This window comes from Bubalus kerabau, chromosome 20 (genome assembly GCF_029407905.1).
Source record: "Bubalus kerabau isolate K-KA32 ecotype Philippines breed swamp buffalo chromosome 20, PCC_UOA_SB_1v2, whole genome shotgun sequence".
NCBI lineage: Eukaryota > Metazoa > Chordata > Mammalia > Artiodactyla > Bovidae > Bubalus > Bubalus kerabau.
This window is the reverse complement of record NC_073643.1, coordinates 32,373,871-32,518,049: the sequence shown is the minus strand read 5'-3', so window position 1 is coordinate 32,518,049 and position 144,179 is coordinate 32,373,871. Positions and strand designations below refer to the sequence as shown.

At 40.5% G+C, this 144,179-nt stretch overlaps 1 long non-coding RNA gene across 1 annotated transcript; it reads left to right on the top strand.

The window, feature by feature from the left end:
- Positions 1–72,912: 72,912 nt before the first annotated feature.
- LOC129634882 (uncharacterized) lies at positions 72,913–117,552 on the top strand. Its single transcript, XR_008705968.1, has 3 exons — positions 72,913–73,095; positions 114,689–114,830; positions 115,741–117,552. It is a non-coding gene; the product is annotated as an uncharacterized LOC129634882 (long non-coding RNA).
- Positions 117,553–144,179: the final 26,627 nt, after the last annotated feature.

Below are 144,179 nucleotides of genomic sequence, written 5' to 3'. Positions count from 1 at the left end.
TCTAAGAGGAGGTCATTTATCTTATCCAATAAGCTTATATTCCTATTTCTAATCTATATGTGAACTGCAAATAAATTAGTCTCTGAGAAAGTACAGAGAAAGAGAATGCTGTGTCTGTATGTTGTAGAATGAATATGTGTGTCTCATTATACGGTGTGTACACACACATAAATGTGTGTGTTTGTGTACACTGTATAATTAACAGTTACTTTAAAAATCATCTCATTTATTTCTAACTAGGAAAGTCTCTAGTCATGATTGCTCTTCTGGCAGAAACCAAAATCTATTCAAATAGATGTCATTAGATGATTTTGGGTTCCCATCTACAGAGGTGAAATGCTAGTTTGCTCCTTCTTTGTCATATTTTCACCTTCCAAGTGCTATTTGAAGGTAGAGTTCAACAACCTAGTAGAAGTAGGAATCATTTAACATAACGAAAAACTAGCTTTCACATTTTTTTGCCCAGGCATTTCATCAGTCAGGATTTTTCCTACCAAAGATGTTTATTTTCAACCATTTCTTGCTTTATTTGGCTAAAAGGTACGTTCTTTGCTACATTTAATAGCCATGTGTATGCTACCCAAAGTAGAGATCACAGAGTTTTCATCTGCAGATTTTTACCAGACTACAGTGAACCAAAGAACATGTTAGAAATTTGACCCTATAGTGTATATATACTTCTTGCAAATATTTTAGCAGACTGGCTGGTCTTCAAAACTTTTATATGATAAAACACTTACATAGTCAGTGTTTATTCAGATTATAGATTGTGGTGTGAATGTAATAGATTGTGTTTTAAATAGCGAAAACTGAAAATGTGCCTTTTTCCACTTCAAACTTTTGGCTTGTTCAAGTAATAATGAAGAAGCTTTAAAAATTTGGTGATATGTTTCCCATCCCTGATGTTGGCATATGCACATAATTATCTTTTTTTTTCTTTTTGATGCAATTTCATTATTTGTCATGCTGGCCGTGGTGCACCAATAAAGCCAAAATATCATATTAGAATTCATGACAGTTTTCACATTGTATTATCAATATGTGGAAATAATTGTCTGCTCTGAGATTAAATTACATTATTGTGTATCTTTTTCATGCCTAATAAATAATGATGGATGGCTTTTATTTTCATCACCACCTGCAACCATTTAGTCACCCCTTGATTGTTGAAGATAAAATAATAAAAGGCAAGTGTTATGTTGCAAGCAGAAGAATGTAGTCAAAACAGTTGTATGTTCCTTGCTTTCATTTGCATTATTTTAGTCCCTAAAGAGCAATGCATGGTGGTCTATAAAAGAGATCAACCCGGGGGAAACCTAGAAATCAGTTTCCATAAATGAGGAGAGAAGGATGTGGGAAATTTTTTTTTTTCTGGTAGAACAATAATTATTTCTTAGTGCACGATTCTTAATCTGAAAATGAGTTTTTTGTTCTGCTGTGCAAATCAGTTACGTGCAATTAGAATGCAAAGCAGAGGCACATCTTACTGTTTAGCCTTTTTAAAATAGAAATGAAAACAGCCCGGAAATTGTAGCAAAGTTGAACATGCATGCTAGGTGATTTTGAAATCCAAAGACATAAAACTATGCATAATAAAAAGGCTACTCTAAACTCATTACACTTTTTGAAATTGGCAATTGGGAGGCTCAATGTTAAAATTCGTACTTGCATGTTTGGGAACTTATTAACTGTATTTTTAATGGTCAGTTGCCTTGCCGGTATGTTTTAGATGTGTTTTGTTTGTTCTCCTGTGTATAATTCCATTGCCTCATAATTCAGTTTTATCTATGTCTGACCCATTCGGGTTTTTCTTTTTATTGTTCAATGTTCTGCTTAAACAAAATTGATTCATCTTTTTTGGTGAAACTTTGAAATTGAAATTATAATCAGCAATGCTTTGAGTTTTCAGGGGGAAAGAAACACCTCTGAGTTTTATGATCCTCATATATTTCATCTCTGAAGAATGTCAGACTTTTTTTTTTTATAAAATAAATAGACGATGTTTATAATGGAAACTAGTCATTTGATCATTTCAGTTACAACAGTGAGGTAAGAAAGCAAACTGTAGACAAAATCTTTCTTGATATTTGGTTATGAGTCACAGGCTGACTCTACAGAACCTTTTCACATGATCGGCTGTTATCTTTAAATCAAAAGATGACAATCTTCTCAGGCACGGCAGAGACTCGCACCAAAATCCAGAGGTAATCCTATCAAATGTCAAGTTACTGCAGAAAAGTGGCTTGAAAAATAGGCCAACGGTCCATTATTTGACGAACCCCAAGTGAACATTGAGGTTTATGGAGTCTGTCTTTCACTGGGCATTCTATTAATGCTCTTCCCAATTGTTTTAGAGTATTGATTTTAAAAGAGCACAGGAGCCCTTCCCTTGTTTATGGCTGTTTTGTTACCTGACTACCCATCTCCCTCTATAATTAAATGGCATGAATAAAACAATAAACATAATTTTATTAGTACCATTACTCATTGCAGAAAGTACATATTTACATCCCCTACAAGAAGAAAAAGAAGCTGAGAGCTTGCTTCCTTCACATTTGAGAGAGCCGTGCTAAAGTCACAGGTTTTCTAGATTCTCTGCGCCTGCAAGGAATTTTGTGTTTGCAGCCTGGGAGGCAAATTCATTTGCAGTGGGTACATATGTATGTATCCTCTTTTGAGGGTCAAGATTTTACTTGGCCTGGGAAAACACCTTAAAAGACCAAGCCTGCAAAGCAAACTTGCATAAAAGCTACCCAAAAGTTATAACTGGGACGTCTCTCTGCAGATACAATGCTAGACACCGTAAAGAAAGTAAGATTCAGCACATGCTGTGTAACTCTTCTGTTTAGAAGCCCCTGCTGCTCTTCGGCCCTCTCTGTGTTCTCTGCAAGTCCTGAGAACCCAAGGCTTTACCCAAATATACCTAGTCCCAAAATTACAGTCTCACTCCCTGGCAAACAGAAAGTTCTAGAATGACAGCCTCATGGAATAGTTTTATTTTTCTCATGTGTTATCTCTTGTCTGTTCTGATTTTCTTCAGCCAAAGTCTTCCTGACTTGACCTAGCAAAAAAAGAAAACAGAAAATATGTTGGAGAAACTGTACCATACATACCCAAAATGGAAATGTTGAACTAGCTCCATTAAAATAAATCATTCTTCATGCTGTAATCCTTCTTCTTCTTTTTTTTTTTTACTTTCACACTTTCTGTTCTCCTAGTGGTTTGCTAATTCTAATAATGTTTCTCAAGTCCGTGCTTCGTATATGAAGACCTTCAGAAGTTTTTAATTCACATCAAAATTATTAACTTTCTTGGCTTACATATTTGCAAGAGAGAGAAGTATGAGCAAAATACTTACATCCATGCATGCACTAAAATACCGGAACCTGAAAACCCACCCCCTGTTAACAGTTAATAGTTCAGTGCTCTGGATTTAGAGCAGTTACTCTGCGCTTCTCAGAAAAACATTTTGAAGGAAAAAAAACACACTTTCGGCTAATAAAATTTATGTTAGAATGACAACAAAATGTCAACATCTTTGAAGTGTTTTGAGCACTTTTGATGTTTAAAAAATATATACACAATTTGAGAATTTGTAGGCAGTGTACCTATTTACAATTGTAATTTTTAACATCCGAGGTCAGGGGGATCAGTTTGTCTGAAATATAGACAAATGCTCACAGCATTAACACCAGCAAAGTCATTTTGGACTAAGATTCTTAAAATAAACGTGCTCACTGAGCAGTAAATATTTGTCCAATTGGATATTCTAAATGTTGAAATCCGTTAGTCATTTTTTTAATTTATTTTTTTATTGAAGGATAATTGCTCTACAGAATTTTGTTGTTTTCTGTCAAACCTCAACATGAATCATTTTGGTTGAACTCATGCAGCACAATGAGATTGCTTTCACTTTTCCAGCAGGCATCTAAAGTCACGTTAGGGCTTAACAACTAGTCCTGGATTCCAGAAAATACTGTGAGGGAAGGAAAAACAGACTCTTTGGCTGGAGTTGTGGAAGGAGGGTGGAACCTTATGAATTAGATGACTACATAAAACGTAGGCAATTTTATTTTGGCAACAAATTCAGGCTTTTGCATTGGGCTTGGATTTTTTTTTTTTTTTTTCACACTCTTAATTCAAATACATGTCTACAGTTCACCTAGAAAAAGAAAGATTCTTACCCATCTGCAGAGCACAGTTTAACTAATAAGTACTTGTTCCATTTTTATCTTTCAGATTAAAGTACCATGAGCTTAGAAACTCTGCAAGCTATAAGATCTGCCCCAAGGTAAGTGACTAGGATCACGGAGTAATAACTCAAAAATGAGCTCAGATCATGTCCAAATTCATGAGAAGAGAAGCACATGTTTGATGAATAGTTGAGATGATGTCATAGATCAGCTTTGGTAGAGTGTCTAGTGTTCTCAATCATCCTCAAAATATTATTTAAAACACCTAGAAAATAGCACCTTGAGGGTGGTGATTTCTCAGGTGAAATAGTGCCCCAAACTTATCAAAATGTTTCATTAGCTAGACATTTATTTGGAAACTGTGAACCAGTAGAAATGGCTGGTGAAATTTATGGCGTCTTCCATTGAGCCAGTTGACTTTCTTTAGCAATAATAGGGACCCTAATAATGGGCTCTAATCTGCCAGTCCAGACCAAGGACAATTTGATGTAGCTCCATGGTAGCATATTTTAAGCTTTTTTTGAAGTTCAGGAAGACATCTTTCAGAATCCGCCAGTACTTCAGAAGCATGGCTCGCCAAACCAATCAATCTAGTACAAAGTTTGTTTTTAGATTCCGAGTTCCTTGTTACTGCTTTGTAAGCAGATGTCTTCAAAGATATAATATGGTGAAGAGATTATGTGATTTTTGGGTGTAGCAGTTCTGCCAGTTATAATTAAAAGGGCCAACATCCAAGTTTTGTTTTCTTTATAAACACTGTGGAGTGTGTCAGTGGCCGATCTAAAATTACCCACAGAAGAGTGTGCGTTCTCTTCTTTAGCACAAGATAATGAAGATGGTGTGTGAAATGCGCCATGGTTATAATAAGCTGGTGGACTTGTGGTCCTACGCGCAAACTTGTCCAAATGTAATTATAAGAGTTTTAAGAGAATTGTTGCTTCCTAAACTGACTAGTCAAGTGACTCAAAAGTTAATATCACCAAATTAACAAACTGACTTTGAAGGTCTACAATTGTACCTAGAAAATAGCTACTTGGAAGTAATCATCCTTTTTTACAGGGAAGCAATATCTTTTAGAGGCATCTCAACGCAAGGGGTGCCTATTTAGCATTCTCTGTAGATACTGCTTCTAGAAAGGTGTAGTGGATCTAAACATGAAAAGCCAGAAAGAGCTGGGCTCCCACGTCTTTTTCTCATGCATGGAGGAGAGAGGGCCAGTATGAACCTGTTCTGTTGTTTATGTGTTTGGAAAGGTGTGATTGCCAGGCTCCCCCGCCTGAATCACAAGGGCAAGAAATCAGATTGAGGCCCAGAATTTTGACAGGGAATGTCTCAAGATGATTATTTAATTGTAAGCCTGTATACCACTGGTTTTTATATACAGAGAGGAAAAAAAAAAATCAGGGTAAAGCTTGGAGCCATCAACATATAATTCTTTCAGGATTTGGGAGATAGTCTAAGAAAGATGGCATCCATGCTTGAGATCTGTGTAAATCAGGGAGGCTGAAGACATCTTTCTCCTTTCTGTTTGGAGTACACATCTTCAAAAATTCTTTGGAGAAACTGAAATGTAGGAATGTTGTTCCAGTAATGAGAATCGGGGGATCCCAATGCCTCTTATAGGGAGTCCCTCTCAGTGGCTGGTGTGGTTGAGTGACTTGTAGGTTTCCCAAAGGCAATGGGTGCTAGAATCACTGAAGAGAAAATTGTCCCTCAAACTAGCCTCATATTTTGCTGCAGTTAATTTGTTTTGGGTGTTCTCAGTGTCCTAAGGCATGTGTCTCCTGTCTCAGACTTACCAGATTGAACGACTAGATGATCTGTAATTGCTTTAAAGGGGTTGGGGGAGGGGGGCAGGCAAAAATTTTTAAGTAACCAAAATTTACCAAAACAACCATCCAATCTCAAAAACATGTCCAGTGCTGAGCTGTTTTTATATTTCTTTTTATTTCTGAGGTATCTGTATATTGACAGGTAATGTTCGTGTTGTTACATACTCTCTTCATGTAAATATAGGTACACGTTAATGTTCAATCCATTCTTCGACACGGTAGCTGGGGCAGTCTTTTTCAAAGAGAAAAAAGCATTTAGTGTCTGAGCAAAGAGGAAAATATCAATACTTACTCTTGCATGGTTTGGCCCTGCATTCTCATCCAGGCTCATCTTACACTAATGCCCTTTTATTCTCCAACCCCCATGTAATCTGGCTTTCATGTTATTTCATGCTATCTAAATTCTACATAGTAATTGCATATCTGTCCCCCTAACATGGAATCCTTCTTCATGGGCACATCCTTAATTAAGGCAAATGCCTCTATCTTTATGTCTGATAAGATCATGATACTCATGTAATAGAAATGATCAGGGTTGTTACTGTGCATTTATATGTATGATCCATTGCCTGGAATCTACCTCCTGATCTATAACCTTCGTGAAGAAAAGCACCATGTCTATTTAGCTTATTATTATGTGCCCTGAACTTATCCCAAAGCTTGAAATACAGGTACCCTCAAATATTTCTGAAGCAGAGGGATGAATGTGCAGAACTTTTATTGAGTATTTGGACTATGGTTTCCCATGTTATGAAGGCCTATATTATAGGCCATCTGTCTATATTATAAAATACCTAGTCGAGCTACTAAAGGATATAGTTGGGGACTTCTCTGTAAGATTCTTTTTTTCTAGTCAGGTTAAGTAACCCTAGCTGCTGTAACAAACGGGCCCAGCATTTCAGCAGTTTGCCGTATGGGGGCTGATAATGTACTCTTGGCATAGTCAAATGTGAGTTGGAAATGACAGATTGTTCTGCTCCCCAGAGGCACACATGAACCCAGGCTACCTCCTCTTATTCATCTTTTCACGAAATCTCAAGAGTCCTCCTGGATTTTTGGTATCTGTCATCCAACAAGCAAAGAAACAGAAAGATGAGGCTTTGAAGTGGATGTATCTGTTCTCTCCACATTCTATTAGCCAGAATAGGATCACGTGATCCCACTGGACTGCAGGGAGGCTGGGAAATATGGCCTTCTTTGTGCCACACATGGTTTTGTTCCTGCTACAACTAGGTATAATTGAAATTTGCCAGCAGTTCCTGGATACTCCAAAAATTATATTATCAGTGAGAAAAGGAGAACAGAGCTCGAAATCAAACTCTCAAGGAAGGCAAGTGCCAACATTAAATGGACTGATTTAGTGGTATTGTGTCTGTCTAGGAATGTGCTACATGGTTTGGTAAATACAGTTTTCCTACTGCAGAGACTCTCCAAACAAGTACATTTTGAAAATGAACTTTGAAGAATCAGCTGGAGGGTATACAGATTTTTATATTCACTTTAGGATTTTTCATTTTCATATTGTACTAGTTAATGTGCCAAAATGAAAATAGCTTTTCACAAAATGGAAGTTACATTATAAAGCTGGAGTTGGTATTATTTATTGCTGAATTTCGGTGGAATCTCAAACAGAGTGATGTAACTATGGAAGCAGGATCCTCTCTTCCACTGTTTCCCTCGGATTCTGTCAAATAGATCAGGAAAATGAAATGTATGCAGGGTTGACTTTTAATCAACAGAGACACAAAGACCCTGATAGATAAATCAGTTGAAAGAGAACGTGTACAATAAGTGACTGGCAGTATTGTAAAGACAACGTTTTAGGCTTGACATTGAAGATATTCTTGAAGAATAATTTATCTGGGAGAAAATCGACTTGCTCTATAGAACTGCCAAATGTAGTGATACTCTACCGAATGCATCCGCTTCAACCTTACTATTTGGGAAAGTTTTTCTCTTTTAATTGAACTTTTTCCTTTGAGAAATATATAGCATGGACCTGTGTTGCTCTTTGATGTACAAAGCAGACATGAAATTGGATTTCAGATTAAGTGACAGTGGCAAACTAAGATTAAACACCAAAATCATCTATGAAATCGATTTAATTATTTGTTTAATCATGACACACTTTGCCATAGAGAAAATGCTCACCAACTTTGTACTTTTGTCTTTATTAATCAACAATGCAGTGAATATATCTTATTATCTTTGCTTTTTTCCATTTAATGGGGAGGAGGAGAGAAGTAGGTAGTATCCTTCTTGGTCAGTATTTTCATCTCAATTTCTCTCACATTTTCTTTGCTTCATTTTGGAGACAATGAAGGGTGTGGTCCAAACTTAGTCCCATAGTTCATTGAATCTAAGATACTGTCAATTGTAAGATGCACCATTTTTTAATTTTCCACTAGGAAAGAAAAAGCAGAAGCACAGCGCTGCTCAAACTATAATGTGATGCTTTCTTACCACCTAGAATTTTTATTCTGTACTTACCAAAAGAACAGTTTTAGACTTAGACACATTTTTTATCATATTTCACACTTGTGCAAACAGAAAAAGTAAAACATAAGTAAAATAAATTGAAATCTTTCTAAAATTTCTGCACATTTATAGTCCAACTCTTCTGAATTTGTGTTTTGCGCAGTTGTTGATATTTGTATTTTTCGAATACTCCTATCTCCTGTGCCACCATGAACATTAGCATCACTTAAAGAGTGTTCCATTATTATTCCCCAAAACTTTCTTCCACTCTTCTGACACTCGCTCGTGCAAAGAATTTTTAAGAGCAAGCACAGGTTGGTGATAACTCTGTCATGATCAACTGCTTGGTCAACAATATGTTAAAATGCTTCCCATTAAGATGTGGAAAAGTACATCAAGAATTTGTTGATTTCTGTCTGTGGTCTTGCCATCGCACCCTGAATGTGCTTGATCTCATCTGATCTCAGAAGCTAAGCAGGATCAGGCCTGGTTCGTACTTAAATAGGAGACTGCTGGGAACACTGGGTGCTGTAAGCTATTTAAAAAAATTAGAGAATTTGTTAAGTACTATTTACTTTTTAATGCACATGTGAAAACACAACCTAATAGCTTATCTCAACTGACCTAATATTGTCTGATATTTTCAGAATATAAAATATAACTAACATTGCATACACCTTTCTGTCTTTAGCTTTTATGTTAATATAGATGTTTAATTGTAAAGGACATTCCTATTGAATTTATACCCATCCTTCATGGCATAAACTCTTCAAATTAAGTTTTTTATAAAGCTCTTATTCACTGTTAATTCTAATTCATAATTATTATAATGAAGTTATATAATTCATAATTATTAAAATTCACAATTATAATTAAAACTTATTTTCATAGAAACAGTAAACTTTCTGCAAATTTTATATAGGTAATTTGTATTAAAATCTTTGTTTCTATTCTTACTCAAATGTTTTTTTGGATTCTCTTTTTCCCTCCTCAGATTTATATATTTTTTTAAAAATTTTATGAAGTATAGTTGATTTACAATGTCGTGTCAGTTTCAGGGGTACAGAAAAGTGCATCCATTATACACATACATATATCCACTCATTTTTAGCTTCTTTTTCCATATAGGCCCTTACAGAGTATTGAGTAGAGTTGCAGAGTTCCCTGTGCTATATAGTAGGTCCTTCTTAGTTATCTGTTTTATATATAGTAGTATGTATATGCCAGTCCCAAGCTCCCAATTTATCACTCACTCCCTTACCCCTTGGTAACCATGTGTGTGCTATGAGTGCTAAATTGCTTCAGTCATGTCTCATTCTTTGAGACCCCATGGACTGTAGCCAGCCAGGCTTCTCTGTCCATAGGATTCTCCAAGCCAGAATACTGGAGTGGGTTGCCGTGCCCTCCTCCAGGGGATCTTCCCAATCCAGCGATCAAACCTGTGTCTCTTATGTCTCCTGCATTGGCAGGCAGGTTCTTTACCACTAGCACCACCTGGGAAGCCCAGGTGTAACTTTATTTCTGCTTTGTAGATCATTTCATTTGTACCGTTTTTTTACATTTCTCATATAGGCAGTATTACATAATATTTGTCTTTGTCTGACTTATTTCACTCAGTGTGTCCATTTCTAGGTCCATACATGTTGCTGCAAATGGCATTATTTTGTTGTTTTTTATGGCTGAATAGTATTCCATTGTATATATGTACCACATCTTCTTTACCCATTCATTGGTCAATGGGCATTTCGGTTGCTTCCTTGTCTTGTCTATTGTAAATAGTGTTGCAATGAACATTGGGGTGCATGCATCTTTTTGAACTAGGGTTTTCTCCAGATATATGTCCAGGAGTTGGGATTGTTGGATCATATGGTAACTCTATTTTTACTTTTTATTTGCAATAACCTCAGATATGCAGATGACACCACCCTTATGGCAGAAAGTGAAGAGGAACTAAAAACCCTCTTGATAAAAGTGAAAGAGGAGAGTGAAAAAGTTGGCTTAAAGCTCAACATTCAGAAAACTAAGATCATGGCATCTGTTCCCATCACTTCATGGCAAATAGATGGGGAAACAGTGTCAGACTTTATTTTTGGGGGCTCCCGAATCACTGAAGATGGTGACTGAAGCCATGAAATTAAAAGACACTTACTTCTTGGAAGGAAAGTTTTGACCAACCTAGATAGCATATTCAAAAGCAGAGATATTACTTTGCCAACAAAGGTCCGTCTAGTCAAGGCTATGGTTTTTCCAGTGGTCATGTATGGATGTGAGAGTTGAACTGTGAAGAAGGTTGAGCGCCGAAGAATTGATGCTTTTGAACTGTGGTGTTGGAGAAGACTCTTGCGAGTCCCTTGGACTGCAAGGAGATCCAACCAGTCCATCCTGAAGGAGACCAGTCCTGGGTGTTCCTTGGAAGGACTGATGCTGAGGCTGAAACTCCAATACTTTGGCCACTTCGTGCGAAGAGTTGACTCATTGGAAAAGACCCTGATGCTGGGAGAGATTGGGGGCAGGAGGAGAGGGGGACGACAGAGGATGAGATGGCTGGATGGCATCACTGACTCGATGGACGTGAGTCTGAGTGAACTCCGGGAGTTGGTGATGGACATGGAGGCCTGGCGTGCTGCGATTCATGGGGTCACAAAGAGTCGGACATGACTGAGCGACTGAACTGAACTGACTGAAGGAACCTCTATTTTTTTATTTTTAGGTTCAGAATCTCACTCCCTCTAACCTCTCAAAGGCAATGGAAATTCTTTGTAAGCATTCTTCACATATTGCATTATAGTATTCCTGAAGTTCTGTGAATAAATCATGTGTTTTTAAATGAAATCATATTTTTTACCATCTTAGATGTATACTTCAGAATTGATTTTCTTAATTTTTCTAGTCTTAACATTCTCTGCTCTCTCCAAAAGAGTTTTTGACTTTGTCTCCCTCTCTCTTGCCCATATCTCTCTTTAAGACAAAGTTATATAAACTTCAGTTTAACTGTACTTGGGAGTGCTCAGTGTTTCAAATAAGCTCCCTACAGACACTTTTGTGACATCTTAAACCCATGTGTGTTGTGAATAATAAACCCAGTGATTATCTGGTTTAGATTTGTTTTGGTTTATGGGCTAGCTTAGACCGGGGACATTTCGTTTTCCATTTATGAGTTAACACTCCTAAATGTGTTCTGCTGAACACCACTGTCACTCCGTCCAAAGTATTTGCCATAAAAGCAAAGAACTCCCTATCAGCTCCACTATTTTCTGCTTTTTTCATATGTGTTTGGGTTTTAAAACATATTTTCCACGGTAGTCCCTATGTGAGTCTTAGAAATGCAACTACACAGATGTACTGACCACAGTTGCCAAGGGAGCAGTTTCCTTGACGATGGTCAACCGTCATCCAAGCAGTCCATGTTCTCTGTCCTTCCCATGTGACTTGCTCTCACATGCTGCAGAGCTTGGGTAGGGGAAGGAGCTCTGTGTAAATCACCCTTCCGCAGCCACCCCCACCCACCCCACATACCACCGGTTTTCATGAAGCAGGCAAATGAGAACAGGTGGTAAATTGTTTGTGATGCTGTTTGAGAAGCTTTACAAGTGCCCCAGGCCACAATTCACTGTGAAGGGTTTCTGTCTCTCCAACTTCATTTCAACCAAAATCTTATGCCAGTCATTTGAAGAAGATCCATATGTACACTGGCTAACGCCCAAAGGTCAAAGCTGCAAGAGATCCAATAACAAGGGAGAACTCTTTCGCAGAGTAAACATTTTCTAGTAGTTAAAAGGAGAGGTATGAAGAACCAGACATTTTCTAACTATGACTTGCAATCACACTGAGTTGCCTCTCTGCCTGTATTGCTACAAATTGTAAATGAGAATATTAATCCTCCGTGGCAGAGTACTGGACCCTGTCATAAAAGTCTATAGTTAAGACTGATGTTTTCACATTAAGAAAGGTTAGAAGAAATATTTCATAATTTTGTTCAATCTTTAAAAAATGTAAAGCGGCATGCAAAAATTACAATAGACAATTGTTTTCCCAAACCAAGTATGTAATATAGATGGTATGTGAGCATTTGCTGAGAGTGAGGTCTCCATGTCAAATGTCTTATGTGTGCTATGTCATCTCCTCACAATAACTCCAACTGGTAGACACTATTGATATTCTCATTTTACAGATAAAAAAAAAAAAATAGGCTTTGGAAGTAAAATAGTTTACCAAAGGTCTACTGCTAGTGAGTGAGAATTGGGACTCTAGGCAGACTGACTATAGATCTCACATTGGACCCCACTGTACAATGCACCCCTCTATGTGCAGACTACTTTCTTTGTGTATCAGATTAACACACCATAGGTAGCTTTTCTCTTTTTTATACTCCCTCCTGCATGGTTTAGAATGGTTGGAATGCATATATTAAATCCAAGAATTTGATATATCAGCTTAGAGTTTGAAGAGCATGTTTTTTAAATGTTTCATAAACTTCCAGAAGTTTTCAACTAATCATATATTTTGGAAACAAAGAAATACTAATGGAGAGATTTATGTCTCCAATGGTATTATGAAATATACTTGTAATATAAAGAAGAGACCAGTCATGTTAAACTTAACCAGATTGATTATTCATCCATGGAATTCATTTTCTTGCACCAGAATTTCAGCATGATATTTTCAAGATTTTTCAGTTTTATAAAAATTTAGTGAGGGCAGGAAAGAATAACAAAAATTAATAATGTTAGGAATGGGTTCTGAGTATGCAAAGGTAGATGAAACAGTAGCTGTTATACAGCATTTTACATGTTCCTTGTAGTCTTGACTAGGTCAACTAATATTTCCTGTATGAAGAATTTGAGGGCCACCCATACCCCTTCAACCTGGGTAGTTTTGCTCTACTTTATATTAACATTTTATTCAAAGACAGATTTCTTGGGATAAAGCAACTTGAAAATAATACTTTTAGAGAAAGGAAAAAAGATGTAATTTTTGTAACTCAAAAGTATATACTGTAGTAGATGCTATTCTGTTTCTATAAGGAACATGAAAAGAGGATATATAGTTAAATAACAATTGAGGTAAGGACTTAGAAGGAAACACTTTTGATTCTGAAAGCATTGACATCCTACAGAAATACTACTTAAGTGAGTCAGACACACACAGACCTCCCCTGGGAACTTCGCAGATGATATAGTACAGAACCTTTCAGGAAAGTCTCATCTTCCCCATCCTCAGCTGTATCCTAACACAAGTGATCCTTCTTTGGTGACCTCTGGCTTCTCCAAGGAACTGTTCCTGCAGGCCCCTCTTGGTTAGAAAGCTAAGAATTGTGTTCGAGTTGGAGAGAACTGAACCATCTTTTGACAATGGTCCCAATTAATCTGAATTTGTGGATTGGTAGTATATATGATTTAAAATATTTATGTCTGGCTGATCCTTTTTTCCTTAATATGTATCTCATTTTTATAAATTCACTGTGAAACTTTGTCTGCTTTTCAGAGAGAATTTTAAAGCCTTTCTTAATTTGGTAATTGGGTACTATATATTAAGTATTTACCGTGTATTTTTCTTTCTAAAAATGGATTCCTCCTAACTGTGGCCCATTACAACTCCATCTTTACCAGACACATTGAGGTTTGAGGGTTGGTTGTTTTCTAAGTGACATGACATGATTGATATAATCTGGCATAATTCATTACGATGTCAGGCATCAGCAGAACATTTGGTAAAAATATTCATCAAAATCTATTACTGTAGAAATTTCCACTTGCAGATTCTTTTTCTGGTTAATTTCCTGTGTGGTGAAACAACACCTTACTGACGTCAGACTGCATGTTTTTAGAAAGTGTGGTTATTAATATAGGTGTTCCTGAAATCCCAGCATTGGCTTAAGGTTTATCACTAATCAGCTAAGGAATGTCAAGTGAAATCTCAAAAATGTTTCCTCTACTCACCCACTATATTTGAGTAAAAGAAACACAGTGTTAAAACTGTGCTTTTGCCTTGATCTTACCTTTTGACCATCAGGATGGTTGAAGCTTAATCAGATGATGCTAAAGGGAAGCAAAAAGGCAGCTCATGGATTTACCACACTGTAGATTGCTTATAGAGGAGATGTTTTTTACATAAAGGCCAAGCTCATAAAGCAAAATCCTAACATCTGTCTTTTTCCTCTCTAGCAGACAGACATTCATAGATTAGGTTCATTGTCCGTGATATGACTGACAGTGACCCTGATAGAGGTCAGCCAAAGCTCACTTTACAAATACTTTAACACTAGATCATCCTGACAGTCTCAAACTACTCACTTGGCTTGGGACCCATGATTCCTCGCTCACCTGGCTTATAGTTGATACCTTTTCTACTAGCAAGGTAGAGAAAGGGCTATAAGTCAAGAAATATACTAAGCAAAATATGGATCACAAGTACATTATTAGATTAAAACAGTTCTCTAGTTTCAGTATGATTGTTTAATTTTGCATTTATACCTTTTTTTCAAGTTTTCTCTCCAAACCTAATATTATATCTCCTTAAGTATATTCAGTAATTTCTGTATGAAGTTTCATGTTATCCAGTATTCACATGTCTTTTCAAATGGTTTTAAAAATATTTATTCTTCAGCTATCCTCTTTGCTTATAATCCTATCAATCAGAAATTGTTTATTTATCCTTGGCATACTATACTTTATATAGTATTAAAATGTTACAGTTTTTAAAAGATTGAACAAAACTGACTATTGAAAGATGCATGTTGAAACTTAAGGATTTTTTTTTAATATAGAAAGGTCCTTTGTTTTAGATTTACAGTTGGTTTTCAAAATCTATTTTAGCATAAAAACTCTCTCCTGCCTTGACCTTATTTGTGCTACCAAAATATACATAATATGTTTGCCATGACAGTATCTTTGTAGCTATCCTACCCCATTATCCGTGTTCTAAATGTAGCATACGACAAACTAGTCATTCAAAAAAAAGACAATCTATTGAGCACATGCTAGATATGATTCACTCTTCTAGGGCCTATGGACATACAGTGAATGAAGCAGTTCACTTCGTAGTGAAGTGAACAGTCCATCTTCATAGAGCTTACATCCTGTGGGTAAGATAAGCAGTTGCCAAGTGCATAAATAAACATAATGTATCAGATATGATGCGTGCTAGGGATAAAAATAAAGTGAAGAGAGGATACAGGGAGAAGTGGGAACACGCCACTTAATTTGTTCATTATTTAAGATATATTTTTGAAACCCTGAGCACCCACTCTGTGCAAGGCACTGAACTAGGCAGCAGGCAAGACAAACACAGCCCTGACTCATCATAGGAGACAGAAGCTTAAAAATAACTCATTTGTTAAGTATTCCTGACTCTGACGGGGTACTCCAGTCATGAAGTGGTATAGTCATTGCTTTCCAGTCTGTCTTATCCTGGTGTCCTGTCCTATCCTTTAATGATCAGTGACACCCTTGTACATGTTCTCTAGAAAGCCTGTAGGAGTTCTCCTCACTGAGAGTTCCCCAGTGTGGCCTAAGCTCTTTTGATGCCTCAGTCTCAACCCATCCCAATTTCCACCCTAAGTCCCTACCCCCAGCCTCTTGGCAAGTAATCCTGGGGGTTGGGAAGGATGCCATGATAAGACAGGATAAGCCTGGTTTGTCCACCTGGCCCCACAAAACACATGTTCTTATTGCATTGCATGTAGCCGTATACATCGGTTCCCTGCTGTCCTCTCTTCACTTTGTTGTCGTTTTCCTGTTCATTTTCTCACACTTAAAAAGGCAGAAAGACAGATCTACAAAGGTCATGTACAAGCTAATGTCTAACCAGAGAGTGGATTCCCAGTCTTCCTTCCTGAAGACACGCACCATTTCTGCAAGTAAGTCTCTTGAATCTTCACACTTGGTTAGGAGAATGGAACATTCCACTTTCAGTCTCTGTAAGGAGGGAAGGAGAACAACCACAGCTTTGTTCTCAATACTTTTCATCTTTCAGACTTTGCATTTTATACAATCAGGTAAGAAAATTTAAATTATGAGATATGAAAAGTAAGAAAATGTGATATATAATCAAAGGAAAACATAGTCAATAGAAGTAGGTCAATGGATGACCCAGTTATTGAAACTAGCAAAGACTTTAAATAAGTCTTGTAAATACATGCAATGATTTATATGAAAGGTGGATATAACGAGGATGTTTCTAGCAAGAAAGTGGAAACTTTCTAGAGAACCAAATGAAAATTCCAGCACCAAAAACCTAGAATGTCTCTTTTTATTAAAGTTCATAGAAGAGGCTTGGTAGCAAATTAAAACCATAGAAGAAAGAAAGAAAGATTGGTCAGTAGAAAGTATTCAAACTAAAACTGTGGGTAGGAAGGGACTGAAAAAATTAAATACATGTAGATAGCATCAGTGAAATATGAGAATATACCAAAGTCCTGAAAGGAAAACAGGGCAGAAAAAATTTGAAGAAATGATGTTGAAATTTTTTCCAAATGAAGTGAAAATTTTTATTGCATAGCTCCAAGAAGCTCAATAAAACCCAGCCAGTATAAATGCAAAATCACATTAGGATAAAGCAATCAAATATTAAATCAGACTAAGCTAAATAGTCTTCTTTCCTGAATAATTTCTTAGAATTTGTAGTGTATATATTACAAAATTCTTACAAGGGAATATAATATACATTTTGCAATTTTAAATAGGAAATCCTTTAAAAGTGACTTTTTCAGGGTGTACCATTGTCAGGTACATATTTTCAGAAATGTTGAGCTAGTGGTAGGGAGACATAAACAAATGGACTAAAAATTAAAAGTGATATTATAATGATATAGAGAACATGCCATGTTTTATATGCACAGCAAATAGGACGAGCAGTTAAGGACAAATGTGTGGGTGAACAAGAGGAAAAGAGTAATACAAGTGAATTGAAAGTAAAGTACCAGAAGGGCTACTAAGGAAGAATATCATAGATTCAATATGGCAAGAGGGCAGGATTAATGGAACACGTGGTTTTTAAAAAAAAAAAAAAAGTATAGTGGGCTAATTTGGGGATGGATTTGAGTGTCAAACTAAGAATTCTGAATTTTTTTATTGGAGGGAGTAGGTTGAAGTAAGCAAGAAAGAGGTGGGACTTGGTAAGCGTTTTTTTTAGATGAATTTTCTCTATTTGGCTGTACGTGCACTCTTGTGTGGGACCTTTGGTTGCAGCATACAAACTCTTAGTTGCGACTTTCAGGATCCAGTGCCCTGACCTAGGAACTCTTCATGTGCTTCCTACATTTGGAACACAGAATCTAAGCCCTGGACCACCAGGGAAGTCCCTGGTTAGCTTTTAAAGAAAATTTAGTCTGCCAGTTATACAGAGAATGAACTAGTGAAAAGCAGTTGGTAATGGGGAACCAAGTAGAAAACTGCTAAATAGTTTAAGGAGAGTAACAAGAAAAAATAAATGTAGAGCTGTCTGCAGAAATTCTCTCACAGGAGAGAACGATCTTAGTGGTCATTCACTTTACATGTCAACTTGACTGAGCCACAGAGTGTGCAGATATTTGGTCAAGCATTATTCTCAGTATACCTGTAAGGGTATTTTGGATGAAACTAACATTTAAATCAGTAAGAGACTGAATAAAATGGATTGCCCACCTTAATATGAGTGGCCCTTGTTAAATCAGTTGAAAGCCTGAATAGGAAAAAAAAAAACACTGACCTCACAAAAGTAAGAAAGAATTCCTTCTTGAGCTGACCTGCCTTGAGCTGGAACATCCATCTTTCCCTGATTGTAGACTCATCCTAAAGCAACTGCTCTTCTTGGAGCTTGAGCCTGCTGCTGGCTTTTGGACCCAAACTTCCATTGGCTCTCCCGGTCCTCAGGCCTTTGGATGCAGTTTAGAATCTGGGGTCTCCAGCTTGCCAACCACAGATCTCTGGGTGTCTCAGCCTCCATAATTACGTGAGCCAGTTCCTTGTAATGATTTCTTTCTATAAATATACACATCCTACTGGTTCTGTTTCTCTGGAAATCCCTGACAAATACACATCAGTATTTAGCTTGTGATTACTCTGGTTCAGAGAAGCTATCCCTGAGCACATGGCTAGAAAAAGTAGGAGTGAGACAAAGCTATAACTCATCTTGTCTAACTTAGCAATTAGGAGGAATTTGGGGGTGAGAATAAGGATGGGTATAAGAAGAAAGATGAGACCTGTGCAGAGGAGGAGGAAAGAACATAATATGATGGCTCTTTCTGAATGAGTTGACAAGTCAGAATGTGTAATAAACAATGAGTCCTAACGGCAGCTCAAATTTGCCATGGGTACAAGGTACTCAAGATTCTGGAAAAGGAGCTTCCTACCCAAGAGCTGCCTACAGACAAGGTCAAATCCCCAGGTGAGACGCAGATTTCATTTAGAAGAGAAGGGTGGAAGGAATCTTTAGAGAGTTGATAACCTTTGGCTTGTCTGCACAGATCTGTTCCAACTCAGCCCTGGCAATTATCTCTCCTCCCCAAAGATTTATACACAAGGGACAATAGCTAAATGAGAAAGACTTTGCCATTGTTATGTTAGCTGGCCTTCTTCTTGAGGGCCTGCTATGTTTGAATGTTGCAGACTTGATATGTTGAGACATCCTAATGCCCACTGAGAGAGTATTGGGGATGGGGGGCCTTCTGGAGATGCCTAGGTCACAAGAGTGGAGTGCTCATGAATGGGATTAGTGTTCATATAAAAGGGGTCTCACAGAGCTCTTTCCAGGCTTCCACCCTGTGAGCAAACAAGAAGAAGGTGTCAGCTAGGAGGCAGGAGGAGGCCCTTCACCAGAGCATGACCTTGCCAGCACCTTGATATTAAACTTCACAGACTCTAGAACTAAAATAGATAAATTTCTGTTCTGTATAGGCTTCCAGCCTGTGATATTTTGTTGCAGAGCTTGAATGGATGAAGAGAGTGCCTACATGCAGACTTTGGATAAAGGGGCACAAAAGCACATAACTTGGTTCCAAGGAAAGAGGAAGGCCACCCCTCTCTGCACAGCTATTACTAGATGTTAGAAATCTTTCTCTTGTAGATAGAAACCCCAAGCTAAGTCCAGCACATAAAAGTTCGGTGATAAACCTGACCTTGTTCCAGAACCAGTAGTATGAATAACACAAGAGAACATGGCACAATCAATATCCTAGATTCTGTCCTGAGTGACAAGGTCTGCTTCCTTGGCCAGGTGGGGGCATATGACCTGGGAGAGAGGAGAGGATGCTAAAAGGGAGTTGGGGAAAAGGTCCGAAGACCACCTCTTCCCATGTGCTTGAAATTAGCTTGTTTTTGACTGATGGGGTATTTTTTTTTTCTACTTTTAATTTGTCTAGGTGGTATATAACTGATTAACAAGTTTTTGATAGTTTCAGGCACACAGTGAAGGGACTCAGCCATACATATGTATGTATCCACTCTCCCTCAAATGCTCTTCACATCCAGGCTACCATATAACATTGAGCAGGGTTCTATGTGCTACACAGTAGGTCCTTGTTGGTTATCCATTTTAAATATAACAGTGTGCACATGTCCATCAAACTCTGAGAGATAGTTTTCTGACCCTTGTATTCTCCAAAGAAATATCTCAAGGGCCACTGGCGGAAGGCTATAAAGCAACAGTGATATGGGTTCCCTTTTCTTTACTGGTCTTCTAAAAAGATTTCCTTTGAAGAAAGAATTCTGTGGCCCCGTCTATTTAAAATCTTTATGAGGAGGGATTATACAGTTGGGTCACTCTGAGTACTTAAGGAATTGCCTGGAGAAAATAGGAAATAAAAGGAGCGTGCTTGATTTTGGGGTAGCTAGGGAGGTATCCAGGGTGTAAGAGAGGCAGAGCTTTGTCAAATGATAGGATGAAATAATTAAAACAACAATAGTTGAGTTTTACTGAGTACTTACTATGTTCCAAGCACTGCTCAAAACACTTTGCATTCATCAATTTCTTTAATCTTTGTTAAAGGATTAATATGATAGTGTGGTAGGTTCAATTATATCCCCCCAAAAGATATGTTTAGGTCCTAACCCCCAGTCCTTGTGAATGTGACCCTATTTGAAAATGGCATCTCTGCAAATGTAACCAAGATGAAGTCATAGTGGATGAGAGTGATCGCCGTATACAAAGAAACACAGCAACTCAGATACAGAAATACACACAGCTATGTGGAGATAGAGACAGAGAGTGAAGTGATGCTGCTACAAGCCAAGGAATGCCAAGGTTCACCAGTAACCATTAGAAGCTAAGAAGAGGCAAGGAAGGGTTCTTCTGTAGGGCCGTCAGAGGGCTCATGGCCCTGCAGACACTTTGATTTTGAACTTCAAGTCTCCAGAACTATGAGAGAACAGAATTTCTGCTGTTTTAAGCTACCCAGCTTTTGGTACTTTGTTACAGCAGCCTTAGGAAATTAATACAGTAGAGGTATGGGTCTAAACCACACAGAACTGCCACTGCCTGTTTTCTAAATATAGATGAATGTAGTGTCAAGACACTCCATATAATTGAGCCTATTATTTTCAGATGACGAGCAAAATTGCAGACATGTAAATTCACATGTTCCAAGTCTCATGGCTAGAAATTGGTAGTCAGAATTTGAGTTCACTATCTGGCTCCAGAGCCCAGGCTTTCAATCTTCTGACACAATCATTAGGCAGAATTTCAAAGTGTATGTGATGGTAAGTTTAACAGGATTGGTTTTCTTCTGTTTTTGTTTAGTTTGTCTTTGCTTTTCTTGTACTATCATCAGTGAGTAGCAGGGACCTACTTTCACTTACATCAGATGAAACAGATATTGATGAACACCTCAGAGAAGATGGGGAAATGATGAGTAGATTTATCTGGCAGATCTGTGGCATTATAACCATTTCGGGTCTTGCTGTAGTTTTAGTCTCTGAGTATAGAACCTAGGGGCAAGCTCCTTTCTAAGTGCACTGAGAAGTTGAGACTGTACATTCCTTCAAGTGCAACAGGTACAATTGCACTGTTTCTACTTCTCACTGTAGACCTTTTGGTGTCACCTTACGTAAGAAATGGGCTTCCCGGGTGGCAGGCTGTGCTAGTGGTAAAGTACCCTCTTGACAATGCAGGAGGCATAAGCAACATGGTTCAGTCCCTAGGTTGGAATGATCCCTTGGTTCAGTCCCTGTTGGGAAGATCCCCTGGAGGAGGGCATAGCAATCTGCTCCAGTATCCTTGCCTGGAGAAGCCCATGGACAGAGGAGCTTCATGGGCTACAGTCCATAGGGTCACGAGTCGGACATGACTGAAGTGACTTAGCATGCATGCACACATATATGTAATATATGCTCTATACATCATGCATACATAGACACAGTAAACTCTGAAACAAGCCAGTCATTAAGGCTTAAAAAAAAAACAAAAACTGCTTCTTTCATTCATGTGCAATCCCAATTTGCATCTTTTATCCCCCAGAATAACCAATTCCAATTTCTAGAAAGCACTCGCCTTCAGCTATGCAGGTTTTTTCAGGGAACCCCTATGTATTCTCTTGAATTTTGGAGGGCAAAGTTGACACTTTCATACAAAATCTTGCTTCATGTCAATTTTGCCTCTCCTTGCTAACTTTCCAGAACTTTTGCTACCATACACAGGGATTCTTAAGCTTTCTTGAGATAGGAACATTTTTTAGATTAATTTTTATTGGAGTAGAGTTGATTTTATGTTGCATTGGTTTCTGCTGTACAGCAAAGTGAATCAGTTACACACACATATTCCCTCTTTTTTAGATTCTATTCCCATATAGGTCATTAGAGAGCTCTGAGTAGAGTTGAGATGGGAACATTTTGACAATCATTTTGACTCCCCCAGAAAAATGTACGTAGCACAAAATGTTGCTTATGATTTATGATTTAAGGGAATTGATGAATCTTCTGAAATATATTTTGGAGCCCTTAAAGAATCTGCTCTTAGGAATTCTTCTCTTGAGATTCATGACTCAAATGGGTGAAATAACCTGATGGTATGATGAGAAATGTCGGGTTGTATCAATTAGGGATTTTTCTACATGCAAAGGGCAAAAATCACCCTTCACTGGCTTAGCTGCCAAAACAAAACAAAACAAAATGGTGGTGAAGGTAGTGGGGGAGATAATGGTCCCCGTAAATCTAGGGGTAGCAACTGGCTTCAAACAGGGCTTGATACAGGTCTTGTGATTTGATCAACCACTGTCTATTGTCTCTGCTTCCTCTGGGTTGGCCCTCTGCTCAAAAGATGTAGTGAAAGATGTTGGCCAGCAGCTCCTGGGGCTATTCCCCTTCAAACCCCCATCCAGCAGAAAAGAAAATATTCTTCAACTATTAAATAAACATCCTTGGTTTCAGAGATTGGACCATCCTGGTTAAGATGCCCTGCAGCCAAAAGGGGTGTACCCGGCCTTCTCACTACAGAACCAGGAGTGGAATCAGCTTCCCTAAGTGTACATTGGCAAAGAGAAGAGCCCCAAAAGTATATTAGGCCAAAGGGAATAGACCCTGGGAAGCCAGAAACAGTGTCAATTAGGGCTCACATTGAAAATGTATGCGTGAGACATGGTTGAAAAATAACTCATTGCTTCCTGGATCTGGGTAGCCATGATCAGATCATGTCCCTTGAGTCCCACCAGTGTGTACCTTAACAGGCCAGTGTTAATTGGTCACCAGTGAGGAGCCCATGCCCCTCCCCTGAACCAGTATTTTTTAAAAAGGTCCCGATGAAGTCATTTATATATTTTAGAGTAGTTAATGTGCCCCCATGGGCCTGCAGCTAAAGATGCATTTTGAAATATCTAATGAGTAAATGGGGCATTTAGTAAGACACAGTCTAATTACTTTAGGTCTTTGTAAAATATTAATTTAAGGCAACTGCAGCATTGAGGAGTAGGTTTGCCAAGCGGTGCTCAGTGATTTAGCTCTGCACAAGCCATTAATCTCAATAGAAGTCTTGCAGCTCACTTGCCGCCCATTGCTCTGGAAATGTACCCCTAAGGTACAGAAATCAGCTAATGTGAATTTTTTTCAATTAATGTTTCTGAGGAAGTGCAGCGTTTAACTTTTGTACACAAGCATATCATCTTCATTGATGGGAACATGGTCTTGGGGGCTGATGTTCACACACTCAGGTTTGCGTCCCATGTTGAATATCTGGTATAAACAATATTTCTAACTCTAGAATACAGCTGTAAGAACAAAACCAATTCTCTCAGTGGGAGTATATGATTTGCCTTGGAGCTGAAATACCTTTCTACGAAAATACATTGTAAATACTCTATTCTAGATTTGCATGTTTCTAAAGATGACAGATATTAACTATAAAACATGTAGATGTGAACCCTAAATAACTCTGAATTGTGATATACAAAAGAATACACGGGAACAAAACTAAAGTTACCTTGTTTTTACCTATCTTCTATGGGACAACCCCCTAGCAATTGACTTGGCTGGTTGATGCCAATGGCAGGGAATGAACTGGTGGTTTCTTTTGTTTGTTTAATTTATCTTTGATTTTTATTCTAGTATAGTTGCTTTACAATGTCGTAGTAGTTTCTACTATACAGCAAAGTGAATCAGCTATATGTATATGTATACATATGCCCTCTTGTTTTCCTTTTCTTCTTGTTTAGGTCACCACAGAGCATTGAGTTGAGTTCCCTGTGCTATGCAGTAGGTTCTCATTAGTTATGTATTTTATATGTAGTAATATATATATATATGTCAATTCCAGTTCATCCACCCTGTCTCCCCTCCTTGATAATCATAAGTTTGTTCTCTACATGTGACTATTTCTGCTTTGCAAATAAGATAATCTATACAATTTGTGTAGATTCCACATATGTGTGTTAATAATCAATATTTACAATATTTGTTTTTCTCTTTCTGACTTACTTCACTCTGTATGACAGTCTCTAAGTCCATTTACGTCTCCCCAAATGACCTAACTTTGTTCTTTTTAATGCCGAGTAATGTTCCATTGTATATATTTATCACATCTTCTTTATCCATTCCTCTGTTGATGGACAGTTAGGTTGCTTCCACCTCCTGACTGTTGTTAATACTGCTGAAGTGAACATTGGGGTGCATGTGTCTTTTTTAATTATGGTTTTCTCTGGGTACATTTGCAGGAGTGGGATTGTTGGGTCATATGGTAGTTGTAATTTTAGATTTCAAGTAACCTCTCTACTGTTCTCCATAGCAGCTGTATCAATTTACATTCCCACCAACTCGTACAGGAGGGTTCCCTTTTCTCCACACCCTCTCGAGCATTTACTCTTGGTAGATATTTTTAATGATGGCCTTTCTGACCAGTAGGAGGTGATATCTTATTGCAGTTTTGATTTGCATTTCTCAAAGAATTAGCCATATTGAACATCGTTCCATGTGTTCATTGGCCATACATATGTCTTCTTTAGAGAAATGCCTGTTTAGGTCCTCCACTCATTTTTTCATTGGGTTGTTTGGCTTTCCTTTTTGATATTTTGAACTGCATGAGCTGTTTGTTTATTTTGAAATTTAATCCTTTGTCAGTTGCTTTGTTTGCAAATATTTTCTCCCATTCTGAAGGTTTTCATCTTGTCTTTTCATCTTGTTTATGATTTCCTTTGCTGTGTGAAAAGTTTTAAGTTTAATTAGGTCTCATTTGTTTATTTTTGTTTTTATTTTCATTACTGTAGGAAGTGAGTCAAAAAAATGACCTTGCTGTAATTTACAACAGAGAGTGCTCTGCCTGTGTTTCCTCTAAGAGTTTTATAGTGTCTGGCCTTACATTCAGGTCCTTAATCCATTTTGAGTTTATTTTTGTATGTGGTAATAGGGAATGTTCTAATTTCATTCTTCAAAACGTGGCTGTCTAGTTTTCCCAGGACCACTTATTGAAGAGGCTGTCTTTTCTCCATTGTATGTTCTTGGTGTGTGGTTTTATTATTAGACTCTATCCTATTACATTGGTCTACATTTCTGGTTTTGCAATAGTACCATACTGTCTTGATTACTGTAGCTCTGTAGGTATAGTCTGAAGTTAGGGAGCCTGATTCCTCCAGCCCTGTTTTTCTTTTTCATGATTGCTTTGGCTATTTGGGGCCTTTATACAAATTATAAAATTTTCTGTTTTAGTTCTGTAAAGAATGCCATTGGTAATTTGATAGAGACTGCATTGAATCAGTAGATACCTTTGAGTAGTATAGTCATTTTCACAATATTGATTCTTCCAATCCAAGAACATGGTATATCTCTCCATCTATTTGTGGCATCTTTGATTTCTGTCATCAGTATGTTACAGTTTCCTGCACACAGGCCATTTGCTTCCTTCGGCAGGTTTACGCCTAGATATTTTACTCTTTTTGTTGCAATGGTAAATGGGATTTTTCCCCCTTAATTTCTCTTTCTGATCTTTCATTGTTAGTGTATAGAAATGCAAAAGGTCTCTGTGTATTAATTTTGTATCCTGCAACTTCAATAAATTCAGTGATCAGCTCTAGTAGTTTTCTGATGGCATCCTTATATCATCATGTCATCTGCAAACAGTGACATTTTTTACTTCTTTTCCAATTTGGATTCCTTTTTTTTTTCTTCTTCTTCTTCTCTGATTGCAGTGGCCTGGATTCCCAAAACTGTGTTGAACAATAGTGGTGAGAGTGAACACCCTTGACTTATTCCTGATCTTAAACAAACTCATGGTTTTGCACACCTTTCCAAAATGCCTGATCTGTTCAGAGTAGCTTCTTAAACAGTGGTTTACTTGCCTGACATCACTTTATTGCATCTTTAAAGAGTTCTGCAAACTGGATGAGAAAGATACGTTAGGAGCTAAGTGGTCATCCTTTGCTTCCACCTTTGCATCATCACAGTTGTCAACTCTGGACAGGAGGAGTAGTCATGATGCCATAGTATGCAGTAAAGAGCTGCTGGGATGGAAAGGGCTGTGGAAAGGCTGGAAAGACGAACCATGATATGGTGGTTCCCTGGGAGAAGTGCTGGTGTGGAGGTGGCTTTGGAATCAGAGGCACAGGTAATAGAACAGGCCCTAACACCCTAGAAAATGTGAACTGGCTTTCCTGATAGGGTTTGCTATATAAGTTTTAAGGAACAGGTCCATTGATTGTTTAGCATGAAAACAACATATGTAAAAGAATATGCAGCAGGCACGTAGTTTTGAAAACCATTCAGGGCAATCCAACATCATTCATGGATTTATTTATAGCCGTGCCACATAGTTTCATGTCTGACTTCATTCAGTTCCTTCTCTTAGGAAGTCACTAGTATCTTTAGTTTCTGGATATCCCTGTGCAAATTGCAAGAGCTAATTTAATTTGGGGGTGGGGAGGCTAAGTCTCTCTGCTCCCTTTCAACTCCAGCAAATATTTCATTGTTTGTAATGCCTCTTAATACGCTAAACAATATTTATGCCACACTCTACAACATTTTATAACTTTCTTCTAATTGCCTTAGCAGTCTTTAAAACCTGAGCTTAGCACTTCGATAATAAGCGTATTAATTTGTCTAACATTTAAGTTCTTACAAAGGAAGAGACAAGCATTAATTTTGTTTAGTTAAAACAAGCTTTGCTTTTGAACAGCAGGTGGTAATTGAAACAAAACAAGGACTCATTAGAAGAGCGTCTGGTGGCTCATGATACAAACAGAGCACACTAGAAAACCCAAACACAAGAGCCCTGAAATAAAGTGGTCATCATCTAATTAACAGAACATGTTTTAATTACCGAGTAAACCATGCAGCGCCGTGTGTCAATTTAACTGATGTGCTAAGTGCCAGTTTACAATATCAGAAACAGACAAATAATTGGAATCTAATTACATGCAGGTCTATTGCACACCAGCGCCTCCAGCCCATCTTAATAAACAAGTTTTTACATCAAACCATGAATAGCAAATACAGCCGTGCTGTTAATTGCTACATTGTGATATTGGGACTTTGCCAGCTCTGACTATTAAAATAAGCTCTTGTGTGGATTGCAGTTTCTCTGCTACGCTTTAATTAGAATCAAATGAGAGGCAGAGATCGGGCTGTATTACTGCAATTCAATATATGTAAATAAGATAACTGGCTAATCTTTTTATTTTATTTCTGAGCCTCCATGCAATAGGCGGTTTAGTTATGGTAATAGGTTATCACTTTGCAAATGAAGTAGACTTGCGCTGTGAGATGAATCAAGAAACATGTAATCTTTGCTGGAGAGTCTAAATATTCCCCATCATCACACGTGGGATCTGGAGAACTTTCTTGCCCAAGATATATGGTGTTATATTTTTAATGCCCACATTGGCCTAGTTTTTCAGCGATAGCTTTTGATGTTGTATTTCACTTGTCTAAATAAACGCGTGATCCATAACATGCTATTTACAATGCTCAGACAGATATTTCAAGATCAACTCTTTTAATGGAGAATCATTTGTTTGAGTACTTGAAAGGTTGCAGAAAAGGTCTACATAAATACTGTATAATGCAAATTTTAAATTAAGACTGAGGCATAGATAACGCTCATATTTCATACTGTATATAAATGTGCTGCTTGTCAGAGAACTAATCAGGGATTCAGAAATACCGAGTGTGAAAATGAAATCTATGGTAGGGACGCTGATGGGCCATTTTTCTGTATTTTCCAAATAGGGAAGAAGATGGTATAGCTATTGTTGAAAAATTACCAAGTAATGATCTCCTGGGAAGATCTCCTTATGTTTCATTAGAATTGTAATTAGAAGTGGCCGTGACCTTGGGAAACCTGCTTCAGGAGCAAGCTCTCCTCTCTTTTGTTTAAGAAAAACCTTTAAGTTTCCCCTACTCATGGACCCAAGGCACTGTTAACTGAACTCCATAGAAAGAACATAATAAAGCATTTAAAATGCACTTCTCAGTTGCAATAAACTGAAATAAGCAAATACAGGATGGATTATCATCCAGTTAATTTTGGTTGTAGTTTGTAATTGCAAATTAAAACCATTCAGGGCCTTCTTTCTTGGGGGGTTTTTTGTGTCATTTCCTAGATAGTTCTTAGAACTGTCTTCTGATGGAGATGGCGGGAGCTCTATTAAGTATCTGGAAACTCCCAAAATTTTCAAAACAACCATAAGCCGTTTTCAACTTATGCCTTGAAGTACGCAAGCCAAGCCACTCATTGGTTGTAGCTAAAGTCAGCCTAACAATACTCCACAAATTTGGCTCAGGTCCTCGCCTATTTAAATTTCTATCACACCATTGTTGAAGGCTCATGCCTTTCACATGGTCCGCCTGGTGGACGTGTTCCAGCTCCCAGAAGGGAGCAAGTGCACCACGCAAAATACGGGAAGAGCCCGCATGTTTCCAACACCTCATCTGATACTTTAGTGCAGGGGTAAAAACATTCCTGGTACTCGTGTTGTTGGCCACATCACAAAGCATTTCAGACTGGTACCTCATCCATCTTGCTTCATAAATGAAATGGAGCCTCCCGGTCAATTGTCAAAAAAAAACAAAAAACAACTCCACATAACCCCTGCTTTTCTCCCGTCCTCCATGTCTCCTACAAAACCGTGCCAACCCCACTAACAATATCTAATCAAAATGTTTAAAATGCAAAGTAAAATGTGTATAAAAAAAAATGCACAGGGGCTGGAAAAGGAATGTAATAAGGTTAAATTTTACAAGCATAATTCCATATGTTGAAAGCATCTTGTAGTTATGTCAAATACAGATGAAGCTATAAATTACCCCAGAATCAAAAGTGTCAAGTTTCAGGCTAATGCTGAATATATATATACACAGCTTCAGAATTCTTATTAAAATATGAAAACACGCTAAACATAGAAAAGCTAACAACTGCACCAAAAGTAAGACAAAGTGTTACTAATGTCTGCCAACTGGTATTACTCACCAGGGCAATCAATCACATATGAGCAAACTTCTATGGCAGGCAACCAGGAAAGCTGAAACCCACCTCTCCCCCATGGTTGTCTTATTTGTGGTTTCTTTCGCAAAGATTCTACTTTATTCCATTTGCTTGCTGTTAACCCTGAGAGGGCATGGTTAGCGAGGGGAAAACATTTATTCAATTACAATGTCTTTATTTCTACTTAAAACACATACAAAACTGTCAGCAACAGACAAATTAGTACTTCAGGCCGAAGCGTGTACTCAGTTTATCCTATATTTGAATTCTAATAAATTATATCCATGTTATTACAAAAATGATAACTGACATGCTGTCAGAGCTAGCCATGTAGATGCATGGAAATATACATAATGCTTTGAAAGCTGTCACATTCAGTCCAGTTGTAAACATCACGCTCGTTTGCTAAACACTATTGTTGTGGCTTTGGTTGACTGTAGTTTTCCCCCACTTAGAAGCCCATGATTTTGAGTATGTCTTAACTCTAGAGAAAAAATAACGTCTCCCTTAAGAGTTTTAATGATCTATCATGAGATTCAGCATAGCATATGGAAGTGGTTTCTTTCTAAAATATCCTAAGCCAAGTAATAATATGGGCCTATTTGGTGAAGTCAAAATTGGTAAACAGCTTTCCAGTGTACATGATGACATTGTTTCTGGCACTTGTAAAGGAATCGTCTTCAAAATTTGGTGAAACAGTATCTGCTTTTGCTAATTTGCAGTTGGACAAATTAGCCAAATTTGAGTTGGCCCAAATGGGTTGGCCCTTCCCCAGAAGTTAAAATAACTATCAAAAGGTAAAAAGGGAACTTAACATGAATAGTGGTGAAGGGTGTCTGTTTCCTGGGAGAGATGTTTTTCATCACCACGCATGGCCGATACCTTGCTGGATGCTGGTGGCCGAGGCTGTGCCTGCATGGACAGCATCCTCTAAGGCAGAAATCAAACAGCCAAAAATAAGTGTGATGAATATGACCAAATGAGGATTCCTGGGTTCCAGGCTTATAAACATTCAGAGTTTTAAACAAAGAAAGATTAGATAAGAAAATGTTCAGAAGTCTTCCAAAATACTCTAACTGTGAGGTATTAGTAATGCTTGGGGAAAATATTTTGAATGTTTTACCTAGAGCACACGGTTGCGAGCAACAGAAAGCAGTTCTGTTAATCTAAGTAAAAGGGAAGGAAACCTGAGGTGAAGACTCACAGAATTAATGGCTAACTAGAGAATTTGGCTTAGAAATGGGAAGAAGAGAAGACTGGAGAGCAGGAACCAGAATTTCATTGTAGAAATAGTATCATGAGCTGGCTGTTGACCCCTGGCTGGTCTTTTCATCCTTGTGTTATCTGCTAAGGATCCAAAGTTCTGGGAAACTGTCCGTAGCTGGTTGAATTTAGGTCTTGGAGCTACTGCTGGTCTCTCTCCAAGTGCGGGGAAAGTGAAAGTGATCCATCATCATCTGCAGTGTACAGCCTTCACAAGGAATTGGCCTTCCACCCCATATCTTTGCCAAGAGGAAGAGGTAATATCCCCTGCAAAAAAAAATGAGGTACATCAAAAAGCAGGAATGGGTGTTAGCCTAGAGATGACCACAAGATCTGCTTAACCACTTCTTGCTTGTTCAGAATCTTGGAAAAGAAGTGCCTAACTTGTGAATTAATCAAACACTAGTAGTTTTCTTATAGTTCTGTATTGATCATCTTGCTGCTTCTGGGATGTTTATTCTCTAGGTTGTGTCTGACTCTTTGAGACCCCATGGACAGTAGCCCACCATGCTCCTCTGTCAGTGGTGTTACCCAGGAAAGAATACTGGAGTGGGCAGCCAACCCTTCTCCAGGGGATATTCCAGACCTAGGGATTGAACCCATGTCTCATGCTTGGCAGGCGGATTCTTTACCACCGAACCATCTGGGAAGCCCATTGGTCATCTTCACTGTCTAGTTTTAGATCAATACAGGTTCTGGAACTGGCTATGTCATACTCTTTAAAGGAAAAGTTTTTAAGTGTACGAGTGTAAAATTCTTGATTTGGAAAAGATATTTAGGCAAAAATACTCCTAATGTAGTTGCTAAATTTATTCATTTATAACCAAATGTAAAGTGTAGGGATAAGAAAGGTATAGGTCTCATATCAGAGATTCTGCCTCTAAGAATTTTAAGTTCTGTTGTTTAATTTGTGTGAAAGTCATGCAAAAAAAAAAAAAAAGTCACACAGAGTAAAAGACAGATATGCGAGTATAAGAATTGTACTAAAATGCAGTGTACAGTCTTTGATCGAATCCTAGGACAGAAAAAAAATGGTGAAATTCAAATCAAATCTGTGCTTTCATTAACAGTATTATTCTGAAAATAATCTCTTAATTCTGTTAAACATTCTCTGATTACGTAAGATGTTAACAGAAGGGGAAAGTGGCTAAGGAACAAAACAAGAATCCTCTCCACTTTCTTTGCAACTCTTTTGTAAGTCTAAAATTATTTTTAAGATAAAAGTTTTTTTTCTTAATTGCAAAATTCCATGCACATAGTAGGTATTCAGTGTTAGTTTCATCCTATTAATTTCCCTCTCTTAATCTTGAAATATTTATGTTGATCAGTTTCCTAAGACAATTTCCTATTGTTCCTTTTTAATTAATCTCTCTCATAGCGCCCAGAACAAAAAAGGTAATGGGAGAAAAGAAAAAAAAAAAACTGAAGAAAAGCCTTAATCTAATTTTGCTCTCCTTTGTTGTGAGATGAATTTATTCTTTAAGAAATGTCTAGACACATCTCATCCTGAGCATCCTAATACTGGCACTACAGAAATCCACTGCTAACAATGACAACATATGTGTCTAATGAGTTCAATTAGGTAGCTAGTTATTCTTCCTTTTGGTTGTACTTATACACAAAACTAACACTGTGTCACACATCTTGAGAATGCTATAGTTCATCTTTAACGGATGGAATTTTGTTCTTATTTTGTTAAATGTTACATTTACATAATTGTGTATGTCATTGGTGTTTATGAGGATACACCAAAAAGTAAAAGTTATCCTACCTCAAATACAGAGAATTATTAGTCTAAAATTATAATAGGTACTCCTCACAGTGATAACTCATGCTGTCTGAACCCAGGAACCAAATAGATCTTAGATAATGAGGGTTGGTTTTCTGCTGCTGCTCTAAGATTAGTCACTTATTCTTTGCACAGAAGTTCCACTAGTGTCAAGGATGACTTTTTTTCTTTAAATCGCAGAGTATATAGCTTTAGAAATTCCTGACAGGAGGCCAGCTGACATTGCTTATGGTTGTTTTCATTTTGTACAGTTAGGGGCCCTTAAAATTTTATTTCTTGGCTATGTTATTCCGTTCAAGTTGAAATCACAAAGCCACTCTTGTAAAGTAACACCTGGTGATTGAATAGTTAACTGTAGAACTTACTGTTGTTGAAATATTCTTATCTCTAGACACAAAGATATTTATATGAAAACTGCATTCTTTGTGACAAACCAGAATCTTATTTTGCTGTGGCCAAATGCAATGGACATCTGTTGTTTGTTGCCTGCCCAGCGCATATTCCTCCCTTTATTATTAGCAGAGACTGCGTTTTAAGGGAGGTCCCACCCCTATAATCCCCTTATGGTTTTGGGAGGACCCTCATCCTCACCCACATTTGAAGAGTGGACCTGTGACTCAGACCCAGCCAGACATTGGAGTCTTTCCTCTTGGCCACAGAGATTGGCTCAACATGAGTGTATGATCCCAGCCAGACCAAAGAGATGCAATTCGGGGAATCATACTGGAATGCCTGGAATAAAGGAGCTCTTTTTCCTGGAAATGAATCTAAGATGTCAACCTGAAGCCACTTGCGGTGGGGGGAGGGTGGAGCTTTGTGCAAGCCCAGCACGGTAAAGGAAGGACAAAGACCAGATCTAAGGATGTCCTTCCAACAGCACATGGATCCACCCATCCTAGAGAAAAAGAATCTTTTCTTCTCCCTTGAACTAGTTTAAACCAGGTTTATGGGTGTATGTCTCTTGCACCTAACATAGTCCTATCTAATTCACAAAATCTTCATGCATATTCTTCTCCCTTTTAGGAATCTAACTCAGGTGAAGCAGGTATTCCCTTTCATTTCATACACATATACAAAGTGCAAACAACACAAACCAATGAAGTGTGTAAAAAGATTTTATTAGATGTAATGCATGCCTTCGAACAAAGGTGTGTGGAAAACTAGAAATTGGTTGACTTTTAGGGAAGAGAGAAAGTTTGAAATTCCTGTTGTCTTTTCTGTAAATGGAATGTTAATGGCTTTTTCTCATGGAGTACAATTAGTTAGGGAATCCCTAGAACATGATGTTTAAGAGCATGGGTTTGGGCATCAGAAAACCTGGTTTAAAGTCTGTTCTGCCTTTTGCTCATCATATGACCTATAAATCACTTAGCCTCTCTTAGCATTGATTTTCCTATCTGTGAAGTTAACACAAATAAGCCTAGATCATACCATTTTTCAAAGACTGAGAAAATGCATACAGATTATATATTATCAGTCCATCCTAAAGGAAATTAGTCCTAAATATTCATTGGAAGGATTGATGCTGAAGCTGAAACTCCAATACTTTGGCCACCTGATGCAAAGAACTGATTCATTTGAAAAGACCCTGATGCTGGAAAAGACTGAAGGCAGGAGGAGAAGCGGATGACAGAGGATGAGATGGTTGGATGGCATCACCAACTCAATGGACATGAGTTTTGAGTAAACTCCGGGAGTTGGTGATGGACAGGAAGGCCTGGTGTGCTGCAGTCCATGGGGTCACAAAGAGTTGGACAGGACTGAGCGACTGAACTGAACTGAGCTGATGCCTGATATATAACATTAAATGGTAGTTTAAAACATTATATAATATGTGATTCAATATAGTTTGTCACCAATTTCAGAATCTTTGGCTTGATTTCCAACAAGAGAAAGATTATTTTAATTTACATCTCCGGCCCATATTTTATTTCTTTGCATCAGATTCCATGTAGATGTACAATTGCATAATGGCTCTGGCCACTTGAACTTCTTGCAGACACAGAAAATTGACCACACTCAAAACCAAAACCAGTGTTTCTCCTTTGGCCCAAATCCATATCTCTTTTTGAAATCTCAATTTCAGTGAAGGTGCCATTGTACACCCAGAAGCCTGCTCACTCCCATGTCAGATCAGCCACCAGATTAGTTCAGTAGTCTTACAAGTGTCTCTCTGCCTCTTTTCTTTTACCCCACGAGCTGCTTTCCACATTGCAGTCAGAGGGATCTTCTAAGTCAACACACTGCCTAGAAGCCAACAGTGGTTTCTCACAAATCTTAGGATAAAGGCCAAACTCTTCAGCATGGATTCCCTTCGCTTATGATCCGGGATCTTCATCACTCACATCTCAGCTCTTAACCCTGCCCAGCCACACTTGCCTCACCATTCCATTCGTCCCACCCTGGAAGCTTCTCTCAATCCTCCCTTGTTGCCCTAATTTGCATTACAGAGTTGGCATATGTGGTTCCTTTTGCCTGAACAAGTGCTTCATTACCTCTCCTTATACTCCTTCCACTGGTTTAATTTTACTTATCTTTTATGTCCCTGCATACACAGAGGTAGCAGGCTTCTTCCACATGCTCCTTTCTGCGCCCATGACTACATTAGATATTACAACAGCATTGTACTTTCTGACCACAACGTCTGCCACACTGCATTTCACTTCTACGTGGGTACGCAGTTACAGATATGATATAGTAGAATTACCAAATTCATCATCTATTCTAGTACCAGGAATTCTTAACCTGATGTGACAAACCTCCAAACGACTCATAGATAGAAATCTGGGGAGGTGGTGGGCAGTTATGGACTTGGGGGGAAAAATGAATCTTTTTCTCACTAACTTCAAACTGAAATTTATCATTTCCCTCCAGTGTGGATGGAGGCAACAAAACAGAGTAGTGTTAGAAGTTTTCTATGACTTGGTCAAGAGTAAGCAGAGATAGTTCATAATACTTAATAGTTATTTCTGATCTCTTGAAATATTTAGGCACATCCCTATTAAGGTAGTCATTAGTTGGGCCACGAGAATTTATTTAATACATTGATAAACATATATGCATAAATTTTTGAAATACTGAGATAATTTCATTATCATTTCTTGTTATTGGTCATTTGCTCAGTCATGTCTGACTCTTTGAGACCCCATGGACTGCAGCATGCCAGGCTTCCCTGTTCTTCACCATCTCCCAGAGTTTGCCCCAACTCATTCCATTCTGTCAATGATGCCATCCAACCATCTCATCCTCTGTTGCCTCCTTCTCCTCCTGCCCTCAATCTTTCCGGCATCAGGGTCTCTTCCAATGAGTCAACACTTCACATCAGGTGGCCAAAGTGTTGGAGTTTCAGCTTCAGCATCAGTCCTTCCAATGAATACTCAGGATTTATTTCCTTTACGATCAAATGATATGATCTCCTTGCAGTCCAAGTGACTCTCAAGTGTCTTCTACAGCACCACAGTTCAAAAGCATCAATTCTTCAGCACTCAGCTTTCTTTATAGTCCAACTCTCGTATCTATACATGACTACTGGAAAGAACATAGCCTTGACTAGATGGACCTTTGTTGACAAAGTGATGTCTCTGCTTTTTGACCCTCATTATCATTTTTTATAGTCCTCTGCATTTAATCTCCTTAAAAACACTAATTCCAAGAAGGAATTCATAGGATTCACCAAACTTCAAAAGGTTTTAGGGCCCAAAATCGGTAAGAATTCCTGCACTTGAATCAAAGCTGTGTGAGACCAGACCACGTTTGACTTGTTCATGACCATATTCCCAGGGCCTCAAACAATGTCTGGCACATTGCAGGTGCTCAGTGAGTATGTACTGTACTGAACTGAGATGAAAGCTAGACTGATTTTAATCCAGCATTATTTAGAAGTACATGCCCTGTGGATCTGGACAGTTCACTTGTCCCTGGAGGAGAAAGTGGCCCCTGTGGTGGTGGATGGCTTACATTCTGATTGGCAGTATGTCAAGCTGATGTCCTAGAGTTACTTGGGATAAGGTCTTGCTGAAAATTTGGCATTAAAATTTAAAAAGGCATAATGAGAAATAGTAGCCAATTCTTCTCCTCTATAAAAAGCACCTGGCAGCATTGACCTTGAGTGATACAGAGATAGGTGAATAACTGTCACTGGACAAGTATGATCTATTTTATACAGTCCTATTTTTAATTTGACCTGGAGCCAATTTTTCACCTGGACAACTCTCATGCCAACATCTGCTCCAGCCTGTGTTCTTTTATACATAGTGGGCAGCTTGTGCACCAGGGGAAATGGTCAGACGGTGGCTGTGCCCCTCAGTTCATTTGCGGCTGGCTCTCCTAGATTATCCATAGCAGAAGTGCTTCCTGATCAAGCCACTCCATGCACATTTCAACTGACAACAGTGGCTTTGGAATAGGCTCCTGAGAAGATCTTTTTTTTTTCCTGCATAAGTATTTTAAAAGGTAATGCAGGTCAAGGACCTCAAAAGACCCTCAGATCCATAGCAAGAGACCTCGGAAAACCCCTTCCTGAAGTAACATCGGATCCATGTGTCCATCCATTCAACATGTTTTTGAGAACCTACTATGTGTCAATAATTTATTGTTTGGGGGCAGGGTGAGTAAGTAAATAAATCAGTGGCCAGAGGACTTAGGACAAATAATTATAGCTTCTATCTGTGTCACTCTTCAGGACTGAACCAAATGGTAGGGGCAGTGGCAGACATATCCTTTCCACCCTGTTTGTGGCACCTCTATGAGTCCCCCACACTCCTTCAGTGTAATGGATTTGGTCTCTTAACATCTCCAAAGCCTACCAGGCAGATGGCTGACATTGCCGAGGGAAGAGTCATAAAGCAGAAGGATGATTCTGTGGCTGGGAATTTCATTGATCCGCATTCACTCAGGGAGTTTGTGTTCACCTTTCATCAGTGATGGTAACTAAGTCCATGTCATAGCCTCTCCAACAGTTTGGTAGGAACTGTGTTCTGGATTCTGATTTCATTGTTTGGCTCAGTAGGAAAGGACTATGTAATCAATTAGCAATGTCAGGCATGGACTGTCCACGGGGGAATAGCATTCCCCTCATCACCCTGCTTCCTGTCAGCGTCTTGCTTTACCTCCGTCACTTTCAGAAAGCAAGGAACGGCATGAACACACTGCCCAGCTCTGCTCTAAATCTGCAGAGGATTTAGGGTTGGTTAAGAAGTCGGCAGCTTTGGAAATTACACTCTCGCAAGTTTGCCTGCTCTGTGGGCATCTGTACACTTTTGCATCTCTCTCTTGCAGTGGAGATCATTGAAAAGCCTGGTCTAAGAGGGGAAAAACATAAAAATAGAATTTGTTTTGCAATAAAACTAGATAGATCTACAACCTTCCATGACCTGCCCTCCGTTTCATAAGTTGAGGGTCAATGGAAAGTAATTATACCCTTACTGCTCTAAATAAAATACTCCTTACTTTAGAGATGAGTTCGCTAATGTTACCAGGGTTTACATTTTATTGTGGGAGGCTTCTTTAATCAGGAAAATTTGTGTACTAAGGTAGTGGAAAAGAGAACTGCCGAGGCTGGAAGCTGGAATCATTCACTGTTGGGGAAAATTTGTGTAAAACCCAGTTCTTTTTGTTTGTTTGACTTTGTATGTTCTTTGATGAAAGAAAAGTTATAATATCCTTTGCCTGAATTGCTCCATATTTTTAATGAAATATTTCATACTCACAAGCATGTCTCTAATGTATACACAAGATATACAGGTAGCAAATATCCATGGAGCTATCATCTCCTTATAGAAAAAGTCACACTCTGAAGCCCCAGCATGTCCCTAACTGATTGGATGTCCTCATGTCCCTCCCTTGACCCTTGCAGAGACAATTGCCATTTAGCCATCTTGATTTTTTTTTTTTAATTATTAAGGGATATGATCATTATAACTCTTTACTAGGAAAACTCATGAAACTTTCTCATTGAAAATACTCCAGACTGGCTAACCATGATTTAACTCTCACTTGTTCTGATTTGTGTTCCTCTCAAATTGCTCAAACAGCCGAGGTTCTTGGTATTACGGTCAACCATGTTTTATAAATGAGGGTGAGAGGTGAGGAGTTCTTGCCCTTGAAGTTCCAAATGTGACCACAAAATTAGGAAACCTATGATTGGCAGACTTTTCTGGAAGGGAGTATTGAGAGACACAGATGGATGGATGTGTAAGTAAAAGCTGAGTTTCTTGGCAATTGTATAAATACAGTATTTCAATCTCATCTGTAGAGGTTGGTTTGTATTGTTTTGTTAAACACAGATGTCAGAAGGTCCAGTCAGGACCTTCTAAAAATGAATGCTTGGAGATGGAGCCCAGATAGTTATGTTGTATATGTTTGTGTATCTATTTTTACATGTATATATACCCACATGGTGAATGTGATTGAGATTCTGGTTAAGACTCACTGGTGTGAAAAGGAAGCTTTAGATTTCTCGCATCCCTTTTTCAATCTGAAATTACTTCAGTGGTTCCCTAGACCTTTAGCTCTTAGCTAGGCACCATGGAAAACATTTAGATGCCCTCAGAAAACATAGAGTGAAATAGAGACACTGTTCCACAGATGAAGTGAAAGCTGATGATCCACCTGACTGTTTCAAGGTAGTGTATAAGAGTTCAGCCAAGTGTGACTTAAAATCCAGCAGCAAGTCTGGATATAGGCAGTCCAAAATTGTTATCATTGCTCAACCATCCTAGCAGGGCCCAGGCTGTCTAACTTCCACACTGTCCTTACTGAGTTAGAATGTATCCTCATGTTTGAACCTTATATCTGCTCCATCTCTGGATATCACAGCCATGTTTCTGGCACAAAGAAGAGAAAGAAGACAATGGGTAGTTGGATAAAATTTTTAAAAAGACTTGCCAGTCAAGTCTGACCTTTTAAAATTAGGAAAACAATAGCTTTCCAGGAAGACCTACCCAACAAATTTCCACTTAACAGCTCATTGGCCAGAAGTGTGTCATGTGTCTAAACCTAGCTGCAAGGGAAGCTACACATTTTTCCTAAGTACATCCTGCCCCCCCCATCCCCACGCCGCCCCCCCACCTCCCCCGCCATCAAAATCAGAGTTTTGTTAACAAAAAAGAAAAGGACAATGGAAGTTGTCTAGGCAACTGAGGCAAAACTTCTTTGATGGAAATGGGTGTGGAATATGGGAGCAAGGGCCTGGACCCAGAGAAAAATAGGAAGCTTCACTCTTTGGGGAATTCACAACTTATCACTCCATCAAAGGAAACTCTTCTTCTGCCCATTTGACTTAGGATTTGGGTTAATGCTGTAGTACTCTTGCCTGGAAAATCCCATAGATGGAGGAGCCCGGTAGGCTGAAGTCCATGGGGTCGCTCAGAGTCGGACAGGACTGAGAGACTTCACTTTCACTTTTCACCTTCATGCATTGGAGAAGGAAATGGCAACCCACTCCAGTGTTCTTGCCTGGAGAATCCCAGGGACAGGGGAGTCTGGTGGGCTGCTGTCTATGGGGTCGCACAGAGTCGGACACGACTGAAGTGACTTAGCAGCAGTGTAGGTAATGGCCGTGTTCCAACTATACATATATTGACTTCCTGACTCTCAGCACCCTTTTCAGGTTCTTACTGTGCATTTCAGTGACTTGCACAAATGCCAACAGCAATGACTGCATCCTCATAAGTGTCCAGTCCATAGTAAAGGATATGTTTTACCCTGGTTAACATAGACATTAGCCCATATTTATGCATACAGTTGCCTCACTTAAGCCATATTATTTGGTTTATAGGCTTTAATTAAAAGAAAAAGATGCTAGTAAGTGGTAGAGTTCACGACTAAATGTGTGCAATTTATGCTTGGTACAATCTGATTTTGGAGGAGGAGGGTCTTGGGAAGGATATTAGAATGGTCTCAGGCTATATATTAGTTCTGATTTTGTTCCCATCCAAGCTATGAAAAATATATTGCTGTGTATTCTTACTACATTTATTATGTTTGGTTTAATTTAATCATAAGCCTATTCTGAAACTGCCTTCCTCCTATAACCAAATTTCCTGGGTTTAATTACTTCTTAAGGACCAGTTAATTTGGGTTTTTTCTTTTGCCCTGTCAACATGCTGGCCCTTACTTCCTTAAGAGATTAATTTAAAATTCTGGTGAAAATTTTGGTTTTGCCCACTATGCAAAGCTATCATTCAGAATGAACTGGGCTGGAATCACTCAAGATCCCAAACCCCCTTAAAGCTGGTAAGAAAAAGAGAACATTGGGTATCAGAAATATGATCACTGAGTACACCTACCCATGCCCCATAACTAAGCTGCCTGCTGGAACTTATATGAAATTAGATTTTGTTATTGGTATTCAACATGAGCTATTATGTTTTTCTAATAATAACTTCAATAATAATATAACCTTTGTTTAACTTGGGCACCTGGTTTGCTAAATGAGACCCCAGCTGTCAGTGAAATACCTACCTCAGTATAGGAGTGAAAAGTTAATAAATTCATAATATGAGTAAAGAAAATAATAATAATGCTTTGCTTCCCTCCAAGGAATTCAAAGCACTGTGTGGGTACCATTTCATTAATCTGCATATAAATCTTAGGTGCATGGTAGGGAAAAAAATGTTTTTTAACCTTAGAAGAAACTGACTATGGAATTACAGGCTGTTTTGACTCCAAAAGAAACCCCTAACTCATCTACTTCTCTCCATATGCATGGCATCCATATGGTCCAAGCTGCCATCAACTCGCCTGAATTACTAGTCTTGATAAATTTCCCTGCTCTCAGTCTTACCTCTCCATAATCAATCCCTGACAATCAGAATGTTTCATTTTTCACTGAAATCAGGTATCACCCTAAGCTTAAATCACTTCAGTGGTTCTTCATCCTTTGCTTTTACTGTATCTATCCTCTCATATTCAACTTCCTTTCTTTTCCTGCAACAAGCCAAAAGTTTGACTCTCTCAGGACTTCTCAACTCCCTGGCCCCACTCTCGAGCACATCAGGTTTTAGCGTGGCTGTTCTGTTCTCTTCCTTCAGATCTTATCCTAATCATCTTCTCATCAAGACTTTCTTAAGATTCCTACTCAGAGTAGCACCCTCCTCCTTGTTACTCTCTACCCCACAAGTATTTCTTTTCTTTACCACATCTATCTCATACTGCATTTATCATTTTATCCTCCTCTGTGTTCATTGTTGATGCTTCTTCCCCTCACCCCACCCACAACTTGACCATAATCTCCTGAGATGAGGCATGCTATTGGCCATATTCTACTGGTGTGTCTCCAGGGCTTAATGTGGTGTCTGAAGGCCAGGAAGCATTCATAAATGTTTTTTGAATGAATGAATGTTAAGGATCATTGTTTTCTGTGCCTTGCAGAACTCCTCTCATTCTTCTCTTTCTCATAATCACAACTAAATTTAGAAGGTGTGTCGGCATTTGAGCATACTTTCTCATGGAGATAAACTGGTTGAACACTTGTTTTCCACCCAAGCTATCTGCTGTGCCTTATGGGGACTTCTCCTTCAGGAATGCCATGTCCTCCCTCTCTGCAGTAAGACCAGTATCCAATCTCTGATCCTTGAGAAGCTCTGTAGTTATGCCAGGTTCTTCTGTCCTTCTGGCAAAGCTCGGGTGCATGCTGAGTTGTCCTATAATAAAGAAATCCCTTCTTCTAATCCAGGGAGGAAGTTATTATAAATTGGATTTTCCTAACACACAAGGTATGAATTGGTTTAAAAAAACAATTCGGAGGATGGAAAAAAGCAAGCAGGTGGAAATAAAATTCTACCTGCACAGGTCCCTCTTATGCTTTGGATCCTATTCCATTAATGAATCTCATAGAAGTTCCCTTTAGACCATTGGAGTTTATCAAATTTCTGAGGAGAGATGACTTTACAGACTTTTTTTTTCCATAGCAAAATTCTTCCAGGTGTTTGGGTATGAATCAAGTCCTGAATTTAATTCATTGATAGGAATTAGCCTCTGTAATAAACTTAATCACAGGCTGAGGCCGCTGCAGCATTACCACACTCAGATTCTCAGCTGCTAATCAAATTCTTCTCACTTCCTTCACAGAGGGCCACAAATCCTTTGAGGCCTAAGGAATCAGACTCATTTCTCTGTGTGGGTCACCTCCATAGAGGTACATCCTTTATTAAACTTTCATACCAGCCATTTCCAGTCTTACTCACTGGTGAGGGGGGTCCATGTGCTTAGTACTGTTTGGCCCTGCTGCCATGGGCAGTGTGGAGCCAAAGCAGCCGAAGCCCCCCACAGCCATGCCAGCCCACTTCGCCAGCTTGTCGTGATTTACTGCTTCATCCTATTTTTATTGAATTGGGAAATTCATTTGGACATATCTGTTGTATATGTCAAGGCCCCTCATTTGTCAAAGTATTAGTGGTCCAGTGTCAACATAAATACATCTGTCCATAAATCTTGACAGGTATAATGATTTGTTGCATTTGAAAGGCATGACTCAAACATTAGACCCCTTTTTGATTCCTAACATGATTATCTTTAAAGCCAGACGTTTTAGATGCCTTCTGAATTGACTTCTGTCAAGTGATTGAGTAGCTCCCGCTGACTTATCTACTCTTATGAAGTTAATACCATCCCGGCCCCTGCCGTCACCTGCCTCCAAGGCCACCTGGACTGTGGCAGAAATTACATTCTTGCTGTGCCCATTATTCTTTACTGTGGAAATGCCTTAGTTCTCAGGCTCTGGTTTGTTTTGTTTTTTGAGTAGGACACTGTCATCATTCTGTTTGTTCACTGGGAAATGAGTTTGGCACATTGGTCAAATAAAGGATTTCCTAGCACTCAGATAGCCAGGAAACTCATAAAACTCTACCATGAAAGCAGGTCTCTGCTGCAAGATAGCAATTAGCATTATAACCACTTGATAGGGGAATCTCCAAACCCCAAAGGAAGGAAGTGTCATCTGGTGGTGAGACAAAAAAGCTTCTTTGTATGACAGCATTTATTAAGTGTTTATTACTTGGCAAACTCTATACTAGGAGCTTCCCATACTGCATCTTCTTTAATTGTCCCAACCACCTAAGAGATACTATAAAACCCACACCCAGGAGCCTTCACAAAGCTGCCTGAGGCCAAAAGCTGGTGAGGGGTCAGATATTTGACACCAGCTATCTGACTCAACAGTCCACTGATTTCTGACCCTAAACTCTTAACCGCTGGTCTATGCTGTGGCCAGCCTTCTTGTCTTTTGTTTCACTTTCTCCGGCACTCAGGACAGCTGATGCTTTCATTTACACTGCTTTATAATAGGCCTGAAGTTGAACGGTTCTATGAAAACCTACAAGACCTTTTATAACTAACACCCAAAAAAGATGTCCTTTTCATTATAGGGGACTGGAATGCAAAAGTAGGAAGTCAAGAAACACCTGGAGGAACAGGCAAATTTGGCCTTGGAATACTGAATGAAGCAGGGCAAAGACTAATAGAGTTTTGCCAAGAAAATGCACTGGTCATAGCAAACACCTTCTGCCAACAACATAAGAGAAGACTCTACACATGGACATCACCAGATGGTCAACACCGAAATCATATTGATTATATTCTTTGCAGCCAAAGATGGAGAAGCTCTATACAGTCAGCAAAAACAAGACCGGGAGCTGACTGTGGCTCAGACCATGAACTCCTTATTGCCAAATTCAGACTGAAATTGAAGTAGGGAAAACCACTAGACCATTCAGGTATGACCTAAATCAAATCCCTTATGATTATACAGTGGAAGTGAGAAATAGATTTAAAGGCCTAGATCTGATAGATAGAGTGCCTGATGAACTATGGAATGAGGTTCATGACACTGTGCAGGAAACAGGGATCAAGACCATTCCCATAGAAAAGAAATGCAAAAAAGCAAAATGGCTGTCTGGGGAGGCCTTACAAATAGCTGTGAAAAGAAGAGAAGTGAAAAGCAAAGGAGAAAAGGAAAGATATAAGCATCTGAATGCAGAGTTCCAAAGAATAGCAAGAAGAGATAATAAAGCCTTCTTCAGCGATCAATGCAAAGAAATAGAGGAAAACAACAGGATGGGAAAGACTGGGGATCTCTTCAAGAAAATCAGAGATACCAAAGGAACATTTCATGCAAAGATGAGCTCGATAAAGGGCAGATGGTATGGACCTAACAGAAGCAGAAGATATTCAGAAGAGATGGCAAGAATACACAGAAGAACTGTACAAAAAAGATCTTCACGCCCCAGATAATCACGATGGTGTGATCACTGACCTAGAGCCAGACATCCTGGAATGTGAAGTCAAGTGGGCCTTAGAAAGTATCACTACGAACAAAGCTAGTGGAGGTGATGGAATTCCAGGTGAGCTATTTCAAATCCTAAAAGATGATGCTGTGAAAATGCTGCACTCAATACACCAGCAAATTTGGAAAACTCAGCAGTGGCCACAGGACTGGAAAAGGTCAGTTTTCATTCCAATCCCAAAGAAAGGCAATGCCAAAGAATGCTCAAACTACCACACAATTGCACTCATCTCACATGCTAGTAAAGTAATGCTCAAAATTCTCCAAGCCAGGCTTCAGCAATATGTGAACTGTGAACTTCCTGATGTTCAGGCTGGTTTTAGAAAAGGCAGAGGAACCAGAGATCAAATTGCCAACATCTGCTGGATCATGGAAAAAGCAAGAGAGTTCCAGAAAAGCATATATTTCTGCTTTATTGACTATGCCAAAGCCTTTGACTGTGTGGATCACAATAAACTGTGGAAAATTCTGAAAGAGATGGGAATACCAGACCACCTGATCTGCCTTTTGAGAAATTTATATGCAGGTCAGGAAGCAACAGTTAGAACTGGACATGGAACAACAGACTGGTTCCAAATAGGAAAAGGAGTTCGTCAAGGCTGTATATTGTCACCCTGTTTATTTAACTTCTATGCAGAGTACACCATGAGAAACGCTGGACTGGAAGAAACAAACTGGAATCAAGATTGCCGGGAGAAATATCAATAACCTCAGATATGCAGATGACACCACCCTTATGGCAGAAAGTGAAGAGGAACTCTTCATGAAACTCTTGATGAAAGTGAAAGTGGAGAGTGAAAAAGTTGGCTTAAAGCTCAACATTCAGAAAATGAAGATCATGGCATCCAGTCCCACCACTTCATGGGAAATAGATGGGGAAACAGTGGAAACAGTGTCAGACTTTATTTTTCTGGGCTCCAAAATCACTACAGATGGTGACTGCAGCCATGAAATTAAAAGACGCTTACTCCTTGGAAGGAAAGTTAGGACCAACCTAGATAGCATATTCAAAAGCAGAGACATTACTTTGCCAACAAAGGTCCGTCTAGTCAAGGCTATGGTTTTTCCTGTGGTCATGTATGGATGTGAGAGTTGGACTGTGAAGAAGGCTGAGCGCCAAAGAATTGATGCCTTTGAACTGTGGTGTTGGAGTAGACTCTTGAGAGTCCCTTGGACTGCAAGGAGATCCAACCAGTCCATTCTGAAGGAGATCAGCCCTAGGATTTCTTTGGAAGGAATGATGCTAAAGCTGAAACTCCAGTACTTTGGCCACCTCATGCAAAGAGTTGACTCATTGGAGAAGACTCTGATGCTGGGAGGGTTTGGGGGCAGGAGGAGAAGGGGACGACAGAGGATGAGATGGCTGGATGGCATCACTGATTCGATGGACATGAGTCTGAGTGAACTCCGGGAATTGGTGATGGACAGGGAGGCCTGGCGTGCTGCGATTCATGGGGTCGCAAAGAGTCGGACACGACTGAGCGACTGATCTGATCTGATCTGATCTGATAATAGGCCTAAGGACCCTGGGAAAGCTACTGAAGATCACGTGTTTGCTCCCTGGTGTTTAAGATGAGCCCAAACCCTGATTTTTGTCATGTATGTTGTGATTTGGAAATCCTCCTCCTTCTCAGGGAATTAAGTTCTAGTGAGTGTTTTCAACTAGGAGATTAGAAATGCGTCATTTTAAAAAAAGAAAACTATGGCTATCGTGCTCATTTTTTAAAATATTGAATTCCTTAATTCATAGTTCTATTCTTTCCATTTCTGTTTATTTGCATCCATTTTTTCCATCCTTTTTTATTTTTTTGCTTATCTTCCTTCTTTATTCTCTTGTACACAATCACTAATACTTAAAATTCAACTTTATGGATCTCTTTTTGTTGTTCAGTCGTTTAGTCATGTCCGACTCTTTGCAACCCCATGGACTGCAGTATGGCAGACTTCACTGTCCTTCACTGCCTCCTGGAGTTTGCTCACAACTTACATCCATTGTGTTAATGATGCCATCCAACCATCTCATCCTCTGTCTCACCTTTCTCCTCTTGCCCTCAATCTTTCTCAGCATCAAGTTCTTTTCCAGTGTGTCAGCTCTTCTCATCAGGTCGGCCAAAGTATCGGAGCTTCAGCTTCAGCATCAGTCCTTCCAGTGAATATTCAGGATAGATTTCCTTTAGGATTGACTGGTTTGATCTCCTCGCAGTCCAAGGGACTCTCAAGAGTCTTCTACAGCACCACAGTTCAAAAGCATCAATTCTTTGGCTCTCCACCTTCTTTATACTCCAACTCTCATTTTCATACATGACTTCTAGAAAAATCATAGCTTTGACTATATAGACCATTTGCTGGAAAATTGATGTCTCTACTTTTTAATACACTGTCTAGGTTCATCAGAGCTTTTCTTCCTAGGCACAAGCTTCTTTTACTGTCATGACTTCAGTCACCATCCACTGTGATTTGGGAGCCCCAGAAAATAAAATCTGTCTCTGTTTCCATTTTCTGCCCATGTATTTGCCAGGAACTGATGGGACCAGATGCCATGATCTCAGTTTTTTGAATGTTGAGTTTTAAGCCAGCTTTTTCACTCTCCTCTTTCACCCTCATCAAGAAGCTCCTTAGTTCCTCCTCACTTTCTGCCAGTGTCATCTGGGTGGTGTCATCTGCATATCTGAGGTTGTTAATATTTCTCCCATCTGAGGTTGTTAATATTTCTCCCAGCAATGTTGATTCCAGCTTGTAATTCATCCAAAATGGCATTTTGCATGATGTACTGTGCTTGTAAGTTAAATAAGCAGGGTGACAGTATACAGCCTTGATGTGCTCCTTTCCCAATTTTGAACCAGAGCATTGTTCCATGTCCAGTTCTAACTATGACTTCTTGACCTGCATGCAGCTTTCTCAGGAGACAGGTAAGGTGATCTAGTATTCCCATCTCTTTAAGAATTTTCCACAGTTTGTTGTGATCCACACAGTTAAAGGCTTTAGTGTACTCAATGAAGCAGTAGTAGATGTTTTTTCTGGAATTCCCTTGCTTTTTCTATGATCCAGTAGATGTTGGCAATTTGATCTCCAGTTCCTCTGCCATTTCTAAATCCAGCTGTACATCTGAAAGTTAATGTACTACTAAAGCCTAGCTCGAAGGATTTTGAGCATTACCTTGCTAGCATGTGAAATAAGCACAATTGTGTGGTAGTTTGAACATCTTTTGGCATTGAAACCCTTTAATCTCAAGCAAGTATCTTCTTGTTCTTTCTGAGACTCCTCTGACCCCTACCTCTGTTGTTTGTTTAGATACATCAAACAGAAATTTCCCTTAAGGAAAAATGAATTGGGTGCCAATTCTGCCATCCAGAATTTCTTTAGGATACTCAGAGGCTATTTTCCTATTTGAATTTAACAGACATTCATTTGGTACCTACTATGTATATCCTGGGGGTGGGGAGCAGTGAAAACTTGAACCTGATCTAAATCTTAAAAATTTCTGGGGGACAAATGGATATATACATATGCTCACATATATGAGTTGGCATTTCTTTCAACTGAAGGCACCCATTATAAAATAATGTATAAATCATGTAATATGGACAATGTATAGAGATTTGAATAGATTTTAGGTTAAGAAAAAAACTAATACAGTTATGTAAAGTTTAAAAATAAAATAAAATTAAAAAAAAATTGCGGTAATGTAGAAAGCCTTTTGTTGATAAAAAGAAGCATGATTCGTGTGACTATTCAGTATGGTCACAGTGGTAGGTAGGTAGCCTTCAAACTGATGATGAGGGAGGAAAGGACATCACTGCAGATGGTGACTGCAGCCGTGAAATTAAAAGGTGCTTGCTCCTTGGAGGAAAAGGTATGACCAACCTAGGTAGCATTTTAAAAAGCAGAGACATTACTTTGCCAACAAAGGTCCATCTAGTTAAGGCTATGGTTTTTCCAGTAGTCATGTATGGATGTGAGAGTTGGACTATAAAGAAAGCTGAGCGCAGAAGAATTGATGCTTTAGAACTGTGGTGTTGGAGAAGACTCTTGAGAGTCCCTTAGACTGCAAAGAGATCCAACCAGTCCATCCTAAAGGAGATCAGTCTTGAATATTCATTGGAAGGACTGATGCTTAAACTCCAATACGTTGGCCACCTGATGTGAAGAACTGACTCATTTGAAAAGACCCTGATGCTGAGAAAGATTGAAGGCGGGACAAGAAGGGGATGACAAAGGATGAGATGGTTGGATGGCATCACTGACTGAATGGATATGAGTATGGGTAATCTCCGGGAGTTGGTGATGGACAGGGAAGCCTGGGGTGCTGCAGTCCATGGGGTTGCAAAGAGTCGGACATGACTGAGCAACTGAACTGAACTGAACTGAGGAAAGGACATGCAGGCAGAGTGAACTCTTGAATAAAGCCTGAATGGAAATAGAAATGCTACTTGAATAGAAGGATGGGCAGCATGTGATCATGGAGAACGATGGACTAAATCTGGAAGTGATACAATTGATTCATTTCTGGAACAGTTAGGTGACGTGAATGAATGGGTACTTAGAGGATATTAACTTGTCAAGCATATGAAGGATATTTTGAAATGGGGAAGTAGGTAGGGGAGATAGATAGATGCTACTCTTGATCTAGGAAAAGCTGAGGCCTTTTTAGCCTTCATCCTCCATTTCACTGTCACCTCTTCAGTAGGCTTCTTTGACTGTAGTTGCTAATCAGTCCTGCACTATCAGATCACCAAGGAAAAATGAGTTTCTTACTACCAACAATGTGAAAAGAATGGGGCCCTTTCCTCTACCTGAGTAGGCTCTTCCACAGAGAACAGTCTTACCTGGTATAAGTTGTTTTTTTTGTTTTTTTTTTTTTAATTTAGGTTTATTGGCACCTCCTGCCATCCTTAATTCTAAAGGGGCAGAAGATGAAGGCCTACAAGCGCAGAACTTCAAAAGGTGATAGAGACCCCCTTTCCAATAAGATTATAAAGAAGTGGTCCCCAAACTACTGTACCTGGAGAACAGTAATGGACACCACTCACAGAGTTTCTGATCTGATAGATTTGGGACGGGGCCCGAGAATTTTCCTTTTTAACAAGTTCACAGGTGGGTCTGATACTGCTAGTCTGGGACCTGTGCTTGGAGAACTAGGGACAGAAAGCTCTTCTAAAGTGGAGGAAAGAAGGTATGGCCCAACTGCAAATTGCCACAGAGCCTCCTATCAGTCAGAACAGGAACCGCAATTCAGAAACAAGGCTCCTGCCATTAGAGCTCCAGCATAAATTAGTTCCTGAAGGCCCTAGCTACAAGAGTCTGCCCCCAAAGAGGGCTGGAGGTGTCCTTCTTTTTAGGGGCTGAACACAAGAAATGTCTCCAGGCATTATGAACATTATGGTCACACAAATACAGAAATCTACCAAGATTATGATCCAGCGTCAGCTACCTAGTACTGTTGCCCTGTAACCACTATATGTCATTCTATTTACATCTTATAGTCTGCACACCTCCAGTGTGATTCTTCATGATGCCAAGTCACACAGTTTCCCAGACTGTACGCTCTATGAAATCAGCACGCAGCCGATATTCACTCTGTGTAGGTCTTTCGTACTTACCACTCTGGTATGAGAAAGGAAATGGGGGGCAGAAGATGATATGTGAGAAGAAGCAGAGAAATGCACAAAGATGTAGGAATATGCATTGAGAGGATGACCAGAGGAAGGGAAGATATGGCTCATCTGGGCACAGGAGACTGGAAGATGAAATAAGTGGGAAGAGAGGAGGGGAAACAGAGGAGAGAAAAAGAGAAGAGATGGAGAAGAGTGCCCAGCAGAGGGACTGCCTACCAGAATTACTCCTAGCGAAGTTTCTCTCTGCCTGTTGCTGCAGCTAAGGACCACCTTTCTCTGTGTCTACAAGGATGATATATAATAAAAAATCTTTCTACGTGAATCTGAAAGAGCTCTTCCCACAAGTGAAGAATAGAAGTTGTAAGTGGTGAGAAAGCCTTGTGCTATATTTTAATTAAAGCATTTCTTTTCTTTAGTGCATACAGTAATGCTGCTTCCTATAATTGGTAGAATCTTGGAGTCGATGAAATAGAGTGATTTAGGGAACAGTATGATGACAAAACAAAGAAGCGTTTGTAACAAGTTGGCTTTTCTTTGGAAAGTTTCCAGGTGGCTATTTCCAACATTCTCTGTTTTAATTTGCTACCTAGCACTTAGCATGACAAGAATCTGCTCTTTCAATAATACTTGCTATTCAGTTCAGTTCAGTTCAGTTGCTCAGTCGTGTCCGACTCTTTGTGACCCCATGAACCGCAGCACGCCAGGCCTCCCTGTCCATCACCAACCCCCAGAGTTCACTCAAACCCACGTCCATCGAGTTGGTGATGCCATCCAACCATCTCATCCTCTGTCGTCCCCTTCTCCTCCTGCCCTCAATCTTTCCCAGCATCAGGGTCTTTTCAAATGAGTCAGCTCTTCACATTAGGTGGCCAAAGTATTGGAGTTTCAGCTTCAACATCAGTCCTTCCAATGAACACTCAGGACTGATCTCCTTTAGGATGGACTGGCTATTATTTGTCTGCTTATCTTTTTCTTCTAAAACAGGGGTTGGCGTTTTCTGTTAAAAGGCTAGATAGTAAATAGTTTAGGGTCCGTAGGCAATGAAGTCTCTGTCACAACTATTCAGCTCTGATACTGTAGTGAGGAAGCCACCATAGACAATATGTAAACAAATGAGCAGGCACCATTTCAATATCATTTTACTTTTTAAAAAATGGGCTAATAAGCAATGGGCCAGATTTGGTCCTGGTCTATAGATAAGGTGGAAATATAAATGTGTATGCTTCACCTACCATCTTGAACCAGGAAACACTTGATTTTAATAAATTTATTAAATTGTAATTCTCAATAATAACCCATGTGCAGTTCACTGGTTTCTAGAATATTCACAGGTATGTGCACCCAGCATTATAATTTAGAACATTTTCATCACCCGAAGAGCAGCTCCCATATTTAGTTCTTATTCTCCTATCCTGCCACTACCACCCTAGCCCTCAGCGACCACAAGTCTCATTTCTTTCTCCACAGATTTGTCAATTCTGGACATTTCATATAAATGGAGTCACATAATATGTGGTTTTCTGTGACTGGTTTCTTTCAATTAACATCTTATTTTCAAGGTTCACCATGTTCTAGTATCTATCAGTACATCTTTCCTTTTTATGACCAAATAATATTCCATTATTTGATATACCCCCTTTTGTTAATATATTTAGCTGATGGACATGTGGGTTGCTCAGAACACCCAAATGAATCCTTTAACCTCTTCAGTTGTGTCACTCAAAACTCAGGAATTCACAAGTGCGCCTGAACGTGCATACACACACACACACACACACACACACACACATGCATATATACATCAGGAAACCCTCAAGTAGAAAGTTTTAATGAATTAAGATAGTGAAGAAACTACCTCTACTATTTTTATTGCATTTCTTGACTCGCCCACATTCTACCAACACTCTCTAGAATTCAGGACTTTCCTAGAAGGCTCCTTTCTCACTGACTTCGGTCTCCTTGAGTTCCCATGCACCATGGATCATCCAAAATCCTGCGTGCCAGGGACTTCTTAAAGGTTATGTGCAAACAGGGTAGCAAGGAAGGTGAACACACATATCACATGTATCTCCTCTGTTCACATAGATGATCGGTAATGTGTCATCCTGTAGGACTTCACTTCAAAACGCAAGTTCAAAGATAAAATTATTTAAAATTTCAAGATGGAAACAGCAGAGCATCAGAGCAAGTACAGACCCTTCTGAATTTAGGGCTCTGTGTGTTTACACAAACCACATTCCTAATCAAACTGCCATAGTCCACTTGTGTCTCTCCTAAAATACTTACATATCTTCTTCAAATGTTCAACATTAGACCTTCAAAAAAGATGAAAATGGCCTTCTGCTGTGTTACATCCCTGACATCTCTATGAAGCATACAAACCATTTTCCTTAGCCCCAGAAGAATCCATTCTCCATGTTCTTTGGAGGTTATGAGCTTAGATTTGGTCATTGAAACACAGTTTGTACACTTTTCCATAGAGTTAGGGCAGACTTCATGCAAATTTTAGCAAATGTGAAAGCCAAGTTCACTAATAATGCCCCAAAATGCAAGAAATCAGATGTGTTCAGCATAAATTGTCTGCACTTTTCAACCCCTAGCTGAACAAAGTCATAATTGCAAATCTCCTGGTTTTACTTGTCACTAATAATGGTCTCGTACTTGACCAGCATGAAGTGTTATAGTTCTACATGCTATGAGAATTCTAATTTTCAGTGAGGGGGGTCAACTTCCCAACCCTGCTTTTTACACAAATTGTGTTTCTCTTTTTGTGGCAGCTTTCAGCTTGCATATGTAAATTCAATTACTTGAGGGGAAAATATCCAGGCATCTTGGGTGATGATTGTAATGACCATCTCTAACTTTATATATAAAGTGTTTGAAACTTTATATTGGATTATTTCACAAGAAGCAGCAATGTACTGAGAGGGTATACAGAGTTTCTGTTGGAATCCTAATTTCAAGTTCTACTTTAACAACAACAACAACAAAGCTAAGTTAATCTTCTAGAGAATACTCTGCAACATGGTCTTAGAAAATGAGAGGAATCTGATTTGTATGTCTCTGCTCATCAGCTTGCTCCCCAAATAACTCAAATAAAATGCTCCAAAACTGAGATGCAAAATAATTCCAGTTCCTTCTTTGCTTCCTAGGGGGGGTGGGGGGGGGAAACAGAATACCCTGTCTGGCAAACAAACAAACAAACAAAAAGAATGCAAATTAATTAAGCAGAGAAACCTTTCTCACTAAAGGTACGCAGAAGGCCCAAAAGCACATTAGACATTTCTAAAGATCACAAATACAGCGAACACCGAGAGCGGGCTGTCAAAAAAAAAAGAAAGAATAAGAAGCTTTCTCTGAACATAAGGTTCTTAAAAGACATTTTGAGAGGAATTAAATCTCTCTTGCACCTTTAAACTCTCTTTCTCAGCTATCAATAGAGTCTGTTGGAGATGGAAGCAGTTTAGGGTGACACGCCCTTTACTTATTTGGGGAATGTGAATTTTCCATCCTGCCATTACCTGGCACCCAGACAAGTGTTATAAAAATATGTCATCATAAGCAGCCTAGAATAAATACTCAAATCCTCAGGGTTGTTTATCATTTCTCAAATGTCTTCCCTGGATTTTAACATCCTAGTTCTTTGTTACGTTTGGGGAGGAGAGGTTGTTTGGAGTATGTGTGGATGGCCAACCCAAAGGTCGCAGCCTGTAAGCCAGGGAGCATTCCAGGATGTGGCAAGGTGCCCAGCGGCTTACCTCGGACTGCTTTTAAACGGATTCCTGGACTGAGGGTCTCACCGCTGATCAATTAAAACCAGCCCAAATGTTTCATTTTGTTTGATAGAATCACTGTTTAAAATGATGATCGTTGTATTCTTGGCCACTGAGTGAAATGAAATCGTATCCTTCCATGGAACTGGAAAATACACAACCACATCCATTTTCTGGCATGAAATGCTTATTGAACACATTTAGGTGCAGAATACCACCATGGGAGCCAAGGAACAAGGACTGGAAAGATGAATTTGGTCCTGAAGGGGCTCTCCAGGCAGTGAGAGAAATGGAAGACACTCACCAATTCAATCAAGTCACATCATATCAGGTCTGGAAGGCCATCGACTTTACATAGTGGCTCTTTTGCTCTGGCCTCACTGTTTTGTAAAAGCACTGTGCACACAGGGTATATTTAACCTATGACTAAATCCAGTTAGTTTAACTCTAAGTCTATTAGATTTGAATTGAACTTACTCTCAATGATTCTATATTTTTCTTTGGAAGATGCAATGATTCTGGCCATCTGGAAAAAGACTTCATGAAAGGTACTATTTGGAATCCACTTGCAGTGGATTAATGAACTTTAATCGAATAGAGAATATGTGCCTGTATGTGTGTTTATCAACAAGTCCATCAGCCAAGACATACGTGTGTAAACATCATCACACATTATAGCAGGACGTCTGTTACAACAAGGATTTGGCATTTCGCATGACCTTAAAGCGTTCCCTCCCGGAGGCTCTTCGTTTTCGATGACAGCCGGCTTCGTTTGTTAAATAAATAACAATACTTCGCTTTCATATTGTTATATTCTGCCTTTTGAAACATTTCCTGTAGCCGACTTTGCCAGTGCAAAGCTGGCTTTTTAAGTGATTTGTCTGTAACCAGGCAGTTTTAGAACTTTTACTTCCTTAGTCTGTGCTAAAAAGCAATTCAAGAAGACTTAAAATTCTCCTGGGGGCTGATTTTATAGCAACAGGGAAAGCGCACAAACGTTGCACGAACAGCCAATTTCTTTCTTCGGTGAGGGAAACGGCCTCAGCAGCAGGGCCTCAGTACAAATGGTTTAACGCCATCATAAAAACCACTAACCATTGGGTATTAACATGCTTTTTATCGTGAAGTTTTTATTGAAAATGATATTTGGAAGCTACTAATTTGGTGGTGATTTTTACCCTCAGGCATTTACACTGGATGCAACTCCCCCCCTTCCACTCAAAGGGACATGGAATCCCTTGTCCCAGCCACACCAGAGAAGGCAGAGTAGCTTTTTCGTCCACTGCCTCAGTGGACGTGAGCTCACCTGCCAGGGTGGCTGCTGGCTGTCAGTTTCACTCCCTGGGCACACTGGGCCAAGGAAGACATGACCCCACACTCTGCCACCCACCTTCACCCCTAGAGCAGTACCAGGGGCCAGTAGGGGCAGCTGGGTCCTAGCATCAGACCAGCGAATCCATCAGGACCACTATTGGTCTGAATATTGACCCATAAAACACATGGAAAAACCCATTTTTTTTTTTTTTCTTAAAAAGAAGTCAAAACAGACTGCACATACACATAGATGGGAGAAATGCATCCAAAGAAGAGAGAGAGAGAGAGAAATGTTTGTGCCTGCCTTCTTCGCTCCATCTGGCACGTGATTGGAGCAAACTTCTCTGGGCGAACGTTGGACTCTGATCACTAAGCGGCAGAGCCCAGAGCCATTTCACGAGCGCGTCCCTGCCGCCGTTGCGACAGGGGTGGACCGTGCAGAGGGGATGCACACAGCCAAATGTGAACTCTGTACACACCACCGAGAAAAACTTGGGCATTTCCCAAAAGGAAGTGAAGACAGACCGCGCACGCACGGAAATAGTGTGTATGCCTTCCTGCCATCTGGAACAGGAGCCCGGCAGGAGTAAATTGACGGGGGAAATGCTGCTTTTTCCCAATAGTTATCTTAGATCTGGATGTACCCAAACTATAGAGGGTCAAACCACAGCCAGATTTTCCTTCAGATGTCACTTTCAATATCAAGCTCCTGATGAGAACTCATGTTAATACCCACTGGCGAAGTGGTTTCTGTGAAGGCTTGAAAACGTTTGTGGGTGTATAAAAATCATTTGTGTATAAGTGTGTAGAGCCTCTATTATTAGGGTTGTTTCTCCTACAGGAAAAGGAAATTGCCTGCCCATAGAGAGTCAGAAGGATTTACTGGGGAAATTTTCTTTATTGTTGAGTTTTATTTATCATTTTTAATTTTATTTTGGCTTTTTTTTTTTTAAATAGTGATCACAGCCCAAGTCCTTCCAAAGAAACCAGGTTACAAGTCACCAGATAACTCTTGACTACATCTCACTTTAGAATCACATAAAGTTCTTAATAAGAATAACCCTTCCAGAGAACAACTGGATCCGGGTCTTTAGAAATGATTCAAAGGAATGTGCATTTTTAATCAGTATGCCCTCCCCCACCCATCTCAGAGTGCCCACATGATTCCAGTACACACTAAAGGTCATGAGCTCCTGCCTTACAGATGGTGTGGAGATTGTATAATGTGTCTTTTTCTGTAGCACAGTTTAATGTAAATGTCGAGGTTTCTCCTTTGTTCTTTTGAATCGTCCTCAGTGTTAATCACAGCACATAAAGGTGAGCATTCCTGGTCTGGCCAGTGCTCATCTGTGGAGTGACCCGCATAGACTGGAAAGGAAGAAACCTGATTGCAGCCTCATCCAGACAAAGCAAAGGATAAAACGTCTGCTGGTTCAGTCGGCATTCATGGGAGACTCTCAGCTTCTCTAAAAATAAGTGACTGAGTCATGACAAAACTCGGGAGTTCCAGAATATTAAAAAAAAAAAATAAGAATAATCAGAAGGCTCAAGTTCTCTTTCAAACTCAACCCTCAGTTTCGCATATTAAATGGCCATGTGTCCTGATAGGACCAAGGCCCAGGTGACTGATCTGCCCTGGGAAAAATGTTCCAGTTACTGAATGAGCACAGGAATTCTGGGATCCCAATAATGTTCTGTGTCTTGATCTAGGGGCTGATCTGAAAGATGTGTTTAGTTTGTAAAAATTCATCTGGTGATAAATTGACAATTTGGTGCTTTTCTGTATATATGTTATACTTACCCTCCCCCCGCCCAATCACATTAAAGATGGAAAATTCAAATAATTCTGTCATTTATATAACATTGAAATTGAACGTAACCTTTCATAAGTCCTCTCCTCAGTTCTCACTTGCCTTTGTACTCTAGAAATAGCCGTAAGTTGTGTTTAATTACTCTGGCCAGTTGGTGTGTATCATCTGAGTCCAAATGTAAGGACGATCTGCCATTCAACAGACAAAATAATGCATCAGAATCACAGAGCATCTATCGTCTGCCAAGTAGTAGGTAGACTAGTTAGATGCTGGCTTTTGTGGAGCTTACATTCTGTGAAAGAAATGCAGTAAATGAGTAAATTTGGGGGACATATTGGCAAATGATAATAGAAACACCATCAGAGTTGATGAATAAGTAAGGTAAAATAAATTTTTTTTAATTAATTGCATCATCGACTTGCTAGACAAGGGCAAACAGACTGTTGGAGAAATTCCCTAAGTTATTCATAGTCAGGGAAGTGAGGGGTTTTTATGTACTAGAAAAGGCAGTTTGTGGTGGTTATGTAGATTAAGGATTGAAAACTGGCACTCTAGTCCCAGGAGTACATAGTCAGTGGGGAAGTAGTTCAAACAAGCCCTGTTGTTGGTGATCAGAAAAGTCTTGGACCAGGACTCACTGGGGCTGGTGAATGGAGCCACTTAAATTTCACATCATTGAGTTTCATCTGTGCCTTTTAGGTTCATGCTGCTAAAGAGGCATTTCCTTTTACAACATTTCTCAGGAGGTGGCAAGGGGTTTGTAGAAAGATAAAAAGCAGGATAAGGTGTACAGAGTGACTGGGGGTGACAGGTCCCAGTCATAGTCAGGGAAAGCCTCTCTTTGAGCAGAGACCTCATATTTGGGGGAAGAGAGCAAAAGATGGAGGGAATAGCAGAATCTAAGGTCCTGAGGCAGAAACATAGGGTGACATTCACAGACTGATCAGTGTGGTGAAATAAAGAACCCCAGGATGCAATGGATGATGCCTTGTTGTAGGGTATAAACACTACTGAAGATGGGGGAGAAAATGCAGCCCCAAGTGTCTCTTGCCACTTTAAAAATGTGTGTGTGTTGTGTCTGTTTCTAACACTCCTACATCCTACACATGGCTCGTGATTAGTAACGACTAAGCAGGGTAACAACTCTGTGATCCATTGTGCTTTTCTCGGTACTAGTAAGCTGGATAAAATACCAGGGAGTCCAGTTGCCCAAACTGCAGTGAGTAGATGTTAGAAAACTCTTTGTGCACCAAAGAACCTAACAAAAACCCTGCCCGAGACTGGTAGGTTTCTTCTTTCCAACTAGATGGTTTCCACTTTGGTCTAAGCAAACAAGGACAGTCTATTCAACAATGAATATTCAACCCCAGTTCTGAGTTTTGGCAGAACCCAGCAAAATAGGGGAAAAAAAATTCTTTTCTTCTCCTTTTCCCCTGGGGTTTTGTGAATCTCCCTTGAAAGGGTTTGGAGCAGCCTCTGCAGGAAGGCTGGCCCCTCGCTTCAAGAAACTGCTTTGGTCTCTTTATGTATATTAGAACAATTAACATCTAGTTTCACCATACAAAGGACTTTCTCTCCTTTTATGTTTTAGTTCTTAAAATTCCCAGAATGGTGTACAGTAAAACTGTTCACTTGAGAAATTAAGTACCGTATGTGATAAGACAGTTGGATGAAATTTTTAAGCTGTCATTAAAAATGATTATAATTAGGACAAACTACAAGAAAATGCTTTAAAATTGAGACCCAAGTGAATTAAAAATTAAGGGGTGTATTATGTATTATCATGTTGAAGGGCTGGGTTTTACGTGTCTAACACCCATTAACACTAATACGGGTTGCCTGCCTCAATCCCCACGTGCGGAGAAGAGAAGATACATGGTTCCTTTGTTTTTGCTAACAAGATAGCACTTTCTGTGCTTAAAGGGAGTAGGGCAAGAAGACAGTGTAAACAGTGTACCTTTCCTCTGCTGGGAGAGGTTCTCCCAAGAAGTCTTTTCTATACTGAAAGGACATTAAAAGATTTCATACCCAGGCTGATTTTTCTCACATCCTATAGAATGTTCCAGAATCATCTAGGGTGAAACTATAACTATGTCATGTTCCAATCTTTTTTTTTTTTTTTTAATTCCTTTATGAGAGAAAGTCATTATGCACATTCACTTGTGGGAAATTAGAACTGTAAATGTTACTCAAGCCCGCATACCTAAGAGACTCCTAGGATAAACTCATCTACCATTAGCACGTCCTGAAGAAGGTACAAGGCAGGTGATCACTTTCCTCATGAAGCTATATCAGATCAGCCTGCACCCATCTCCCATGAATATCTCTAAGTTATCCTCCTCTCTTTCATCTCCCTCCATCCATGATGATTCATCATTAGCATTCTCCATCCCTCTGCGTTCCCAGGGACTCAATTAGACTGCAAGGAAACAGAGTATCAAAGTTTATACTTCCTTACACCAATGTTGATATTTCATTGTGCTCTTCAGCTGAGAAAACCCCAGTGTTTACACCCTTTTCCCCCTGGCACATATGGGGAAGGAGTGGCAAGGATATGAAGGCCAATGAAGGAAGCAAGCAGAGCATTCTCTTTCATGACAGTATCTTAAAGAAAAGGGTGACCATGTGTGCCTACAAATACAACATTAGTTTACAATTCCATGAGGGCTGCCCTGCCATGTAAGGAGATGCTCAAGGTAAATTCGCTGATTGACTCTACAGGGTAGGAACTCTTAGAACTAGACAAGGACAGGAGGCCTTTAGTATGTACAGAATTAATATTGGCAATTTTGACTACTGGGGAAACAGCTCAAATACCATTATTTTAATAGTTACAATTGTGCAGACATACTGTGGTGGGCAGACTCTTAAGGTGGCCCCTATCATCCCCACAGCTTGCTTATTCACACTTCTGAACAATTCCTTATCCTTGAACATGGACAGGAATGTAACTTGCTTGTAACCAATGGGATATAGCAAAGGTGATGGGCTAAGTATGATTACATGCACACAGTTGTAGAAGACTGTAGAAGACTATAACCAATGGGATATAGCAAAGGTGATGGGCTAAGTATGATTACATGCACACAGTTGTAGAAGACTGCAGTGCTAGAATCTCTTTCTCACTCGCTGGATTTGTCTAAGAAACACATTGCCATAAAGTAGGTGGCTTGTTAGGGAAGGCCATGTGACAAGGAACTATAGGCAGCTTCCAGTTGAGGGTGGCTTCCAGCTGATAGCCAGCAAAAAAAAAAAAAAAAGAGAGAGAGAGAGAGAGAGCAAGAGAGAGATGATGATAATAATGATGAAACTCTCAGTCCTACAACCACAAGGAATTGAATCCGCCCACAATCTCACAAGCAGGAAAGCAAACCATCCCTAGTCGGGCCTCTTGTTGAGAATTCAACCCTGGATAAGGTCTTGATTGCAGACTACAACTCTGACATGATAAAGGTGTGTTGTTAAATCTCTTAAGTTTGTGGTAATTTGTTACACAGCAATATAACTCATATAATTATGACTTTTAATTTCATGTCTAGCAAGCTTAGAGTACAAGAGCTCATCACTTGATCAATAAATGAGCATCTTGATAGCACTGTGTTGTCTTTATACTTTGTTTTACACACATGCTGAAAGTTTTACTAAGGATGCAAAGGATTTCCTAAATTTTCTCAGTGGCACCTGACTGAACTTTTTTTACCCAAATTATATGTGCAGTGGCCTCAAGATATATCCCTCCTAAATGTCAGTGTCTACTACATAAGCTCATCGGAGAGATGAGACCTTTTAACAAGAAGTTTCTTCAGCCCTGAGTAGACATTTAATCACTTCACCTAGAAGGGAGTTTTTAAAAAATTTTCTCATAAAAGGCAATCAAAAGGTCCACTGCTCAAGAAGACACAGCTAAAAGAGAGTGCAAAACAATCTTCTGGTTCAGTGATTAGATATATCGGTGCGGTGCCAGTGCCTTGTTAATGGTATTTACTATATTTCTACTCCAGAACTAAGGTGTTTTGGTGAGTTGGTTAGATTAGATTGTCTGGTGCAATTTGTTTTCTTTTGTGGGATCAAGAAGGGAGGTCTCTAAACACATCCAAACTTTTGACTATTAATTTTGTACAGCTAAAAAAAAGTCACACTTTATCCTCTATCACTCCCAGCATTGTAAAGTCAACTTCTTTATCTCAGCTTTCAGTTCTATATATATATATATATATATATATATATATATATTATTTTTTTTTTTAACCACAGCAGCTTCTTCTATGATTCTTGAGCTAGTATTTTTTTTTCCAGATGTGACACATTATTCAGCAGATCTGTGTGATTATGCATAACTTGCTGTTGTAGAAGATTGATATCCCATGCTTTGGTCTAGATGTTCATAGAAACATCCTCTTCCCCTCCAGTGTGAATCTCTCAGGTCATCATCATCACTGAAAGCATTTATTAAATACTTGGTGTCAGGCACAGAGCTGGAACTTGACTCACATGTAATTCATCCTACGTCCATTGTGTGAGGCTGGTATTTGGCTTATTTACCAAAAGGAGAAACTGAGACTTGGAGACTAGTTTGGTAATAACTTCTATGTGAGGTGCTAAGTCACTTCAGTCATGTCTGACCTTTTGTAACCCCATGGACTGTAGCCCACCAGGCTCTTCTGTCTATGGGAGTCTCCAGGCAAGAATACTAGAGTAGGTTGTCATTTCCTTCTCCAGGGAATCTCCGCAGCCCAGGGATCAAACCCACATCTCTTATATCTCTTGCATTGGCAGACAGATTCTATACCTCTAGTGCCACGTGGGAAGCTCACCCTCTATGTGGCCCCAGTATAAATTGCATGTGACAGTCTGAAAAAATGATTTGATTCAGGCCTAAAAAGTCTGCGTTTGTATCATTTAAGCAATGTGAAGCTTTCTAAGCCTATATCAGTGTCAGAATTATCCTAATATAGTTTGGCATTTAAAGCAATAAAAGCCCGATTTATCATAATAGGTTTTCCCAATGGCAAAATAAGGAGATGCGCTACGGACATTGGCCTTCAGTGCGTGGCTTGTTTTGACCTTCGTTCTGGTCTCAGTTTCCACTCACTCTGCCACCCTGGACAAACCACTTTACCTGTCTTAGCCACAGTTGGCTCATCTGTGAAAGGAATGAAACAGACTCAAAGTTCTGCTAAGGAGAGCTTCTGGCTCCAACTCTATAACTATTTCATCATTTTCTTAAAAAAAAAAATTATTGGAGTATAGTTGCTTTACAATGTTGTATTATTTTCTGCTGTGCAGCAGAGTCAGTCATGCATATATATATATATATATATATATATATATATATATCTCCCCTCTTTTTTGAATTTCCTTCCCATTTAGGTCACCACAGAGCATTGGGTAGATTTCCCTTTGCTATGTAAAGGAAGTTCTCATTTTTTATCTGTTTTATACATAATACTGTATTTATGTCAATCCCAATCTCCCTGTTCATCCCACACCCCTCTGTACTTGGTGTCCATACGTTTGTTCTCTACAAATGTCTGTGCCTCTATTGCTGCCCTGCAAATAGGCTCATCTGTATCATTTTTCTAGATTCCATATATATATATATATGTTAATGCATGATATTTGTTTCTCTCTTCCTGACTTACCTCACTCTGTATGACTGTCTCTAGGTACATCCATGTTTCTGCAACTGACACAATTTCATTCCTTTTTATGGCTGGGTAATATTCCATTGTATATATGTGTCATGTCTTCTTTATCCATTCCTTTGTCAGTGGACAGTTAGAACTACCATATGACCCAGCAATCCCACTCCTGGGCATATACCCAGAAGAAACCATGATTTCAGAAAACACAGGCACTCCAGTGTTCATTGCAGCACTATTTACGATAGCCGGGAAGCGGAAGGAACCTAAATGTCCATCAGCAGAGGAATGAATATTATCTTCTTTCAAGAGGAAAAAACAGTACTTTTATTCTTATGACAAAAGTGACACCATATGTATATGTATACACACACACACACAAACATTTTATGGGGAAACAGTGTAAACAGTGTCAGACTTTATTTTGAGGCGCTCCAAAATCACTGCAGATGGTGACTGCAGCCATGAAATTAAAGGACGCTTACTCCTTGGAAGAAAAGTTATGACCAATCTAGACAGCATATTAAAAAGCAGAGATATTACTTTGCCAGCAAAGGTCTGTCTAGTCAAGGCTATGGTTTTTCCAGTGGTCATGTATGGATGTGAGAGTTGGACTGCAAAGAAAGCTGAGCGCCGAAGAATTGATGCTTTTGAACTGTGGTGTTGGAGAAGACTCTTGAGAGTCCCCTGGACTGCAAGGAGATCCAACCAGTCCATCCTAAGGGAAATCAGTCCTGGGTGTTCACTGGAAGGTCTGATGTTGAAGCTGAAGCTCCAATACTTTGTCCACCTGATGCAAAGAGCTGACTCATTGGAAAAGACCCTGATGCTGGGAAAGATTGAGGGCAGGAGGAGAAGGGGATGACAGAGGATGAGATGGTTGGATGGCATCACTGACTCAATGGACATGGGTTTGGGTAGGCTCTGGGAGTTGGTGATGGTCAGGGAAGCCTGGAGTGCTGCAGTCCATGGGTCGCAAAGAGTCGGACACAACTGAGCGACTGAACTGAATGAAAAGCAAATTAGCTTTCTCTCTTATTGATCGCTACTCAGGGGCAGAGAGTACCCTTTCACTGATCCTGGTTTTTGGATCACCACTCACTGGGGGAGGTGGAGGGTGGGGGGAGTGGGGAAGCTGAGTTATAAATATTGGGCATTTGGGGAATGTCTGCCACCTCCCATCCCCACCAGCCTGGCTGGACTTCAAGATTAAATCAGACTGATTAGCACAGAGCCCCTCTCCCAGGCCTTCATATGAAATCCCCAGGAGTTGCCAGACATAAAGTGACTTGATGCCAAAACATCCAGGTGGGGAAAAAATTAATAAATGATAGGGATATTTTATATATACAATTCCAAATATGGCTCCATGGAGTTTGGAAACATCTGGGTGATGAATTGGAATTCCACTTTTGCTGCAGCTCTCTGGCACAACGTAAACACAGCCTGTACGTCTCCAGAGATAAATGGGAGAGTTGGAAACTGCAAAAGGTAGATTGAGAAAGAATTAGATTTTAAAATTGTGGCCCATGATGCTTGCCAAATGAAAAAAAAATTTTTTCCCTAAAAACTCAAAGCAGTCAAAAGCATTTTCTCTCAGAGTTAAATTAAAGATAGAGTGTCCCAGGTAGCTAAAATTAGAAACTGGTTTGCATATTCTTTCATCCTTCAGATGTAAATTTGGGGATGCATATATTTTTCTTCATTTTAGTTTATATTTGTTTTTAAAGACCTATTAATGTGCTGTTGGTTACAGTTTTTTTCCTATTGATTGTACATATGAACTAAGATTGTGGGCATTGAAGAACTATTTTCTGAAAATAGTCTTCAAAAGTGCTATTTCTTTAAAAGTACCAGATGAAGATATACGGTATATAGTACAGGCAGTTACAGTATGAATTTTAAAGCCTTTCACATCCAATTACTTGCAATAACTTAGTTTCTTTCCCAACCTACAATAAATCCTGTATGTATAAACGCTACAGAATTTAAATATGAGTAGAGTTTTAGTATAATAGTATATCACTAGGAATCAGTATTTGTGTTATATATAGTGCTGTTTAACATATGTGAAGTAAAATCTCATTGATTTGGGTTTGCTAATTCAGAGTTTGTGGAGCTGGCTTCAAGTTGACTCTTCATTAGGAAAGTCATTCTTCATTGAAAGCTTCAAATTAAGGGTGTAAATAAGATGGCAAATGGGAATGTATAAAATACTTGAGTAAATTTAAAGTACTTTAGAAGTACCATTTGCATACGAAATTGTTATGCTAATTATAAGTAATTCTTATTAAAATAGGTCTCCTAAGATGATCTTCTAGGCAAGTTCCCTTAGTGAATTTGAGTTATAGAATGTGGTGGAAAGTAATAAACCTGAGTTTCTTTTAAATACTGTATTCGCTAGTTCAGAATTTTCATTAATTGTAAATTATCTTTTTGCTAATTCATCCAAATTGCTAACATTTTGCCAGCAATTTCAGTTCAGCTCCTAACTGCCTTCTACAAAGACCAAGTGAGTTTTTAAAAAATAGGATTCAATCATCGTTTTCCAACCAAATTTTGTATTTTCCACCATTAGATTGGTGATGTTTCTAGAGTCTAATGTGTATTTCCCAGTGGTTAGAATTGATATGGAGGTAAAAGTTATTTTAAAGCTCCAAAGTTCCCCCTCTCCATTTTTAAAGTCTTTGCTTTCCAAAGCAGAGGGTACAGATTTGATCCCTGATCAGAGAGCTAGATCTCATATGCCTCACTTTGTAACAGAAGTGAGTCACATTAGAATCAGTTGCCTTACACTATTTACAATAGCCAGGACATGGAAGCAACAACAGATGAATGGATAAAGAAGTTGTGGTACATATATACAATGAAATATTACTCAGCTATGAAAAGGAACAAATTTGAGTCAGTTGTAGTAAGGTGGATGAATCTAGAGCCTATTATACAGAGTGAAGTAAGAAAGAGAAAAACAAATATCATATATTAGTGAATATTTATGGAACCTAAAAAAACAGTACTGATGAAAACCTATTTGCAGGGCAGGACTAGAGACACAGACATAGAGAATAGGGGGAGAAGGAGAGGTTGGATGAATTGAGAGAGTAGCATTGAAACATATATATTACCATATGTAAAATAGATAGCTAGTAAGGGGTTGCTCTACAGCACCAGGAGCTCAACTTGATGTACTGTGACAACCTAGAGGATTGGGACGGGGTGGGAGGTGGGAGGTGGGAGGGAGGTTCAAGAGGAAGGAGCTATGTGTATACTTACGGCTGATTCACATTGTTGTAAGGCAGAAACCAATGTAATATTGTAAAGCAATTATCCCCCGATTAAAAATAAAATTTAAAAAAATTCGTTGCCTCTCAGGTCCTTGGCTTTCCTTGTCAATAAGAGTCTAAGAAAAATCTGAACGACACTTAGAGAAGGTCAAGTATTGGGCTCGAGATGAGACCTACTGCTGTTCCTAGTCAACCAGACACCAGTTGTTTGTTCCTCGAGTAGCCATGTGTAGGTTCCTGTTTTAAATATTGAAGCAACTCTTGGGAAATGGAGACAATGTTGAACTTGTTCTATATTTGAGCCCCCCAAAGCAGAGATGATGGCTGAGAAACCCCCTGTGCTCCTGATTCTTTCATATTCTGAGAAATAGCTCACCACAGAGGATTGCTCTGCTCCACTGGACTCTAAGACAACACTCACTTCAACCTTTCTTCTCAGATAAGATCCCTCTCCATTGTTCCTCCTGACTCCCAAAAGCCTTCCTAATGACTCTCTTGCTTACCTGCCTCTATCAAACCCTAAATTCACTGCCTTTTCTTTGAGATTGTTCTTGTTAATACATTCTCCCTATTCTGGTAGCCTGTGTAGGATCATTTCCTGATTGGTCCTGTATTCTGTGTTTCACAGCTTGGGAGTACAGCTAGGGTAGAATTAGACCTCATCTTCAGATCTCTGCTTAATCTAGCTAAGTAACTAGGGCAGTTCTTCCCTGGCTAGAGAACTGGGGACCCAGCAGTGGGTCCAATTCCTGATCTTGTGCTCCAGACTTTGGTCCCTTGGTAGCCAGGCAAAGATGTGATTTTTATTGTCTTGATTTCCGGTACTGACCTCCTTTGATTTCATGGTCTGAGCATGCACTGTTTTCTGGAAATCTTGTCTCTCTTGGTATCTGCCTGCAGATTGCACTGGAACCTTTTGCCTTGCTCACACTGTCAACCCTCACCAAATTTGCAGTTCTTAGATTTCCTTTGATATCTGCCTACAGTTCTCTGAACTAGTGTTTTCAGATTTACTTACCTCTGGTTTGACATCACCAATAACTAAAGTTCACTACCCAGATCCCTATCAGACTCCAAAATCTAAAGAAGTCCTAGATGCCAAAGTTCAGAGACTTGATATTAACCTCGGATAACTCATCTTTACAGCCAATTATGCATGGACCTGAATTCTCCCTGGACAAGTCACAGTGTGGACTGTTGAGGTAGTCTGGTCATGTATGCATTTATACTGGAGTTGGTCAATGCCATGGACTGCAATCACCCAGAGCATCAGTATTCTCGCTCTAGGGTGTGAAGAAATTCATGACTACATGCCCAGGAGATCTTCCTTCACAAAGTCCTCAGAATCCACAGAACTGGTTATCCTGAGTCCAATTCCTGGCTCTTTATTGGAAGAAAACATTTTACATGAATATTTTTCTTTTTTAGTTTAGGCTTTCCTCTTTGAAGATGCCTGATGTCCAAAATGCATAGAAAACTGACCTTTGCTACCACCTCTCAACAGATGGTCCAGCTGAGTTTGGAGAAATGCAAACAAGAATCCTCGAGACATGATTTCCTAGACCCTGTTTTTGATCAGCTCTGAGATATTCAGCAACAAATTATATTCATTCATCTTGAACAAAAGTATAGTCTGACAGTGTTGAACTTTGCCTAAGCCCTGTGCTCCAAAAAACCAACAACAGGAGAAAAAACCTCCTGGGCTCCTCTGGTGGCTCAGCAGTAAAAGAATCCAAGTGCATTGCAGGAGACCTGGGTTTGATCCTGGGTCAGGAAGATCCCCTGGAGAAGGAAATGGCAACCCACTCCAGTATTCTTACCTGGGAAATCCCATTGACAGGGTAGCCTGGTGGGCTGTAGTTCATGGGGTTGCAGAGCCGGTCACAACTTAGTGACTAAACAGCAATGGCAGTCATATCACTTTGTTCATAATTAAATGTATTAAAACATAAAAATGAAACCTCCTTACCCTTTTGGGTTCTGAAAGAGTGCTGCCTTCCTAGGACACTCTGCCTTCACCTGTTCTGAGCTAAGACTTAACTTCATCCCTTTTCAGTGACTCAGGTATGACTCCTCTCCATCATTCCTCATGATTCCCATAAGACTGGGGATGACTCCCTAGTTTGCTTCCTTTTATGAGATCCAAGCCCCCCTTTCTTTTCTTTGAGATGTTCCTCATTGATGACATTATCCCTATTGCAATAGGCTGAATAAAATAATTTCATTGAGTCTCCTCTGCATTTTGTCTTTCACAGTAAAAACTATTGTCAAAAACACATACATGACCACGCACATCCTATGGTAAGTATGCAGTCTGTTCAAAGGGGGAGAGGGAAGAAATTCAGAGTAACATGGATATTCACAGTTCTGCAGTTTTTCTCAGTGGTTGTTCAGGCAGACTGTAGTGCTCCCAATAGTCCAGAAGAAGGGGGTAATTGTCAGATATCTCAGCTGGGGCGCTGTAGACACTGCCCCAAAAACTTTGGTCCTGCTTAATTTTATCTCTTCCTGCAAAACCCATTTATTCATGCCCAGAGTAAAATGGAACCTGAAAAATTCTGACTGCATGGCTATTTATTTTCTGCAGCTGAATTGAAATCACTTGTCAAGCTTAAGAAGGAAAAAAAAAGTTGTTCACTTTCTGCTGCTTATCATTAAAAATATGTCAATCTAAATCTGTTGTATAGGTCAGTTCCTGGTGTTCTCATGTCAAATAGATTTTCCCCCCTTTCTATTTTATAAGCACTGGGAGTAAGAAAAGATAGGAAGATAAAAGAAAAGTGGAGAAAAATATAAAATTTGAGTAAAATATGTAAATTGGAAAACCAAAGAATTTCTCTCCATAATTGAAGATACCATCATAAAGAAGACTGTATCTTTGCAATCTACTTTATCTTCAAGTTAAAAGTACAAAAAGCCTGGATCTACCTTTTGACTAATAATATAAAACCCAAGTTGCTTCTGTTGCTTGTGTCATTCAAGTCCTGTTTTCAAAAAATTGCATCCAGAACACTCTATCTTGAGAGGATGAACTGTTATTTCTGGAGCTTTATAATAACTGACAACTCCACATTTAAATCCCAGGCTGTACATAAACTGTCAGCATCCAAGTTCGCCCAGACAAACAGAATTGGAAAAAACAAAAATAACATGGGGAAAAAATGCACTATTAACAGCTGTGTAAATAACAGCAGCAGTGTTAACTAATAAAAGGAAACTAGCGATCTCAGTAAGAACCAGAGAAGGAATTCAGGTTGTTGCAAGTTGATTTAGAGGGTCGGCTGCCCTTTTTCTCCTTCCCAAATTTGGTTTTAGTGCAGCGTTAGTGAATCAAAAAACCTGGAGAAGAACCTTTCAAAGCAAACTCACACGTTAAAGAAAAACAAAAATATAGGGAAAATATTCCTTAACTGTCCTTTTGCGAGGAGACAGAAAGGAAAACAGAACCCATTCCTAGTCTCTTTTCCCTAATCCTTTTCCTGGTTTACACATTTATTTTTGAAGAGGGCTACAAAACTGCTCCAAGTTCAAAATCAGAGTGAAGTAACCTCTTCGCTCTCTTTAATGCAACCCGTGTCCTTGGTTAAAGTACCTTTGGTTGCTGGCAATAGAAACCCTTTGAAAATTGCTCTAGTAAAATAAGAGACTTTTATTTAAAAGCTTCCAGGAAAATTATTGGAAATTCAACAGTTGGAGGTACAGTTAGGTCTTGTCAAGACATGATGTCCATGAAATCGTCTAGGCATCATTCAACATGCTGGAGACCAAGGGTGAATGGGGTTTCCCCAGAGAGTGCGGTGGTAAAGAATCTACCTGCTGATGCAGGAGACGCTGGTTTGATCCTTGAGTTGGGAAGATCCCCTGGAGTAGGAAATGGCAACCCACTCCAGGATTCCCATGGACAGTCCATGGGGTCACACAAAGTCAGCACAACTGAGAACACACGTACACACAAGGGTAAATGAAACCATCAGAGGCCCTGCTCCCATGGGCTTGCATTCCAGTTGGGGGAGACACGCAGTGAACACACACACAAGTAAATAAGGACCCAAGTGCTGTTGGTTGCTATGAATACGATAAACAAGCATGTATGATACAAAATAAGATGAAACTTGGCCGAGAGAGAATCGGGACCTCTTGCATTGGGGAGAATGTTCTTGAACAGATGACACTGGCATTGAACCCTAAATGAACTGAAAGAGGCTGGGACTGTGAGGCCTGCAATATCTGGGGGGGTGGCTTTTCAAGCAGAGGAACAAGCCAGAGGTCGGGAGACCAGAGCCTGCTATCCAGTAGACATATAACACGAGCCACATGTCTAATTTTGAAATTTTCTAGTTGCCACACTCAGAAAAGCCAAGCAACAGATGAATTTAATTTTCATGTATTTCATTTAGCCTCACATATTCAATATGTTGTCTTTTCATTTCAACATATAATCAATATAAAAATTATTAATGAGATCTTTTACCTTTTTTATACTGTCTTCACACGCCAGAGTACATTTTATATTTAAAACACATCTCAATTTGGATGCTAATTTTTTGATAGATGAAGTAAAATGTAATCCTACCCAACAATAAAGTGGTGTGTAAAGGAGAAAAGATTTTTACACTGCCTCAGTTTTTAAATTAAAATGTAAATGAATTAAAATGTAACTTGATTTAAAAATTCACCTCCTCAGTTGCTCTGGCTGTATTTTAAGTCCTGGGCAGCTACAGTTGGCCTGTGGCTACCATTTTGGATAGTATAGAATTGAGAAGACAGGGAATTAGGGAGCGTTGATATAGGTAGGGTAACAAGAAGGATCCAGCAATGTAAGTCTTGTCAGCAGTGGGGAGTTTGGAGTTTGGGTTTTATTCAAAATATAATAATGAGCTGTTAGAACTCTGTTAGTTTCCTAATGTGACAAATTACTACAAAGTCAGTGACTTAAAACAACATGAGGGACTTACCCAGACAGTCCAGTGGTAGGGACTCCGTGCTTTCACTGCAGGGGGCGTGAGTTCAATCCCTGATCAGAGAACTAAAATCCCACATGCCATGTGGCTTGGCCCAAACTTTAAAAAAATAATAATAATAAATTTTAAAACCCCCAAAATTTATTTTCTTACAGTTCTAGAGTTCAGAATTCTGAAATGAGACTTACAGAGGTGAAATCTAGGTGTCAGCAGAGCCTCTTCCTTCTGGATATTCAAGAGAGACTTTGTCTCTTCTTCCAGTTTCTAGAGGCTGCTGCCATTCCTTGGCCCCAGACCACTCCAGTGCTATCTCTGTGTCGCCTCACCCCCTCTGAGCTCTCTGCCCCTTCTGCCTCCATCTCATAAGGACCTTTGTGGTTGCACTGAGCCTACTCGAATAGTCCAGGATAGCCTCTAGATTCTTAATTATATCTGCAAACTCCCTTTTTCCATGAAAGGTACACACAGTCACAGGTTTGGGGATCAGTATATGGACTTATCTGGGTTGGGGAGGCATATTATTCAGCCTGTTATGATGAGTTTAAGTAATGGAGAAGTGGCATGTTTTCATACATGCCATTTGTAGCTGCAATATTTCATGGGATTTAGTCCAACATTTCACTATGTATGTGTCTGAGCACCAAGTAGGCAAGTTACTACGGTCTGTGAATATTTCCTCAGAGCGCTAGACCCGTAATGTCTATTGATCCTTGAGCCTTAGAAGTCTCAAAGTCAACTCAGCCCTAACTGAGATAGCAATTAATTCTTGGTCTTTGCTCAACACCACCACTCCTCACCACGGTTCAAACCAGGGCCTATCTGAGTGGGTACCATCCACAGTGAAGGCACCTCCCTCTCTTCCACCTGCCCTACCCAGTGAGACAGAAGTCCCATTAGTTTAACTTTATGTACTAGAGGTTAGCAAACTGTTTTTGTAAAAGGCCAGATAGTCAATATTTTAGGCTCTGCTGTCTTCTTGGTGTTGGTCACAAATAACCAACTCTGCCTTTGTAGGTGAAAGCAGCCAAAGACATCAGTAAGCAAGGAAATATGGCCACGTTCCAATGAAACTTTCTTTAAAAAGACAGCTGTGAACCAGACCTAGCCCTCCGGCCCATGTTCGCCCGTCCCCGGCCAAAAGCGTTCATCTCTCCTCTCCATCTTTGTTTTTCATCCTGATTCATGCTCCCACCACCACTTGTCTGGATTACTGCAAGGAGTTCCTAACTAACTGTTTTCTGTGTCCATCCGATCTTGTCTCCACCCTTAAGCCAGGCAGTGAGTTGTGTCCATAGACATCACACGCATACACACCTGTTTAAAAAGCTGCATTGGCATCTCTGGCTCTGATCACTGTAAACCTAAAATCCTGCTGACTGATTCCTCCTGTCACTTCCTGCCACAAATGATCCATCCCACTCTGTTGCAAACCGACTTGTTCCCCCAAATTCACAGAGTTCTCTGCTGAGTACTGCTTCAGAGGCTCTGTTCTTGGCGTTTGGCCTGCCAGGAAGTATCTACTCTTGGACACAGTGTCATGCAGACACTACGTCTGTTTCAGCGCTTCATGACATGAATGTACTGCCTGACACACAGTAGGTTGTAGAAAATGGGTAATACCTGCCTTCTCCCCCACCCTCATCCTAATCCTTGAAACTGTGAGTAGGTTACTTTTAGCACAGAGACTGCAGGTGTGATAAATATTAGGCTCTTAAGTTGGAGCGTGTAGCAGTATGGATTATCCAGGTGAGCCCAATGTAATCACAGCGTCCTATAAAAGGGGAGGGGGAGGGTCAGTGGCAGAGGTCAAGATGTGATGACAGAAATGAAAGCTGACGTGTTGGAGCGCCATGAGTTTAGGAAAGCAGGTAGCCCCTAAAAGCTGGGCAAGGCAAGAAATGGACTCTTCCCTAGAGTGCTGCTCCGACACCATCACTCTGGTTTAATCCCAGTGAGACGGAGTGTGAACTTCTGACCTCCAAAATTGTAAGTTTATGAATTTGTGTTCTTTTAAGTCGTTTGGTTTGTAGTAACTTCTTAATAGAAACTAGTACATAGGTGTTCATGAGATATTTACGGAATGAGGAAAGAGACAAGTGAGTGGCAGATAAGGATTTGTGAGTAGATAGGACCCAGAAATGCTAATTTCAGAGTCTTGTTGATTCATATGGTGAGCAATAATTATCAATAGGCTGAGGTTATAAGAGAGGAATCCTGAATGACAGGGGAGCGTGTGTTGCAGAAGAAAAGATGTAATCTAGCCAAAGGGATCAAGTTAAATTTTCCATGAAAGAGGTGTTACTCTCACTGGTAGAAATGTGTATCTCTGCATAGGGCTTCCATTTTTGCTGAAGTTTGGACGAGTATTGCTTTACGTGAATTGCTGTTCATAACCCCAGTTGGTTAGTAGTTTGTTCAGCTTTTAGATTTTGCAGTGAATTTTGTACACTTGGGGGGATGGGTGAGGCTCCAGTGTCCCCTAAATTCCTCCATTGACACAGTCTCTCGGAGAACAAATGTTACCCAGATGGAGTGGTGCCACTCCAGCAGCCTCTGCTTTTGCTGTGTACACCTGCCTTACGCACATACACTGTGCTAATGCATCAGAAGCACACACAATGCAGAATCCAGTGCCTAAAATGGTGCTTATGAATTTAGTTTTTGCAAAGCTTTCTTAATGAGGGAAAAGAGAGGAGTGTGTATTGAACCATCTTTTAAAAACGTGATTACACACACACACTGTAGCCCCTCTGTGCCAGTCTCCTTCCTTCAGAGAGACTTTCCTCGGGGTGGGGGGTGGGGTGGGCTCTGTGGCCTCAGGGGCCACACGTTACTCAGCAAACCAAAAGCAATAGGATTCAGGGGCTTGGCAAGAAAGGAAAGAGAACAAAAAAGTCGCCTTGCACCCTTTGCTACTTCATACTCCGGTGCCTTAGTGAAAACAAAAAGCTAAAAGCAAGAGAAACTTGAGGAGGTTGATACTTCACTTTGGGTTTCACAAAGGGCCAGATCCTGATGATTTAAATTCATATTTATGGGCACTTTTTTTTTTTTTTACTATGTATAATTTTCTCCTTAAGTACTGACTTTATAAGTGAACTCTATTTGAATGTGGTGAAGTCTCTAGTTTTACTGCAGTATTGCTCCTTTTTTAAAAAAATTTTTGCTGAAATATAGTTAATTCATAATGTTATGGCAATTTCTGCTTTATAGGGAAGTGACTCAGTTATACATGTATATGCATTCTTTTCCATATTCTTTTCCATTATGCTTTGTCACAGGATTTAGAATATAGTTGTCTGTGCTGTATAGTCAGACCTTGTTGTTTATCCATCCTATATATAAGAGTTTACCTCTGAAAGTGAAAGTGTTAGTCTCTAAGTCATGTCTGGCTCTTTGCAACCCCATGGACTGTAACCCACCAGTCTCCTCTATCCATGGAATTCTTCAGGCAAGAATACTGGAGTGGATTGCCATTCCTTTCTGCAGGGGACCTTCCCGACATAGGGATAGAACCTGGGTCCTCCCACATTACAGGCAGCTTCTTTACCATCTGAGTCGTGAAGTTACTCAGTTGTGTCCAACTCTTTGGGTTCTCCCACATTACAGGCAGCTTCTTTACCATCTGAGTTGTGAAGTTACTCAGTTGTGTCCGACTCTTTGCGACCCCATGGACTGTAGCCTACCAGGATCCTCTGTGCATGGGATTTTCCAGGCAATGGTACTGGAGTGGATTGCCATTTCCTTCTCCAGGTGATCTTCCCGACCCAGGGATTGAACCCAGGTCTCCCGCATTGTAGACAGAAGCTTTACCACCTGAGCCACCAGAGAACCACATCTGGAAGCCCAGTTTGCCTCTGCTAATCCCAAATTCCCATTCCTTCCCTCCCCTACTCACCCTCCCCCTTGGCAACTACTAATCTCTTCTCTATATCTGTGAGTCTGTTTTTGTTTCATAGATATGTTGATTAGTATTGTGTTTTAGATTCCACATATAAGTGATACCATATGGTTATTGGTCTTCTCTGACTTACTTGCTTAGAATGATAATCTCTAGATCCATCCATTTTGCTGCAAATGGCATTATTTTGTTATTTTTGATGACTGAATAGCATCCCTGTGTGTGTATACCACATCTTCTTCATCCATTCATCTGTTAATGGCCATTTAGGTTGGTTGTAAATAGTATAGCAATGTTGTTCTTGATACAGCAGCCCAGGAGCAGAGGAAAGGAAGGAAGGGACAGGAAGGGACACTCAGGCTGAGCATTGTGGGATGAATAGGTTCTCAAAAGAAGATGACAGTGGTAAAGGTGCTGCTTCTTTCCTTTTCTCTGACCCTGAAGCCTCTTCGTCAGCACAATTCCTGCCGCAGGCTTTGTGGCTCCACTCATTTTCTGTGCATTTCCATCGATGCCTCAGCCTTTGCACTTACTGAACTCTTCCACTCCCTAGCTCTTATCCCTGGTAGTCCTTGGTCCCACGGACACTTCTTTTTCCAGATTGCATTTCAAAGTTGAGTTCCTTACACATTGTAAAATCTAGCATCGTTGAGTGTGTTTATTCAGCATGCAGCTTCCTCACTAGACTCTCATTTCCATAAGGGCATCAGTCAGTCTGCTCTTGACCTCAGCATTATGAGACCCAGACCAGGGGCTTAACAAATGTTTTCTGACTTGCACAATACATGCTATTTGCAGAAAACCCCAAGGGGCTGAAATTCGGACTGTAGACGTCGGCAGAGTAGTTTTTGTCTCTTGCCATATTGAATCCTATGGGGCTGGTACTGTGTTGAGTAAGATTCTGGGGTCATATCCAGGCTCGTTGGGCAAGAACACAAGGGCTTCATTGGTGGAGAATGACAGCCACTGGGCCATAGATTTATTATCTGTGAAAAAAACCAGAACACTGGATAGCCTTTTTTTTTTAATTGGACTGTAATTGCTTTACAATGTTGTCTTGGTTTCTGCTGTACAATGAAGTGAATCAGCTGTATGTATACATGCATCCCTTCCCTCTTGAGCCTCCCTCCTACCCCTGCCCCCATCCCACCCCTCTAGGTCACCACAGAGAACCAAGCTGAGCTCCCTGTGCTATACAGAAGCTTCCCACCAGCTATCTGTTTTACACATGGCAGTGTACATATGTCAGCGGTACTCTTTCAATTCATCCCACCTTCTCCTCTCCCCTGTGTGTCCAAATATCCATTCTCTACATCTGTGTCTCTATTCCTGCCCTGCAAACAGGTTCATCTGTATCATTTTCTTAGATTCCATATATATATATATATATATATATATATATATATAAAGATACGATATTTGTCTTTCTCTACCCTTTTGATTCGGAGAAGGCAATGGCACCCCACTCCAGTACTCTTGCCTGGAAAATCCCATGGACAGAGGAGCCTGGAAGGCTGCAGTCCATGGGGTTGCTGAGGGCCAGACACGACTGAGCGACTTACCTTTCACTTTTCTTTTTTTTTTTTTTTTTACCTTTCACTTTTCACTTTCATGCATTGGAGAAGGAAATGGCAACCCATTCCAGTGTCCTTGCCTGGAGAATCCCAGGGACGGGGGAGCCTGGTGGGCTGCCGTCTATGGGGTTGCACAGAGTCGGCCACGACTGAAGTGACTTAGCAGCAGCAGCCTTTTGACTTGACTTTAATAGCTTGAACAATCTGAATTATCTTAGTCTCTCACTGAAAACACGTGGGTGAGATTTTTGTCTTGAGATGGGGGTGGAGGGTGAAATTCCCTTGGAGACTGCTTCAGGCTTGCTCACTATCCATAGTTCTGGATTTAGGAATCTCAGGTAGCGTATATGTCAAATAAAGGGACCCTCCAAGTCAGAAGATGGGAGGGACAGCAGATGAAGAGACTGAAAATGGACTTGAATGAACCTGTGTGCCGATTCAGTGGCCCAGCCCACTTTCTCAGTGAACAAGAAATTGCTCCGAGCTTTTGTTGTTTTCCTGAGTTAAGCTGACATGGTTTTGGCATCAGCTTCAAGCTTCACTTTGTGCCATCAGGCAGCACCGAATCATTGTCTCAGAGTCATTGTGACAATCGGGAGTCACATTCAAGTGACAAGGAAATTATTGCTAGAATAAAAAAAAAATGTTGAGGGAATCGACTATTGTGTATTCTCATTATGTGGCTTTCAAACCTAAATATTTTGGCCATTAGGAAGCATTTGTTTCTCAAAACAAAATAAAGAATTTGGGCTGCATTCATAGGGGGGTTTCTTAGAAACCAGATTTTTTTTTTTAATCAGACACTTAGCTAAGATGGGTAGACATTGTCAGCCTTTCAAGACTGTCTGTCAGAAGATGGGGAAAAGTTGGTAAGGAGAAGGGGGTGGCTTGGAGGCAAGACAGGGTTACATTTCTAGGGTATTACTCTATTCTGATATCTATAAGCAGTTAACACCCCAGCTCCTCAAGGTCAAACCATTATAGCCTCAGCACCTTTTGCCAGTGTTCAGTTCAGTTCAGTCGCTCAGTCGTGTCCGACTCTTTGCGACCCCATGAATCGCAGCACGCCAGGCCTCCCTGTCCATCACCAACTCCCGGAGTTCACTCAGACTCACGTCCATCGAGTCAGTGGTGCCATCCAGCCATCTCATCCTCTGTCGTCCCCTTCTCCTCCTGCCCCCAATGCCAGTGTTGGAGCTCCATAAATGAGTGGATTGAATGAGTAAATGAATGAGTGAATGTCTGTGTCATCTACGCCTTCAGACGATGTGTCCTTTTGGAGACAGCTACATATGATAATCTTCCACCCCTAAAAGAAATGTTCCTTCCGTTCGCTTGTGAAATCACTGTTAAATAAGTAATTGGAGTTCTTGAGCTGGTGTGGCTGGACAGTCTGCTTATTGCTTTCAGACCCTGTTGGCCTTGGGGTCTGACGATTTACTCTCTTGCTGGGAAGTGATTACTGGCCATGCATTTCCCAAACTCATAAAGGGAGTGCACAAAGCCACGGTAGAAACAGCCTCTTGTACTGTCAGTTGCCAACCTCCTGTTTGTACTAAAACCAAAACAGCTACAATATTAAACACAATCTGAAATACAAAAGGAGGGGGAAAAAGGAAAGACACTAGGAGACTATCAGTACATCACTTTACCTTTTCATCTCTGGCTTTTACCTCGAAACCTTACATCAGTCCTGTGCATTTATGGGTACCGCTGGGAAAATAGTTTGAGACACTGACAATTCTCTAACCCAGTGGAATCTAATCCTCTATGAGCTTCCTAGCTGTGAAACTTTGGAAAATGTAAACTCTAACCTCAGTTTCTTCCTCTGTAAAATGGAGGTATCAATAGTAGCTCATAGAGTTTTAAGAGTGATACTTGGTATGTTGTAGGAAACACTTTGTAAGAGTTGACCATTGTATTGTCATAGTTACGGTCAGGTTGTTGCTGTTTTATTAGAGCCTTTTTGATGGTTTCAGGAAGGTAGAGGAACTACCACTCTGTAGATGGGAGCTGTTTTTAAACACTGGGAAGAGAAAGGGATTCATAAATATCATTTAACCTAAACAAAGTTTTCAAGACTTCAAAAAAAATGAGCACAAATATTGGGGAAGAGGTTGTCTATGGTCCCCCATAGACAATCCCCCAGCTCGTCCTTCTCATCCCCTCCTCCTCACCGAGCTGGGAGCATGGTGCTTTAGGACAGTCTGTTCTGCTGTTAGTTCCAAGGCTACCCCATCTATCACTGGCCTTCCAGCGGTAGGAAAGTTCAGTGCCTCTGTGCCTAAACATTCTAGCCACAATCACCTCTGCTCCAGTTGCTTTGCCTTCACTACCCTCTGCTCACAGAGGCAGTGCAAGGAGGCCTGCAAACCACATCTTTGATCTATCACAATGCTGTCTTTAATTAAGCCTTCAGACAAGTTTCTCGAGGCAAGCATAGCATGGCAGAGCTTCTGAAGAGTCAACAGGCAAACACCTAAAACCAGAGAAACTATGATTTGAAAACATCAGCGTTCACTTTTCTTGTTAGCATCCATGTCTCGTTGAATCAGTCCTTGCATGAATAGTATGTATTATAAACAAAAATGTTGTTTCCCCAGCCCTTGCATGCTAAGGAATATTTAATAAAGAAGTTTCTTTCCTGTCTGACCAATAAAACCTACATCTCCAGCAAATAAAAACTAGGGAACTTTCAGAAGCCTGACATCATTTGAAACACACAATTTAAAGCAAAATTTTCCTATGACAATAAGATTCACAGAACTTCCCAAGTATGACTTTATCAGGAGTTTACTGTCCTCTTGTTTTTTAAACTGTAAGAACTCAGATTTGTTTTAAAAGACTATCAGTTGTGTATGTTCAAGTTGTGACTGTTTTGTTCTCTGAGATGCCCGCCTCTTGAGGCAGGGAGCTTGAAGTAGGGTGCTGAGCAGGGATGACAAACTGGGACCACAGGACAAGACCGTGCCTGCTGTTAGTATTCAGTGTGATGGCTGTCCCACCGCAGTGGCAGAGTCGACGCTGACTGCGTGGCCCGTGCAGTATATTCCCTGGCCATTTAGAGAAAGAAGGTTACCAACCTGCGGTTGAGGCAGGTGATTGTGTTGGACTTCCAAAGCTGCTGTTCACGTTGTGACTTCAAACAACCAACTTAGTTGCTCTCAGCCTATTTCCTCATCTGTGGGCTGGGACTGATGGTTGTATTTGGTCCCTATGGCAAAATGTGGGTATGAGATGAAGTCAGATCATAGCCAGAGGACTTCATGCACAGAAGGAACAGGGGGGTGAGTTGCTTCTCTTCTCATTATGTCTAGGATCTGGCGTAGTAGTGTCTAGCATTCAACTAGAGTGAGAATGTTATTTGGAGAATTTGGATATGGAAATTAGACATGGCTCTATGAGGTTAAAAGGAAAGATAAATGCAGAGGAGAAGAGGGCAGCGTCAAAGCAGGTCTCTGAAGACTCCAGTGGCACTAGCCAGTGGAGCTTCAACGGATCAAAATATTTCAAGGAAGAAAGTGGTGTCAATCAGGGAGCAGAAGGTTTGGATAAACGTGGATCTGAAGCCAAGAAAGAAATGAGCATCTGGACCAACATCCCTGGTCAACACTGCCCATCCTAGCTGTGCCTATGGAGTAGAATGACTGAGGCTCTTCTTGTGCCAAAGTAAAGCTCTTCCCAGCATGAGTTAGAAGCACTGTGTTTTCTTAGTCTGACACCGTTAAATATTGGAACGTTTGTTCACCAAGCAAGCCTCTCATTCAGATCTGGCTCCTCAACTTCCTCTATCAGAAAGTGACTTTCTTACCCCAAGCCTGTGGATGGGTTTGGAGAACCCATGAACCCCTTTAAGTTATATTCAAATTATTGAGGGTTGTGCCTTTTTCCAAAGAGAGGAGCCATTGTCATCCAAGTCTCAAAAGCTGTCTCACCCCTTAAAATGTAGACATCATATGAATTATGTCTCCTGGTACACTCAGAATGTGGTTTGGGAGCTTTGCTCTCATCAGCCTTGTTGAGGTGGTAAGATTGTGCAGTAGACAACCACAACCTATACAACTGCACACAGCTGCCGACTTGAAAAATATGGCTGCTTCCTAGAGAGCAGGGCAGGGAGAAAGGGGGAAAGAGAGTGGGATCTGTGGGTTAGCCCCTAGACCTGGGTGAATTCTCAACGATCTCTAAGGCTCTACTGTGTTGCCCAGAGGCCAGCAGTCCTCACCTACAGATTCCTCAGCACTGCTGGCTAAAAGCACATCTTTTCCTATTTGAATGTCCTTTAGTAAGCTCTTCATAAAAAATCTTTCACTTAATTCACTTAATTAACAGTCTAAGGCTCTTTTAGTAAATTGGACTTGATTTGACATTTTTTTACGACGGTTCCAACTAATTTTATACTTGAGCCTGTAGAAAGAGAATTAAAAAAAAAAAAAAAAAAGCCAGGTTTCCCTGTGAGAGCCTTGGCCAGAAATAGAAAACTTTCATTTATCTCACGGAATAATAAACAGCAGCCAGAAAGGTATGGCTAATGAAGTGAGAGGTTTGCAGATTCAGCTCTGAGTGCGTCCGTGTCCGGTGAGGTTGGCCGGAACCTCGCTGACAGGTTGTTTATGAAACCGCACAGGTTTTGCACGGAGTACTCTGGAGCGGCCAAACAGCTGGAACCTGTCCCTTACAAACCATTGTTTTTCTGAGTTCAGGTAAATATCAGCACGTTGCATGAGGTCACTGTGACCCTTCTTATACCAAGAACGTGTTTCATGGAGAGATGCTCAGAGATCACCAGTATGGGAGGGACCCTAGGGTCTTCCCAAAAAGTGTATTAGCCACAGCGGTAGGCAAACAGGATGGGGTTTCCCCCAAGTCGATCTAGTCTAATAGCAGATGAGAATTTGATTTGAATCCCTTGGATTTACGAAGCGAATGTTCCTCTCTCCTGCCTCTAAGAATCCCTGGTTAAGCCTTCTCAGAGTTTGTCCAAAGAAAGTTAGACTTGGGCTCCCATTCTGTCCCAACCAGAGCGAACATTCCAGAAGATTCATCCGTTCTGAACCACCAGGGCATTTTCTCCCCGGGGTGGGCTATTGCACAGAGAAGCTGCAGAACACTCTGCCTTGCTGCATAGCAAGGTGGTTAAGAGAGCCAGACTTGGAGATGACTGAGGTTCCTGTGTATAATAGGGTCATGACTTTTCTCTCAGAGATGTGGACTTGAGATGGAGGGCATGGCACATGCTAATAACCCAGTGTCCACATCTTCTCTTATAGTGTATCATCATCATTTATTGTGTTTTTAAAATGTATTAGTTTTTAATTGAAGGGTAATTGCTGTACAATATTGTGTTGGTTTCTTCCATATATCAACATGAATCAGCCATAGGTAGACAAATGTTACCTGCCTCTTGAACAGCCCTCCCACCTCCCACCCCATTCCGCCCCTCTAGGTTGTCACAGAGCCCTGGTTTGAGTTCCCTGAGTCATACAGCAAATTCCCACTGGCCATCTAGTACACGTCTGGTAGAGTATGTGTTTCCATGCTACTCTCTCTGTTCATCCCAGCCTCTCCTCTCCCCTGGCCCACCCCGTGTCCATAAGTCTGTTCTCTATGTCTTCATCTCTATTGCTACCCTGCAAATAGGTTCATCAGTACCATCTTTCTAGATTCCATGTTATCATCTTTGTCACTTATGTCACCTTATCTCCTTTTAAAAGCCCACTTTACTTCCTACTTAAACTATAGCATATCACTGGAATGGGTGTTTTGGCCAAATAGTTTTTGAAGTATTCATTATAAGCTTGTTCTAGCAAGCAAAGTAAGAGAACAGTGAATGATAAGCCTTCAAACACTCCATTCAGTCCTATCAATTCCAACCTGCCCATCTCAAAGACAAGCCTTACAGAGTTCCAGAGGTAAATAAGCAAACTAGAAGGTTTGCCTGGGCCCCAGAATCCAGGTCCTAGTTCTGCAGCCACACTAGGCTAGTTGGCGATAAAGGGTCAGAACAGATGCTCTGGACCTCAGCCTGTAATCCTCTCTTCTTGAAAAGTCAGATTAAGCCCACTGTACAGTTTGCTTTACAGTGTATCCTTTAAATGTGAATTTCAGGTAGCTTTCATCTGGTCATGATCTGTCATCTTAAATGTTAGAAGCTGACATTAAAAGACTGATCACTAGATATCAGGTGCTCTGCTGTGTCACTGCTTTGAGTTTTTATAACCATCTAAATGGGGCCTCCGATTATCCTCATCTTGCTTGAGTCACCTGAAGATCAACGATGTTAAGTGACTTCATGAACATCAGACAGCTTCTAGGTGTAATAATACATGTAAAACTCTTAATGTTGCCTATGGTCATTGCTCATTAATAATATTACTGCTACTGTTGTTAACCTTTATAATTAAAAAGACAAAGCCCCATGCACTTGGGCAAATTCCAGAACCTGTGCTCCTCACATCTATATGTAGACCACCTCCAAATATGTTTCGGTTTGGGGAAAGGATTAAATTTTGTCATCCCAGTCAAGAGAAAGTTGGGGAGCCTATAGCAGTGAGTAGCCCAAGTGCCCGTAGTGAATCCTTAGGGCAAAGAAGCCAGTGACCCTGCTTCTGAAGGAATCTTGTACTGCAATGCTGAGAGAGAGGCAGGCCCGAGTGGGCCCTGCTCTGATGGGCAGGTCTAGAGTGGGGAGTGGGGATGGGGAGGAGGCCCTGCCCTGTAAGGGGACTGAGCCTCCTTTGTGTGGTAGGGACCGCTGCAGTTCCTGTCAAGATCAGAGGGGACCTTCCCATTTGCTTCTGCTTTTCTCTCTGTCTTCCTCCTTCAAACCAACAGTAAAAATTCTAGTTGAACAGCAACCAAGGCCTTGGTCAGAGATGGATGACCAGCAGAGCCTTCACCCCCTCCTCCTAGAAGCACCCTCTGAAGCAGTGCTGGGAGAGAAGGAGGTGGGCAGCTGGGGGGCGGGCGTGTCTGCTGCACCCAAATGCGCAGGCCTCCCTTCCTACAGCAGTGCCTGCTGGTGAGGCCTCCTGATCACTTCATACAAGAGCACAGAAAACATTTCCCCAGCTCTACTCACCATCCCCAGTCGGAAAGGCCTTCCTGAACACATGTCTAGTTGACCCTGCAGCTTGAAAGATTTTTTTTTCCTGACCTATAGTTAAAAAGGCAGAAAACTTTTGTGACCTATAGTTAAAAAGCAGAAAGTAATTTTTATCACAAATCTTATCACAAAGCAGAGATCCAAAAATACTGCTGAATGTTAGCCGAAAGTTGCCTATGTTGACTTGCTATGTGAAGCCAAAATTTTCAGCCAGCCCAAGAATAATAAGAAAGGATAAAGCCCCACTCTGGCTGCAATACATAATCCACAAAGGCTCCCATTTAGCATGCTCTACCAAGTACAGTTCTTTTCTTGCAAAAATACAAAAACAGACTCCAGCTAACACAAGCAGAGAAACAATTTCTTGGGAAAAATGACCCCTGAAATGCTTTCAACTGAAAATAAGGGAATATTTGATGGTTAATAGTTTTAAACAAATGAAGTGTTAGTTTTCCTTAAGCAGCAAGAAGTCTGGAAATGAGATAGCCATTGGAACTGGTGCTGGTATAAGGTCTGGTACCTGTGATTTTTCTTGACTCTTCCCTCGTGTTCAAAAAATGGCTGCTGGTGCACCAGCCTTCATCTACCTGTTAAGTAGGGGGAAGGGATAGGAGAATACTAATTAAATTTCACTTTAATTAGGAAAGTAGATTCTGCTTGAATCTTATTGGACGAAACTCCAATCACTTGGATATTTAATCTTTAGCTATAAGAGAGTTTGCAAAAGTGAATATTTTTCACCCTCTAAAGGGAAGCAGACAAGAGAGAAGGTATTAGAAATAGATAGTGGGATTAGCCCCAGATTTCTCAGCCTCACCAATATGGACATTTGGGGCTAGGTAATTCGTTGTTGTGGGGTTCTCCTGTGTATTAGTATCCTTGGCCTCTGGTCAGTAGCACCTGACCCCCCCAGGTATAACAACCGAAAATGTTTCCTGATATTACCAAATATATCCTAGAAGGCAAAATCCACTGCCCCCACCCCACCCCGAACTGAGAACCACTGAATTGGTCTACCCGCAGCATCAGACCGCTCCCAGGATGAAAGGCAAAGAGGAAGACAGAGTAGCTCCTGAATTCCAGAGAGCAGGAGACCCTCTAACCAGGCAGTTAATTACCCTGGGATGAGTCAGCCCCAACCTCTTGAAATCTGTGAACACTCAAGAAGTCCCGTGGAAAAAGAGAGGAAGATTGACCCAGGGTGATAGGCACTTTCCTCCTAGGGAAAGGACAAAGCAGTTTGGCTGACGGTCCTACCAAGACTATGGCCAGTGCAAAAGGAATGGATCCTAATACCTGTTACCTGACGGTGGCCAAGGCTAGCGAGTGAGGTGGGAATGAATGCTAGTCAGAATATGTATGTATACGCACGCATACAGAATGACTTTGGACAGTGGATCCTGTGTCGGACTAATGGCTGAGTCCCTTGTGTTAATTGGACCAAAGAGCATTCTAAAGGGCACTTTGGAGGACCAGTCCAGAACAGTTGTATGACCTCAGGCAAGTCACACGACCGCTTTGTGCCTTTGTGTTGATGTGTAAAATCAGTGTTTCAGGCAAAGGATCTCAGAGATCTCTTCTGTCTCTAATACACTCAGCACCTTGGCTTCCAGAGAGAAGCCCCAGCTCCCTGCTTCCTCCTGCTTCCTCACTCCAGTTTATTTCATCTCCTGAAGCCACACCTCCAGCGCTTAGGTCTGGGCTCTCTTGACAGCGAGGAGAAAACAAGCAACCAGTTTGAGCAGGAATTTGGTGCAAGATACATAAATGTAGCTTGAAATATAGCTTAACCAGGGTGAAGGATATTTGTTGTTTGGTTTTTTTTTTTCCTCATCTGGACTTAACCCAATACATCAAATTTGTGAAACAAATTTCAGCTCAGTGGCCTCTACGCCTCTTGCAGGGATCTGGCAAGAGAAAGTGACCTTCCTCTGGGCACTTGGTCCCTGCTAGCAGTTTCTCGAATGATGGTAACAAGTTCCAGAATTTAAAAGCCCGTGGTGGTCCTGTACTGCAATTCCAATGCTACCTCAATTTAGTTTATTTAGTACAGTGGTGAAGAGGAGAAGAACTGGAGCAAGGGGTGGAGGGAAATGGGGATTAAAAATGTAAATATGTGATTACTTTTAATGACCTTATTACTCGACATCAAATCTGTTTGTATTGACAAATAAGTATGCAAATGTTTATATCAACACTCACTTCATTAAAATAGTAAATGGTTGGAGTTAATATTAGTGCAGCATTGAAATCTTGAGTAGTTTTGATTACATAGCAATAAGCTACTGATGAGTATCATTATGTACCAATCATACCAAAATGAGCCGCCGAAGGCCATATTTCCAAAATTGGGTTGAGCAAGTACATCCACAAAAAGAGGCATTCACTGAGTACCTGAGACTTTCTCTGTCTTCATATCAAAGCAGTGTGTGAAGAACCAAAATAGAAAGTTACGTGTGCAGAAATACAAGTGGCCATGCAGTCATGCTACTGGTACACCCAGAAGACGTCTGTGCAGACGTTTTAGACTATGGGAAAAGACTGCCCTACCCCTCAAGTACCACCCTGCCTTTACTCTCTTGACGCTTTTTTCTCTTTTGATGATTTTTTAGCTTAAAGACAAGGTGTCTTCAAGAGACCAGAATCTTTTTAAGTAAGCAGGCATGTGCATGTTTTGTCTGTTATGTGGCAGACATTTGGATCTAATATTCATGGAGGAACCCAGCCCGTGGGCTGAAGTCTTTAGTTCTCTTACTTCTCAGCTTCTGTATTTGCTGAACACACTTACGCATGCAAATATTAATGAGAAGGTAACCAGACGTTAACCAGAAAGAGAAGTAGATAGATGTGAGAAGTCTCAGGTGGACTTAGAGCTCAAGTTGTTGGTTGGAGAATATTTCACAGAGGCCACAACTGAGGTTTTCTTAGGCTGGAGAAAGTTGGCTCTTTAGCTGTCATTGCCACATGTTTTAAATTTTCTGTCAAGCCCAGGAAGAGTAGAAATCCTTTGTGTTAGTAAAGTGATGAGTTTTTCAGAGAGATGAGTTATAAATACGCCATTATTTCATAACAGTGAACATCCAGTCGGGCAGCATTTGGCCAGAGAGTAAGTGTTTGCTGAGCACATACTAGGAAGAAAGTATTCCTGGAAGGAACTTGAGTGAGCACTGCTTCCCAGGATGGTACTTCTGAGTTGGCAGGTAGCAGACATCTTTGTACATCTAGATGCTAAATTCAGTGCTTGAAGCTAACAATACAATTGATCAGAAAAATGGAAGTGGACAGAGCTGTGCCAGGAGGACTGCCTAACAAGATGAGATTGACCTTGGATTTGAACTAAGGTGATGGGCAGTGGGGAAAGATGAGCATTTTTGATTGCAGAGTGAAGCCTGGGACGAGAACGGAAGAGACCTCCCCTAGAACAGTGAAGAGATGGCCAGCAGCCTGGGGAGCCATGGGGAATAAAGGGAGGGCGGAGTCCCATATCAGAGGTCCCAGAATATCTGCCAAACGCATGATGGACAAAGGCACATCCATAGAAGCTGTCTTCTAAGATTTTTCCTAAGACAACCTGAAACTTAGAATGCATTAAGAAGGTGAAGTTGGTGATGGGATTGGCCAGACACTCATAGTACTTTAAAAAACATTTCCTATAAAGAAGAACATTCTTCCACATAACCATCAAATATTTGTATTTGATACTGATGCCAGAATCAGAAAATTACCACTATTGCCTTAACACTGTTCTTTCATCTTCAGCCCCATTCTGGTTTTGCCAATTGGCATTAACATCTTTTATGGAAAAATGGAACAGTTCTCAAAATTCTACAGTGCATACGTTGTCTTGTCTCTTCTGCTTTCTTCAGTCTACAGCTGTTTCCTGATTTTCATGATTTAGCTTCTTTTAAGGATTACAGGCCAGTTCCTTTTGTAAAATATTCCTCAATTTGGATTTATCCAGTGACCATTCATTGTTAGATTCAGGTAATTCAGCTTTGGCAAGTATGTCATAGAAGTGATCCTGTGTTCTTCTCATGACATTCTATCTCGTGGCTTGTAATTTCACTTGTCCATTTCCTAAAGATGTTTATTCTGATTACTGAATCAAGAGAGTGTCTGCCAGGTTTCTCACCACAGAAATTGTTGCACGATTTCCTTTCATTGGGAAACTAAGCAGAGGAGTAAAGAATTTGAAGCAGTGGTTAGGAAAATATTGGTACATTGTTGCCTCAGGCAAATGAATTAGAGAAGGGATCAGGGCCTGGGGCTGGGTAACCAACATGAAGTGAAGCCCTTGTAACATGTGCTCATGTTGCCTTTAGGAAAAGAGGGGATAGATTGTTCAACTCTTTTCACCTTGAACTGTATGTAGTTCAGAAGCCTTGCCACCACTTCTTACCGGCCCAAGTATATGAAGAGCAAGCATGTGGCCACGATGAAAGAGGAAATGCTAAGAATGGCAAATGAAGGAAGATGAAACCTGGTTTACCAGCTGTGCCTGTGTCTTCTCTTGGAGCGGTTGACTGTGATACAGTGAGCCAACCATAGGCTTTAGAGCCAGATAGAATTCATGTGGTAGAAGGTCCCTGTTTACTGAGCTACTAGCCGTTTGTTTTCTGGCAGGGATTGCAAGCTGAGGGCAAGGTCTGAATTGCTTGGCATACTGGGCATGGTTTTTAGAGGATCTCTACGATGGAGCAAGAAACAGTAAGCAGGGGAAGAGAATTTTGTAAGTAGATGGCAAAGGGGAATCTGAAGCATCAGTGTAGATTTCTTGTTTCCTGCTAACTCTAGTCTCCCCAAGAAAAATGCACATATATTTATATATGTATATTTGTATTAAAAGGAGTGAGATAAAGTGGGGTAAAAGTCCCAGGTCCAAGTGCAGTCTCCACCATGTGCTGTCTTTGAACAAGTTAACTAACTTAGCTGAGCCTCAGTTTCCACATGTAAAATAGGGATATTATTGCACACCTCACAGGGACTCGATGTGAATTAGATGTTAAGGCATTTAGATGTGCAAGATTCTGGGCATAAGGTTGGGTTGTTAAAATTTTAGGTGTGAAAAAAAAAATTTTAGGTGTGGTTTGTGTTTTTCCAGGTGCTTAGTTAGCACATTATTCTGAAAATCAAAAACTGTAAGTGACATCCATACAATGGAATATTACACAGTATTAAAAAGAAATGAGTAGCAATTGGTGATTGGAGGAAGGCATAAAGAGGTGAAGCACAGAGAATTTTTAGGGCAGTGAAACTGTTCTGTGTGATGCTATGTGATAAATACATGTCATGATATGTGTGCTCAGTTCTCAGTCATGTCCAGCTCTCTACAACCCATGGACTATAGCCTGACAGGCTCCTCTGTCCATGGAATTTTCCAGGCAAGAATACTGGAACAGATTGCCATTTCCTCCTCCAGGGGATCTTCCCAACCTAGGGACCAAACTCATGTCTTCTGCATCTCCTGCATCTTTCAACTGCATCCTGCAACTTTCCCAGTACCACTTGATGAAGAGACCTTTTCCCATTGTATATTCTTGCCTCCTTTGCCAAAGATTAGTTGACTGTAGGTGTGTGGGTTTATTTCTGGGTTCTCTATTCTGTTACGTTGATCCACATCAGCTTTTGTTTGAATATCACACTGTTTTGATTAATGTAGCTTTGTCACATTGTCTCAAATCTGGGAGACTTATGCCTCATGCTTTGTTCTTTTTCTTCAGGGTTGCTTTGGCAATTCTAGGTTTTTTATGGCTCTATATAGATTCTAGAATTGTGCTGTGTTGCGCTTAGTGGCTCAGATGGTGAAGAATTATTCTAGTTCTGTGAAAAAGTCTATGAATTTCTTAAAAGTACTAAAGAATGAGTACATAGATGCTCCATGGTCTTCAATAAGCAAGTTACAGTATTCCATCACTCCTCAACACCACCTCATTTCAAAGGTCTTGAGGGACTCATTCTCTGTTACATTTGAAATCATCCAAATCTCAGCCTATTCGCTATCGTATGCCTCTTTATCTTTTCTTAAGACCCATGCTCTGGCTTTGAGAGAAGTAGAAAGAACTACCCTCACTAGGTCAGGTAGCCCCACAGAAACTTGGCTGTGTGTGCAGAACATGAGAAATCAGCCCCTGTTGCCTCCTGGGTGAGGATGAGCACTCGTGGCAGATGTAAACCTTTGTGGTGGCTGCATCGCCCCTATTCTCTTTAGGCCATGCCTTCCCTGATAAAGCAGTTACCCATACTGCCCTCTGCGAGCCAGTTCCTCTGACCTGGGTCTTTCTACTGAGGCTCTTAACATACAATCAAGGCATAACCACTCTTGCCAAATTTCTGGTTATTGGCTAGGGAAACCCAGATGCTCTGCTGGTGGCCAGAAATGAAATTTATTTTAGCCTCCCCATGCATCTAATCAGAAAATGTCAGATCTGGATCTCTCTCTTCCCAGATTTATCTCCCCCTTGACCTGTCTTGATCAGGTGATCAGAGTGATCCCTAGGATCACTCTGTCCTAGACAGGTACCCTTGGAAGCTGGCATCACCTCCACCTTCCCACTGCTTTGAAGCAGAAGCTGTTACCTACATCCTGGACTGACAAAGGGCAAGGACCAGACAAGAGCACCTGACAGGTCAAGTGCAGGATCCAGAAATCAGCAAACCCAGTGGCAGTACTCACCAAGACAGACTGAGGGACCCTCTAACATCATAAATGAAGCACAGAATTTGGGAGCAGAAATGCACAAGGATAAGTCCTGCATTTGCTTCTTGTTAGCTGCATGGCTAAGTTTCTGACAGTATAGCTCCTTGCATCTCCACTTTGTGCTCCAAAGTGCTGCACTCAGTATGCCAGCAAATTTGGAAACTCAGCAGTGGCCACAGGTCTGGAAAAGGTCAGTTTTCATTCCAATACCAAAGAAAAGCAATGCCAAAAAATGTTCAAACTACCACACAGTTGCACTCATTTCACATGCTAGCAAATTTATGCTCAAAATTCTCCAAGCGAGCCTTCAACAGCACATGAACCGAGAACTTCCAGATGTTCAAGCTGGATTTAGAAAAGGCAGAGGAACCAGAGATCAAAATGCCAACATCTGTTGGATCATAGAAAAAGTAAGAGAGTTCCAGAAAAACATCTACTTTTGCTTTATTGACTATGCCAAAGCCTTTGACTGTATGAATCACAACAAACTGGAAAATTCTGAAAGAGATGGGAATACTAGACCACCTGACCTGCCTCCTGAGAAATCTGTATGCAGGTCAAGAGGCAACAGTTAGAACTGGACATGGAACAACAGACTGGTTCCAAATCAGGAAAGGAGTACACCAAGGCTATATATTGTCACCCTGCTTATTTAACTTATATACAGAATACGTCATGCGAAATGCCAGGCTGGATGAAGCCCAAGCTGGAATCAAGACTGCCAGGAGAAATATCAATAATCTCAGAAATGCAGAGGACACCATCTTATGACAGAAAGCAAAGAGGAATTGAAGACCCTCTTGAGGAAAGTGAAAGAGGAGAGTGAAAAAAGCTGTCTTAAAACTCAGCATTCAAAAAACAAAGATCATGGCATTAGGTCCCATCACTTCATGGCAAATAGATGCGAAAACAATGGAAACAGTGAGAGACTTAATTTTTGGGGCTCCAGAATCACTGCAGATGGTGACTGCAGCCATGAAATTAAAAGACACTTGCTCCTTGAAAGAAAAGCTATGACCAACCTAGACGGCATATTGAGAAGCAGAGACATTGCTTTGCCGACAAAGATCCGTCTAGTCAAGGCTATGGTTTTTCCAGTAGTCATGTATGGATATGAGAGTTGGACCATAAAGCTGAGCACCAAAGAACTGATGCTTTAACTGTAGTGTTGGGGAAGACTCTTGAGAGATCTGCAAGGAGATCCAACCAGTCCAGCCTAAAGGTAATCAGTCCTGAATATTCATCGGAAGGACTGATGCTGAAGCTGAAGCTCCAGTAGTTTCGCCATGTGATGCAAAGAACTGACTCATTGGAAAAGACCCTGATGCTGGGAAAGATTGAAGGCAGGAGGAAAAGGGGATGACAGTGGATGAGATGGTTGGATGGCATCACCAACTCGATGGACGTGAGTTTAAGCAAGCTCTGGGAGTTGGTGATGGACAGGGAGGCCTGGCGTGCTGCAGTCCATGGGCTCACAAAGAGTTGGACACGACTGAGCAACTGAGCTGACTGACTGCGCTGCATGACTAAGTTTCTGACAACATAGCTCCTTGCATCTCCATATGTTCACCTACACAGGGAGATAATTGTCCTGCTGGATGGTTGCCATTTTAGGCAGGATATTAGTGACAGCTGGCATTTACTGAGAGCTTCCTTTGTGCCATGCTTGGCCTAGCTGTTTTATGTACATTGGTTTATTTACTGTTGACAACTCTTGGAGGCAGTGTATGTGCATGGGAGAAAGAGGCATATCATAAACAGTGTTAGCAGGTAGGTTGTTCAGAAATGACTTTTCACCTACAAAAGAGACATTCCTATGTTTCTGCCTAATAGCAGAAGGGCCAGAGGGTTTATACCTAGAGCTGTGAGCAGGTTGGAAGCAGGCAAAAGCAGGATGCCAGTGACTGGACGGTGAAGATGGGGCCAGCCCCTCAGGGGTGATATCTTGAATGGCAGGCTCCGGGGTTGTAGCCCTAACTAGTAAAGTTAGGCAGAAGCTCTGGTTCACAGTAAGAAGGAGCTGAGCAGGCGCATTAGAAGTTTCTGGATCAGCAGTGGTCAAATGACCTTGTATCTTGAGCTTGTAGAGGGTTTATGAAAACATAGATTGCCCAGCCGCACCCCCATAGTTTCTACAGGGGGCCCAAAAATTTCTAACAAGGTCCTGCATAATAGAGATGCTGCCCATCTTCACGCCATGCTGTGAGAGGCAAAGGTTGTAAACTGGGGCTCTGAAAACCCCAAAGCAACCTACAGTCTCGTTTTCATTCTTTCCTTGTAGTGGTTTTACATTTTTGAAGGTATTTTTCCACACTCAAAAATGAAAAGATTTCACACACACATCCAGATTTCCACTTTCAAAAACTGATTCTAGAAACACACTCGTGTGTCACACACATTAGATGGAGTAAGTTGATACTGACCCTGATTAGATGGCTTCTCTTCTGTCTGGCTCTTGGAGAAAAGACAAAATATAAACTCCCAAACCCAGCATTTCCAGACTGACCTGTCAATACATGGTTAACATCTGTGTTTTAATTCACTACTTTCTACGTTCATATAGGTTTGAACTTCTTTTATGAGCCAGTTTACCTACTACAGGCCTGTTTTTCTTCCAGGAATGTCCCCATTTCTACCACAGAAAAGCAAGCTGATTGATTGATATGAAAATCCACCTGATTATATTTTTAAAAATCTGTTGAAAATGTATTAGCCTGAATCCAAGTGATGTCACAGTTACTAAGTTTAAGTTTATGTATGAAAAGAAAATAATAGCTGTGGCAAATCAAGGAGGAATGTTTAGGAGTGCTTACCAAGAGACAGGACAGACTCTCCAGCAACCCGGGTAGTCCCGCCTTCTTGCCCTGAAGCTGGACTTGTCTCTAAGGCTGCACTGGTAAAGGTGGGGATGCCATAGTTGACCAGGAGTAAAATGTACTTCACATCCAGGGAGATCTGGAGCATCCCTGTATGCGGCCTCTTATGGTCAAAGTCTCCTCATGGGGATTTCTCCTCTCCTGTTTTCCCATGTCTTTTTCTTTTTCTTTTTTTTTACCTTGTGGTGTGTGTGTGTGTATGTGTGTAACAAACAAGTGTATTATAGTTTTTTTAATTAATTTTTATTGGCATATAGTTGCTTTACAGTTTGTATTAGCTTCTACTGTACGTATAGCAAGGTGAATCAGCTATACATATACATACATTTCATCTTTTTTTATTTGCTTCCCATTTAGGTCAGCGCAGAGAGCACAAAGTAGAATTCTGGGTCTTAAGGTATTTAGCTTCTTAAGGAGCCTCCATACTGTTCGCCATAGTGGCTGTATCAATTTATATCCCACCAACAGTGAAGGAGGGTTGCCTTTTCTCCACACCCTCTCCAACATTTACTGTTTGTAGAGTTTTTAATAATGGCCATTCTGACTGGTGTGACGCGATACCTTATTGTAGTTTTAATTTGCCTTTCTGTAATAATTAACCATGCTGAGCATCTTTTCCTGTATTTGTTGTCTAGTAACCTTGTGAGAAGGTGATGGCACCCCACTCCAGTCCTCTTGCCTGGAAAACCCCATGGACGGAGGAGCCTGGTAGGCTGCAGTCCATGGGGTCGCGAAGAGTCGGACATGACTGAGCAACTTCACTTTCACTTTTCACTTTCATGCATTGGAGAAGGAAATGGCAACCCACTCCAGTGTTCTTGCCTGGAGAATCCCAGGGACAGGGGAGACTGGTGGGCTACCATCTATGGGGCCGCACAGAGTTGGACATGACTGAAGTGACTTAGCGTAGCATAGCATAGCAACCTTGTGTTTGAAATATTAGCCAGGTCGTGAAGAAGGACTTCCTATAAGGGTTATACAAGCTAAATGTGGGATATGTATATTTTCTCTTTTCCTATTTTACTGAGATCCTCTGTAATTATTTTAAGAAATGTAGTGTATAGAGTACATAAATACCAAGAAGTGGCTATGTCTGAATCCCCACTGGTCAAATTGTGGCCTGAGTACCAGGGGCAACAGCATTTCCTTGGGAGCCTTTCACAAATGCAGAATCAGAAGCCCAAGTCAACCCAGTTAGACTCTGTAGGATAACAAGATTTCTAAATAATTTATCTGCCAAATGAAGCTTGGAGAAATATGGCTCTGTTAAAGTCTTAGATGTACAAAACTTGGCATCTCAGAAGAAACTGAGATCATTGATACTTGAGCAAAAAAAAAAAAAAAAGATTTTGGAAAAAATCTTGAAAATGTAGTCTGCAGGTGATTGTCAATTCAGAGGCCCCCTTGCAAGATATCAAAAGATTTCATGAACCCACATGTATTAGTGTTCATCTACTTAAAAAAAAAAAATGAGTAATGCCTCTAAATGAATGCCTGTATTAATCAGATCATCTATGCAATTTGGAAAATAGTCATATATTTATATATATCAGAGAATATTTTTTCACTTGTCTTAGCAATGCTTGCACACATGGATTCTCACAGCCTTTATAACTTCACAACCCACAGACAGGGAGATACTGGTCTAGAGAAATAATGATTAATCAGTTGTCACAGGATTGGTTTCCTGCCTATGCAAGAGATATAGAACAATTGAAGATGGGTACTCCCAGAAACAGTTTGCAAGAATGGTTCATGTCTGACTTGCAAGCCTAATTAATACCCCCGTAGCAGTGATTCTCGCTTGCCTGGGAGTCCCCTGGAAACCTGATAGAAATGCAAAGGCCCAGGCCCTCGAGTACTTCAGTGATGCCTGGCCTCCCGTGTTCCTGACTAGCTATCAGGTGGTTCTAATCCACATCCTGTCTGTAGGACCGCAGCTCGCCAGGAGGGTTTCTCAACTTCGACCCTGTGAACATGCTGTGTGTGTGTGCTAAGGCACTTCAGTTGTGTCTGGTTCTTTGCAACCCCATGGACTGTAGCCCACCAGGCTCCTCTGTCCATGGGATTCTCTAGGCTTGAATAGTGGAGTGAATTGCCGTGTCCCTCCTCTAGGTGATCTTCCCGACCTAGGGATTGAACCCACGTCTCTTGCATCTCCTGCATTGGTAGGCAGGTTCTTTACCACTAGCGCCACCTGGGAAGCCCATGAACATGCTGGGCCTAAGGCTTCTTGGTCAGGAGGGCTGTCCTGTGCATTGCAGGGTGTTGAGCAGCATTCCTGGCCTCAACCCATGCCAGAAGCTTTCCCCACTGCCCAGTTGTAAGAACCAGAAACATCTCCAGACCTTGCCCAAAGTCCCTAGGAGGACAAAATGACCCCCAGTTGAACTACTGACCTACAAGATAACGTTCTCAGTGTACACCGTGTGGCTTGAGACCTGCACAGCGTCACCAGACCCAGAGAGCTGGGCAGCTTTGCTCATTTACCCCTCACTTCCTGGGGCCCTCCCTGCCTGGTCATCAGTGGTTACGATTATGGGTCCCAGACTGGGGGAAAAAAATTCTAGTCTCTTCTGATCTTGACACATTGAGACTAACCCAGCTAAATGATTCCAACATTACTTTGTGGTTTGGGTTCAATTTAGAGGCAATATGCGAGGCTCAACCAAGCATTTGTCTCATGTCAGGGCCTCGTCACATTTGTCACACAAAAACCAGACCACAGAATATCCTTTCAAAAAAAAAAAAAAAAGTCTTTTCTAAAGCCAATTTTCAGTCCGTGTTTGAAAATTATATTCCACCAAGATGAAAAACATACATTTTCATTTTGTTTCGAATTAGCACAGTAAACAGCTGGCTCTCTTCTTTCCAGGGGAGGCCTCCGCTCCATTTGTTAGCTCTGTTTCTGATATTTCACCTATCCTTTATTTACTTAACAGAGTTTGACAGGAAATTCTCAGAGAGATAATATATCTCCATTAATAGGGTGACTAGAGGAACATATTCTAAGGTTACAAGTGGACTGGAACAATAACTTACGCTTTTGACATTTTTTGTCAGCTACCATCCCATTCACAGCATCCAGCAGAGCTTCTCCTCAACCAGCGAAACTTAGGAGTGTTTTGTGGCCAAGCACACTTCAGTGCTTTTCAGAAGACATGGGCCCCTTACACCATTATCACTGGATAATGGTGCCAATTAGAAGGGTTTGTGAGGAAGGCGACCTGATGCCCATGAAAACTGATCTTCGGGCATAAATCAGAGCACTAGAAAGAGTGAAAATGAATCAAGTTGGATTTCTGGGTGCATCTGGGAATGCTGAGGATCTGAAATGTCTTCTTTCTCAAGCTCATCCATCAGTGATGAACTTAAAAGTGTAGAAAGGGAAATTTGTTACCCAAAAATGTAGCTATATTTTTTGTCCTAATTTGCTGGTGGCTTACTGAACCATAGAGGGTGTCACCTAGACATAGAAGCTCCTCATGTTTGTAAGCACACATGGACTTTCTTCTTTGCAAAACTTCATGGGATAAAAATAAAAATAAACCAGAGAGTTATGTACTAAGAATCCCTTTACCTGTCTGATAGATTTTTACACTGGTTTCAGGAATGCCCAGAACGAATAAGGCTTGTCTTCTATCCATGTACTCAGAGCCAAATTATAGAGAAGCAAACTTGCATTGGAAAGGAAAACGTCCCCCGCCATCTATCAGATGCTTCTACAATTAGTCATGGCCCCAATCCTGTCTAAAAAGTGACTCCAATAATTGATAAAGGAAGGGGCATGGTATAAAGTAACAATGCAATTTATAGCAGGGAGATAAAACCCAGAGAGAAGGACATTTACCTTATAATGCTATTAATATAAAAGTAATTATGAGGGTTGGTTCTAATTAGAATGTTCACTGAGAATCAAGATAGAGTGACCAGGATAGAGAGCTTCCTAGTGTTGGAACTTCATTCTTTAACTTGGAAGGTTACATGCTTTTTCCAAGAAGGACATTAAAGTCTTTTAAGTTGTGCCATTTAAAAATAGATCTGCAGTTGATTGTCTTCTCCAGATCTGTAAAATCATCTATCAAGAGAGAGTTTGTAATTTACGTACTTATTATACAGTGTATATTCTGCCGTACCTATTAAGTAGCTAATATGTACACACACAGAGTGGGTTAAATTGTGTCCCCAGAAAGGTTCACATCATCATCCATGGTACCTGGGAATGTGACCTCATGTGGAAATAGTCTTTGCAGGTATAATCAAACTAAGGTGACATCAGACTGCTTGAGGACCCTATGATTGCTGTCCTTATAGGAAGAGGAGAGAGGACACACACACAGACCCACCCCCACACACACACACACGCGCGCGCACGCACACTATGTGAAGATGGAGGAAATGACTAGAGGGATGCAGGCCAGGGATTTCTGACAACCACCTAAGGCCAGAAGACGGGAATTAAGCACATTCTCTTGAGTCTCTGGAAGATATTAACCCTGATGACATCTTGATCTTGAAATTCCAGCCTCCTGAACTGGGAGGGAACAAATGTTGTTGATTTCAGCCACCTAGTTTGTGGTAATTTGTTACATCAGTCCTAGCAACTGGTGCTAATATGTATGTTTTTCAGCTCTGTACTGAGTATTTTTACTCAAATGAGTTTGAATTTTTGTTTTGGTTAGAAAAGAACTAAAATCTTTTACTTTATTTCAGTATATATTTCAATATATGTCATATATATATATATATATATATATATATATATATATATATATATTTGACACTAAAAACAAAAGTTGACATTTCATTCAATCTTAACATACAGAAGTTGGTTTCTTTAATCAAAAACCAAGTGACACCATTTTCCTTTTAAAAAGCTGTTGTTCTAAAAGTTACTTTTTTAGCAACCCAGGACCTAATCCCTTAACCAAGAAACTGACAGACAAAGCAAAATATAAACATAAAACAAAAATGTAAAGGAACTCTGCCTAAAATAATCATCACATAATTGTCGCAGCTCTTTTCTCTCAACTTACTCATTGCTCAAAATTTCATTCAGTAATGACTTTCATTTAAAAGATAGTTCTAACAGTCTAGATTATTGGCCTTTTGCAATTGATAGGCAAGATTTGAATTGGTGGAGATATTCAGGGAAGATAAAATAAATGCATACTGCTAAGTCACTTCAGTCGCGTCCGACTCTGTGCGACCCCATAGACAGCAGCCCACCGGGCTCCCCCGTCCCTGGGATTCTCCAGGCAAGAACACTGGAGAGGGTTGCCATTTCCTTCTCCAATGCATGAAAGTGAAAAGGGAAAGTGAAGTCGCTCTGTCATGTCCGACCCTCAGCGACCCCATGGACTGCAGCCTACCAGGCTCCTCCGTCCATGGGATTTTCTAGGCAAGAGTACTGGAGTGGGGTGCCATTGCCTTCTCTGAAATAAATGCATAAATTTATATAAACAAGTGTCATTGAGGACAAAGAAAAGAAAAATTTACAAGAAATGCTGAACAATTATGTCTGTTTCTAATGTGAGCATGAGTCATCAAGAAAATCTAATTTCATGCCCCCTATCTTCAAATAGAAAAAGTCAAAACCTGTAGAAAAGTATATATGGAAATGTTAGATTATGAAGATTTTAAAGTTGCTTCTTAAAGGGAAAAAAAAGTTTCCATTATGTGGGCATTTTACTTACTTTAGTACATATTATCCTTCAGTCTTTCTGATTACAAGTATTATTTCAGCTGCCAAAAAATAACATTTTAATTTTGGAAACAATTTTGAATTTTTTTTCTTATTTAGAGCATTCCTATGCATGTAAATGGGCCTGTCTGTGATCTGTGTTGATATTTAAGGTGCTTACATAACCATATGGAAAATGAGATGAAAATTCCTGTTTACATTTCTTGAACATTTTACATATTTTTTAAAGTTCAAATTTTTTAATGTTAAAAAGCGTTCTTGTTTATAACGCACATAAATATGTTTCTCAGAAAAGTAATTTTAATAAATGTCTGTTTGCTTGAATTAAAAGGCAATCTTTAGAATTCAGCATCTAATACAGAATCAGAAGCGTGGGTACTAGCGAAAGTAAGAAGAACCAGTAAGCCATCTTTCCTGAGGCTGTCTGGTAGCTAGTCTCAGGTCACTGGTCTGATATGTGGTTATCTGTGCAGACCTACAGACAAACACTCTCTGAGATCCTAAGTATCTTTTTCCCCTTTGTAGTTTGAACCACCACCTAGAGGCTTTATGCTTGTGGTCTTGCAAATAAATTTAGATGGCAAGTGGTCTTTTTTTTTTTTTTTTTCCTATCCATTCTGATATTCTTTTTTTTTTTTTTTAATTTTATTTTATTTTTAAACTTTACATAACTGTATTAGATTTGCCAAATATCAAAATGAATCCGCCACAGGTATACATGTGTTCCCCATCCTGAACCCTCCTCCCTCCTCCCTCCCCATTCCATCCCTCTGGGTCGTCCCAGTGCACCAGCCCCAAGCATCCAGTATCGTGCATCGAACCTGGACTGGCAACTCATTTCATACATGATATTTTACATGTTTCAATGCCATTCTCCCAAATCTTCCCACCCTCTCCCTCTCTCACAGAGTCCATAAGACTGTTCTATATATCAGTGTCTCTTTTGCTGTCTCGTACACAGGGTTATTGTTACCATCTTTCTAAATTCCATATATATGCGTTAGTATACTGTATTGGTGTTTTTCTTTCTGGCTTACTTCACTCTGTATAATAGGCTCCAGTTTCATCCGCCTCATTAGAACAGATTCAAATGTATTCTTTTTAATGGCTGAATAATACTCCATTGTGTATATGTACCACTGCTTTCTTATCCATTCATCTGCTGATGGACATCTAGGTTGCTTCCATGTCCTGGCTATTATAAACAGTGCTGCGATGAACATTGGGGTACTCGTGTCTCTTTCCCTTCTGGTTTTCTCAGTGTGTATGCCCAGCAGTGGGATTGCTGGATCATAAGGCATGTCTATTTCCAGTTTTTTAAGGAATCTCCACACTGTTCTCCATAGTGGCTGTACTAGTTTGCATTCCCACCAACAGTGTAAGAGGGTTCCCTTTTCTCCACACCCTCTCCAGCATTTATTACTTGTAGACTTTTGGATCGCAGCCATTCTGACTGGTGTGAAATGGTACCTCATAGTGGTTTTGATTTGCATTTCTCTGATAATGAGTGATGTTGAGCATCTTTTCATGTGTTTGTTAGCCATCTGTATGTCTTCTTTGGAGAAATGTCTATTTAGTTCTTTGGCCCATTTTTTGATTGGGTCATTTATTTTTCTGGAGTTGAGCTGTAGGAGTTGCTTGTATATTCTCGAGATTAGTTGTTTGTCAGTTGCTTCGTTTGCTATTATCTTCTCCCATTCTGAAGGCTGTCTTTTCACCTTGCTAATAGTTGATGTGCAGAAGCTTTTAAGGTTAATTAGGTCCCATTTGTTTATTTTTGCTTTTATTTCCAATATTCTGGGAGGTGGGTCATAGAGGATCCTGCTGTGATGTATGTCAGAGAGTGTTTTGCCTATGTTCTCCTCTAGGAGTTTTATAGTTTCTGGTCTTACGTTGAGATCTTTAATCCATTTTGAGTTTATTTTTGTGTATGGTGTTAGAAAGTGTTCTAGTTTCATTCTTTTACAAGTGGTTGACCAGAGTTCCCAGCACCACTTGTTAAAGAGATTGTCTTTAATCCATTGTATACTCTTGCCTCCTTTGTCGAAGATAAGGTGTCCATATGTGTGTGGATTTATCTCTGGGCTTTCTATTTTGTTCCATTGATCTATATTTCTGTCTTTGTGCCAGTACCATACTGTCTTGATAACTGTGGCTTTGTAGTAGAGCCTGAAGTCAGGTAGGTTGATTCCTCCAGTTCCATTCTTCTTTCTCAAGATCGCTTTGGCTATTCGAGGTTTTTTGTTTTTCCATACAAACTGTGAAGTTATTTGTTCTAGCTCTGTGAAGAATGCTGTTGGTAGCTTGATAGGGATTGCATTGAATCTATAGATTGCTTCGGGTAGTATACTCATTTTCACTACATTGATTCTTCCAATCCATGAACATGGTATATTTCTCCATCTGTTAGTGTCCTCTTTGATTTCTTTCATTAGTGTTTTATAGTTTTCTATATATAGGTCTTTAGATTCTTTAGGTAGATATATTCCTAAGTATTTTATTCTTTCCGTTGCAATGGTGAATGGAATTGTTTCCTTAATTTCTCTTTCTGTTTTCTCATTATTAGTGTATAGGAATGCAAGGGATTTCTGTGTGTTGATTTTATATCCTGCAACTTTACTATAGTCATTGATTAGTTCTAGTAGCAAGTGGTCTTTTTTTCCCTAGTCTTATGCATACCAACTCACTTCAGTCGTGTCCGACTCTTTGTGACCCTATGAACTGTAGCTCTCCAGGCCCCTCCAGTCTCCTCAGTCGATGGGATTCTCCAGGCAAGAATACTGGAGTGGGTTGCCATGCCCTTCTCCAGGGGATCTTCCTGACCCAGCGATCGAACTGGTATCTCTTTACCACTAGCACCACCTGGGAAGCCCAAAGCCTTATGCAGCACCCTAAAATTTTGAGGTGAAGTCACATGGTAAGCTCCTCTCAGTCCCCCCTCTGCTCTCCTGAACCATACAGGCCTGTCTTGTTGAAGGGCATTTCCTGTCTATCCCTCCCACGACATATGAGTTTCCTCCTCTGGCTTCAGCATATTCTTTACCAGTTAGTGACAGGGGTGCAAGTCTCATCTGTGCTTGTGGTGTTAGATCTTGCACATAGAGAGGCCTTCAGATCTCTTCAAATGGTTATGGAAATGTGACCACGTGGATTAACTTGGCTCGAGTCAAAGGCTGCCCCCAGGAACCCCTGGCTACCCCAGAAGGACTCCAAATACCTCACAGAACTGGGTAAAAAAGGGCAGAGACAATGACAACCTGGGATCCCCCTCTGTTCTCTCCAGCATCTGATGCCGTAACATGAAGCACGTGCAGGGACAGTTACTTACTCGGTTTACTGAGAACATCTGGCCCAGTGTGGGACCTAACCTGATGCCATCATCTTGAGAATACTGCAGGAGAAAGCAGAGCGTGGGATTTAACATTGAAAATTAGAAGTTGATCCTACTTCTTAGACAAAATTGAGATTGACAAAATTGAGGTTTATCTACATAAACCCTTAAACAAAGATGTGGTTCTGAATCAAAATTACAGACCTGGGGGAAAAATGAAGTTGAGGATTTGGTCCTATTTAATTTTTAAAGGAAACTCTTCAGAGGGAGAAGAGCACAAGAAAGAAAGATACACGGCGCTAGCTTTTGTCTTGTGCTGTTTGGGGCTGGTTGCTGAAAAGTGTCATTTTGGCTCCACATTCTCTTGAAAGTGGATTCTGCACATTCTATTATTTCTGAGATCATGTATGACTTAAATTTGGGTTCTAAACTCCTAAACTTTACCGTGAGCTAGTCAACCAAGATCCTTTTTTTTTTTTTTTTTTTTGGAGTATAGTTGCTTTCCAATGTTGTTAGTTTCTGCTGTACAATGATGTGAATCAGCTCTGTGTATGCATATATCCCTCCCCCTTGGGTCTCCCTCCCACCCACCCACCTCCCATCCTATCCCTCTAGGTCACCACCGAGCACCACGCTGAGCCCCCTGTGCTCTACTGCAGGTTCCCACTAGCTGTCTGTCTTACGCATGTAGTGTATTTATGCCAATCTCAGTCTCCCAATTCATCCCACCGCTCTCCCCACCATGTCCAGATGTCCATTCTCTACATCTGCTTCTCTATTCCTGCCCTGCAAATAGGTTCATCTGTACCATTTTATAGATTCCAAATATGTGTTAGTATATGATATATTTTTGTTGTTGTTGTTTTTCTGACTTACTTCCGTCTGTATGACAGACTTTGGTCCATCCACATCTCTACAAATGACCCAGTTTCATTCCTTTTAATGGCTGAGCAGCATTCCATTGTATATATGCACCACATTTCTTTATCCATTCATCTATCCGTGGACATTTACATTGTTCCCTTGTCCTGGCTATTGTAAATCGTTCTGCAATGAACATTAGGGTGCATGTATCATTTTGAATTATGGTTTTCTAAGGATATATGCTGAATTGTGCAAAATACTGGGTTGGTCATATGGTAGTTCTAGTTTTAGCTTTTTAAGGAACCTTCATACTATTCTCCATAGTGGCTTCACCAATTTACATTCCTAACAATGTAAGAGGGTTCCCTTTTCTCCACCCCCTCTCCAGCATTTATTGTTGGTGGATTTTTTTGATGGTAGGTGTTGTAACTGGTATGAGGTGGTACCTCATTGTAGTTTTGACTTGCGTTTCTCTAACAATTAATGACATTGAACATCTTTTCATATGCCTCTTAGTCAACTGTGTGTCTTCTTTGGATAACTGTTTGAGTCTTCCACTCATTTTTTATTGGATTGTCTTTTTTTTATATATATTGAACTGCATGAGATGTTTGTATATTGTGGAAATTAATCCCTTAAATCCCTTCAACCAGGGATTTCTTGACAAGTCATTCCAGATTTAAGATCATGAAATTCTGATCTCAGATCATTTCTCTGTCATTAGGCTTAATCTATTCTACATGCAAAGTAGGCCAGTTAAAACAGATCACAAATTTTTTTTAAAACTGATAAAGAGTCTCTTCTGTGGTAGCATCTTCCAGTTGTTTGCTGAAAATTGAAAAGATTTAATAAGCAGACAGTGGCCTTGGGTCCACTTCAAAATAAGTAACCCCAAGGACCTCAGGCTTTTGCCTGAGCATTGTGTATTTCAGCTATATGGTGATCAGAGGCATAGTCTGAAAAAGATTTCATTTACTGAATGAATTCAGGTTTACAGCATATAAGATCAACATACTCACGAAAGTCAGATTTCTACATAATAACAAACATGCCAAAACTGAAATTAAAACCACAATACCATATATAATGCTGCTGCTACTGCTGCTGCTAAGTAGCTTCAGTTGTGTCCAACTCTTTGCGACCCCATAGACGGCAGCCCACCAGGCACCCCCGTCCCTGGGGTTCTCCAGGCAAGAACACTGGAGTGGGTTCCCATTTCCTTCTCCAATGCATGAAAGTGAAAAGTAAAAGTGAAGTCGTACAGTCGTGTCTGACTCTTCGCGACCCCATGGACTGCAGCCCACCAGGCTCCTCTGTCCATGGGATTTTCCAGGCAAGAGTACTGGAGTGGGGTGCCATTGCCTTCTCTGAGGTACCTACATACAACGAACTAATGATCAACCATTTAAAGGATACACAAATAGTTGATTCATGTGGCAACATGGATGGATCTCCAGGGAATTACGCTGAATGGAAAAGTCAGTCCCCAAGGTTTCGTACTTGGGGATTACATTCACATAGCATTTTTGAAATGACAAATTTTTAGAAGTAGAGGACAGTTTGTCTGGAGTTGGGCATCATGATGGGAGGAATAACTATATACTATCATGTTGCAAAATTTTCCCATTGGGAAGACAAAGCTAAGTGTACAGAGGATAGCTCTATGATATTTCTTATGACCACAGTGAATCTATAATTATCTCAAAACAAATTTCAATTAAAAAAAAAGACAATTTGAAAGTAGGAGTTAACAAGGCCCCACATAAACAGAATTTATGAATTGAAAAAGTAAAAATAACGTAGAAGATCTTTCCTGAAGGTAGAGCTAATATAAGACATGATTGTTTCTTTAATTTTTATTGGAGTCTAGTTGCGTTACAATGTTGTGTTAGTTTCCACTATACAACAAAGTGAGTCAGCTGTGTGTGTACATACATGTCCTTGTTTGGGAGTTTCCTTCCCATTTAGGTCACCACAGAGCATTGGGTAAGAGTCCCCGAGCTATACAGTAGGTTCTCAGTATCAGTAGTATATATACCTCAATCTCAGTCTCTCAATTCATCCCATCCCTCTTTCCCCCTCGGTATCTGTATGTTTGTTCTCCACAGCTTTATTTCTATTTTGAAAATTAGGTCATCTATACCATTTGTTAGGTCTTCCCAGGTGGCACAGTGGTAAAAAAAATCTGTTCATCAACACAAGAGATACAAAAGGCATGGATTCAACCCATGGGTAGGGAAGATCCCCTGGAGAGGGAAATGTAAACCCACTCCTCTCCCATATCCTTGCCTGGAAAATCCCATGGACAGAGGAGCTTGATGGGCTACAGTCCATAGGGTCACAAGAGTCAGACACCACTTAGCAACTCAACAACAACAATATACCATTTATTAGAGTCCACATGTTAATATACAATATTTGTTGTTCTCTTTCTGACTTACTTTACTCTGAATGACAGTCTCTAGGTCCATCTACATCTCTGTGAATGAACCAGGTTCATTCTTTTTTATGGCTGAGTAATATTCCATTGTATGTATGTACCGCATCTTTATCCATTCCTCTATCAATGGACATTTAGGTTGCTTCCGTGTCCTTCTGTTGTAAATAGTGCTGCAATGAATATTGGAGTGCATGTATCTTTTTAAATTATGGTTTTCTCTGGATATATGCCCAATTGTGGGATTGTTAAGTCATATGGGAGTTCTATTTTCAGTTTTTTAAGGCACCTCCATATGTTTTTGATAGTGGCTGTATTAATTTACATCCCCTCCAACAGTGCAGCAGCTTCTCTGGTGGCTCTGCTGGTAAAGAATCTGTCTGCAAAAATGTAGAAGACCTGGGTTCCATCCCTGAGTTGCGAAGATCCCCTGGAGAAGGGAACGCCTACCCACTCCAGTCTTCCGGCCTGGAGAATTCTTCTGGTATGGACTGTATAGTCCATGGGGTTGCAAAGAGTCGGATACGATTGGGTGACTCACTTTCAACAGTGTAGGGGGGTTCCCTTTTCTCCACATCCTGTCCAGCATTTATTGTTTGTACATTTTGATGGTGGTCATTTTGACCTGCATGAGGTGATACCTCATTGTAGTTTGGATTTGCATTTCTCTAATAATTAGTGACTTTGAGCCCCTTTTCATGTGTTGTTGGCCATCTGTATATCTTCTTTGGAGAACTGTCTGTTTAGGTCTTCTGCCCGTTTTGGGATTGGGTTGTTTGTTATTTTGCTATTTAGCTGCATGAGCTGTTTGTAGATTTTGGAGATTAATCCCTTGTCAGTTGCTTCATTTGCAAATATTTTCTCCCATTCTAAGCGTTAGCTTTTTGTCTTGTTTATGGTTTCCTTTGCTGTGCAAAAGCTTTTAAATTTAATTAGGTCCCATGTGTTTATTTTTGTTTTTTATTTTCATTACTCTAGGAGAAATGATCTCGTTGTGATTTATATCAAAGAGTGTTCTGCTTATGTTTTCTGCTGAGTTTTATAGTGTCCAGCCTTACATTTAGGTCTTCAGTCTGTTTTGAGTTTATTTTTGCATATGGCATTAAGAAGTTTCCTTTCATTCTTCTGCAAGTAGCTGATGAGACATGATCTCTGCAGTCATTCTGACAATTTCATATCTGAAGGGAGATTTAATCGGCATCCAGTTTAAAACTCTCCCTGAGGGTCATGTGCCCCAAGAATTTTTAAAACATCTCTGTCCTCCCTCTCAGTTTGCCGCTTGTAGTGATATGATTCAAATTTTACATGGTCAAGCCAGAAAGACATCAAGCATCTACTTATATTTGCATATTCAGGCACAGATTGATAAAAATGACTCTCCTCCATGTTATATTGCTTATGGAGGGTATGCAAAAGCTTGGATATTTGGATTTCTGGCTATCATTTCATGTTGTAGTCTCTCTGAATCTGACCATTAAGGAGACGGCTCCATTTTTCCTTGCTTAACTTGATCTTGACATTGCCTCATGCTTTGAGTAGTTACTTACAGCACCTTCAACCCCGGGCCAGGCACTGGATTGGGTTGACCTTGACCTCCATTCACCCACACACACGCACAAATGGTCATATGTCCAGACCCAGCAAGGGAGCTATTCAGGTGGTCTGAGTTTGCCTTGGGGCTGAAGTCTAAATTACGACATTTTTTTAGTCCCAAAGAAAGCCTTCTGCTCCTCCATATTGAACACAAAGCAGAAGTGCAGCTGGTTGGACAACAGAAGTGCCCTGAACAACAATAGCAAGAAAAATAATGATAGCAGTTCACATTTAGTGCCCACTGTATACTAGTGACTGTTAGGCATGTAGGTAGTCTTATTTATTCCTACCCATTAGGAACCATTTTGATTGTTATCTTAAAGGTGAAGAAACTTGGACTTGTAAAAGAAAGAGCGTCTTTGACCACCCAGCTAGGAAACAGTACAGCTAAAATTAAAACCAGCCATCTCTCTGCAGAAGCCCATGCGTTTGAACACCATGGTAGGCTGTCTACATACTTCCTAAGGAAGCGTCTCAACCTTCTGCTTTTCTGAGAAGTGCTTTACTTTGAAATAGTTTCTGGGTTGTGCTGTCATTTAGCCACTTCTAAGTGATGTGGAAGACTCTTACATACTGAACACAGGCTCAACTATGCTTCCTCTCTTAACATCTGATTAAGATTTGTATTCAGTCTCCCTGCCGTGTTGTTTTTCCATGGCCTTTACTACTCTTGACAAGATGTGGATTCTTTCTCAGAGAACCCATCGGCCAGCTAACAGTATTTATAAAGGCTGGACAGAACTTCTGGAAAAAAAAAAAAATCCTCACACTCATTAATTCTAATCCAACAATTCATTGTAAGTTGTAAGTTCAACAGTACTTACTGAAAGACTTCCCTGGCTGTCCGGTGGTCAAGACTGCGCTCCTAATGCAAGGGTCATGGGTTCAGTCCCTGGTTAGGGAACTAAGGTCTCACATGCCACAGGCAAAAAAAAAAAAAAAAAGCCTGACAATACTTACTGAATTTATATTCTCTCTAAAACACAAAGCATGGGGAATATTGGGGTCACCTGAGCAAAGGTATCCATGTGTCCCTCAAGATGTATGTCAATGTCAGGCCAACCTTCTCGCTGCCTGCCATCCAAATGAACCTGCACAGCATCTCTTTCCTTAGATCCCAAGGGTGCTTTGGTTCACGGATATTTGTAGAGAACCTGCTTGAACCCCAGCAGTGTTCTAGGTGCCAGAGATAGAGTTGGAGGGCAAGACTCACCAAGAGACCATCCTTGTAGATTTGATGTGCGAGTGGCAGGTGCTTCTTAATTGTCACAGTTTGAAATTTCTGTCATTCATTCATGTATTTAACTACTCTGGATGAGGCACATTACTTTGCAGAGAAGATAAAGCACATGAGCCACATGGAAGTCCTCAAATTAATGAAGGAGGGAAACAATGAAAAATAAGCAAGATATAAAACATACTGAGTAATGATAAAGGACAAGGAGGAAAATGAACTAAGGAAGGAGCACAGAAAGAGGGGGGGAGTTTTGTTTTTGTTGTTCATTTTATTTTATGTTTAATTTATTTTGACTGCCCCAGGCAGCTTGCAGGATCTTTGTTTCCCAACCAGGGGTCAAACCTGTGCCCTCTGCAGCGGAAGCAGAGAGTCCCAACCATTCGACTACCAGGGAAGTCCCAGGAATTGTCATTTTAGACACGTGGAATTTCATTTGCTGCCACTCTATTTTAAAAATGAGAAATGTGGTTCACATACGAAGGGTCTTCCTTACTTGAAGTTAAATCTTTCCCCTTAGGAAAAGGTTAACAGTAAGTGTTAATTCTCAGCTCTCCAGATTTCTGCCTTAAATAGGAACGGTCTTTTTATATTAAAACATCAGGACAGTAGCCTTTGAAAAAGATGTGCAATCTAATTAAAATGGAGAGATTAGCCGCCCTCAGAATATTTGCAAAGCCTAGAAAGGTAATTTAGTGAAATGTATACAATTTTATCTGGCTTTAATTTTTAATGAGACAATTTATAATGTGTGCCTCTTTCCTTCATTTACCTGCATTAGCCAAACTATGAGCCTATTTACAAACAGATAGGATGTTTAGACCATATCATAGAACAAGTTCTTAAAGTAAGGACCCGTCAATCAGTCCAAGACAGAAATTTCACTCCCTGGCCATCAAACGCTACCTTTCAGCTTGCGTAGGAATGAAGTCCTGGTTTGAGACTCTGAAAGTAAAAAGACCTGAAAAATCTAAGCTGTGATGAAAAAGAAACTCCAGTGTAAGTTGGATAGTGCCCATTGTCTGTCAGATTCCAGCCCAGGAGCATCAGGTATGTCTTTATGCCCACACGTGCTGCGGTGTATGTTTTAGTAAAAGATGCTTTATTTGTATCATGACAAAATGCCATGGGGCACAGACTATGCCTCAAAATTTTTTAAGTTTTAATGAATATTCCAATTCTCCCCTTCACCAAAGTCCATGACAAGACTGTTTTCCCACGTACTCTTGCCTGGAAAATCCCATGGATGGAGGAGCCTGGTGGGCTGCCGTCCATGGGATCGCTGAGTCAGACACGACTGAGCGACGTCCCTTTCACTTTTCACATTCATGCATTGGAGAAGGAAATGGCAACCCACTCCAGTGTTCTTGCCTGGAGAATCCCAGGGACATGGAAGCCTGGTGGGCTGCCGTCTATGGGGACACACAGAGTCGGACACGACTGAAGCGACTTAGCAGCAGCAGCAGCATGGCAGATAAACATGAAAACGATGCATGTCGTTTCTAGCGGGAGGCTTTAAAAGCCTATGCCTGATGCATTGTATTTGTATTTTCTGCAATAGGCCATCATATAATCAAGGGGCAAGATGTATCAACCTCATGCTCAGGGTGACTAGAAGTGGCCAAGAGCCTGCAGCTTCTGTTATGTAGCATGATGGACATTTAAAGTCATGCTCTGTGAAGCCACCAATCTCCAGAGGAGTTTCGGTTATTACAACATAAACTAGCATATTCTGCCAGATCCTGAGCCAGATTTGAAACACACTGAAAATAAAGAATATAAAGGAAAGAAGGAGAAATCCATGGCTACAAAGGAATCCTTTGGATTCAGCAAATTGGAAAGGACAGCAGAAGGAGCTAAGTTACTTGGTGGAGGGTGTTTGGGGGTAAAGGATAATGGGACTGGCCTATTGCTGTGTCCCTTCCACTTTTCAGGTGGTGGACTTTAGGCAAAGTACTTAACAAATACTAAGTCTCAAACGTCCTCTTCTGTTAAGTGAGAGAAGTTGTCATATGTTACAGTATCAAATGTGCTTCCCTGGTGGCTCAGCGGTAAGGAACTTGCATGCCAACTCAGGAGATATGGGTTTGATCCCTGGGTGGGAAAGATCCCCTGGAGAAGGAGATGGCAACCCATGCCAGTATTCTTGCCTGAGAATTCCCACGAACAGAGGAGCCTGGCAGGCTACTGTCCATGGGGTCGCAAGAATCAGACACAACTTAGCAACACAACCACTACCAACAGCAGCGTCAAATTCAAGGCTCTAAGGGTCTGTTGTAACTGAATAGGAACTCAGCCTCTGCTCCTGGTCCATGCTGTGTTCTACTTCCATACCTAAGCAGTTCAGCCTGCTTATAAGATCATAAAGCCCAACAGTGATATTAAGCTTCAAAAGGCAGTTAAACTGCAATCAAAGATGAGAAAAAGTAAAAGGAAATACACTGAAACAAAATCACGAGGGCCAGGTTAATGTATCATAAATAATTACATCCTCCATATACTGGAAGGTAGCATTCTAGCATAGAAGGCAAATAAGCAGCTAAATCAAGTGTCAAATCATGGTATAAGTTTGATCCATGGCGTTCATGCTGACAGTCTGTGGGGAAGAGCATCTCCTTGATGAAACGGTCTTTACCGTGATGCACGCTGTAGGGCACTTGAGAATCATCCAAGAGGCATTTTCAAGCGATGCCTGCTATGTTCACCACCCCACCTCAGATCTGATCTGTACCCTGGGAGTGTATACCAAGATAGGATAGGATAAGCTGTGCTGTAGTAAAACAAAATAATACCAACCACGCTGCAGTCCTGGCTTGCATCAACACAGGTGTCCTGTCCACTCAGATTACCTGTCCATCACATGTTGGCTGCAGTTCTGCTCCACAGCATCTTCACTCCGGGACCCAAGCTGAGGGATGGATCTCTATCCAAAACATCACTCATCTCATGAGAGAAAAAAGGACAACGTGGCAAACTCCACTTGGGCTCTTAGGCTTCTAAACAGAAGTGTCTCCTCATCTCCAGTCACTTGTCACTGGTCACAGAAGGTCATGTGACCCAGCCTGACTGCCATGTGGAGAGAAAGGGGTGATCTTCCCCTGGGTGGGCTGGCAAGTACTTGTACACAGCACATCTTACTCCAGGGTACGAGCCCCTCCCCCATTCCGCCCTGGGAGTGAGTGCTTCTGTCACGAATGAGGAGTTGCCATATGTACTGCCTGAGCCAGGATAGAAAATGAGGTCGAAATCCACTCTGAAACTATGTCTGCGTTCTCACTGTAATTCTTCACCATGTCTTAAAAAGTGCAGTCAAGAGAATTGAAGTGAGTGCTTTGCCAAGTCAGAATTAGAATTGAGTCCTCCTCTTCAGCCATTCGCTCCTCTTGTCTTCCATTCCACGCTTGGGAGAGGTAGTGGATAGAACTCAACTCAGTTAGGAAGCAAGAAGGATCGAAGACAGGGACTTCCCTGCCGGCCCAGAGGTTAGGATTTTGCCTTCCATTACAGGGTCTGCGGGTTTCATCCCTGGTTGGGGAGTTAGGATCCCACATGCCTCAGGGGCCAAAAGGCCAAAATGTGAAATGGAAGCATGTTGTAACAAATTTAATAATGACTTTTAAAAAGATAGTCCACATCAAAAAACCTTTAAAAAAAAAATGGAAGAAGGATCAAAGACAGACAGAAGAATAGGCCTGTTATCATTTTGTCTCTTTGACATGAAACTGTAAGTTAAATCATTCCAAAAAGGTTTCAGTTGATTAGTAAAACAGGATGTTATATTGTACTGAATGATAAAAGCTAGACAATCCGTGTGATTCTTCACATCTTGCTTTCTGAATACACCTGTTGATATACTGAGGTTATAGCCTCAAAGTCCAAGATGATCAGTTTCACCCTCTGCCTAAATTTCTATTCATCTCTTGATGCTGTTATATTAGTGGCTTGAACTGAAATCACATGTTTGAGGCCAAGTCAAAGCATTGACTCAAGTGTGTTCTGCTTATAGTTTTAAGCCTATTGAGAATGAAGATCATAATAGTCATGCTATAAAGCTATATAGGCACAAATCCTATAAAGCTATAGGGGCTTCCCTGGTGGCTCAGAGAGTAAAGCATCCGCCTGCAGTGTAGGAGATCTGGGTTCAATTCCTGGGTCAGGAAGATCCCCTGGAGAAGGAAATGGCAACCCACTCCAGTACTCGTGCCTAGAAAATTCCATGGACGGAGGAGCCTGGTGGGCTACAGTCCATGAGATCACAAAAAGTCGGACATGACTGAGCGACTTCACTCTCTCCAGGCACAAATCCAACAAAAGCACTACCTTTTTAATAAATAGCATTAGCACTAACTTTATATTAATAGAACTCAATGGAGAGTTATTAAACCGAAAATCATGAAATATCGACTGATTTACTAGTTGGTTGCATGCCTTTTGTCATGGTTTACTGTCCAAAAGATCCATAAGCAAAATGTGCCATTTTCCCAGTTCAAATGTCTTGATTGAAACACGGGTCAGCAGAACCCTCTCAAGCCCAGCTCAGGGACTCGCCGTGCCCATTAGCATGACTCAGCTGCTGCAGCTTCATCGTGTGCCCGCAGCAACACTTTGGCTCTCCCTCTCTCTTCATCATGCCCCATCTGAATGTTACTTCTGGTTATTGCTAATTCAGTTAATGTGTTGAAAGGATGCTTTTGCCTTTACCAAGGTAATTTGTGCGAGGGGGGTTTAAATCTGCCTGTCGTCTTCATGTTAGAACATCATCACCCACTCTGCAGTTCATGGCTGCAAGACAATCCATTGTTAAATATTACTGTCAGGGCGTGTGAGAGGACCCATGTTGTGCCAGGTTATAAACAGTTCATCCTGAACATCTGATGTAAGACTATGGAATCTCATGTCTGGAAAAACATTGTCCCTAGCAATCAGCATGCCTAACTTGTTTTTAATAGAACCCCAAGGTCGTTATCACCTCTCACAAAATTAACAGTGATTCCTTAACATCGTCTAATACCCAGCCCATGTTCAAATTTTCCTTCTTGTCTCAAATGTCTCTTTGGACATGGTTTATGTGAATCAGAGGCCCATTGCCTTTGGTAGATTTCCCACATTCTGAGTCTAGCTGATTGTTTTCTGATTGTGTCATTTTATTTGTTCTTCTATCTCCCTAATTTCCTGTAAGTATGCCGTTAGATCTGGAGACTTGATTACATTCTGGTTAAATTTTGCTTTTGGCAAGAATCCTTCGGGGTGAGACTGTGTGTTTCCTCTTGCATTGTATCAGGATGCACATAATTTCTGGTTGTTTGGCTTTTTTGTGATGTCAAGATTGATTTGGGATAGAGCTGAGTGAGATGAATAGGGTTTGAGTTGTGAAATTTATTCCTCCCCAATCTGGGTTCAACTTCATTGGAAGAGTTTTGATTATATCTCCAGGGGGAGCTCAGATTAGGGCTGTTAATCAATAGCCAGTACAACTCCTTACTTCATGTAAAAATCATAGAAATGTGTTTCTATCAGAATCATTTCAATGAATAAGCTCAGCCTCAATAATGAAAATTTGTATTCTGATGTATACCCAAAGGGCTTGGGAGAGGAAAGTGAGACTATGAGGACTCAAGCTGTCTTGTCTCACAAGTGCTACAAAGTCATCGTTACGCTGGAATTAACCTTGAAAATCAAATTGAAATCTGATTTCATTGACGCACAGTCAAATGAAAGAATATTTTGAGAGGACCTCATGATATATTCTGGAGAAAGCAATGGCATCCCACTCCAGTACTCTTGCCTGGAAAATCCCATGGATGGAGGAGCCTGGCAGGCTACAGTCCATGGGGTTGCTAAGAGTTGGACATGACTGAGCAACTTCACTTTCCCTTTTCACTTTCATGCATTGGAGAAGGAAATGGCAACCCACTCCAGTGTTCTTGCCTGGAGAATCCCAGGGATGGGGGAGCCTGATGGGCTGCTGTCTATGGGGTCATACAGAGTCGGACACGACTGAAGCAACTTAGCAGCAGCAGCAGCAGCATGATATATTCAGATTACTGAACCCCAAGATTTTATATATTGACTTGAGGAAAATTGACGTATGATGTTTTGTTCAAGTTATGTGTGATATCTGGATGAAGATCATAAAACAACAGGATTAAGAAAAATTAAATATTACAGAGGCATACGTGGATAGAAACTACTTCACTGGCAAAATCAAGGGTCCTCTGAAGCTAACATAAACATTCCATAAGAGTCACATTTAAATCATCTAGGTTCTCACCCAACTGAGTTTTGTGGAGTGAAATTTGAAGATGCACAGTTCAGCTACCAAAAGAGATTGTAAAGAAATTGCATTAAGGAAGATCTAAGTTCATGTTCTACACTGAAGTTCCTCAGCCTCAGTACTATTGACAGGTAATTCTTTGGTGGGTCGCTGGGGGCCGTCTTGCACATTGTAAGATGCTTAGTAGCATCCCTGGTATCCACCCATGAGAGATAAGTGCACATGGCAGGCCCAGTGTTAATAAGCAAAAATGTCTCCAGCCTGTGCCAAATGTCCAGTTCCGGTGGCTGCGGTGAGGGGGTAGGAATCACCCCTAGTTGAGAACCACTCATCTTCAGTGGCACTTAGCGAACTCCTCTTCCCATCTTCCAGAAGCTCAAATCCTGTGTTCTGGGCACCAGACGAAGCCCAAGGTAGTTTTTCAATGTATATGGTTAGGCTTTTCACAGCCTTGCTCACAAGAGCAGACTGTGAACTCACATAGTCTGAGAACAAATCCCAGAGGCTCCAACTTCTGATTCGGAAATGTTGACACATCTAGCTTGCTGCCACCTTTTGGCTGTGGTGATAATGCCGCTATGAACGTGGGCGTACAAATACCTGCTTGAGTCCCTGCTTTCACTTCTTTGAGGTGTGGAATTGCTAAGTCAAATGGTAATTCTATAGAGTTTCTATTTTTGAGGAATTGTTGCATCATTTTCTACAGTGGCTACACCGTTTTACATTCCCACCAGCAATGTGCCAGGAGTCCAGTTTCTGCACATCTTCACCAGTACTTGTTCCTTTGTTGTTTTCAAATTTTCATGGACAGAGGAGCCTAGCAGGCTACAGTCCACAGCATTGCAAAGAATTGGACACAACTGAAGCAGCTTAGCACACACATCGCATCTTAGCTGTGAGACCTCAGGCAAGATTTTCACCATTTCCTCAACTTGCTGAATAGAAGAGCAGAACAATCTGGGAGTGGGTTTTCAAGACTAAATTAAGAAATATACTATATAGATTATCTGAAATCTGTTATTGTTATTTCCCATGTGCTAGGGAGATTATTTTTATTGCAGTCTCTACATCATTCCAGTGGTCATGTATGGATGTGAGAATTGGACTGTGAAGAAAGCTGAGTGCCGAAGAATTGATGTTTTTGAGCTGTGGTGTTGGAGAAGACTCTTGAGAGTCCCTTGGACTGCAAGGAGATCCAATCAGTCCATTCTGAAGGAGATCAGCCCTGGGATTTATTTGGAAGGAATGATGCTAAAGCTGAAACTCCAGTGCTTTGGCCACCTCATGCGAAGAGTTGACTCATTGGAAAAGACTCTGATGCTGGGAGGGATTGGGGGCAGGAGGAGAAGGGGATGACACAGGATGAGATGGCTGGATGGCATCACTGATTCGATGGACGTGAGTCTGAGTGAACTCCAGGAGTTGGTGATGGACAGGGAGGCCTGGTGTGCTGCGATTCATGGGGTCACAAAGAATCGGACACGACTGAGTGACTGGACTGAACTGAACTGAACACATAAGATGTAGAAAAACTCCCAGTAACAAAATAATGAAAATACACAAGGATTTACCCACAAGCTGGTAAAAGTTATGAAAGAAGTGGTATAAGAGGTCATCTCAATGTTCCCCTTGACAAATAAGTGTGTACTTGTTTTTTGAAAAAATGCTTGTAATTATCAAAAGCTGAAGTGAAACTCCCTCTTGTTGGAATTAGAGGCCAAGGTGAACTAACAGTTAATTCCACCAGATCCTCTAGAATGCATGGTCACTAGAGCGCATAGAAATAACCCAGGTGTCCAGGTTCAGTGTTGCCCTTGTTAGAGAACTCCTGGAGGAAAGGTAATATTTAACCAGTCATTCACAGATAGAGTCCTTGGATAGACATCCTTTTCTAACACAGAACAACCCATCAGTATATGGAAAGACTGATAGGGACAGACCACCCTAGGCTTGCAAAGGCTTCCTACTTAAGAAGGGTATTTTCTTGGACTCCATTCTCACATTGTATCTACCCTTGGTTCCCTAGAAACACATTGTCTTGAAATGTGCCTTTATTCTCCAATGCGCTTTTTTTTTTTTTTTTTTTCCTTCACTCTTCTGTCTAAGCTAGTAATCTTAGTAATAGCCAGGGACCTCAATCCCCATCCATTTCCACAAGCCCCGGGTACCTGTCAAGCCCCGTGCAGAAACGAAATCATGGGGAGAATCTCCCATGCTAGGAAGCAAGATATGGATAAGTACAAGGGAAGGAAGAAGGAAATTAGCATTTAATGAGGACCCAGTGTAAAAGAACAAGAATTACTAACATGGACTTGTACGTGAACTTGAGCAGCTCCCCAGCCTGCCAAAGATAATTTTCAAATCGCCAGCCCAAATTTCCTCCTCCTTTCTTCTGAAGAATATGGACTCTTTCTTCTAGGAGAGGTGCCAAGTGCCTCTACATAATAAAGGGCTGAGAATGAGAAGATGGGAGAAGAGGAAAAATAAGTCGTGGGCGAGGGCTGGATAGGTTTTCTCCAGGAGGTGCTGAGAAGTCAGTGAGGTGTTGCCAAGTATGAGGGAAGCAGCAGGAAAGGGGAGAGAATTTTGATAAGTGTTGTTAAAATATTTGAGCTCTCTTTAATGATATTTTTAAGAATTCTTTTTGGCAGCTGAAATTTGCCCCTTAAAATTTGATTATCTGAGACTGCACTGTGTGGAAACCTTGGGTTGATTAGTCTTAAACCAATGTGTATGATCTGCGATTCTCACATGGAGTCAGTATTTGGTGGCTGTATTACTGTATTTTATAATAGCTGTAGGACACAGTGGAGCATCTTGAGTCAGCTTGATTAAAAACCTGGATTAACTGCTTAGTTGTGTGGACATGGGTTTCTTAACCTCTCTGAGCCTCCATTTTAACATCTACAAAAGAGAAATAACAAAATTAGCCCACCGATTTTCAATGAAGAGAAAGTGATTGGAAAACCAGGTGGTGTATACAATTCTTCTGCAGTAGATGTTACTGTGATCCTCGCATATGCCTGAATTCAAGGTCTTGCGTGACTTGCTAAAGGTCACATAGCCCGTGGGTGGTTTTGCCAGACAAAATAGGGGATGTCCATTCAAATTGAACTTCAAATAAATGACAAATGGGTTTTTAGTATAAGTGTATCCTGACTATCACATGGGACATACTTATACCAGAATATTATTGATAGTTTTCTGATACCGCAGTTCAATGAGGCATCCTGGGTTTTTATTTGCTAAATCTGGCAACCCTGTCCATGATGAGAGTCCCTGTGATTCAAGTCCATGTTTTCCAACCTCCAAATTCCATATTCTTCTACTTGCTCTGGAGAAGTAGGCAGAACCCAGAAATAGGAGTGAGGGCCAGGTAGTTCATGGACATACAAGGGAAATGACATCAGGAGAAAACAGTGAGCACCTCCTGGGTATCCCAGGTATGGGACCTGTGTGTTACATTTTCTCTAATCTGTGCAATGACTCACCCGGATCAGTGTTGTTACCTGCACTTCACAGAAAGGAAAATTGCGAATCCAAGTCCTGAAGTTCCCAGCCAGGGACACGATAGACAGGCGGGCATAGCGCTGAAGTTCCCAACTCAGGCCTGCACTCTCGGCCGTCACCTGTCACTGTAGACTGTCTTTTGAAGACTCTTCTGCTGGGAAGAATTTATGAGGCATACAAAGGTGGCCCAGTGTTTGCTGGGAATATCTGGGCAAGTGGCATTTCTCTTTAAATGACTCTGGACCATGCACTTAAGTGAAGTATGGGCTGTCCTTCTGCAGGTTTAAACATATAGACAACAAATGTCCAGATATCCCAAAGCAAAAAATAATCCCGGTTGATGGTCTGCACGCCCTGCATTCACTGGCCGACTGCCAGCACTGCACTTAGCAAGTGAGGGGGGTGCCCCCTCTTTGATTCCTGGGGCTGACAAAGTTAGCCACGTGACCTACATGAAAATATGTGCACAGTCACCAAAATGACAGTCATACAAAAGTTTGGTCACTGCAGCTCTGTTGGAGCCTAATGTACTTTATAGATTTTTCCATATTTATTTTGAGAGTTGAAGCTTTGTGTTTGATACCGTCTGAAAAACGAAGTACCCAAGGGAAAGTCTCTTCTGATAGGTAAGAAATGAAGAAAAACACTTGTAATTTTGTTTGAAGTTCCCCCAAGTGCCATTAGCCATTTGAGTTTCTGAGCACTGACTCATTCACTTGAGACAGACAGTTTAGAAGGGCTGCCAGTTCCATGGACCAAATGCAGATTGATACTGAACTGAGAAACTGACTCAGCCCATTGATGACAATGGTTATCTTTTTGGCTGTAGAAAGGGAATCCCGATAGGCCCTTCCTTGATTAGGGTGGAGGTGTGGGTGGGGGTGTGCGGGGGTGGTGTGGGTATGCGGTGTGTGTGGTGTGTGTGTGATCACCTTCAATATAGTGGGGACCAAGCCAGGCCCCTGTAAAACAAAATGGCATAAGATAATTTAGACCCTACCCTTAAGGAACAGGTAGACACCTTTCCTAAAATGTTGCCAAATTCTGTACTACAATTAGAGAAAAAAAGAAAAACTAGTTGTTGAACTATAATAAAAAACATCAGGGAAGAAAAACTATTGAGATCGTATGACACATGATCTTTGAGATTTTTTTTTCATCTCTCCGTATGTCTGCCTCCCAGCCTCAGAGCTCATCCTCATCCCTGTCTATTAAAGAAGAAACAGGTTGAGATAGTGTGGGTGGGCGTTAGTTGAGCTAGAACGTTGGGAAAACACCGTTGATCTTTGACAATTAGTCACTCTTGACTATTCATGTTAACCAAAACTCATTTAGCTGCAAGTGACAGAAACTCAGTTCAAACTGACATAAGCAAACCCAGATTTTCTTGGGTCATGAAATCAAATTGTCCAGAGAGTGAATGTGAATGGATGAAAGAGTTCAAGTGCTTCAGGAATATCAGTTCCTCCGGCTCTTGGTTCTAATTGAATTCAAAAACTCCAAAGAGTTCCAACACAGTTCTCAGCAAAGCAGGAAAAAAAAAAAAGGCTTCTTCTCTATTCCCATAAGGAAGCCCATCACTGCATCAATCATAAAACAGCTTGGGATGGTGGTATTCATAAAAGATTGTGATTATTTGGGGTTGAGGTAGGAAAATCCCACTAGAATATCAAAGGCAAGAGTGGGAAGGAAGGACCATGTGGGAAATGCACACTGGGCAGTGAGAAACAAAAGGTAACAGTTATGCAGTTCTTAGTGGCTTTTCCATGACATTGTAAATACAGAATTTTAAAAAGAAAAGAAAGGCTTTTGTAAAAGTGGAGGAAGCAGTGGTCTTCCAGCCTGAAGGTGCCCCCTACCCCAGAAATGAGGTGGAAATGGGGGATCAATGTTGAAGAATATCAACTTTGTCTCCTAGAATGAACGTCCACATCCATTCCAGATGATCTGCCTGGAGAAAGCATTTGGACTTGAATTTAGATAGAAGTTGAAACCATTGAACTTGAAGTATTAAGTTGAATGTTTAAACCATTGGTTTCAAAGCAAGAACCACATGAACTGTTCAATAGTGCAGTGTCTTTGGAAGCAGAATTAAGTGAAAACACCAGCTTCACTTTTCTCGGAAGCTCTGAGTAATGTCCAGTGTGTTACTTGTCTTTAAATCGTAATTTCCACATCTGGGGGCAACTGGAGGCCTGTTATTAACAGTACCTACAGAACTGTTTGGGCATGAAGTTGGTTTGCACATGATGCTTTGCATAGAATCTGGCTCACAGTAAGAACTGAAAACAATTATGACATTTCCTTATTTCTGCCTTTCTTTCCATAAGGAAAGAGGCTTTTTGGAGAAAAGTTTTCAGTGCTCTAACATGTTGATTGTCACCGGTACTGGCCACATGATTTTCAGAGCCTAGTGCAAGATGGGAAAATGAGGACCTCTGTCTGAAGACTACTAGAACCAATAAGGCATTAAACCCAGTGTGGGGCCTCCTCAGCATGGGGCCTCGCATGCCTGCCCAGGCCCCACACCCAGGAAGATGGCTCTGAGTCTCACTTTACTTTTACTCAAAGAAGAGAATGTTAAATCCCTTCTGAGCAACGAGGGAGTGGGAGCATTTGCCTGAGGTGTATTTCTTTTGAGGAGCAAATCTTTGAAAAGGAAGTTCCATTTTCTTCCTTTGCTGGGAGCAGGAGAAACTTCAGACATGGGTAGGAGATGGACCTATTCCCAGGAGATGCCACTTTCAATCCATTTTAAGGAGGTGTAGAAGAAAGAAGAAAGACTTTTCTTTCTTTTTTTTTTTTTAATTTGGATGGGAAGCTTTTTGGAGATGGAAGACAAATGACAATATGGAAAGGAATTTTCAGTGAAATAACATTATAAATAGCTCTGAAAGCATAACAAAGTGAAGCCAATAAAAATGGATGCGTTGCAGTCTGAAATTCCACAAAGATTCTCTTTCAACAATACACTTTATTAATAAATCCGTTTTCTTTGCCCCATTAAAATCATAAAGCTAATCAACTGGTAGCTAGGTTAATGTTACTTTTGTCCTTGCTCAAAAAGCTCCCTTGAGCAACAAAGAATTGTTTTGATCTAAGAGATTTAAAAATACATTTAAAAAATTTAATTTCTATAAATTGAAAAAAAAAATCTCATTTCTGCTCAGTCATGGATTATTCTACCATTCCACAGCAACAGAGTGGAGGCCCAAATAATCCTCTAATCTATGTGAACTACAAAGACAGATTGGAAAATCCTCTTGCTTTGCCTGATCCCAACTAATCCAAGATGATGGAAATGTTGCCTCAGTTAAAAGTCAAGGGTAAGAAGCCGGACACACCCTTCTCATTTGGGGTGGCAATTAAACCTTGACTCCAACCATCCACAGTAGCAAAGTGACATGCTAACTAATCAATGTAGACATTAAACAAACATTAATTTAAGATCCAATGTATAAAAAGCCAAAAACTGGATGAAAGAGACTTATTTACTTTATCATCCCAGATAAAGGGAAGAGCATATGCCAAACACAGATGTCTTAAAGGTACTTTAAAACATGGTTTGCACCAACAGTCAAGCAAGAAAGCCCCATAAAGGGCTGATGGTTTAAAAAAAAAAAAAGAAAGAAAGAAAAATTACAGGCAGAGGAAAAGTTCCAAGACAACTTTGCTTTTGGCACGTTGTCAAAAATCTTGTCATACTCTTTCTAGAAGACCATGGACATGTGGTTAAAATTCATTTTGTTAGGTTTTTAATGAGGAGTTTGCAATGTTGGTGTTCCATAGTCACAACTGACATGCATCTTGCCCACATGGAGATTGCCTCTGGAATCTCATGATCTCAGATAAGTGAGAGCTCAGGTTACTGCTTGGATGAGTCTGTGTGTGTCTATTAAAAGGAAAGCTCTGACAACACTTTGAGTGGTTACCTCAGGGCTCTAGATGTTACTCAAGGCAGGTTCACTCCCAAGAGATAGTTAAGCTTGAAAAGTATGATAGATGGTTCCCATTCATTGTTCTTTCCCAAGTGGCTGCATCACTCAGTGCTTAAAGATTCAGGGCGCACATCACAATTGCCCATCCAGTCCAGACTCCTGGATCACATTCTGCGTGGGATCTTAGAACTGGTCTGTTTAAAACACCCGCTGGGGTCCTGATTTGAGACCACTGAACTCGCTACAGCTTCATCCTTTGGTTCTCAAAACTGAGAATAGAGATTAGTCCTGCCTTGTGTCATCCCTCACTGCAGTTGTCTTCCGTCCTAGGAAGACCCAGATTCAAGTTGGAATATGTATTCCTACACAGTACATATTAGAACGGGGGTCAACAAACTATCGGAGAAGGCAATGGCACCCACTCCAGTACTCTTACCTGGAAAATCCCATGGACAGAGGAGTCTGGTAGGCTGCAGTCCATGGGGTCACTAAGAGTCGGACACTTACTGAGCGACTTCACCTTCACTTTTCACTTTCATGCATTGGAGAAGGAAATGGCAACCCACTCCAGTGTTCTTGCCTGGAGAATCCCAGGGACGGCGGAGCCTGGTGGGCTGCCATCCATGGGTTGCACAGAGTTGGACACGACTGAAGCGACTTAGCAGCAGCAGCAGCAGCAACAAACTATGACTCCCAGGTCAAATCTAGCTAGCAGCCTACGTGTATAAATAAAGCTTTATTGGAACACTGCACATCCATTTGTTTGTATATTGTCTATTGCTGCTTTCAGGCCATCAAAGCAGATTGAAAGAGTACAACAGAGACTATTAACCTGCAAAGACTAAAATATTTGCAAGCTGATCCTCTCCAAAAGAAGTTTGCTGACCTATCATTTAGAAGATAATCATAGCCAATATTCTGAGAGCTTACGTGGCCTGAGACCACTTGGGGTACGTGAATTGTCTCATGTCCTCCCAGCAATCCTCAAGAGTAGGTTTTATCATATTTTTTTTTTTTTCCAGTTAGGGAAAGTGTGGTACAAAGATGTTCTATAATGTAGTCAGGGTTACCCAGACAGTGCAGAGCAGAGCTAGGCTGTAACCTCTGGCTCCATAGCCCATGCTCTTAGCTCCCTTTCTCCCTCCATCTCAGGACTGTATCGGATTCCTGCAGTGGCTAGAAGAAAAGCCCCAGGCTACCAGTGAAGGGCATCACTTAGCTAAATGATTTATTCATCTGAAAAAAGGGAAGGATTGGGCCGGATTTTAACCTAGCCATTAATGAGCTTGTTAACCCTGACCTTTCAGATCAATCTTCTAGGCCTACCTTTACCTTTTAGAAAGGATTCCATTTTCTAACAATAAAGCACATTTTCCTCTTCTTACAATCTAATGATCACTTGCTGTAATGCTACACATCGTAGCAGCCCATCAAACCATTAGTTACACATAAAACCTATTAATGTACAGTATTCACAGTTGCATTTTCTTTCAAGTCAATAAAAAGGAAACAATTTATTACAAGGGCCTGATACGCACCTCAGTACATTAAGATAGTCTTTCCCAAAGAGCTGTGTGCTAATGCTGGCCATATTTAGGGACCAAAGTGGTGAGAGAGGCATGGAATTTTCTCCCTGGCCACCGTGAGTTGTGTGAACTCGCTGGGGACTAAAGCTTCCTAAGTATTAGTTTCCTCACCTATAAAATGGGATGATACCACCTACCTTGAAGAGTTCTTATGGCATAAATTTTAAAATTTACATAAATTATTTGAATGTTGGGTATAGAATAAGTGTTTCATAAATTTTAAGTTCATTACAATAGTCTTGCTCCAGAACTAAAGATGCTTCATCATCTAATGGTCAGATAGGTGGGCCCTCAAATTGCCCTACTCCGTCCTTCAGTGGCCAAGCCAGACAAAAGGGTTCTACGAAGGCATCCCAGACCGGAAGGCCACCCCCACCAGATGTCAGTAATTTCCCTGGGAAGAGGGACACTTAAAAGTTGTAAATTTTCAAAATAAGCTTCAGTCCTTGAAACTAGCTAGAGACCAGCCTAGTCTACTAGTCTATAGCAGTCCCCACTGTATACCTCATGGCCAGTTGATTTGCATCCATAAAAGTGGGGGTGGGTGGGGAGATAATGTTTAAAACCAGCCACTGGATCACCAAACATCCTGGGGACTTTTAATATCTGCCTGGAAGTAGCAAGATCAGGAGTAGACAAACAATGAGATGTGGTCTCCAGCCCAGAGCCTTTTATTAGCAGGGCAAGATAGAGACATACACACATATATAGATTCATAGGATACATGGATGGGTGGAGAGAGAGCTAATTTTGTTTACCCATCAGTCTCTCAGTAATGTGGTTGTTGAGGAAGCATTGATGGGAAAAGCCAGGGAGGCTGCCCCAGGTTGGAAGGTATTCAGTGCTCAGTGGGTTCGACAGAGAGAGATGCCTATGGCTGTAGGAGACATTCACATATGAGGCCCAACCTGGTCTGGGCTTACAACACTGATAGAATGAAGCTTGGGAAGGGGGCAGGAAATTCCGTTTTAGTGGTAGGGAAAATCAAAGCAAATGCAAAAAAGTGAGGAGGGAAGAACTGTACGGAGGGAAGTGTTGGGCCAATTATCCTTGCTGACGTGGAGGATTTAAATATGGTAGACAGCAGAGGGAAAATTGCAGGGTAGGTTGAGGCCATGTTACCCATGATCATGGATAACTGGCTGTGGAGGTGAGAACCTATTATGAGGGTTTAGTAAACCTGTATCCTCAACAATTTTGAGGACTAAGTCTGTGCAAGAAGCAGACTGTGTTAGTGCTGGTATGTCTTTTCCTCTGCCCTCACACCCAGCTTGAGTTTCTTCATTTGAAATCTGTAAATATTTGATTGGATCTCAGCACATCGCCCAGCTGGCACCCCAGCTCTGCCATTGAAACTTTAGTGGCGTGACCTCTCATATGAGCATTGAGTACTGAAGATGGCTCCTAAGGCAAAAGTCGAGTAGGGTCATCCTGGGTCTTGCTAAACCTTAGGAAGATCAGATGGTGGACAGATACTGCCTTTGTCTCTCTCATGTGCCCAGGATCAACAGTTTTTCTCACACTGTTAGAAGAGAGCATTGCTTTTTTTTTTCTTTTTGCCTGAGCACATGATGAAGTCATTGAAGGTTTTAGGTACCTGCTGTACGGAGGATATGAACCCTTTAACATTCGAAATCACACTTGCTTTGGCAGCAGGTGTATGCATGAGAGATGCCCGGGCACAGAATCGAATGGTGATGCCTTTTCTCCCACTTTTGCCCTGGGTTGGGCCCTCTCAGGCCACACTATTAAATTCTCTCTCCAGCTCTCTCTTTTTGCCAGGCACACAGAACTCAATGCCAGCAACCTCTCCAGGCTTGTGACATGGCTCCACTTAACATGTGTTCTCTGATTTGCCTCTCACTACTACCCTTATGAAGTAGCATCATCACTAACCTCATTTTAAAGATGAAGAAATGAGGCTGGGAGAATTTAAGGTACAGCGACAGCTTGTTGGCGGCAGAACTGGGATTTGAACCCACGTTTGTTTGACTCTGGGCTTCAAGGTACAGCTAGTCATGTAACCTTGGGCTGTGTACATAATTCCTTATTACATGATCATTGTACGTACCACATATTAGCTATTTATATATTAATACATATATAACTCATTATATTAATAGGATGGAATAACAACATATAGTATTACAGCCACTATTATGATCTGTAAAATTAGGATTATAGTGCCAACTTCTCAGAAGGACCTATGAAATAATATAAACACACCACTCTCACTCTATATGGTATCTTCTGTAGAACGATTATGGTTGTCATCATTCTACACATATAAGAACTACGCAGAGCCAACAGGCTAGAAGAAATTAGAGGTTCACTGACATTCCATTCAACCACAGGTATTTTTTATCCTAAGGGGATAATAGCCAGGAAAGAGCTGTCTTGTGATCCCATTTATTTCTGCTGCTGCCACTTACACAGGACAAGCCTAGTGCACGCAATGCCACCCAGAATGTCACTGACCGTTTCTTTAGGGCAGCAGAACCACACCCGAGCACCTGACTGAGCATTTCCATGCTGCCTGCCATGACGAAATGGGTCGCGTAGGCTGCAAGTGCTTAGATTTAGGGAACCCAGTCTTAAATTCTGGCTCCGTTTCTCGAAGCGTGGTCCCACGGTACCCATGTAATAGGATGTCAATGGTTATCTTATCTAACAAGATTGTGTAGGAGACAGCTTTTCAGATGTGCTAAACAATTATCAGTTATTTTCATTTATTTTGGGACATGGGTCTAAAGCTGTCATCCTACTAATATGCGTTGTGAATCTCAAACTGTATTTGACCAGAGAATCCTATTTTCATGGGATGTCTTGATGAACCAGTATTTCAAAGAACAGATTTTCAGAAAAACTGCCACAGACATTGGTGGCAGAAGTCAGAGGGACTCCCCAGAAAGATTTTGAACAGGGTTCAAGGGCCTTTTGTGTTGGATTCTTTTTATGTTTTAAACTCCTCTGAGTAAATACCAAGGAGTATGATTGCTGGATCAGAGGGTAAAAGTATGTTTTGTTTTCTAAGAACCTGCCAAACTGTCTTCCAAAAGCACTGGGCAATTTTGCATTTCCATCTGCAACAAATGAGAATTCCTGTCATCCCACATCTTCGCCAGTAACTGGTGGTGATACTGTTTTGGATTTGGACTATTCTAACAAGTGAATTAATTATGTTTTAAAGTTTTTGTATTGAAGTATACTTGGTGTACAATATCATGTACAATATAATGATTTACCTGTGAATCATTGTACAAATTTACTCCATTTTTTAATTATTATAAAATATTGGCACTCTTCCCCACGTGTGTCTGATTCTTGTGTAACATTTAACATCACTTTGGCAAATGAATTGTCAAAAGAAAAAGCCTACAGTTCTTAGAAATGCAGTGCTTTTCCTTCGTTAATAAAGTGCAATAAATAGAAAACTGTAATCTTGTAAAATAAGCCCCTTCGTCCCACCATTTCCCCCATATTCTTTTTCAGATATGATTTCCAAGATAGGTTTTCCCTCCTTCAGCCAAGTTCAATGCTTAGTTCACAGTGGAGGCGGTGCCGGCAGCCATTCTGAAGCAAGAATCCTCTCTTCCTGGAAATGGTCCACAGGGCCCAGTCCCTCCCTTTTCATTCACTCATCCAGCTCTTCATTCTTGCTTTGCAGTTAGCCTAGGACTTTCCCCAAATCTGGAAACTCTCTTTTCCTGGCAGCTACATCAGAATTTCTCTGTGATCGAAGGTGACCTTCCTTCTCCAGTGGAAGCTTCCAAAGCAGCGCCATTATATCTAAAGAAGAGTTTCTCATAATTTCAGTACGACACATAACGTAAAAAAGTTGAAGCGTTGCAGTAAATAATAGGGAAAGGGAGGAGTTAATTGGGGTCCTTACCTTGAAAAAAGAAATTATTAGTTCAAGTTTAGGTTCCCCCTCGCCTTGGCGACGCTTTCTGGTTTTTGTTGTTGTTGTTGTTGTTGGAGTATAATCGCTTTGGCGTGTTGTCTCGGTTTCTGTCTTACAACAATGTGAATCAGCTATATGTATGCATACATTGCCTTCCTCTTGAGTCTCCCTCCCCGCCTCCCACCGCCCCCAGGTCATCGCAGAGCACGGAGCTGAGCTGCCTGTGCTGTAGGGCAGCTCCCCACTCGCTATCTGTTTTACACGTGGTAGTACATGTGTGTCAGGGCAATGCTCCCCGTTTGCCCCACTCTCCCCTGACCCCCATGTCCACATGCCCATTCGCTACATCTGCATCTGTGTTCCTGCCCCGCAAATAAGTTCATCTCTACCATTTTCTTAGATGCCACTTACATGGCTTCCCTTGTGGCTCATCTGGTAAAGAATCCGCCTGCAATGCAGAAGACCCAGGTTCAATCCCTGGGTTGGGACCATCCCGGGGAGAAGAAAGAAATACTCCAGTATTCTGGCCTGGAGAATTCCACGGACCATATAGTCCATGGGGTCACAAACAGTTGGACACGACTGAACGACTTTCCCTTTCATATGTATTAATAAATTTCAGTTATAATTATAACAGTGTGTACTTTGGGGAGATATTATTCTACAATAGCATGAGCAGTAAGTACTCTTAACTCCACAGCTCACTTTCATATCCAGGTCATAAATATTTTGCAAAAATATTCCAGAGTTTCATCAGATTACCCCAAGGTCCTCTCATGATTCCATAATAGTCACATCTTTGTACTCTGAAATGCTCATCCATGTTGATTTTCTCCTCTTCCCCTGTTGAGTTCAGTAGCTCAGTCGTGTCCGACTCTTTGAGACCCCATGGACTGTAGCACACCAGGCCTCCCTGTCCATCTCCAACTCCCGGAGCCTACTCAAACTCATGTCTGTTGAGTCGGTGATGCCATCCAACCATCTTATCCTCTGTCATCCCCTCCTCCTCCCACTTTCAATCTTCCCCAGCATCAGGGTCTTTTCCAGTGAGTCAGTTCTCTGCATCAGGTGGACAAAGTATTGGAGCTTCAGCATCAGTCCTTCCAATGAATATTCAGGACTGATTTCCTTTAGATTGACTGGTTTGATCTCCTTGCAGTGCAAGGGACTCTCAAGAGTCTTCTCCAACACCATAGTTCAAAAGCATCAATTCTTTGGCACTCAGCTTTCTTTATAGTCCAACTCTCACATCCATACATGACTACTGAAAAAACCATAGCGTTGACTAGACAGACCTTTCTTGGCAAAGTAAAGTTTCCCTGGGTCAGATTTAACTGACCTAAATCTGCCAAATTCTCTTTTATCAGTGGTTTTAAATGTGGTTCAAAAACAGTTCTCATGGTGGATCCCTCCTTACTCTACAAATCACAGCTTTCCAACATCACTTTCATCAATTTCATGAAATTCTACTCCTTTTCCAAGATGGACATTTTCACTTTTTAACAATTTTAAATTGTTCTGTTGGATATTTAAAGGTATCCATGAGAGCATGAAGACTTAGAAGTAGCAGTTAGTGCTAGATAGAAAAAGAGATGGCTGAGTGGAGACAAATCTGTTAAGCTGTTCTTATCTGTTATAAAGACAACTTGTTTTTGTGCAAACCTGGTCACTTACAAAACTTGAATCATGGGGAGCCTTTGTCCAAGCATATGAAAATTGTTAACTCATAAACAACTAATCCATTTTCAGCTTGCAAAGTTATAAATCTGATAGGTTGGAAATACCACATTCTGAACACGAGGAAAATCTAAAATGTTGTGTTGGGTACTAGTTAAATTTGAAAGTCAGAGGTTTATGTGCATTTTAAGAGGAAAAAGAAAACACGTAAAATCTACCAGAAATGATGAAATATCTGAGCCCTTTTACTTTCGTTTCTCATATTTCACTTGAGTCTTGGTTTGCACCAAACAGGTAATGTGATTCAGTCGCTCAGTCGTGTCTGACTCTTTGCGACCCCACGGACTGCAGCCCTCCAGGCTTCTCCGTCCATGGGATTTTCCAGGCAAGAGTACTGGAGTGGGGTGCCGTAGGCAAACCTGGTCTATGCTGTTAAAAATCAGGATGGTGATTACCCTTGGAATTTTCCTGTAGGAAATACTGGTCTCTCTCTCCCTCTTCTGTTTGTTTATTCAGTACTTTACTTACATCAGTATGGCCCCATGTACATTAATTTTACTTTTTAAGTAATAGTACTACATTATTTATTTTAGCTCAGATTGTTCCCCTCAAGTTGTTCCCTTTATTAAGATTTAACTGACAAATAAATTTGTAAAATATTTAAAGTGTATAATGTGATGATTTGAAATACATTTACTGTGAAAGGATTACAGCATCTAGTTCATTATTATATCCATTACCTCATGTTGACCGTTTTCTTGAGTGCATGTGAGAATATTTAAGTTTTACTCTCTTAAAAAAATCGCAATTATGCAGTAAAGTATCGTCAACTATAATTACCATGTTATACAGTAGATCCTCAGAATTTACTAATCTTCTAACTGAAACTTTGAACCCTTTGACCAACTTCTCCCTGTGTACCCCACCCTCATCTTCTGGCAACCACTTTTCAACTTTGTTTCAATGAGTTGTACCTTTTTTTTTTTTTTTTTTAAGATTCTGCATATTAATGATACCATGCAGTATTTGTCTTCCTCATTTTTCTTAGCATAATTCCCTTCTGGTTCATCCGTGTTGTCACAAATGACAGGATGCCTTTTTTTTTTTTTCTTTTACCTAGTTTCTTTTACTTATGATGAGAACTATTAAGATTTCCTCTCTTAGCAAGTTTCAAATATGCAATGTAATAGTATTAACTATAGTTACCATAGTGTACATTACATCCTCATGAGTTCTTCATTTTACAGCTGGGAGGAAGGTTGTACCTTTTGACCACTTTTATCCATTTCACCCACTGCTAAGTCGTTTCAGTCGTGTCCGACTCTGTGCGACCCCATAGACAGCAGCCCACCAGGCTCCTCTGTCCATGGGATTCTCCAGGCAAGAACACTGGAGTGGGTGTCTGGCAACCACCAATTTGTTCTGTGTGTCTATAGGCATAGTTCTTTCTTTATTTCTATTTCACATGTAAGTTAGATCATTCTCTGACTTCTTTCATTTATCATGCTGCCCTCAAGTTCCATCCATGTTACTGAAAATGGCAAGATTTCTTTCTTTTTCAAGGTTGAATAATACCTTGTTTTGTGTGTGCGTGTCCGTGCACATGCACACATCACGTCTTCTTTATCCATTCATTCGCCAACAGACTTTTAGATTGTTGCGTACTTTGGCTATTGTGAACACTGCTGCTATGAGCCTGAGAGCACTGTATCCCTTTAACGTAATGATTCCATTTCCTTTGACTGCAGATCCAGAAGTGAAATTGCTGGACCACATGGTAGCTTTAGGACTTTTCTGGTGGTTCGGTGATCAAGAGTTCTCCTGCAGTACAGGAGACACAGTTTCCATCCCTAGGTCAGGAAGATCCCGGGAGGACGGTGTGGCAACCCACTTCAGTATTGTTGCCAGGAGAATCCCTATGGACAGAGGAACCTGGTGGGCTACAGTCCGTGGGGGTCGCCAAGAATCGGACATGACTGAAGCGACTGAGCATGCATACGAGCACGCATGGTGGCTTTATTAGTAATTCCTTGAAAAAACTGCCATACTTGTTTTGTAGTAGCTGTGCCAATTTTCATTTCTACTAACAGCATACAAGGGTTCACATTTTTCCACATCCTTGCCCAAACTAGCTATTTCTTGTCTTGTTGATAATAGCCAAATATTAGGTGTGAAGTGATATCTTATTGTGGTTTTGATTTGCGTTTCCTTGGTGATTAGTGTTGCCAGATACTTTTTCATGAATCTCTTGGCCATCTGTATAAGTTCTTTGGGAAAATGTCTATTCAGGTCCTCTGCCATTTGTAATCAAATGCTTGGTGAGTGGGTTTTTTTTTTTTTTTCTATTACATTTTAAAATTTAAGTAATTTGTTTGATTTTATATTGGAGTGTAGTTGATTAAAAATGTTATGTTTCAGGTGCACAAAAAAAACTGATTCACTCACACATACATTTGTATCTATTATTTTTCAAATTCTTTTCCCATTTGGATTATTACAGAATATTGAAGAGTTGCCCAAAGCATACTGTGTCCTTTTTGTTTATCTATTTTCAATACAGCAGTGTATATATGTCAGTTCCTAACTCCCAGTCTGTCTCTCCCCTCCACCCTTCCCCAGGTAATCACAAGTTCATTCTGTAAATCTGTGAGTCTGCTTCTATTTTGTAAATAAGTTCATTTATATCATTATTTTTTAGATTTCACATGTAAGTGATATTGATACATCTTTTTCTATCTGACTTACTTCACTTAGTATGAAAATCTCTAGGTCCGTCCATGTTGCTGCAAATGGTTCATTTCATTCTTTTTTAAGACTGAGTAGTATTCCAGTACACATATGTGCCACACCTTCTTTAGCCATTCCTCTGTTGATGGGTATTTTGGTTGCTTCCATGTTTTGACTATTTTAAATGCTGTGGCAATGAAGAGTGCAGTGTTTGTGTCTCTTCAAAGCATGGTTTTCTTTGGATGTATGTCCATCTGGGATTGCTGGATCGGTTGCTAAGTTATGTCCAACTCTTTGTGACCCCATGGACTGCTGCACCCAGACCTCCCTGTCCCTCACCACCTCCCAGAGTTCATTCAAGTTCATGTCCATTGAATTGGTGATGCTATCCAACCATCTCATCCTCTGCTGCCCTCTCCTCCTTTTGCCAAATAATATGGTGGTTCTATTTTCATTTTTTTAAGGAACCTCCATACTGTTCTTCATCATGGCTATTACAACTTACATTCGCAGCAATAGGGTAGGAGGAGGGTTCCCTTTTCTCCAGCATTTATTGTTTGTAGATTTTCTGATGATGGTCACATGTCAGACTGGTGGTGCCTCATTGTGGTTTTTATTTGCATTTCTCTATTAATGGGCAATGATGAACATCTTTTCATGTGCTTTTTGGCCATCTGTATATCTTCTTTGGAGAAATATCTATTTAGGTCTTCTGCCCATTTTTCTAATATTTTTTTTAATAGGGCTGCATGAGCATCTTGTATATTTTGGAGATTAATCCCTTGTCGGTGACTTTGTTTGCGAATATCCTCTCCCATTCTGTGGGTTGTCTTTTCACTTTGTTTATGGTTTCCTTTGCTGTACAAAAGCTTTTAAGTTTAATTAGGTCCCATTTGTTTATTTTTGTTTTTATTTTTATTGCTCTGAGAGGTGTATCCAAAAAATCTTGCTGTGATTTATGTCAAAGAGTGTTCTGTCTATGTTTGCTTCTCAGACTTTTAAAGTATCCAGCCTTACATTTTGGACTTTAATCCATTTTGAGTTCATTTTTGGTGTTAGTGAATGTTCTAATTTCATTTTTTTATATGTAACTGCCCAATTTTCCTGATACCACTTATTGAAAAGTCTGTTTTTTCTCCATTGTATATTCTTGCCTCTTCTATCATAGATTAATTGACAGGTTGTTTCCTTTCTTTTTGGTATCAAATCCACAAAAACAAATTATTGCCAAGACCATCACCAAGGACCTACCCCTTTTTCCTTCTAATTTTATGGTTTTAGATCTTACTCAGACTGTTCTGGCTCTGAGGATCAGGAACACTTTCAGATTGACTACTGTGTCCTTTTGACATGCTGCCTACTCTTTTGTTTTTTGAGCACTTCCTTCATTTGTAGTAACACAAAATGCTACAGGGATTTTCCCTATTCCAGTTCTAGCACCAGCTTTTTCTCTAAGAAGCCCTCTTACTAAATTGTGTAAAATATTAGCTTCTTGAAGACACCACATTGTCCGCCCCGCCACGCACACACACACATTTCAATATCTCTGAGCATCCTTGGCACCTGGTAGCCCTGGATTATTTCTCATAGAATGAATGCTCCATGACCCCATAGATATTATGAGCTTATTAAATGTCCTAGTGGCCTCTGGACTATCAGGTCTTAGCTAGTAATCTGTAAGAACAAGAAATGATGAGCTCAGGCTCTGATTGCAGTCTGCCTCCTTAACTTCTTTGTGCCTAATCTTTTATCTGTAAAGTTGGGGTAGAGCTCACACCCGCTCTACCTAGTAGAGTGGGTGTGAGCTATTTAAAGGAGCCAATCCATACAAGACTCTTAGAACAGGATTTGGCAAGAGAACAGGATCTGGCACACAGTAGGTGCTTGATAAAGAGTAGATATTTTTATCTCTAGTGTGTTTTACTAAAGTAGAGTCTACATGTTGGTTTTGGTTTGTTTCATCTGTTTCCTGGGACAGCATCTATTGGTTTACACCAATTCTCCATTTTAATCTGTTAGCCAAAGCCTGCTGCTACTGTTGCTAAGTCGCTTCAGTTGTGTCCAACTCTGTGCGACCCCATAGATGGTAGTCCACCAGGCTCCCCCGTCCCTGGGATTCTCCAGGCAAGAACACTGGAGTGGGTTGCCATTTCCTTCTCCAATGCATGAAAGTGAAAAGTGAAAGTGAAGTCGCTCAGTGGTGTCCAATTCTTCACGACCCCATGGACTGCAGCCTACCAGGCTCCTCCATCCATGGGATTTTCCAGGCAAGAGTACTGGAGTGGGGTGCCATTGCCTTCTCCAACCAAAGCCTAGGCTAACCTTTATCTCATCTTATATCATAGAGGAATGTTAGTATGTATTCTGTCGTCCTCTGAGTTCACAGAACCAGAATGAGTAAGAACACAAGCTTTCCCACCAGTGACTGCAGCTCTTATCCTGCAATATGGATCTGTCTGTTCCTTCTGCTGGGCCTGGACTTGGGACCTGAGCAGGGCTGGCATCTCCACTGAAGGTCAGGGAAAGTGGCGCTCCCTTACTCTCACTTGAGACCAGGATGCCCAAAAGCCAGAACCTTGTACCGGAGAGGATTGCAGACAATGGATGATGAATATCACCATTGGGCGGAGCAGTCGCTCAGAGAAACCACCTTTCCTGTTAGGAGGATAAGCGAGTGAGGGATGGAGTAAAGATAGGAATTTTTTTCTCAGTATTTCAGAGTGAGTTTATGTTCCCATTTCATGGACCTGTACTAATAACAGGATAGGAGGAAAGCAGTCCCTCACCATTCCCATGTCCTTCCCCTAAAGTGTGAATCATAGACAACACAAGCATTCTTTTCTCCCCAAGAGGATTATGTCACATGTAAAGAACGTCAGCAACTAAAAAGAGCCCCTCTGAATCACCTGAAGCATAAAAATAATCTAGGAATCTCATTTATTTGATTTTTCTCTTTTAAACACAAACTGCATGCTCAGGTCCAAAACAAATATTATGTGTGGAAGTCAGTTGCTTAGCACAAGGGCAGTTTTGTTTCCATTACATAAATTCAAGTTTGGATAGGTTGGGGGACTTAGGTAAAAGCCACAGACCTCCCTCTCAGTGTTGGTCACCTGACCTGAAAAGTGCCTTTTCCAGTCTTTTATGAATGGACTGATTGGCAGTCCTGAGCCCATTGGCCTGGATGGGACCAAGGACAGTGAACTCAAGAATGGGCCTTGCAAATAGGTCATACCTCCCCTGTCAACACTGATGGATTGTGACTGGTGTTTGGAGTCTGATGCTGAGCAATCTGAGGCCACTTTGGGACCCACAAGGAAAAAGAAAAGATGACTGTGATATCTGCCATGAGTTTGACAAGGTAGAGCAGCAGTAAGGGCTGGGTTTTTGTAATTCTAATACATTCTTGTACATCTACTCATCAGCTTTCACACTAATGTCTCCATCCCTGAAACCTCCAAACGCTCAACTATTTATTGCCCCTCTCATTGGAGGGACTCATCCTTGGGAAGGTGAGCTATAAGACAGGATTTATGGCAAAGATTAAAAACTCAAATAACTACCAGGCGGGTAACATTACTAGAACAGAAACATCATTTAGTAGTGGCAAAAGCAAAATGGACAATTATAAACATGCCATAAAGTGAAAAGGACAGGATATGACCAGAACCATTGAACCTCTTTGTAGGCCCATCCCCAGTCGTGTTTCTCATATTCTCCCCTCACCATCCCACCCCCGCCACCCACCGCCCCAGGGGAAACCACAAACCTGTAGTGTCTCTTTATTGATTTGCCATAGTTCCAAAACCAAGTATTGTTAGTTTTGCTGCTTGGGAACTCATACAGTCATTCTTGAATTACTTGCTTGTTTCCTGCACAGTACTGCCCTGAGAATTCCAGTTTATATGATTCATTCACTGTCATTGCTTTATAGGTTACCAATGTATACCCAACGATTAATTTTTCTGTCCTATTTTTGATGGGTGCATGGTTGCTTCCAGCATTTTGCCATCACAGACAGTGCAGCTGTTAAAAACATACTTTCATGCATGATTTTCTCTGGAGTGAATTTCTTGAGCAGATTTTCTAGGTTGTAGGGAATGTGCTTGTTGACCTTTGCTGGTTGCTGCTGCAGTGTTTTCTAAAGTGGGTGTGTGTCCTTTTCACGCCCCATGCGCCATGTGGGAAAGCTCCTCTTGTTCTACACCCCGCACAGCACTTGATGTCGTTGGGTTCTTGATGTTTGCCCAACAACTGAGTGTGAAATAGTTTCTCATTGAAATTTTAATTTGCATCTTTCTGATAACAAATGTGGTTATACATCCTTTCATATTTGGGGAGCATTTTTAATTCCTTTTCCTGTGAAATGTCTGTTGGTATCCTTTCTTAAATTAATTTTCTTTAATTGAGATATATATATAGAGTTAATTGATTGACAATATTATATTATTTTCAGGTGTACACAACATAGTAATTCAAATTTTTTATAGATTATACTCTATCTATAGTTATTATAAAACATTTACTATATTCCCTGTGCTATATAATACATCTTTGTACTGTATTTATTTTATACATAGTAGTTTGTATCTCTTAATCATCTGCCTCTAGCTTGCCCCTCCTGCCTCCCATCTCCCCATTGATAACCATTATTTTGTTCTCTATATTATGAATCTGCTTTTTTGTTTTTATATTTACTAGTTTGTTTTATTTTTAAAATTCCACATGTAAATGATAACACATTGTATTTGTCTTTCTCTGATTTATTTCACTAAGCATAATACCCTCCTGGAGAAGGCAGTGGCACCCCACTCCAGTACTCTTGCCTGGAAAATCCCATGGACGGAGGAGCCTGGTAGGCTGCAGTCCATGGGGTCACTGGAGTCGAACGCGACTGAGCGACTTCACTTTCACCTTTCACTTTCATGCATTGGAGAAGGAAATGGCAACCCACTCCAGTGTTCTTGCCTGGAGAATCCCAGGGACGGGGAAGCCTGGTGGGCTGCCGTCTATGGGGTCGCACAGAGTCAGACACAACTGAAGCGACTTAGCAGCAGCAGCAGCAATACCCTCCAGGTCCATCCATGTTGTTACAGATGGAAAAACAAAATTTCATTCTTTCTTTATGACTAAGTAGTAATCCATTGTGTATTTATGTGTGTGTGTGTTCTTTATCCATTTATCTGTTACTGGACACTTGGGTTGCTCCTTAGCTATTATAAACAATGCCACCATGAACATTGGGGTTAATGAATCTTTTCAAATTAGTGTATTCGTTTTCTTTGAATATATACATAGAAGTAGAACTGCTGGGTCATGTGGTAGTTATACTTTTATTTTTTTAAGGAACCTCACTACTGTTTCTTCAGTGCCTGTACCAATTACATTCATACCAACAGTGGACAAGCTTCTATTTTTCTCTGCATCTTTCTAACCTTGGTTATTTGTGGTCTTTGGATGATGCCATCTGATAGGTGTAAGCTGATATCTCATTGTGGTTTTAATTTGTGTTTCTCAAGTGATTAATGATGTTGACCATCTTTTCATGTGCCTGTTGGCAATCTGTAAATCTTTTTTTAAAATGACTATTCAAGTCTTCTGACTGTTTTAAAATTAGATTCAGCATCCATTTATGATTTTAAAACCTCTCCAGAAACAGGCATAGAGGGAACATACATCCCTAAACATAATAGTTCCCTTATATGATATGCTTATATGATAAGCCCACAACTAATGTCGTGTGCTGTGCTGTGCTGAGTTGCTCAGTCGTGTCCGACTCTCTGAGACCCCATAGACTGTAGCCCAGCAAGTACCTTTGTCCATGGGAATTCTCCATGCAAGAATACTGGAATGGGTTGCTCTGCCCTCCTCCAGGGGATATTCCCAACCCAGGGAACAAATCCAGGTCTTCCACATTGCAGGCGGAGTCTTTACCATCTGAGCCACCACTCAATGGTAAACAGCTAAAAGCATTCCCCTTAAGATCAGGAACAAGACACGGATGTCCACTATCTTGCCACTTTTATTAAACCTGATATTGGAAGTCCTAGACACAGCAATCAGACAAGAAAAATAAATGAAGAAATCAGATCGAAAGGAAGAAGTAAAACTCCCACTGTTTATAGATAACATGATACTGTACATAGAAAATATTTAAAGATACTACCAAAAAAGCTACTGGAGCTTATCAATGAATACAGTTGTAGGATACAAAGTTAATACACAGAAATCTGTTGCATTTCTATACACTAACAATGAACGATCAAAAAGAGAAATTAATCCCATTTAAAATCACAACAAAAAGAATAAAATACCAAGGAATAAACTTACCTAATGAACTGAAAGACTTGTATTCAGAAAACTATAAGAGACTGATGAAAGAAACTGAAAACTTCACAAGACAGAAAGATACACTGTGTTCAAGAATAGGAAGAATCAATATTTTTAAAATGACCCTAGTACCCAAGGGAATGCACAGATTCAGTGCCTTCCTTATTTGAAATACTAATAGCATTTTGCATAGAACTAGAACAAATAATTTCAAAATTTGTATGGTACCATGGAAGATCCAGAATAACTCAAACAATCTTGAGATAGAAGAACAGAGTTGTAGGTATCGTGCTTCCTGATTTCAGACCATACTACAAAGCTATAATAATCAAAGCAATGTGACATTGGTACAAAAATAAACACGTCAATCAGTGGAACACAGTAGAGAGCCCAGAAATAAACTCCATTCACTTATGCTCAATTACTCTATGACAAAGGAGGCAAGAATATGCAATGGAGAAATGACAGTCTCTTCAAAAAGTGGTACTGGAAAAATTGAACAGCTACATTGTAAAAGAATGAAATTAGAATATTCTCTAACACCATACACAAAAGTAAACTCAAAATGGATAAGACCTAAATGTTAGACTGAATACTATAAAACTCCTAGAGGGAAACATAGGCAGGATACTCTTTGATATAAATTGAAGCAAGATCTTTTTGGACCCACCTCCTAGAGTAATGAAGCTAAAAATGAAAATAAACAAATGGGATCTAATTAAAGTTAAAAGCTTTTGCACAGCAAAGGGAAGCATAAACAAAGTGAAAAGACAACCCACAGAATGGGAGAAAATATTTGCAAATGAAGCAACTGACAAGCGATTAATCTCTGAAATATACAAACAGCTCGTGCAGCTCAATATAAAAAAAAAATAACCCAATCAAAAAATAGGCAGAAAATGTAAATAGGCATTTCTCCAAAGAAGGCATACAGATGGCCAAAAGGCATATATATACAGTTTTAATCTTCTTTGTATGTGTGGTCAGTGTTGCCAGAGGTTTGTTTATCTTTTTATTTTTTTCAAAATACTAGCTTTTAGTTTGGTAATCTCTATTTTCCCTCTTTGTTACATAGACATTTGTTTTCATCTGTTGTGTATCCTTCTTTCTTTATTTTTATCCATTTGCTCTATTTCCTTTCTCATTTTTTTTAAAGTTTTATTATAGTGCAACCGATAGCATAAAGTGTACAGTTAGGTTAGATTGACGTGTAGTGCCATGAGACAACTACCTCAGTGAAAACACATGATATATTCAGGTCACTGCAGAGTTTCCTCATGCCACTTTTTGACTGATCCCTTCCTCCCATCCATCCCAGCACCCTGGTCCATAGGTAACCATCCATCTGCTTTCGCATTTCGTATGACATATTTAAATGGAATAACAATGTATGTACTCTTTGTTTTGCTGTGGCTTTAAAGTTCATTTTTTTGTTGTTGTATTGGCATAGATCTTGTAGCAGATTTTATTTGCTTTATTGCTGGGTAATATTTCATTATATGGATATATCATATATCCATTGACATAATGATGGACGTTAATTGTTTCTGAGTTTTTACTATTGCAAATAAAACTGCTGTGATGTTTCCTGTATATTTTATTGGATTAACACATACTCTCTTTTCTCTTGGGTAAATATCTAGGCATGGAATGACTAGATTGCGTGGTTGGTAATGATTAACTTGCCCGCGAGTGTCCAGGAGTCTCGGGCTGAGGTGTGGGTTGGTGGTGGCCTGCTGCAGGGTTGGGGGCACTGAGTACAGTAGTGTGTGCCTGGGACCTTTTGAAGAAGGTCAAAAGCCATTATCTTCATTACCTCCACCATAGTTAGGCCTCAGGTCAAATAGTAGGGAGGGAACACAGCCCACCCATCAACAGAAAATTGGATTAAAGATTTACTGAGCACGGCCCCAGGAGAAGGCAATGGCACCCCACTCCAGTACTCTTGCCTGGAAAATCCCATGGGTGGAGGAGCCTGGTAGGCTGCAGTCCATGGGGTCACTAGGAGTTGGACACAACTGAGTGACTTCACTTTCACTTTTCACTTTCATGCATTGGAGAAGGAAATGGCAACCCACTCCAGTGTTCTTACCTGGAGAATTCCGGGGACAGGGGAGCCTGGTGGGCTGCCGTCTATAGGGTCACATGACTGAAGCAACTTAGCTGCTGCTGAGCATGGCCCCGCCCATCAGAACAAGAGCCAGTTTCCCCCTCAGTCAGTTTCTCCCATCAGGAAGCTTCCATAAGCCTCTTATCCTTCTCCATCTGAGGGCAGACAGACTGAAAATCACAATCACAGAAAACTAACCAATCTGATCACATGGACCACAGCCTTGCCTAACTTAATGAAACTATGAGCCATGCTGTATAGGGCCACCCAAGATAGATGGGTCCTGGTGGAGAGTTCTGACAAAACGTGGTCCACTGGAGAAGGGAATGGCAAACCACTTCAGAATTCTTGCCTTGAGAACCCCATGAACAGTATGAAAAGGCAGAAAGATAGGACACTAAAAGATGAACTCCCCAGGTCGGTAGGTGCCCAATATGCTACTGGAGATCAGTGGAGAAATAACTCCAGAAAGAATCAAGAGACAGAGCCAAAACAACACACAGTTGTCGATGTGAGTGGTGATGGAAGTAAAGTCCAATGCTGTAAAGAGCAATATTGCATAGGAACCTGGAATGTTAGGTTCATGAATCAAGGCAAATTGGAAGTGGTTGAATAGGAGATGGCAAGAGTGAACATTAACATTCTAGGAATCAGTGAACTACAATGGACTGGAATGGGTGAATTTAACTCAGATGACCATTATATCTACTACTGCAGGCAAGAATCCCTTAGAAGAAATGGAGTAGCCATCATAGTCAACAAAAGAGTCTAAAATGCAGTACTTGGATGCAATTTCAGAAACAACAGAATGATCTCTGTTCATTTCCAAGGCAAACCATTCAATATCACAGGAATCCAAGTCTATACCCTGACCAGTAATGCTGAAGAAGCTGAAGTTGAACGGTTCTATGAAGACCTACAAGACTTTCTAGAACTAAAACCCAAAAAAGATGTCCTTTTCATTAAAGGGGCCTAGAATGCAAAAGTAGGAAGTCAAGAAATACTTGGAAGTAACAGACAAATTTGACCTTGGGAGTACAGAATAAAGCAGGGCGAAGGCTAACAGAGTTTTGCCAAGAGAACACACTGGTCATAGCAAACACTCTTCTAACAACACAAGAGAAGGCTCTACACATGGACATCACCAGATGGTCAACACCAAAATCAGATTGGTTATATTCTTTGCAGCCAAAGATGGAGAAGCTCTATACAGTCAACAAAAACAAGACCAGGAGCTGACTGTGGTTCAGATCATGAACTGCTTATTGCCAAATTCAGACTTAAATTGAAGAAAGTAGGGAAAACCACTAGACCATTCAGGTATGGCCTAAATCAAATCCCTTATGATTATACAGTCAAAGTGACAAATAGATTCAAGGGATTAGATCTGATAGAGTGCCTGAAGAGCTATGGACAGAGGTTCATGACATTGTACAGGAGGCAGTGATCAAGACCATCCCCAAGAAAAAGAAATGCAAAAAGGCAAAATGGTTGTCTGAGGAGGCCTTACAAATAACTGTGAAAAGAAGAGAAGCGAAATGCAAAGGATAAAAGGAAAGATATACCCATTTGAATGCAGAGTTCCAAAGAATAGCAAGGAGAGAGAAAAAAGCCTTCTTTAGGGATCAATGCAAAGAAATATAAGAAAACAATAGAATGGGAAAGACTAGAGGTCTCTTCAAGAAAATGAGAGTTACCAAGGGAACATTTCATGCAAAAATGGTCATAATAAAGGACAGAAATGGTATGGACCTAACAAGCAGAAGATTTTAAGAAGAGATGGCAAGAATACACAGAAGATCTATACAAAAAAGATAACCATGATGATGTGATCACTTACCTAGAGCCAGACATCCTGGAATGTGAAGTCAAGTGGCCCTTAGGAAGCATCACTACAAACAAAGCTAGTGGAGGTGATGGAATTCCAGGTGAGCTATTTCAAATCCTAAAAATGATGCTGTGAAAGTGCTGCACTCAATATGCCAGCAAATTTGGAAAACTCAGCAGTGGCCACAGGACTGGAAAAGGTCCATTTTCATTCCAATCCCAAAGAATGGCAATGCCAAAGAATGCTCAAACTACCGCACAATTGCACTCATCTCACATGCTAGCAAAGTAACGCTCAAAATTCTCCAAGTTAGGCTTCAACAGTACATGAACCATGAACTTCCAAATGTTCAAGCTGGATTTAGAAAAGGCAGAGGAACCTTTTTGGTAAGGCAAATTGCCAACATCCATTGGATCATAGAAAAGGCAAAAGAGTTCCAGAAAAATACCTACTTCTGCTTTATTGACTATGCCAAAGCCTTTGACTGTGTGAATCACAACAAACTGTGGAAAATTCTAAAAGAGCTGGGAATACCAGACCACCTGACCTGCCTCTTGAGAAACCTATATGCAGGTCAGGAAGCAACAATTAGAACTGGACATGGAACAACAGACTGGTTCCAAATCGGGAAAGGAGTATGTCAAGGCTGTATATTGTCACCCTGCTTATTTAACTTCTATGCAGAGTACATCATGAGAAACGCTGGGCTGGAGGAAGCACAAGCTGGAATCAAGATTGCCAGGAGAAATATCAATGACCTCAGATATGCAGATGGCACCACCCTATATGTCCATCTTTTGTCATTTTATTTCTACTTGAAGGGCTTTCTTTACATTTCTTGGAGTGTATGTTTGTGGGTAATGAATTCTTTCAGCTTTTGTCTAGGTGGAAACATCTTTATTTAATGTTCCTTCCTTTTATTTTTTCTGTTAGATTTTGATTACTGGATTGACAGTTCATTTCAGTGTATTAAAGATGTTGCTCCACTCTCTTCTAATGTGTTGTTTATGACAATAAATCCGCAGTCATTGTTTGTTCCTTTGTAAAATGTGTAGGTTTGGCTCTGGCTGCTTTTAATATTTTCTTTATTACTGGTTTTGAGCAGTTTAATTTTGAATATAATGTGCTTTAGATTTATAATAGTTTTCTTCGTTGTTCTAGTACTTGAGGCTCATTGAGCTTCTTGAACTGTGGGTTTACAACTTTTAGCAAACTTAGGGGGGAAACCAGTCATTTTTTTCAAATATTTTTATGTATCACTCCCTGCTTTGGGGATTCCAAATAGATGTATATTATCTTGCTTGAAATTGTCCCTTAGCTCCCATATGCTCTTTTTTTCCTTCTTCTCTCCCTTTCCTTTGTCCTTCCTCCTTCTTTTCTTCCTTCGTTTTATCCTTTCCTTTATACTTTTCCCCCTTCTTTTAACTTTTCTTTCCTTTTATTCATTCTCTCCCCTCTTTTTCACTCTGGATAGTTTTTATTGGTATTACCTCAAGTTCAGTTTTCTTCTATGCCTGTTGTTTTTTAGTTGATCAGTTGTGTCTGACTCTTGCAACCCCATGGACTGTAGCCCACTAGGATCCTCTGTCCATAGGATTTTCCAGGCAAGAATACTGGAGTGGGTTGTCATTTCCTTCTGCAGAGGATCTTCCTGATCTCGGGATCAAACCCACATCTCCTGAGGCTCTTGCATTGCAGGCAGATTCTTTACTACTGAGCCACTAAGCTACCATTAATTCCATCCACTCTATTTTCATCTCAGGCATTGTCATTTTCATTTTTAAAAGTTCAGTTTAATTCTGTTTGTTTTTTTTAATATCTTCTATGCTTCTATTTAACTTTTGAAGATATAGGATACAGTTAAAACAAC